This window comes from Diceros bicornis, chromosome 37 (assembly GCF_020826845.1).
Source record: "Diceros bicornis minor isolate mBicDic1 chromosome 37, mDicBic1.mat.cur, whole genome shotgun sequence".
NCBI lineage: Eukaryota > Metazoa > Chordata > Mammalia > Perissodactyla > Rhinocerotidae > Diceros > Diceros bicornis.
The window spans coordinates 27,017,853-27,161,599 of record NC_080776.1 but is presented as its reverse complement, the minus strand read 5'-3'; the positions used below and the strand labels follow the sequence as shown (position 1 = coordinate 27,161,599).

General features: G+C 45.5%; 3 protein-coding genes across 5 annotated transcripts; all 3 read left to right on the top strand.

Moving 5' to 3' along the window:
• Positions 1–33,268: 33,268 nt before the first annotated feature.
• LOC131399322 (olfactory receptor 6B3-like) lies at positions 33,269–34,553 on the top strand. The gene has a single exon (XM_058533494.1). It carries the CDS (start codon positions 33,269–33,271, stop codon positions 34,205–34,207), a length of 939 nt encoding a protein of 312 aa, XP_058389477.1. The 3' UTR covers positions 34,208–34,553.
• A 10,611-nt stretch (positions 34,554–45,164) lies between these two features.
• Positions 45,165–46,100, top strand: LOC131399321 (olfactory receptor 6B2). The gene has a single exon (XM_058533493.1). The coding sequence runs from the start codon at positions 45,165–45,167 to the stop codon at positions 46,098–46,100; it is 936 nt and encodes a 311-aa protein (XP_058389476.1).
• Positions 46,101–52,438: 6,338 nt separating this feature from the next.
• Positions 52,439–119,735, top strand: NDUFA10 (NADH:ubiquinone oxidoreductase subunit A10). Of its 3 annotated transcripts, none has more exons than XM_058533326.1 (10): positions 52,439–52,574; positions 58,799–58,967; positions 59,691–59,906; positions 62,382–62,468; positions 66,172–66,293; positions 68,553–68,632; positions 76,009–76,063; positions 78,344–78,429; positions 89,763–89,871; positions 118,164–118,626. In XM_058533326.1, exons 1-10 carry the CDS (start codon positions 52,500–52,502, stop codon positions 118,599–118,601), a joined length of 1,437 nt encoding a protein of 478 aa, XP_058389309.1. In that variant the 5' UTR covers positions 52,439–52,499; the 3' UTR covers positions 118,602–118,626. The 3 variants fall into 3 exon arrangements, with proteins under 3 accessions (XP_058389309.1, XP_058389312.1, XP_058389310.1); XM_058533327.1 differs by lacking the exon at positions 118,164–118,626 and adding an exon at positions 118,633–119,735 and having other exon boundaries at positions 52,460–52,574; XM_058533329.1 differs by lacking the exons at positions 89,763–89,871; positions 118,164–118,626 and adding an exon at positions 118,633–119,735 and having other exon boundaries at positions 52,453–52,574.
• The last annotated feature ends 24,012 nt before the right edge of the window (positions 119,736–143,747 follow it).

Here is a 143,747-nt window from a genome sequence, read left to right as displayed (position 1 = left end):
AATCCATTTTTAGTGTGCACAAGTTTATGACTGTTATATGCATAATTTTACCTATTTTTATTGCCTAGTTAACTCTTTATCTTGTTGAGAACTTTTATCTTTAAATTTGACGTTGTTAGCTATTAACGGTCCCTCTTCTGCATTCTGTGTGCATTTAGCTACTGTCTCTTTGCTCATAACATTATTATCAACAATTCTTTATAATTTTAATTATGTTTCTTGTGCCTTAGTATATAGTTGGCTTTTAATTTTTCCCAGTCTTACAATATCTTCCTTTTAATAGAGAATTCAGTGTATTTACATTTTGTGTGATGGCTTTACATCTTTCTTTCTCAATATTGTTAATAACGTATTGGAATACTCTATGGAATGAAAAGTGAACGATCTATTGCTACAAGCAACAACACAGATGAATATCAAAGTATAATAATGAACAAAGGAAGGCAGACATAAAAGAATACCTAGTACACAATTCCACTTATATAAATTCAAGAACAGACAAAAGTAACATTTAGCGTTAAAAGTTAGGCTAGTGATTACCTTTGGAGATAAAAAAGGAGGATAGAGGGTTTCTGACCTATGATAATATTCTTTTTCTTTGCTAGGTAGTGGTTTACATAGGTCTGTTCACCTTTTCAAAATTCATTGAGTTATATATTTAGATTTTATTCAGCTTTCTGTAAAAATGATATACTTAAAAAATGTTTACTAATTTTTATCTAATCTATGAGCACAATCATATTGTCAGCAAATTATAGTTTTACTTCTTTCCTGAGTGCTGTTTCTTCCATCAACTGGGCCTTTAATTTACATTTTTATTAAGTTATGTCAGTATGCTTATAGCTTCAACACAATGTTAAGGAAGGTGATAGAGAGTATTGCATCCTGGACTCATTTCTAATTTTAGAGGAAATACATTCAACATTTTATCATTTAAGTATGATATTTGGTGTAAGTTTCTAAAAGATAGCCTTTATAAGGTTAAGGAAGTTTCCTTCTATTCTTAGTTTGCTAAGAGTTTTTGTAAGAAGTTGGATGTTGAATTTCATCAAATTCTTGTATTGTGTGAATATTCTCCTGCATTCTGTTCATGAGTTAAGTTACATCAATTGATTATTAAGTGTTTAACAAACCTTGCATTTCAGAAATGTACACAAGTTGGTTGTAATGTATTCTATCTATCTATCTATCTATCTATCTATCTATCTATCTACCCATCTAGCATCTATCTATCTTTGTGTACAGTAAACCTTTGTTTTAAAAGGTTTTTTGTTTGTTCATTTGTAAAATCTTTCCAACTATATGTATTAGTGAGGAGGGCCTGTAATTCTTTAGTGTCCTTGTCAGATTCAGGAATCAAGATTATGCTGGCCTTATAAAATTAGTTCATCAATGTTCCCTCCATTTCGATTTTCAGGAATGGCATGGTCATGCTACTTTCTTGTATGTTTGGAGAAATCACTGACAGAGTTTCTGTGTATAAAATTTTTTCATGTAGAAAGTTTCTAATTTCAGATTCAATGTCTTTATATATAATCATTCAGTTTTTGAATTTCATTTTATGTTGGCTTTGGTAAGGTTGCATTGCTATAGCAATATTTGTCTTTTGCATCTAAATTTTCAGTTGGCTTAAAGTTGTTCATCATGTCCCTTTGTCATCTTTTTAATGTTTGTGGGCTCTGTGTGATGTCCCCTTTTCATTCCTGATACTGGTTATGGATGCTTTTCTTTTTTTTCTTGATCCATCTTGCCATATGTTTGTCACTTTCATTAGCCTTTATAAGAAAAAATTTTTAACTTGATTGACCCTTATATTGAGTGTTTATTTCCTCTTTCATTCACTTTGCTCTTATAATTATTTCTTCTCTTCTACTTTTTTGGGTTAAATTTGATCTTCTACCAATTTCTTTAAATGGCTTCCGTTGAAAATATAGTTGTCTGTCTTTTGAAGATAGGAACTTTTTCTCTGGTTGCCTTTAGATTTTCCATTTGAATCTGGTTTTTATAATCTTAACTGTTACAAGCCTAGCTATAGTTTTTTTAAAAAATAAATATCCTACTTGAGGTTTCATCAATTTTGGAAAACATCTATTTTCTATTCAAATATTGGTCTCAGCTCATTGCCTCACTTTTTCATTTGAGGAATCCAATTATATATATGGTAGGGCTTATTGCCATATTCTCTATGTCTCTCACTACTTTTTCAGTATTTTTTATTCTTTTGTCTCTTCATGCTTAAGGATTGGTGTTTTATTGTGATCTATATTCCAGTTTACTAATTCTATTTCCAGCTATATCTAATCTATTGTTAAACCCATCCATTGAGTTCTTAATTGCAGTTAATTTATTTTTAATTAATTCTTGTAATTTCTTAAACATACTTTTAATTCTGTGAACATACTGATAATACTTATTTTAAAGTCTAGGCCTGAGATCTCCTGTGGATCTGTTTCTAGTATCTATTTTTCTATGTGTTTTCTGTCTCATTTTCCTGAATGGCTGGTTACTTTTAATTACAGTCCATTCTTTTTTCTTGCTGAGGAAGATTAGTCCTGAGCTGACATCTGTGCCAGTCTTCCTCTATTTTGTATTTGGGTCCCCACCACAGCATGGCTGATGAGTGATGTAGGTCTGCGCCTGCGGTCCAAATCTGTGAACCCAGGCCACTGAAGTGGAGCGTGCCAAACTTAACCGCTAGGTGATGGGGCTGGCCCCCCCAAATAATACATATTTTTTAATGCAGGGACGATTCGAGGGTCTGGAGATGCTAACTCTCCCCTGAGAGGATTTACTTTTGCTTCTATTCAGCAGCAGCCAGACAAGCATTCCCTGACCACATTAATTCAATCAGAAACTAAAAAGATTTGGATCTGGGAAGTAGTGTGAGACCTTGTGAAAGCTGGTCTACTTCCAGCTTACTGCTTCTTCTAGAATATTGCCCTTCAAAATTCCTCCTAATAGGTGTCAGTTTTTGTCCTCTCAGCCCCATCAATCTGCCAGTCACTTCTCAGCATCTCAGCATCAACCTTACTTTTTGGCATCTTCCTCAGGGGAAAAACCTCAACAAATTTTAATCTCACCTGACTTGGCTTCACTTATGTCCCAATCTTGGCCCCCAAATCCTTCCTGCCATAGTTGCTGTCTAGTGCTCTCAGAAAATTTAAAAGTATTTTAAAATATTTCATATTTCAGGAAGATGGTTTGTCTGAAATACTTTTTCCTATTGCCAGAAGAGAATTCCTGTTGTATCATTTTCTGTTATTTTCTTTTTGAACCTCTTGTGTCATTATGTTTTAGATGTTTCTTATGTATAAAGCATCAAAAAATATGTGGCTTTTTTTTCTTACCATTCTGGGAGTCATTTTCTCAGAAAAGGTTAACTCATTACATTTATCTTTGTAGTGATTTTTGATATCTTTAATCTTATAACTCATATATTTTCTTATACTTTGTGTTGGCCATTTTTCTTACCTTTTTTCTAACTAATTTTTGTACAAATGATTGATATTTTCCTTCCACTTTTTACTCTCAGTATTTGGAAATTACACATTTATTTCTATTCTTCTAGCAGCTACTCACATTTTTAATATGCATAGTAAGCTTACATTTGATATTGATGTCTAAAGTGAATCAGAATCTCCTTTCCTCAAGAAACCAAGAACATTAGCATGCTTTTCCTCATAACCCACTAATCTAATATGAACATCACTTAGCATTTAAAAACTAAATTTTATTTAAAAAATAAGCATTGTATTACATTCTGTATCAAAAGTCATGAGGCTTAAAAATACATTTTACATTTTTATTCTTCACCATGATTTCTTATATCCCTTGTCTTTCTCATTTTTTGAACCATTTATTTTGCTGGAGTACATCACATACAACTGTCTCACCGTTTACTTGATAAACAAGATGTACCAGAATCCTGTTGTGTGGGGTCCATAGCTGCCTATACAGGGCCATACCTTTCTAGCTCCAATTCTCACAAACAAAACTTTTAACCTGCGGACAAACGCCTTGTTACACACCCTGTGAAAACTGAGGAGAGATTGGTTGGTCTAGATTGGTTCAAAAGTAGCTCCCAAGTTAATTACCTGCCAAATACCCTGGAGTCTCTTTCTGCTTCTTGCCACTGTTGATAAAACACCAACCAGGCCTACCTCCACAGCAGTCTTCTCCTGCATATCTTGGAGTTTTGATTTACACTGTATTGGTTACTCTGCAGATCTTTTCCTTTCTGAAGTATTCTATAAAATGTCTGCTTGCTGGGGGCCAGCCTGGTGGCGTAGTGGTTAAGTTCATACACTCCACTTCAGTGGCCCGGGGTTCACAGGTTCGGCTCCCAGGTGCAGACCTAGGCACTGCTCATCAAGCCATGCTGTGGCAGGCGTCCCACATATAAAGTAGAGGAAGATGGGCACGGATGTTAGCCCACAGCCAATCTTCCTCATCAAAAACGGGAGGATTGGCAACAGATGTTAGCTCAGGACTGATCTTCCTCACATACACACAAAAAAGTCTACTCACTGATGACATTATTTCTGATTTTCTAAATTATTATGGAGTTATTACAGTTTAGAAACTATCTTTTCTATCATTTAATGGGATCTAGGGTGGATGAGAGAAAAGACAAGTGTGCTTATTCAGCCATCTTGATCCAATAAAGCTTTTTTTTTTTTAAAGAAACAGCAATCGCCCTCCTTTTTAAGTGTTACGCATATGACCAACTTTTTTTTTTTTAAGATTAACCCTGAGCTAACATCTGTTGCCAATCTTCCTCTTTTTCTTTTTTCTCCCCAAAGCCCCAGTACATAGTTGTATATCCTAGTTGTAGGTCCTTCTAGTTCTTCTATGTGGGACACCGCCTCAACATGGCTTGATGAGTGGTGAGTAGGTCCACACCCAGGATCTGAACCGGCGAACCGCAGGCTGCCAAAGCGGAACGTGCAAAGTTAACTGCTATGCCACCAGGCTGGCCCCCAACATAGCTTTAATTTGTATAACAATGGAATAAATGATGTTTATGTCAGCCAAGTATTTGGATTTTTATTATGAATTTTCATTAACTTTCAAATTAATTAATCTTATTAAATAAAGAAGGGGTTCAAAAAGATTCAAAGGATAAAAAAGGGATTTTAAAATTTCTGAACACACAAGTACTAGAGTATCATTTGAACATACTTTATATATATATTTAAATATATTCAAATGACATTGTACTATTCATATGTTTAGACACTATATTCAAATACATATTTCAAAATAATTAATTAATAGTAATAAATTAATAAATGATAAATTAATAATCAACCTAGTCTTATACTATGCTGTGCAGCTAAAATGCATTCACTTGCTTATTTAAATACATTCTAACAACACTGAACCAAATATTAACAGTGCTTAGCAATGTTCAATGTCTTTCTAGAGAGCCCACTGCTAGTGATTGAACTGGGACTCAAGCCCAGGTCTTCTGAATACAAACCCAGCATTGATTCTATATGAAAGCTTCCCTTTTCCATTTGTCCTCTATCCTTGCCCTAACAGAAGTGAGTTAGTCATCACCTTGGACTGTTTGCTAGTAATACCAGAACTTATTTTTTCCCAACCCTGAAGTATCATACTCCCCTGGGCTCTGCCTTCAAACTAACTCTGCTGCTGATAGTCTCAAAACTCTTGCCTCATTAAAGAGTTTCTAATGAGCTAATCAAACATGGATGGAGTTTGGCCAAGGAAAAGCCCTCAGAGAATGAGGATTCTGAGACAGGGAAGATAGGGAGGTAAACACCTGGAGAACTCAGCCTAGATGACTCAGGGATCCTAACGAGCCAGGCTTGGCTCAAAACCAGCTCCCAGTGAGCACATTTGATCAAACTGCATATTTTAATGAGCGTGGGCTTTTGACCTCAGCCTCCAGTGAGCCAGATTGGCAAGCTGCATCTTCTAAGGTATTCAACATAGCCACCTACGCATGACGGAGACTGAAAATACCAGATACTAACTTTCTTAGCTTTCCTTGCAACTGGGAGTACCTATATTTGATGCAGTTGTGACCAATGAGACATAAAAGGGAATGATCTGAGAAACAGTTTACTCATGACCAAAAGGGAGAGGAGGCCAAGATATACTCCATAGAGAAGACAAATAGTTGTCTCCCAGAATCCATTTGCTTTATTATATTGTAATAGGATCCCTATTATTAGCTGTTCACATGATGACCCACAATGAAGACAATAATTTTTATGCTCTCTTGCAATGGGTGTGGCCATGTAACTAAGTTCTGATTAATGTAATAGAGCAGAAAATTTATTAAAGAAAAATGACTGAAACTGGATAAGAGCAGCAAAGGCTATGGCATTTTGACTTGGGCTTCTCCCCTCTCTCCCTTGCTGCCTCCATGGATTGGTAGTCTTGAAAAGCAGCCTTGCAGATGCCAGAAGAAGAAGAAGACTGGTTTTATAGTTCCTCAAAAATTCTCATCCATACAGCACTGTCACTATTTGACCTGACCTGGAAAATTCACATTCATGTTGTAGCTATGTGATCTGACCCAGAGCTCACTTGGACCTCCAGGGAATTGTTGAAGAGTCAGTGGCAATTGTTTAACATTGCAGCTGCTGCAATACCAGAATTATTGGGACAAACAAGAGCTTAGTCATAATTTAAAAGGAAGATGTGGGGAATAAGATGTCCAGAGGGGGCTTTGAAAATCTCATATATATTCTTGGGGATTTAGAAGGCTGAATGCATCATATGGCTCTGTGCATGCCCAGGAAAGACTGGAGGGGTCCAGTTCCTCACCTGTCATTGACCTTGAGGCCTTGTGCAAGCAGGAAGTGAAGGCTAAGACAGCTTTGTAAATTGCCTGAGTTTTGAAGGAGTGCCTCAAACACACACAGATCTTTTCAGCAAAGGGTGGAGATTTTACTGGCTGAAAGCATCTAAGAAAATCTGAACAATCATCAACTGACTATTAAGTTAGGCTGAACCAGGGGTAACTCTTAGGAAGCCAGGCTTAAAAATAAAAACAGAATTAAAAATTACCCAAAGACTTCAGTGTCCACACACTGTAGGGAATACAGACTCCACAGAATTAAACCAGGAAAGTCACTAAACAAACAAACAGCAACAAAAGCAACTACAACAAACCCTGGGGGCTATCTTATTCCAGAGTTGTCATATTATATTACCAAAATGTCAACTTATTAATGAAAAATTATGAGACAGACAAAGAAAGAGGAAAGTATGGCCACAGTCAGAAATAAGGCAATCAATTGAAACTGTCCTTAAGGGGGCCTAGATGGTGGACTTACTAGATAAACATAAAATCAGTTATTATAAATATGGTCAAAGAACTAAAGGAAATCATGCTTAAAGAATTCAAGGAAATTATGACAACTATATATCTCTAAATAGAAATTCTGAGATGAAAAGTACAATAACTGAAATGAAAAATTCACTAGAAGTGCTCAACTGTAGAAGAAAGAATCAACTGGCAGAAGAAAGAATCAGTATACTTGAAGATAGGTCATAGAGATTATTCAGTCTGAGGAACAGAAAGAAAAGAGAATGATTAAAAATGAACAGAGCTTCAGAAAGTTCTGGGACATCATCAAGTATACCATGATACACATAACAGGATTTCCAAAAGGAGAGAAGAGAAAGAATGAAGCAGAAAAAAGATTTGCAGAGATAATGGTGGAAATTTTTCCAAATTTAATGAAAAACCTTAATCTACACATACTAGAAGCTCAATGAATTTCAATACAGTAAATCCAAAGATATCCACATCATAGTCAAACTGTCAAAAGTCAAAGACAAGGGAACATTAAAATAACAAGATTAAAAATGGCTCCTCACATGAAATGAATCCTCAGTCAGATTAACAACTGACTTTTATCAGAAATCATGGAGGTCAGAAATTAGTGGGATGATATAATCAAACTGCTGAAAGAAAAAGGTTGTTGACCAAGAAACCAATATACAGAAATCAATAAGGATTATTTCAAATATCCTTCAAAATTGAAGAATAAATTAAGACCTTCCCAGATTTCTTTTTTTAATTTTTCACTAGCCCCTACAAGATATAGTAAAAAGTATCTTTCTGGCTGAAAAAAAAGGACATTAGATGGTAATTCAAATCCACATGAAGAAATAAAGAGCACTGATAAAGGTAATTACATAGGTAAATTTAAAGACAATATAAATGTATTTTGGTAACTCTTATCTTCTCCTAATTTAAGAGATAACTGCATAAGGCAGTAATTATAAAACTATGTTGATTGGCTTATAACATATAAAAATGTACTTTGTATGACAAAAATAGCACAAAGGAGGAGGAGTAAAGGGAGCTGTATTAGAATAAAGTTTCTGTATACTATTGAAATTAAATTAGTATTTACCCAAAATAGATTATTTTAATTTAAGATGTTAATTTTAATCACCAGGGCACCCACTAAGAAAATTACTCCAAAAGTATAGTAAAAGGAACTAAAAGGATACACTAGAAAATATCTATATATATAAAAGAAGGCAATAACAGAGAAATAGAGGAGCAAAAACGACATAAGACATATAGAAAATCAATGGCCCAATGGCAGACATGAATCATACCATATTGATAACTACATCAAATGTAAATAGATTAAACACTCCAATCAAAAATCAAAGATTAGCAGAATGGATTTTTTAAAACAGGATCTAATAAATGTGTTGTCTACATAAGACACATTTTACATTCAAAGACACAAATAGGTTGAAAAATAAAAGAATGGAAAAAGATGAAACATACAGACAGAAACCAAAAAGAGAGCTGGATTAGCTATACTAATATCAGAAAAAATAGACTTTAAAATGAGAATTCTTACTATAGACAAAAAGGAAGATTTTATAGTAATAAATGGGTCAATTCAGCAGGAAGATACAGCAATTATTCATATATATGTACCCAACAACTGATTCCCAAAATATATGAAACTAAAATGGCAGAATTGTGGGGAGACGTAGACAACTCAACAATAATAGTTGGAGACATCAATACTCTCAATAACTGATAAAACAACTACACAGAAAATTAGCAAAGATAGAGAAAACTTGAACAACACTATCAACCAACTTGACTTAACAGACATCTATTAAACACTCCACCCAACAACACTGAGTACGTATTTTTTTCAAACCCACATAGAACGTTCTCTAAGATAGACCATATGTTAAGCCATAAAACAAGTCTTAATAAATTTAAAAGACTTGAAATCATACAAAGTATGTTCTTTGACCACAATGGAAATAAATTAGAAATAAATAACAGAATAAAAATTGGGAAATCCACAAATATTTGAAAATTAACAGCATAGTTATAAATAACCTGTGTGTCAAAAGAGAAATTACAAGATAAAGTAGAAAGCATTTTGAAATCAATAAAACTGAAAACACAGCATATCAAATTTATTGGATGCAGCTAAAGCAGTGCTTATAGGGGAATTTATAGCTTTGAATACCTATGTTAGAAAAGAAGAAAGATCTCAAATAAAAAATCTTAAACTTCTTCCTTAAAAAGTTGGGAGTGGGGGGTGGGGAAGGAAGGCAAATTTAACCAAAGGCAAACAGAAGGAATGAAATAATAAAGATTAGAGTGGAAATTAATAGACTACAAAACAGAACAATGACAGAGAAAATCAATTAACCCAAAAGTTGGCTCTTTGAAAAGATCAATAAAAATGTCAGACCTTTAGCTAGACTAACAACAACAACAACAAAAAAACAGGGGAGATATAGCTCATAGAAAAATAGGAGTGAAATAGGGTGTATTACCACAGGTCCTTCAGAAGTCAAAAAGATTATAAAGAAATACTATGAACAACTTGATGCTAACAAATCCAACAACTTTGATAAAATGGACAAATTCCCAGAAAGTCACAAATTACCAAGTGGACTCAGGAAAAAAAATGAAAATTTTCAATAGACCCTGAAATTTATTACAAGTAAGTAAATTGAATTAGTAATTTTAAATCTTCCCACAAAGAAAAGTTCAAGTCTAAATAGCTTCAATTGTCAATTCCATCAAACATTTTAAGAAAAAATAGTACCAATACTCCAAAAACCCAGAACTATATCCATGCTAATACGACCAACTGATTTTTGGCAAAAGTGCAAAAGAAATTCAGTGGAAGAAGGATGGCCTTTCCAACAAATGGTGCTGGAGCCAGTGGACATCCATGGGCAAAAACAAACAAGCAAATAATAACAACAAACCAAAACTCCAACCTAAATTTCACACCTTATATAAAAATTAACACAAATGGATCAAGGACTTAAATGAAAAATGTAAAATTATAAAACTCTATGTGTTATTGCTTACACCTACATGTAAACCTACAATTATCTCAAAATAGAAAATGTAATTTAAGAAACTCATCATCAAGTTGAAGACAAAAGGAAATCTAAATGAACTAAGCTCTAGAAAGTCCTAGACATTTCATAGGATACAAAATTCCACAGCTGTTCCTATCCTTGACATAACTATATAAGGAAAAGGAATCTGTCATAGAGAGAGAAGGAAAAACCAGACAAACTTTCCATGAACTTTTAGTTGTCTCATTTTGCTGGCATGAGAGAAGAGAACCTAGAGGACCCCCAGCCACTATGGAACTGTACTCATCTGAAAATTGTTAGTCATGAGTCTTCACCTAGTACAGGGGGTAGGATGCCAGTGCAGGAGGGGTGGACAGAGAATGAGTGAAGAGAGATACTCACTGAGGCAACAGGGTCTCTCTTACATTCTCCAAAGAGATTTATGCATGTGGGGCAGTGCAGGAGAGCTGAGAAAAATCCCTCAGAGGCACTTGAGGCTCTCAGCTACAGAAGGCTCAAAGTGTGGCAGCTGAATTGAGAAAAACACTGCAGATAATCCTATATTTCACCTATGAAAGATCAAGGGTAGGGCAGAAAAACTAAGAGAAACCTCTCCAAGTCATCACTGACATTCACAGAATGGATTTGATGGGGTTCAAGACATGCTAACCCAAAATATGGCACTTTAACATATTAGACATCTTAAGCTGAAGGAATTCTTTAAAAAACAGCAGAATCAGGAATGTCATTCTGACCTCCTCTCCTTGCCCTTCTTCCATATAACAGGTCATAAAACACCCCCATGAAAGGTACCCTCCCTGTACCGGGAGGATAGAAGACATTCTTATCACCAGAGATGGGGAACTGGGGGCCAATAAATCTGTGCAAACAAACCTTGTTAAACTAACCCTTATCTTCCTAGTACTTCTTCACCATTTCCTTCCTCTAGCCTAAACCCCTTTGTCTTGCCAAATCTTCACAAATTTACTGTTTGTGTATCTAAGAGATATAAAAGTTTCCTGCTCTGGACTTCTTCAGGTCTTCATTCTCTGTGAAGGTTCCCATGTGCATGTAAAAATTCAATAAAATTTTGTATGTTTTTCTCCTATTAATCTGTCTTTGTCAGCTTAATTTTCAGATCTAGCCAGAGACTCTAAGAGATTTGAGGAAAACTTTTTCCTCCTCTACAGAGAGGTAGAGGCAACAGGGTTGAAGAGATCTCTTGTGGCACAGAAAACAAGTATGTGAACTGGAGAGCAAAGAGAAATCCTCAGTAACCTGGAATCCTAGATGCTGTGGTAGGTATAAAGTGTGAAGAGATCACCCACAGTTTCTAAAGGAGATGGCTTTGATTTCTGATCCCCGGAATCTCACTAATGCTGATCCCTGGCACTGCTGAAGGAAAAATCATGATATCACCCTCAAACATTTGAAGCTAGTTGTTAAATGGATCAAACTAAAGCTGCCAGAAAGACCATACCTAGCCCAATTACAGCCAGTCTGGCTCAGTTCTCACTCTAATACAAAGAAAATCACACTTCTGTACACCACAGTCAAACTGCCAGAAAACAAAAACAAAGAGTATCTTAGCAGCAGCCTGAGAAAAAATATACATTATATGCACTGAGATAACAGTAAAAATACATCCAACTTTTCCTTGTAAACAATGCAATCTAGAAGACAACGAAACAGCATCTTTAAGTTATTGAAAGAAAAACACTGTCAATGTAGAATTTTATATCCAGCAAAAATATCCTTTAAAATGAATGTAAAAATAAAGACACTCTCAGGCAGAGAGAAGCTGAGATAATTTGGAGCCTGCAGACCTGCACTATGAGAAATTTTAAAAGAAGATCTCCCAGCAGAAAGAAAATGATATGAGATAGAACCTTGAATCTTCAGTGAAGGAATAAACAGGACCCGAAAGGGTAAGAGTGAACCTATGGGAAAGTACAAAAGAACATTTTTAGAAAATATAAGACAACAAGAGCAAGAAGTTATGAGGGCAATGAGTAGAATGAGACAAATGTAACACTCCTATACTGTTTATGTTATAGTGTAATATTAGTTGAAGATAGACTGTGCATATTAAAGATGCATAATTCAACTTCTAGAACAATCCCTGAAACTAACCATATTAGTTTCCCATTGCTGCTGTAACAAATTAACACAAGCTCAGTGGCTAGAAACAACAGAAAACCATTATCTCACAATTCTGGAAGTCAGAAGTCCAAAATGAGTCTGAAGGAGCTAAAATCAAGGTGTCAGAATGCTGTGCTTCTTCTGGAGGCTCTAGGGGAGAATCAATTCCTTGCTTTTTCCTGCTTCTAGAGGCCACTAGCATTCCTTGGCTATGACTGTATCACTCTGATCTATGCCTGCATCATCACATCTCCTTCTCTGACTCTTTTGCCTCCCTCTTTTATCTTTTAAGGACTCTTATGATTACATTGGACCCACCCTAATAATCCAGGACAATCTCCCTATCTAAAGATCCTTATCTTAATCAGATCTGCAAAGTCTTTTGCAGTGTAAGGTAACATTCACAGATTTCAGGAATTAGGATATGGACATCATCGAGAGGATCTTATTCTGTCTACCACACTAATCAAAGAAGTATAGCTAAAATATCAATATGAAATATAAAATTAAATATTAAAAATGTATAATTTATCCAAAAAAGAGAAACAGAGAAACAAAGAACAAAGGAAATAGATAGTAAACAAATACTAATATGGGAGACTTAAAACAAAACGTGTCATTAATTATATTAAGTGTAAATGGAATAAATGCTCTAAATAAAAGACAGAGGGTTGCCTTTATTTTTAAAAAGCATGTTCTAATTTTAAAACAAATAAGCTTGCTTTAAAAAGGCAGTTTGTTTTGAAGGTGCTGTTCGCTCAGCTTCACTATGCTTGTCCAAGAATTCCAAGAGGTCTAACTCCTGTCCTCAGCGGTTTCCTGAGCTCTGGCAGATAGGAGCAAGCATCTTTCTCCTCAAATAAACATTGACTGCAAAGGCTGGAGAGTATTAAATAAGAATTTCCCCTTTCCCAGGAAGAAGGAGGAATGTAGGCCAACTAAAGGAAAAGCTTTCTCCAAAAGTCATTAACTTTAAAGTTCTCAGCCGAACACAGGTTGAACAGTCAAAACAATTTTCATCCTACAATTAGATCCAAAACTGACTCCAGAGCCAAACCTTATGTAACCTACGTGGTTAGCATTAGGATCACATCCCTTAGAAAGGAAGCTGTTTCAACAGGATTCTCTCTTCTTCTAAGTCCCAGGAACCTAACAACATTTAAATCTGGGCAGCAAGTATTCCCAAGCGAACTCCCCCCAGACACTTAACCCATGTTTTTGTCAGCACAGCACACTTCGCCTTTCTGAAAACGTGTACTCCCCTGACTCCACATGGTTGGAATGGATGCTGCTACCTTCTTACACATTCAGAATCTTGGTCCCTCTTGTTTTGTAGGGAAAAAGCACCCAACAGAAGGTGGGACAATTAGAGGTCTTCCCCAAGATATTATAAAGCTGACCAGAAGAGCAACTCACAGCGCCCCCTGAAGAGGTGAAATAGGAGATTCGAAGCCTGGAAACTGTCGGCAACTGCCTGCTCCTGTGTAGAGAAAGACTATCTGGGCCAAAAAGGCTGATGGGCAGAGGAAAACAAACAGAGTAGGGAAAGAGAGGGAACAGCCCCGAGCCCTGGGCCCCAGAAGCCCTGAGACCAGCTGATCATCTGCTCTCCTGTCCTTCCATAGATCATCCAACAAATTCCCATTTTTCAATGTCTTCATCACGGTTGAGCTTCTAGCCTTCCAAGATAGAATATATCTTTTTTTCTCTCATGAGAGAGTCTTCCCAAGCCACGGCAAGATTCTCTCCACCAGAGTGATTCTTCTCCAAGGAGCTTGAGTTTATTTCAATTAGAGCTGAAGACCTCAAGCTGTAATTTGCCTTTTGGATGTAATGTTGACTGTCTAGCTTCTGAGCTCATAATCAACAATGACATTGCTCTCATTTGCACCAGGATTTCTAGATGTGGCAAAAATTGTTATATGGTTTCTTTGATTGAGACGATTTTAAAAAGTGAAAGAAATAATTTTTTTCCCTGTCTCAGTGACAACTGTTCTTGAAGATATCTGGATTTGTAACAATATTATTATGCCAACAAATTTGACAACTTAGATGAAAAGTCCACATGCTTTAAAAATTCACATTATCAAAAGGACACAAGGCACAATAGAAAACTTTAATAATCAGATTTCCATTAAATAAATGAAATTTGTAAAAACAATCTTCCTACAAAGAAAATTCTAGACCCATATGGTTTCACAGAAATTGCTATCAAAAATTTAATGAAAAATAATACCAACCTTACAGAAAACTTGTTGTTGAAACTAATAACACCCTGCTACCAAAACATAAAGAAGACGTTACAAGAAAAGAAGACTGCAGACCAATCCCTGATTAACATAGTCACAAAAATCTCTAAAAATATTAGCAAAAAAATCCGGAAACATAAAAAAGGTGTCACATCATAACTAAGTAGAGATAATTCCATGAATTCAAGATTGTAGAACATTAAAAAAATTCATCATTGTAATTCACTATACTGATAGAATAAAAAAGAAAAAGCATATGATCATCTCAATAAATGCAGAAAAAAAACTTTTGACAATAATTCAACACCCATTCAAAGTTAATATCTCAGAAAGTAGGAGTAGAAGAATTGAAGAAAACTTCCTCAAGCCGAAAAGAGCATCTCCAAACTTATAGCTAATATCATACATCATGGTGAAAAACGAAATGTTTTCCCCTAAGATTAGGAACGAGGCAAGGATGTCTGCTCTTGCTACAGTCATGAGCTGCACGACATTTCGGTCAATGACAGACCGTATACACGATGGTTGTCTGATAAGATTAGTACCACACAGACTAGGTGTGCAGTAGGCTATACGTGTAGGTTTGTGTGAGTACACTCTAGAATGTTCGTACAACGACGAAATCGCCTAACGATATATTTCTCAGAACATGTCCCCGTTGTTAAGTGACGCATGACTGTACTTTCATTTAACATTGTGCTGGAGTTTTCAGCAAGGGCAAGAAGACAAAAAAAAAAGAAAAAAAAGACACAGAGATCAGAAAAAAATGAATTAAAATATTGTTTATTCACAAATAACATGATTTTCTACATATAAAATACTCAGGAATCTACAGTCCAACTACTCAATCTGATAAGTAAACTTGGTTAGGCCATAGGACACAATTTATACAAAATGAACTGTTTTTCTATATACAAGCAATGAATAACAGAAAATAAAAAATTTAAAAGCCATTTATAATAGTATCAATAAAAGAAAAAAAAGGAATAAATTTAATAAAAGGCATGCAAGATGTCTGCACTAAAAACTTCGAAGCCTTGACAAGGAAATCCAAGTAGTCCTAAGCAAACGGAGAAATGTCTCATGTCCAATTGTCCGTTCGCCTAAATGATCCCAGATGGAGACATGAAAACATAAAAATCAATGAAGAGGAATTGAAGCATAAATAAGTGGATAAATAATAATTATTATTGTTTGAATAAACAATAAGAGAAATGACACGTGGACTTTAGGATTTCTGTAGTATTTTGCAAAAGTTGGGCAAGAGTAAGTGAATTGAAACTGTTTTAAATATCTAGCATTGTCATAGCAGTTACAAATGTGATGGTTCTCATTAGAATGTAAAAAGAGAATAATTCCTGTTGGCTTTCATAGCATAACAAGAAAATAATAGTTAAAGAATGTGTAATAATTTAATAAAGGGAAAAATCAAAAACTAAAAAAAGTTAATTCAATTGAAAGTAGAAAAAAGTAAATACAAACAAAGAGACCAAATAAAAGACAAGTAATAGATGTCAACAAAATTATATCATCATTTATGTTAAATTTTAATGGATCAAATATTCTATTTAAAAGACGAAAATTCTCAGATTGGCTAAATAAAATCCCCGTCTGCTTCTGCAAGAGACACAGCATAAAGAAGATGAAAGCAGGAGTGAGGAGAAAATCTATGTTACATAAAGTTAACCCAAAGGAATCTGGTGTGGCTACACTAATATCAAGTGAGTCCACTTTAAAGCAAAAAGCAATTCAAGAAATAAAGATGGAAATTTTATAATGATAAAGGCAGGTTTGTAAGTAAGCCTGAGCAGGTTTACTTGCAGCCTCTTGTGAAAGATTGGAGTGTCCTTTACTCGGCATTTCTTAGCAGTGGGTAAACTCACTCTGTATGCAGTATCCACCCCGGCTACTCAACATCATCCCCATGGTACTTAGGAGCAGGCAAGAATAACGACACAAGTACGAAGCTCACTCTGCCTGCTATTCATGAGTAACGCAGTCCTTTGTCTCTAATCCGGGAGCCTCGGGTCTTCTGTCAGCATCTAGGAAACTACGGCAGAGCTAATTGTTAGCTCACAAGTAGGTAAAAGCTCAGATCCTCCACAGTTCTTGACATATATGGATGGCCAATAAGCATGTGAAAAGATGCTCGACATTATTGGTAATTAGAGAAATGCAAATTAAAACCACAATAGGGGGCCGGCCCTGTGGCTTAGCGGTTGAGTGCGCAGGCTCCGCTACCAGCGGCCCGGGTTCGGATCCAGGCGTGCGCTGACGCACTGCTTGTCTGGTCATGCTGAGGAGGAGTCCCACATACAGCAACTAGAAGGATGTGCAACTATGACATACAACTATCTACTGGGGCTTTGGGGAGAAAAAAGGGAAAAAAAAACCCACAATAAAATACCCTGCACATTCACTAGAATGGCTAATATTTAAAAGAATGGCATTACTAAATCTAGATGAGGATGCAGAGCAACTCAATCCCCTGTGCATTGCTGGTGAGAATGTAAAATGGTACAGCCACTGTGAAAAATTGTTTGTCAGTTTCTTACTGAGCTCAAAATACATTTTCCATATAACCCAGCAATTGCACTCCTTATGTATTTATGCAACAGATATAAAAACCTCTGTATGCACAAAGATACATATAAAATTAGTAAAGCTTTATTCATAATAGCCAAAATATAGAAACAACACAAATGCAAATCAACAGTTAAATAGGTAAAAATATATGGTATATCCATAAGATGGGATACTATGCAGCAATAAAAAGGAACAAATTAGTTATGCACACAACAATATGGATGAATCTCAAAAACATTATGTTAAGCAAAAGAAGCCATATTGTATGATTCCTTTTTCATGAAATTCTAGAAAACGCAAATCTAATCCACAGTGGCTAAAAACAGACCAATAGTTTCCTGAGACAGTGGGTGGGGATCATTTGCTGCAAATGGACATAAAGGAACTTTTTGGGATGATGGAATGTTCTATCTTGATTGTGATAATGTTGCACAACTATATATATTGATAAATTTCATAAAAATTTACATTTAAAATGAATGTATTTTAATAAATAAATTATAGCTTAATAAATTTATATCAAAAGGAACATTCCTATAAGAAAAATCTACAGCAAATACGATACTTGGTAAAATATTAAAAGCCTCCTCCCCAAACACACACACAAAACGTCACCCTAGGTTAATTTCTTTTTATTTCCATTGTTGCAGGATCACTTGTTGAAAAGACTATCCTTTCCCCATCAAATTACTTTGGCACTTTTATCAAAAATCAATTTACCATTTATATGTGAGCAACTTCGGGGTTATAGTATATTCTGTTCCATTGGACTGTGTGTCTCTCTTTATGCCAATCTCACACTGACTTGATTCCTATAACTTTATAATAGGTCTTGAAATCAGGGAGTACACATCCTCTAATTTTGTTTTCCAAAAATGGTTTGACTCTTCTATGACCTTTCCTATTCTATAAAAATCTTAAAGTAAGATTTTCAATTTTGAAAGCCTGCTTGGATTTTGATGGTGAGTGTACTGAATCTATTTTAAAAATTGAGGGAAAATTAACATCTTCACAATATTGAAAATTTTAATCTATGAACATGGTATATCTCTCCATTTAGTTCTAGGTCTTTGTTATTTTCCTTCAGCAATGTGTTGTAGTATTTAGTGTGTCTCTTATCAATATTTTTCAGTCATCAGGATGAGGATTGACAAAGAACCAGGGTCTTCTGGCCCAACCACTGATTGGGGACCCAAAGCCATATGCACATGTGTGGGTAAAATGGTCAGAGATTGGAGACAAAACTTTTCTGAGACTCCTTAACCTGGGATCCCAATGCACTGTGGTCCCAGAATCTGTTGGTAAAGCCCTAATGGGAGGATATGGAGCTGAATTGGAAGGCTGATGGGATTAAAGTGAAAGTTTGAATGAAAATTGGAATGTTTGAATGGACTTTATTGAATTGGCTGAGTTTCCTTTACCTGAATGTAGTATTGAGGTAGATATGTATGATGAGGAACACTTCCTCTACCTAGTTTTATAAAACAGAAGGCATGTAAATTCACCCCTCAGTCAGTATTAATTGGACATACTATGTGGGAACCCATAGAATTGCCTGAGCCCATACAGGTTGTTAACTTGAAACAGTATAGAATACCTGGTGAACATAAACTGATTACCACTTAAATTATCAACAAGTTAGAAGCTGGAATGCTTGTAAATGGATTCTCGGTATGAGGGCCCTGTGCAGCCTGTGTGAAAGGCAGATGACTCATGGAGACTAATAGGAGACTATAAGGCTTGAATAAAGTAAAACCACCAACAACATCAGCAGTTCTTACCATGGTTTCAACAGTGCAAAAGGTCCAGCAAGCTAAAGGAGGCTGTACTCAGGGATGGGTCTTGCAAATGCTTTTTTCTCAATCTCAGTCTCAGAAAGGATCCAGCCGCAGTTCACTTTCATGTGCAAAGGATCCCAATTTACCTTAACTGTATAGCCACAGGGTTCTCCAGCTTACTGTCACAATAGGGTAGGAGGAATTTGGACTTGATACCGGGCCTGAGTGTAATGAAATGCTAAGTTGATATCATGATAATATCAGAAACTGAAAAGCCAGCTGGGACTGACTTACGTACAATGCTGATAGACGTGACCAACAGAGGCTGGTTGATAAATTCACCAAAGATCAAAGAGTGAGATTCTTAGGAATAACATGGACAGAAGACACCCTTGACATCCCACAGGCAACTGAGACTGAACTGCAGGCATTGCCTATCCCTGGAACTAAGGAAGAAACACAGTGGGTGGGTGGGTTGTTTGGATTTGGAAGATGCATATTCCACATCTGGGAATATCACTAGCTCCTATCCATATGACTACCCGGAAGAAGGCCATATTTGAATGGGGGTCTGAAAAATGACAGGCTCTGTCTGAATTTCAAAAAGCAGTAGCTCTATCCATGCTCTTGGCCCTGATGATCCACACTCAGATATGATTCTGAAAGTATCTGCAACTCACACTTGCAGACTCAAGCTCATGGCTGAAGCCCGTGAGTGCCGCCCAGTGGCAAACACTGGGATTTTGGGCCAGAACGTTTCCCAGCGCAGTGATATGTAGATGCCATTTGAGAGACAACTACTAGTTTGCTATTGGGCATTGATTGAGAGTGTCCCTAAGACTGAGGACATAAAATAATCTTGAAACCCAAAATACCCATAATCTCTTGAGTGACATCAGAGAAATGCTCTGATAAGGAGAGCAGTGCCCAGAAGAGTTCCACAATAAAACAGAACTGGTTCACACAAGAGCGCGCCACAGGGGAGTGTGAGGAGAGCCTCACTGTACTCATGAGCAGGGAGCCTCTTCCTCTGTGGCTGACTTTAGAACCATCTGAGGAGCCACCAGATCCTACTGCCACGTGGGCAGTGTCCTATGAGCGGCTCTTGACTGACCAATTAGGGATGGCAGTTCAAGGTGGAGGGACAGCATCCTGTTTGGAAAATCAGCCACCCTATGACCAACTGAAGGAAAAATGCTGATCGAGGAAGGTAAGAACAAATCAGCTCAGTGGGCCAATTTGTGTGCTGCTTTCCCTGCAGTGATGGAAGAAATAAACAACAATAACGGCCCGTATGTTTGGGTGTTTACTCACTCACGGGCAGTGGTCAATCATCTGGCTGTGTGGCCAGGCAGATGGGCAGTGGGAAACTGCACTATTAAATGGATGGCAGTATGGGGTAAGGCTGTATGGAAATAGTTATGGGAATTTAGGGGGCGCATTAAAGTAGGACATGTGAGTGCCAATCAGAAAAACACCTTCCAGGATCAGAAGGTGATTGGAATCAGCAAATGGATACCCTGGTGCTGTCATGGGAGGTGACCACCTGGGTCCATGCAATGAGAGCCATGGGGCTGCAGCAATGCAGAGACGGGATTATCATAGACTTATTCCTCTTGCACCCTCCAAGGCACAAAATGCCAACCAGAACTGCCCTGGCTGCCAGCAAGAGAGAGACTGCAGATGGCAGTGGGGCAGATTCTCTGGGGGAAGGTCCCACAAGTAGCTGGCAAGTAGACTTCATCAGACCACTGCCAGTCACTCCAGGAGGCTAGAAATGGGTCCTGATAGGAATAGACACTTGCTCCAGAATGGGCTTTGCATACCCAACGGTAGAAGCAAGATGTGCAAGACGTGGTACCGATTTGGAGCACACAGTTACACTTCTTCAAACCAAGGAACGTGCTTTACAGCCCATCGTGTCCAACAGTGGGCAAAAAGATACCACATCAAACGGACATATCAGCTGCATTTCATCCTCAGGGCAGTGGTTTGACAGAGAATTGGAACGGGCAATTGAAACACCTGTTTAAAATGGCGGGAGATAAAGGCATTCGGTGCTGGTTTAGAAGCCTTCACGAGTGTGTGCTCACACTCAGCATGAGGGAGGCCAAGAGAGGGTTCCCACTGGATAGACCCTTCCTTTGTTGGGGGACCTGGCGGAGGGTGGGGAAGTTGCAGTTCTCAACTTACTTTTTCCTGATGCAGTTGTCCTGGGACCAGGGCTGCAAACGTGGTGTTAGAAGCAGGGACAGTCCCTCAGAAAGAAACCATAACTATGCTTTAAACCTTTATGCCAGAATTTCTAAGGGTTGGTGGGGTAGACAGTGCCTTCCCCCTGTCTTGAAACATCAGAGCCAGCAGGGATACAGCTGAATTGCTGAGTGGACGAGATGGCCCCCTGGCCCTGCACCTGTGACCCCACCCCATGCGAAGGGGGCCAACTGAGGGGAGGTGCTTGCTGGACCGATATTACTGCCAGCATTCTGGACCAGTACAGTGGCTAAAACTAACATCCCTCTCAAAAGCGGAAACATTTGGGCTAAAATCAACGACAAACGGAGAGAAAGAGAAATAATATCTGAGGGTAAAATAATGTATAAATGGGTCATGCAACAAGGGAGATGCAGATAGCCTCCAAAACAAAACATAGGAGATGACTTTTACGGGATATTAGAAAGCGCCAGCCTAAAGGGAAAATGAATCAATGAGACTATTAGTGGAGAGAGTATCTCTCCTTAACAATGAATGACATCTTCCTATCAGTATGATGGGCCTACTTGGGTCACACGTCTACCTGAAACTATGAACTCTTTACAAGGCAAAACCATGAGCTGGTTTTCTTAATTCTGGGTTCCTGTGAATCTGTTAAGGGTAAATGGAAGTGATAACCAAGCTTAGCTTAGAGGCTCAGACTAATGAATACTCTCCCCAGGTGCTGGGAATGGGTCGTCTTGCCCGGAGTCCCGTGGACTGGGTGGGGAAGGGATGGACACCTGGACAGGTTGGTGTCCAGTGCACTGGTGCTTCTGTTGGTCAGAAGAAATTAGCAAGAGGATGAAGTAGCAAGACACAGAGTGGGAGAATATATTTGTGATACATATAAACTATGAAAAAAATCTAAAGTTGTGAATAAAGTAAAAAATTCAAATCAAAAAGAGAAATATAGTGAACCCAATTCACTATATTACTTGAAAGCAAGTAAAAGACTTAAGAGGTGTTTCTCAAGGTGGACAGCCAACTTGCCAAGAAGCATTTGAACTAGGGCCCAATTCTATCAGCAATTAGGGAAAGGTACATTGAAAACATTAAGAAGATATCCAAATGGACAATAAACATATGAAAGTGTGAGCTCCATCCACACTGTTCAATAACTCGTTTGTTTTTATTGCTGAATGGGATTCTGTTGTCTAGATGCACTACAATTTGCTTGTGGTGTGCTTGATGCTTGTCGTTGAAGGACATCTGGGTCGTTTCCAGCTTTGGGTGACTAAGAATAGAGCTGCTATAAACACCTGTGTACAGATTTCCTGTGAAGGTACATTTAACTTTATGAGAAACAGCTGAGCCGTCTTCCAGAGCAGCAGTACCATTTTGCATCAACAGCAGCAATGTAAGAGCTCCCATTTCCCTGTATGCTCACCAGCACCGAGGGTTGTCACTGTTTTTTATTTTAGCCATCCTGACAGGTGAGCAGCGGTTATCTCCTCAGGGTTTGCTTTGCACGTCCTTGATGGCTAGTGGTGGCGCACATCTTTTCACATGCTTGTTGGCCATTCTTTTATCTTCTTTGATGGAATGTCTGTTCGTCTGCCCATTTTGTAATGGGGCCATCTTTTGTTCTTCCCATTGGCTTTCCTGAGAGGAAGAAAGACATTGGCAAATTAGGCTATTTATTTACAAGAATGACAATCCTCCCTGCTGTGTCCTTCTCCCTTGTGTCCGAGCTCAGTGACTTTCCAACAAATGTAGCCCCCAGATCCCTTCAGCAAGCACAGGCCTCTAGATCACTCCCATTTCTTTTGCCACCAGAAAACCATCCTTTGGAAATATTTGCCAGACAAGTCTGTTTTGCTGTGACTGATACAATGGTGTTTGTGTTGATTATATATGGGAAAAAAGTTCTTATTTTATGCCAGAAACTCAAATTTCCTGTCCTCTTATGACTAACGATGTTCATAATTTCTGGGATAGAGCAGGGTCCCCGTTGAGTCCATCTCCTGGACCAGGCTGTGGTCATTGCACCTGGAAAAGTCCCCTGTCCCCAAGCAGGAGCCATACCCCTCTCTAGCCCTGAAGGGACAGAGTAGCAGAGGTTCCGGTGGGGACAGTGCTGTGTGGCTGCAGACTGAGTGGACAGGAGAGGAAGCTTGGTCAAGGGGCCTGGATGCCTGGACAGGGCACGGGGGATGGTCAGCAGTGGAGCTAAACAGGGCTCTGCCCCTCAGTCAGATGCCATCAGCAGGGCCCAGACGCCCACGGACGTGAGATTCCACGATAATTGGCAGTGTGGGCAGTTACATCTCCGTGGTGGGGTAATTGGACCCTGGAGTCCCCACATCTGTGCATGATGGGGAAGGAAGCCAACAGCCCTTCTCCGAGGAGCCTCGTTTAAACCTCAGTCGCTCAGAGCAGGGCCAGCCACCTCTCAGCACTGGCCAGGCTATGCCAGGGGCCACCCACTCGGGGTATCAGCAGGCAGAAAGAAGCAACTCCCTGGCCTGCACAAGGCTGAGGGAGGCCAGAGACGCCTGCAGTTCTCCCAGGTAGTTCCCCATGGCATCCTTCCTCTCAGTGAAGTGACCGGTCTGGGTGGCCTCCAGACCTGGTCCCTCAAGGGAAGTGGTTGGAACAAGGACAGGATTGAGAGCCCCTCAACCACTGCTCCTCCACCTCTCCTTGATTTCGCAAGGTAGGGACTTCCTCCCCCAAGCCCCCTCCGTCCCACGCTTCACCCCACCTTCTCTCCATGTTTCCACGCTCTCCAGCATGCTCTCGCTCTGAGCTCTGAAATTCTCCACTGAGGGGCACAGGCACTATTCCCACTGCCCACCTCGTCCACCCCCTGGACAGTGCCCAGCTAAATGGCTCAGACATCACCTTTTCACACTGCACTGGACAGTCCCCAGCTAAATGACCTGGATATTACCTATTCACACTGAACTGGACAGTGCCCTGCCTTGCCTGCCCCTCACGAGATGTTCCCCGCTCCCACCATGGGAACTTGGGAGAAACCATGGCAGGCAGAAGGTCTGCTTGTCCCGCACTCTCCCCAAGTGCAGCATGCTCTTCCCATGCTCTCCGCCCCTCTTCCCCCTCATGCCCACCCCGTCTATCCCCCTTTTTCTCCCTCCTGCCCTCACGAGGAGCCCGCAGTCTGCTGAAAGTGGGCACGGAGGAACATTTTTGGAAAGTCCACTTTTTGTGTGTCTGATGTCAGCAAAATGAGCTCCCAGTTTGCTGCAAAGCCAGAGCAGCCAGGACTGGTGTTGGTGGGGAGAAGCAGGGCCGCAGGCTGGTGCTGCCTCTGAACACCCCCCTCTTTGTCTTTACCGCCCATCGGGATGCTGAGGAATCACAAGGGAAGGGACCCCAGCTTCGGGTGGAGGGCTGCCCCCACCAACCTCCTCTCCTGCCCCTGCCTCCTCCCTTCATCCTCCCTCTGCCCTCCCGCCCTGCTCACTCTCCCTTGCATGTCTCCCTCTCTCCCACTTCTCTCTCTCACTCATTTAAACTTCCACTTATCCCATTTTTGATGAGGCCAGAAATTGCAAAGACTGCGCATTTTCCTTAAAATTGGGAAGTTTGAGAGCTACAAGAAATACAAAAAGATTCAAAGAAACACTGAGAATCGCTTTTCCAAAACACTCTGCTCTGGCCAAGTGGACTGAGGGACCAGGGAGGTGTCCATTCTGAAATGGGACCGTTTCTCTGACCCTGATCTATCATGGTGTGACTAGTCCCCTTGAGCTGACTCCACGGGCAGCTATGGCCCTAAACTATAATGAAATCAAACTCCAGCCTGTCTCTGATGCCAAGCTCGAACGTGAGACAAAACCCAAACTCCACCCTGCACTAGCAGGTAGAGAGAAGCCCTACTCCACACTCTTGGTCCCGGCTCCACTCTGCTGTTCTGGCCACTCAGGGGGGCCATGGAACAGGGTGGGGGGACACGATCTCAGTTTCGAGGTCACCTCGCCCCCCAGACTGTGCTGTTTGCTTCCTCTGTCCTGCGTGCTGTCTCCACCACAGCTCATTTCTTGCGGCTTGAGCACTTTTCCCTGCTGCTGTTGCTGGGGCCTGACCTTACCCCCCCACATTCCGGAGGACTCTTGTCTTACAAGGATGGAACTTGAAATTCTTGCTTGGTGCACCTCCCATTGTGATTACTACCCCCGCAGAGCTGGGGTCCGAAAGGCTTTCAAACAAAGCATCTAGTTATCCTCCAAGGGAACAGGATAAAGAGGCTGAAATGTTTTGGAAAAGGGTAAATTGCATAAGTATAATACATTTTGTCATTGTTTTCATTTCTCCTAAGAGTATTCTGCTCTTTCCAGCTCCATGTTCTTATTTTCTATTTACTGTTTACTCCATTAAAATACAGTTTCTGCCCCCAAACTCTCCCGGTGTGTTTTCTCACTGAGGTTACCAATGGCCTCCTGATTGCCAATCAGACAGTCCCTTGTAGTCCTCTTGTTCCTTGCCCTGGTCAGAAGTATGACCCCTTTCCTCTTCATGGAGCCCCTCTGTCCTGGCTTGTACCAAACATCTCTGCAAGTCCCCCTGCTCCCCGACAGTCTCCACATACCCTCTTTCCCCTTCTGCCATGGACAGTGACGCTTCTCAGCCTGTGTCCTTGCGCTCTTCTCTTAATCTTCACACTCTCCTTGGCCAATCTTATTCACATCCCAGCTGTCAAGAATGATTTATTTGCCAGTGTCATCCTTGACTCTCAGGAAATCCGTCGGGAAGACTTGCCGGCACTGCCTTTGGAACATATCAAGACACTGCTTGCTTCCATTTCTGCCCCAGCCTGGGCCCATCACCTCATGCCCAGACAACCCCAGCGGCTTCGTACCGCCTCCCGCCTCCACACTTGCTCCCTCCAGCTTGACTTCAATGCAGAGTCCAGGGTCAGTCATTTAAAATGTGGGTCAGATCACACCACTGCCCATCTCAGAGTGAAAGCCAACGTCCTCCCCATGGCCCATGAGGTTCTGCATGACCTCCTCCCCCTCCCTTGTTGATAGTACCTCCTGCTCTATCTCACACTGCTCCAGCCGGACTTGTCTCCTCACTGCCCTTCACGCACTCCAGACACGCGCCGATATTGTCCCCCAGAATAGCTGCATGGTTGATACTCATCTCCTTCAAGACTTGGTCCAATGTCACCTTCTCATTGGCACTTGCTCCCTGTGCCTGCACTCCCAACCATACCTGCCCTAACCTACTCTTCCCACCTCTTTGTGTACTAAATAATTTACTCATATTTTATGAATATTATTAATTTTTCTGTATTCTTTCCTGCCTTCATTAGAGTTTATATTTCATGAAAGCACAAGGTTTGGACTGTTTGCTCTTCTAGTTTATTTGAATTGTCTTGAAACGAGTGGACACTCAGTAAATATGGGATGGATGAATAAATGATGACCCCACATCTTGGCATCTGACCCAGCCTCTCCCGTGAGTTCTGGACGTCATGGGCTTACTCACAGAGGTCTCCACGTGATGACCCACAGACACCTCCAATCCAACACCCCCAAAACCATGCTATTCATCTTCCTCTCTTTCCACAAATGTGCTTTTCCCCTCTACACCCAATCCCTAATGAAGGCAGACGCCTGGAAGACACCCTGAAAGTCTCCATTTCTAGGGGCATCTAATAGTGTTGGGAGCTGAAGCGAGCCCTTCAGGAGGAATCATGTCTGCGTCAGGACCTGAAGGACAACTGAGTTTGGCCTGGTGACAGGGCAGCAGGGGCATTTAGTCAGTGAAGCACTCTTGATGGACTCAACATGGTTTCTCAGGCAGGATTCTGTGTTCACGAGGGGACAGGAGCAAGAGAGGCAGCCACGGCAGCAGAGGGGCTCGCTTAGGAGGGTAGAGTCTGTGCTGAGAACATCTGCTGGATGTTCTCAAACCAAATGGAGGCAGGAAAGACTGGATGAGGACCAGTTAGAGTGCGGTGACGATAATTCAGGGTGGGGTGATGGAACCTGGACAAGGGGTGGGGTGGGTGGAAGCCCATGGGTGTGGAGACAAGAGAACTGATTCTGAGGCATTTGGATGTGGACTGAGTAGGACTGTGTGCTGGCTTAGCCGTGGAGGCGATGAAGAGGGACAAGCGTGATTGGAAGCTTGGTTTCTGGCCCAGGAAGTGGGGTAGATGGTGGTGTCATTTCCTGAGATGAAAAACACAAGGAGGGTGTGAACTCCATGGCCAGGGGAGGTGTCTTGTAACTGGCTGGACACATGAGTGGGATCCGTAGAGAGACAAGGGGAGGACTGGAGTCATCAGATGGAGATGACAATTGAAGACACGGTGGGGGGGTGCATTTGCTCTGAGTGTGGACAGCGAGAACAGAAGGCTGGGGCCACGGTGCCAAACAGAAGAAAAGGCGAGTGGAGCAAGAACTGAAACATGTGAATTAAGAAATTAGCGACAGGTTGGTCACTGGCACCTGTGGGACAGCTAGTCTGATGTGCATGGGGAGGACAGAAGCCAGGTGGCAGTGGGCAAGGGGGGAGGCAGGAACTGAGACCATGGCTGTAGGTGAGCATGTATGAATAAGAGGGTGCAGGGCTTGACAGAGGCTTCTTTTTTCCTGTGAGATGCAAAGTCCCGGAGATACATAATGGTTCAGCAGAGCCAACAGAAAAGCAGAGAAGACACAGGAGGAAGAAAAGGCGGGAAGTTTGGGGAGGAGGAGACGGGGCACGGGGACGAAGAGGAGCAGGGGTGGATTAGATCTGAGTGGAGGAGAGACTCACCACTGCAGGAGCCCCACACTCCACAGCTGGAATCAGGTAACAAAGGAGCGGGCAGGTGCTACCAATTGAGAGGGGCCGACTGCGGAGACCAGAGCCGTTCTTGCTCAGTCCAAAGGGTCCAGCCCCAGGTGGGCACTCAGGAATGTGGACCCGTGTTGCCCAGATCTTCCAACTTTTCAAGAGAAGCCAGAAATGTGTTTCTGCGTGAATGTTCTGATTTTCCAAAATAATGGTCAAAGTGAAAGTTGTAAAAAATTTTCCTTAATGAAACATGTAGGATAAATTGGAGACACAATAACAGAGCGGTGTCTGGGATGGGCCTTGAGAGTTGCTCAGATTTCATTTAAATTCTCACTCTGCCCTGTGATAAAATCTATCCCCCTATGTATGTTTAAAATGCCACTCTTAGGGCCGGCCCCGTGGCTTAACGGTTAAGTGCGCGCCCTCCGCTACTGGCGGCCTGGGTTCGGATCCCGGGCGCTCACCGATGCACTGCTTCTCCCGCCATGCTGAGGCGGTGTCCCACATACAGCAACTAGAAGGATGTGCAACTATGACATACAACTATCTACTGGGGCTTTGGGGGGACAAAGGAGGAGGATTGGCAATAGATGTTAGCTCAGAGCCGGTCTTCCTCAGCAAAAAGAGGAGGATTAGCACGGATGTTAGCTCAGGGCTGATTTTCCTCACAAACAAAACAAAACAAAACAACAACAACAAAAAAATGCCACTCTTAATCTTTGATTGAATTACTCTTTAACAATCGATGCCAAAAGAAAATCAGGAGCAGGCCACCTGTGAGTGGATTATGCCTCCAGGCTTCCGGTCTGGGCCTTCTGTCCTATGGTGCCACAGAAACGGAGGATGGGGGCTGGAGGACCTGCAGGCAGTGATGCATCATCCATCAGAAATTTATTTTCTGATGGAACAGATGAAGGAGAGTTGTTTTTTTTTTTAACAAATATTTAAGCAACTGCCATGGCATCACTTACTAAACCATCCACCCTTCCCTTGCTGATCCTACCACAGGATATCCTTAGTTTTGAGTTAGCACTTTCTATATTGTCTCTATACTGTTCCATTGATTCAATGGTGGTACTCATTATTTTTAATATTTATTTCGTTAATTTATTATTTTCCTTTTATTGTATTTTCTCATATCCAAAATTGCAAAGCCTCTTCATTAATCTTCTTCTCTTTTCTTTTTCCTGAATTTTCATAGCTATTCTCATCTGTTCATACTTTCAGATGATTTTAAGAATTATTCATCTTGTTTCAAGAAAAATAAAATTTGGTGAGATTTCAATTATAACGAAGTTAAATTTTAAAATCCATTTGGAGGTATTGACATCCTTACAATATTATTTTTTTCAACTCAAAACATTCTAATTAGTAATTGCTGGTATACAGGAAGACTACATTTTAAATATCCATTTTGGAATCCTTTAATCAATTATAATAATGTTCCATATCTTCTAGGTTGAAAACCATGTTTTCATATGGAAATAATGATCATTTCATCTATTTCTTCATCCTTTTTATAATAGGTAATAGAGGGGAGTGGTAGATTTCATGAGGACCCCGTCTTCATCCTGATCTCAGGGAGGTGGGAGGGGTTCTGGGATATAGCTACAGGGATGCTGTAGGCTGTTGTTGAGACACAAAGAGGTTATTTATCATATTAAAAAAATCACTTCTTTGCAGGTGACAAATGTGTAAAAAATTGGAGGAGTTTTCAGTCAAAGCCTTTTCATCATCAGCTAGACTCTCAATGTGATCATTTTAATAGGTTTGCTAACCTTGAAGCAAAGGGTGAAGTCTCCTTGCACCCCCGAAATAAACCACGCTTTTGTGTGTGGCACGTGCTCTTTTAATATGCTGCTGGGCTCTATTTGCTGGCGTTTTACTCGAGTTTTGTAACTAGAGTTAAAAAAAAGAGATCAGTGGCGTATAGTTTTCCTTTTGTGCAATCTTTGTCAGGTTTTTGTATGAGGAATTTGCTACTTTGTCAAAGGAACTGGGAAGAATTTCCCATGCTCTGTAATAGTTTACAAGACATGAGGAAGATCCACTTTTTGCATAAACGGAAGATTCCTACAGGTGAAGCATCTGGTCCTATTGGTTTTCTTTGAAGCAACTTTAACAGTTCTTATATTTATATCATTATGATGTTGGGGTTTCTGTTTTCACTTGTCAGTTTTCTCAGAAAGTATTTCCTTTGCTTGAGAATTTAACATTTGCTACTATATGATTGCTTTTAATAATCTCCTAAGCTCTCAGTGTGACATTTTCCTCATCTGGAAAATGTTAGCTATAAGAGGACCACTGCAGAGAGCACATATTAGATGTTTTATAAATGTTGCTGATCATTCTCCTATAATTTGATGAATCTCTGCTATCTGTAGTTTATACTTTTTTCATCACTAAAACTGTGTATTTGTATTTCCCTGTAGATTAAAATAGCTAAAGGTTTGTCTGTTTTACTGTCCTCCAGTCTAAGCCTACCTCAGAACCAGTTCTTGTTGCTATTGATCAATTCAGTTCTTTTTCCTAACAAATTAAAATTGTTTTTTTCATTTTCTTTTTTCTGCTTTCCTTGGATTTCCTTAACAACTTTTTTCTGACTTTTTGAGTTGAATGCTTAAATGTTTTTTCTTTCTGTCTGACTAAAAAATAAAAGCAATTAGTACCACAGAATTGCCAGTGAATACCAGCTTGGCCGTGAAACATGTGTATAGTGCTATCGTTATCATCATCCCCTCTGTAGTCTAGAACTCCTCACTGACTTAAGAGTGAGTTAGTAGAATGCTTTCTTCCTTTTCCATCTGGTTAGGAGTTGTGTTTACTCTGATGTTAACTAGTTTTAATTTTTTATTCCATTGCTCTTAAGAAATTGGGGAATCTATGATGTCTACTTTGGAGATATGTTGAGATTTTTTATGCTATTACAGATCATTTTTTCCAAATTTTCTATGGGCAATGTAAACAACAGTGTCTTCCTTTTTCTCTAGATACTGAATATACTTTACTCAAATCAACCTTGTAAATTCTATTTTTCTGATATTCCATGCCCTTATTTACTGTCACCTGTGGGATCTGTGAAGGACAGAGAGATACGTGCTAAAGTCTGTTGCCACCTTATTTCTGGATATTTCTCCCTATACTAAAATCAGGTTTTTGCTGACTCTGCTGCTGAGGTGTTATTATTCCCTTAAAAGGTTCATAAATAAAACTGACCATTTGAGGTCTTGAGTTTTACTTGATCAGATATTAATTCTGAAATCATGCTTTCTTTTGTTTGTCTGATATACCTGAACTAAGTTGTAATTTAAACCTTCCTGAGTTGAAGGTTTTAGTTCTGCATCTTATAGATATTATGTAATAGATTCTTTTTTCAGAAGTCAAGAGTCTTTTCCTTTTGCCAGACAAGTTTATCCTGTTTACATTTATTGTCACAGTTGATAACTTTTCTTACTCTCGTCATGCTGAGATTTATTTTCTGTGCCTTCTTGTTGCTTCCTTTACTTCTATATTCTTTGGTTGTCTTTTCAAGACTTACAAGATCTACATCTTTTTGAATACTATTATCTACGTGAAAAATTTTAAGTGATATTACTCTAATTATAAACTGCAAGAATAAAATATACCATTTTGATTTCCACCTCTGAAAGTGAGGCAACTAACATTTTTTTCTTATTACAATCTCTGCTTCTCTCAGGTTTTCCCTCATGTATTTAAACCCAGTTTCTCTCTTTTTTTCCCCAAATAATTATCATTATGATTTGGCATTATATATCTTCTCAATCAACAAGGACCGATGTTTGGGTTTTGTTTTATGTCTATATTGGCAACACTTGCTAGGATTAAGTGCTGTGCTTGTTTTCCTCACTCAGTCCTTTTATGCTGGGATAGCCTTGGTTGGGGATGTTATTTTATCTCAATTTAACAGCTGTGACCTTTTGAGTTTCATATTGAGGAAGGGTTTGTAAGTCCTACATTCAGAACAGGTGTGTATGAAGACTCACACACACACACACACACACACACACACACACACACACACACACACTCTCTCTCTCTCTCTCTCTCTCTCTTTCTCTCTCTCTCTCTCTCTCTCTCTCTCTCTCTCTCTCTCTGTCACACATGAGCAGGTCTGGACATGACATTCTAGCCTCACATCCTTCCTACAACCCTCTGTAGAGTCTGGCTCTTGGGGACCCACATGCAGGGTGGAGAGAGCCCTGCAGGGGCAGCCACTGGACTGTTCTGGAAACAGACTGCATGTAGCAGCCCTATTTTCACCCCCACTCACTCTCCCCATTGCATCTGTCAGGTGCTGGGCAGATGGGTTCTCCCTCAGCTACAGGCCCCTTGAGAACATTCTAGACTCCTCCACTCTGCTGCCCCTGCCATCTTTCTGCTATTCCTTTTCTCTCTTCCAGAATTGTGTTGAGATCTCTCTCTTGCTGATTTTCCCTCTTGATCTTTTTGATGTTATGGGGTTTGATCTTTTTATTCCTTCACCATATTTTAAGGGGATCTTGAGATGGCACAAAGATAGACACGTGACCACTCTCCCCTCTCGGCCCGGGAGGCCCCTGCTGCTCCTGAAGACCCCTGGCCCTGTGGCGTGCCTGGGTCTGGGGTCTGGCTGACTTGGTTCTGGTACTCCCCACCCTCTGTGAGCCCCACTGGTGGCACTTCCCCTTATAGAATCAGTGCTGAAACCAGGAGAAAGTTCAAGTATCTACTAATTTAGAGTGTGCCAGATGCTGAGCAATAAACCCAGATGACCCTGGTTGCAAAGAGCTGTGGACTTCCTTTACTGTTTTTAGATTCCTTGGAGAATTCCAGATTGTTAAAAAAAAAAAAGAAAAGAAAAGAATGGTTTCAAGATTACTGTGGGGTACTGGGGAGAGGAGGTGGGCAGGATATTCCAGAGCCCCATTCTTAGAGTGACTGGTCCCAAGGAGATTAAGAACCTCCACATTCTGGTGATAAACGCTTAACTGGGAGATGGTTTCTTCTCCCTCTGCTTCTCATAGAGCCAAGCCTCTGATCTTTGGGCCAAACTCACCTACAGGCTGAGCTCTGCTTTCTCCTCCCAGCAGCCCTCAGCCCCTGACTCTGGCACGATGGTATTTTGCAGGCCCAGGATCCCAGCGCAGAAGAATGAGGGGAGAGAATGTAACCAAACTCAGCACGTTCATCCTGGTGGGCTTTCCCACAGCCCCCCAGCTGCAGTACGTTCTCTCCCTCCTCTTCCTGCTCACCTACCTCTTTGTCCTGGTGGAGAACTTGGCCGTCATCTTCACTGTCAGGAGCAGCGCTTCCCTCCACAGGCCCATGTACTACTTTCTGGGCATTATGGCATCCCTGGAGATCTGGTATGTGTGTGACATCATCCCCAAGATGCTGGACGGTTTCCTCCTGCAGCGGAAACGCATCTCCTTCGTCAGGTGCATGGCTCAGCTGTACTTCTTCAGCTCCCTGGTGTGCACCGAGTGTGTGCTCCTGGCCTCCATGGCCTACGACCGCTACGTGGCTGTCTGCCACCCTCTGCGCTACCATGTCATCATGACCACGGGGCTCTGCGTCCAGCTGGTGGTCTTCTCCTTTGTGAGTGGCTTCTCCATCTCTGTGATCAAAGTCTACTTTATCTCCAGCGCCACGTTCTGTGGCTCCAATGTCCTGAACCACTTCTTCTGTGACATTTCCCCCATCCTCAAACTGGCCTGCACAGACTTCTCGACCGCAGAGCTGGTCGACTTCATCCTGGCCTTCATCATCCTGGTGTTCCCACTCATGGCCACCATGCTGTCCTATGGACACATCGCCTTGGCTGTCCTGCACATCCCCTCGGCCACTGGCCGTTGGAAAGCCTTCTTCACCTGTGCCTCCCTCCTCACTGTGGTCACCATCGTCTATACGGCCTTGCTTTTCATGTATGTCCGGCCCCAGGCCATTGACACACGAAGCTCCAACAAGCTCATCTCTGCTATTTACACTGTCCTCACCCCAATCTTGAATCCATTGATCTACTGTCTGAGGAACAAAGAATTTAAGGATGCTTTAAGAAAGACTCTGGGCTTTAGTCAAGCTCCACTATAAGAACCACGCCTTGGCATTCCACTCTTCTAGAACATTATCTGAGAATACTTATCCTCTCTGATGAGGCCATTTAATTTATAAGAATGGAAATTCCTTCCATGATTATAGTGCTTCATGTATTTTAAAAACTACTTCCACATCTATTTTTCCCCTTCAGCTCACAGAGGTTAATATCATGGGTGTTGGTGATGTAATGCCACTATTTTCTTCATTTTATATCTGAGCAAAGTGGAACTTGGTGACCTTTCCTCATGTTTAGAATTACCCTGCACATATCAGGCAATAGAAAAACATACCAGGTCATCTGAGGTTTTAAAGTCCTGAATAAATTGCAATGTTTTAAAGAACTGAACTCCTGACCTATGTGGTGAAATGATCTCCGAGTGTCCCCACAGCAAAACGTGTCCAGGAATTTAAGGACCTGGAGACTTGTGTTTAAACACTCAATGCTTGTTCTCCCAAAAGTCCTGGGCTGGACAGCAGCCTCTCCTTTTTCTGTGCATAACCCCCTAACCCTCACCCTTGAGCTGTTGAGAGAATACGAAGTGTTTTATTGATGTGTGAGGAGATCCTGGTTGACTCGTCATAGATGCAGATGACCGGGCAGGCTGGGGCCACGTCTGGGACTCTCACAGCCCAGCATAGTGCCTGGTGGGCAATCGACAAACATTCGCTGAATTCATTCCCCAAAGTACAAAAAAGAGGTTCTATCTGTCTGCAGGGAACAACCAGGAGCCTTCTCAAGACCCCAGCCTCATCCCGCAGGGAGTCCCGCCTGAGGGTCATGAGGAGGAACTGGCATCCTTAGAATGAGTGTTCTTTGGGGACGGGCACACCGTCACCACCTGGGGCCCTCCCTCGGGTCAGAATCTCAGGATGTGGGCCCAAGCATGTGCACAGACCCTTAAAACATTAGACAGCTTTTCAGATGACTCTGATCACCTCCAGAGTTCAAAAACTGGTCTATCAGGCAATTGGAAACAATCTAGAGGAAACTTGAGCAGGCACTCACATAACCAGCACTGAACGTGGAAGCACAGAGGAAGGGTGGAGGGGCCGTGGAGACCACCAGACAACCTCAGGGCGCTGACTGCTCGGCCCCGGGGAGGCTGCTCGGGCACAGACCGCCTGTGTCTGACACGGCCCAGGGCCTCCTGGCTTCCTCCCTCACCCTTCTCTCTGTGGGTCTCTACCCACCACTCGCCCTGGAGCCCCTTATGTAAAGATGCGCATAGACCATTTGTCATCCTCTGGTCACTATTAGGAATCATGTAAAAAGTCATCAGATTCCAACCAGCAAGGGGCCGATGCCAAGCCCTGGAACCTCTCACAGTGCCGTCCCTGGCGTGGGATCCTGCACTCTGAGCAGGTCCAAAGAGTGGCATGTGATGCCCGCCTTCCATCGTTGCTCATTTCTTCCTTCGTTCCGCCGCATGTATTGGTTACAGTTTGGTGTCCTGGCTGGCCATCCCTCTGCGTCAGGCCTGAGATCCACGCTAGAGAAACAAAGTGAGCAAGACTCAGCCCACCGTGGCAGCCCTCGGAGTCCAGCGAGGGAGACAGGGCCTGGGTGGACAATGACAAAGCTGGGGCAGGGTGCGGGGTGGGGTGCAATGTCGAAGCCAGAGGAGATAGAGCAAACCCAGCCGGGCGTGGGAGGGGGCTGAGGAGGCCACCTGCACGGCAGGTTATTTAGGCCTGAAAACAGGACAGGAGTTTCTCAAGTTAAAGATTAAAGAGGAGGAAGGATGCTCCTGGCAATCCCAGCCTCAGCAAGGCCCCAGCAAGGCCTTAGAGGCAGGAAGCAGTGCCGTCGTGGAGAGAGGCTGGAGCGCCCGCCGCCCGGCATTCAGGAAGGGAGACTTGAGGGGCAGGTGGAGGTCAGCATGCAAGTGCTCGCAGGCTGTGGCAGGCAGCACGCAGACCACATGGCAGGTGTGAAGACGGATGGGCCCTGCGAGGCAGTCAGGCCACAGAGGAGGCAGCTGCAGCTGCCCAGGGGAAGGGTGAGCACCATCCGGACTAATGGGGCGGCATGGAGCAGGCAGGGCGCATCAGAGAAGCTTCTGGGTGTTCAAATCAGTGTCAAGGGACCAAACGGATAACAGAGCTACTTAAGGAGACCGAGGAGAGGGAGACCCTTTGAAGGGAAGCTGATGAGGCTAGTTTGGGCAGTAGTGAAATGGAGACTCTACGGGAGCCTGATTTCACAGTTGGCAGAGGAGAAATCCTATCAAATGTGCAAAAATAGGGTCCAGGTTTAGGGGAATTGTACCGAGGCCAGGTGAGCAATAGGACGTCCCTGGAGGTCTGGATGGTGATGGCGTTTGGGATTTGGGAAGTTTGACTTAGGGGATGAGGCTGACATTTGGGATCAGGAATTCAGCGCCAGCCTGAGGACTGGCCTACGGAGGAAAGGCCCTGAGACTCCGGTTTTGCGGGAACCATGTCGCCGCTTGAGTGAAGGCTGACGATGATTTGGGTATCTGGCTTCTTCACCCACGGCCCTCGCCTGCATCCGAGCTGCTCATGCCCGGCGACGTCTCCCTGACTGTCTCTCCCGTCTTAGGCTCTGCCACGGGCGCTGTAGACTCCGAGTCTTCCCGTTTCGAACATGAAATTCATCTCTGTCGGCTCTGGGATCCATCCAGGTCTCTGCACCATTGCAATCCAGAGACGATGGACAAACCTTCTTCAATTCACATTATACGTGTCAGCCCGCTCCCTGAATTGGCCTGGTTTTGATTCAGTATAGACACTGCTTTGTAGTCAAGAATCACAGAATCCTGGTATTTCACAGAATTCTGAAGGCCCTCAAGCCCTTGCCTTCTCTGGACCACCCAGTGCCCTGCCCCGGGGCCAGGCCTCAGGTTCCTCTGGCTCTCCTAGGGAGGGCCACTCTTTACCCTGGGGACCCAGTCAACCTGGAACAGCTCTTTGGATGGGGAGAATGCCCTTCCTCCCGGTGTGCGCAGGGGCGTCTCGCTGCCTCCCACACTCGGAAGCTGAAATCCTCTGAAATACTCCCTTATCTGAGGTATAAAAAAGCTGTTTCCCTGCATCACTCTGAGTGCATGTGATTGATCTGTGTACATCATTCCTGTATCGTTCCGATGGAGGTTTTGGTCCCAAACACAGCCTATGTGCACCCCTGTTAAATGCCACTGTTAGCCTCACTACTGCCCAGACTCTAAGACACTGTCGCATCCCTGTGTTGTCACTAAGCAGCACACTGACCATCCATGCCCAGCTCAGGGTCCTGTCCAGCATGCATGTTCCCTCCTGGGTCTCCTGGGTGTCAGGCCCTTGGCTTCGCCTCCTCCATGTGCAGTGGCTCGTCTGCCTCCCAGTCACCACTTGGCTGCTCAGTCAGACCCTGTGGCCCCGCGTTGTTTAGAGGAGGGGCAGGAGGCCATCCTGTGCTGCTCCACCAGCCAGGGACCCAGGCCCAGGCTCTGCCGGCACGATGCTTCCCTGGGGCCACACACAGGTCACAACCAACTGACCCATTCCTTCCTTCATTCACTCATTCATTCATCCAAGTGCCCATGATGTGCCAGACACGAATCTAGGCTGTTGAGATACAACGATGAACAAAACGGACAGAAATCCAGCCCTTGTGCAGCTGACATTCTATGGGGGGAGGGAGAATACACAAAATAAATAAGCAAAATACTCAGAGTGGCATTCAGGGACATGTGCTGAGGAGAAAAGAGACAACAGGCGTGATCGGCTGAGACAGCCCCCCAAAGATGCCACGTCAGATCCCTGGAGACTGAATGTGACCTGGGTCCTTGCAGATGTAATTGAGCTAGGAATCTGGGGATAAGGAGGGGATTGTGGCTTGTCCAGGAAGGCCCTCGGTGCAATGATGTGTCCTTATAAGAGACACAGAGGAGGCTGGACACAGTAGAGGACACATATGACCACAGAGGCAGAGATAGGAGGGAAACTGCCACAGGCCCAGGAAACCTGGAGCCACCAGAGTCTGGAGGAGGCAGGAATGACCATGCCGGGGTGGGGATCAGGAGGGAGCTTGGCCTGCCCACTCCTGAGTCCAGACTTTGAGCTTCCAGAACTGTGACAGAATAAACTTCTGTTGTTTTAAGCCAGTTTGTGGTGCTCTGTTACAGCAGCCCCAGGACACTAACCCCGAGGGGAGGAGAATGAGAACCTCCCGGGTGGGTGTGGGGAGAATGTGTGGGCAGGAGACACACGTCTGGGACAACATTCCAAACAGAGGCAACAGTGAGGAATCTGAAGGCCCTGAGGCTGGAGGAGGGAGGCAGGCCCATCCTCAGTGGCTATGGGTGAGATGAGAATAGAGAGAACAGGGAGGGTCAGAATGAGACAAGAGAGGAGACCCAGGCCCGGCAAGTCCTTCCCTCTGGGTGTGCAGGATGGTGGAGCTTCCCAGCTAGGGAGGGCCAAGACCTGACTCATGTCCTGTGGGTCCTCTGACAGCTGAGTGGCCCATACGCTGGCCACCCATGGCAGTGGCTGTGGCCTCCACCCTTTCAGCCTCAGAGACAGCCCACTCCCTCTTGCCCCGCCACGCTCCTCCAGATGGCGGTGCAGTTCCTGCTAAGGGTGGCCTTGCTCTCGGCAAGGACACGTGCCTGACCTTTGCTGCGTGCAGGACCAAGGGCTGCCTCGGGGACGGTGGCTCCCCAAGTTGAGATTGCAGGACACAGCCACCGAGGTGTGTGGTGATGGAGCCAAACAAGGGCCATGGGCGGGGGCACCACAGACTTGCCCGGGCACCCTCAGCCAGGCAGGGGCCAGCCCAGCCCCAGAGGCACGAGGACCTGGCTAATTAGCAGTGTGGGCAGTGTCATCAGCATAGCGGGGTAATTGGACCCTGGAGTCCCCACCCTCCAGCAAAAAAAGCCACAGTCGTTCCTCCCCAGCTGCTCGAGCATCTCGCTTCTCTGGACTATCTCTGAGACACGGTTGGTCACTGTGGCCAGCCTGCCAGTTGCTGGACACAGGGAGAAGCTGCTCCTCGCTCCTGCAGACAGCTGCAGCCATTCACAGTGAGGCTTCCAGAACCCCCAGGTAGGAGCCAGCACTTGCCATGCTGATGCATGATGCGTTTTGCTGTGATTTTAGAGCATCATGCACACCTTGCATCGTGGTGGAGTGAGTGTGTGTGCATGTGTGACACCCCTCACCATGCATGCCCCCTCACACCAGTTTGGGGCAGGGGCTATGCAGAACTCTGCTCTGCAGTTTCATCGCCAGCACCCAGCACGATGGCTCAAGGGTGCTCCGTAAATGATCCTTGCATGTATGTACACATCTATGGGTACCGTGTTGCCCCTCAATTTCTAACATCACACCCGGCCTTACCCAGCAGCCTCACGTGGACCAAGCAGAGCAGAGGACATCTGCCTCCATCCTACTCAGGGGCAGACCACTTGCCCATCCAGGTGGTCTGCCAGTTACAAGGGGAATGGCTGCAGGCTGATGCTGCAGGTGGAGTCAGGGGAGACTCTGCTGCGGTACCCTCTCACAGACCCCAAAAACACGTCCCTTCTCAGTGGAAGAGTCTTCGCTTTCCTCTCTCAGGTTTTCTTAAAGGAACTCAGTTAGCATTTGCTGGCTGGGTAAAAACCTTCTCTCTAGCACCTTAAAGAACCTACTGACGAGGAGAGAACGCTGGGCTCCCTCATCAAAACCCACTTAGCCTTTCAGACTCCGTGCAGGGACCAGCGGGGAACAACAACGTTGAAAACACAGCCATTCTTGGGGCTGGCCCCATGGCTTAGTGGTTAAGTGAGCGCGCTCCACTACTGGTGGCCCGGGTTCGGATCCCGGGCACGCACCGACGCACCTCTTCTCTGGCCGTGCTGAGGCCGCGTCCCACATACAGCAACTAGAAGGATGTGCAACTATGACATACAACTGTCTACTGGGGCTTTGGGGAACAAAAAAGGAGGAGGATTGGCAATAGATGTTAGCTCAGAGCCAGCCTTCCTCAGCATAAAGAGGAGGATTAGCATGGATGTTAGCTCAGGGCTGATCTTTCTCACAAAAAAAAAAAAAAAAGGAAAGAAAACACAGCCATTCTCAAAGCAACGTGGGAGCAGAAAAGACACGAGAGGAAAACAAGATGAGCTCGGATTGAAGACTGGTGTTGAGTTGGTAGCAACATACAGATGTTAATCCATAGTTTTGACAAGTCTTTCCTCGTCCTGTGAGATGTAACCTTAGAGCAGCTGAATGAAGGGTCTGGGGGATCTCTCTGCACGTCTCTGCAACTTGTCTATAAGTCTAAAAGTATTTCAAAGTAAAAAGCTTATTTAAAAACAAAATACAGCCGTTGTCCAAAGTTCAGGACAAGTAGAATATGCTCTAAAGGGTCCTGAATTTGGAAATAAACACAAGTTTATTTAACCAATCAACCTAGTATTAATTAGCCAGCTCATTAATGATTGGTTACCACTCTCCAAACAACCACCACAAACCAAGGGGCCTCCACTGTCCTGGGATGAAGATCAGAGGCCTGGAGCTCCCTAGGCAACCCAGCCAATGGGCAGGGACCACTGGTCTTCCGAGCGGCCCCCAGGGGTCCCTCCCTGTGGGCTGCAGGGCCTCCTGTGGCCACTCAGCCAGGACAAGGGACACAGGTGTGGCCCTGGCCCACGTCCAGAGTGGCAGCACTCAGGATCAGATACTGAGACCCCTGACACGGCAGGAGGTTATCACTGCTTTTGCTGTAAAGAAGATGGTAGGTTTTGTCTGAAATCCTGGAGTAAACAGTAGGTCTTCTGAAGCCGGTCCTCAACTTGGACCTGCATGCTTACATTGTAAGGCAGGAATGGGTGTGTTGGCCCCATGGGGAGCCTGGCTTCTCATGCCAAGCTCGACCTTGACAGAGGACAGGCGTGTCTCTCCAGGGCAAAGCTGTACCCTGAGGCAATTCCTTTCCAGAAATTTCTTTTTCAGCCCAGACCTCCCCCCTCAACTCCAGACTTACATAGCCAACCACCTACCATCACAACCCGGATATCCAACCAGCACCCCACACTTCCCTAAAGCAGAACCCCAGATAACAGGGCAATTCCATGGTCTTCTCCTGCTCTTCCTCTCTCATCATCAGGTGTCCTGAGACCTGGGTCGCAGAATCACACCTGCCACCCGCCCACTAGCCTGCTTCCTATCCACAAACTCGCCATGCTCACTGCCTCTGGCCTTGGCAGCTGCTGTTCTCTCTGACAGAAACACTATTCCCTGATTTCCTGGGGCTCTCCTCATCACCACGTTCAGACCTCCAGGTGAACGGTATCCCCTCCAAGAGGCCTGGCTCTGCTACGCGTCACTCCCAGGCACATGATGGAGCAGGGGAGGAAACAGTTTTCCTCAACCCTCTTAGGATCCCTGGCTGAGTCTGAAAATTATACTGACCAAGACAGATGGACAGGAGAAAAGCATACAAATGTATATAACATAAGTTTGACGTAACACAGGAGCCTTTGTAAGGAAATGAAGATGTGCAGAAATGGTTGAACCTGAGTGTTTTCATGCTAGGTTTGATGAAGAGTGGACAGGCATGGGGGATTACGATGGGGTGACGTGTAGTGAACTAGGGGCAGCTTAGCAAGGTCTGTTGTCAGGATCCTTCTCAGCACCCTTTTGTCTTCAGAGATAAGGACGCACCTTTCCTCCGGGTGCAGAAGGGCACTTCTCACATGACCCGCTTCAGGGAATAAGGTGGGAGAGGCCAGAGGGACCTTCCTGCTTCTGCCGTTTTCTCAAACTCTTTCCTCTTAACATACTCAATATGCCAAGGTTGGGGTGCATGTCCTGAACCCCACCCACAGTACTATCTCCCAAGTTTTATTGCCTCCTTCGCCCCATCTCCATGTCCACTCTGCCTCTCTAGCTGGAATGCGAGCCCCACCCAGGAGAGCTACATCTCCCGCCCCGCCCCCGGCACGTGTGCAAGAAATATGTCTCAAATAAAAGAAAAATAGATCAGCAAGAAGGATGCAAGAGACTTGTGAAATCCGAGTCACTGTCCTGAGAGTCAGCCTGGTGAGATGGAGACACCTTTCCAGACTGAGACGGGGCAGCCAGGAGGCAGAGGCTAGGAGAAGCCCGGGAGTCGCGGGGGTTCCACGTCAGCATCCCCAGGAGACCCTGTGGCTTCTCAGCAGGCTCATGACTGTTAGCGTCTGCTGGGCACGCGGGTTCTCACGGAATATCGTCGTCATGCACAAATCAAAATGCTACGCCTGGAATTAGTTTACATGCCCACAGAACTCTCCTTTACTGCTGCACCTTCGGTCTGGGGTCCACCCTCAAGACCAGTCCAGGGGTGGGTGTTGCAGGGATGTCTGGTTGTGGTAACGGCTGACATTTGTTGAGTGCCCCCCTCGTGCCAGCTGTGCCAGAGCAGGGTGGTAAGGTGGGCGCTGCTGTTCACATTTCAGGGACAAAGACACGGAGGCCCCTGAGGTTAAGTGACATGCCCCAGCTGTCATCCCAGGGACAGCATGAAGGTAGCAGGGTCTGGGTGCCCAGGAACAGGGCCTGAGGCCACTTTGCGGGAAGGGAGAGGAGAGGAGAGGTATGTGGCAAAGGTGGTCACCACGCCAGGTGCAGGTTGCTCGGCAGAGGAGCATGGTGGGCCCGGTGGGAAGAGAGGAGGGCTGTGGAGAACAGGTACAGAGCCGCCTGGCCCGAGGGCTGCAGTAAGGGGGGTAGGGTGAGGGAAGGTGTTCTGCTTGCAGCTCAGGGCCAGTGCAGTGTGGTGCCGCCCGCCGTGGGTGTGGCTCCATGAGAAGCCCCTCCATCCTCGTGCCAGCATTGGTCCTGGGTGTTTTGTAGGAAGTGGTCTCATCTGCCTCCCTGCTGCCCACGAGAAGCTCCTGTGCCTGCCTGTGGCCTGCCCACCCTGATGCCCCCTCCCATACAGCTGCCTTAGCTTAGGGCCCTCCCCAGCTGTGAGCAGCCACACACAGTCTGCCCTTCTCCCGCCCGCCCAGATGACCCAGTGAAAACAGTCCCAGCTGGGGCACAGCACACCCATCCTGTGTGTCTGGTCTCCCAGGAGCCCAGTAGCCTTCCCCACGTGCCTCCAGTGGTTTAGTCCAGTTTGAGGTTATGCCCTGGTTGGCTGGGGCCCCCGACCTCTTGCCCAGTCCCTTCCCTTCCTGCTCAGTGGCCACTGCACTGACTTGAAGGAAGCTTCCTGGTCTGTGACGGAGGCTCATGTGGCTCTGGGAGCTGCCCAGGGCTCCACTCTGCGTGTGCCCTCTCAGACTTGGAGGTCCGCCCAGATGGTCCTGCACTAGTGCATGCCCTCAGCTTGGAGCTCTAGGTCTCGCCCCAGCCCCTGCATCCTGCCCCTCTGTCTCCATCACTGTTGCTGGACCCCATTCCCGCTCCCCCAAGTTGCCTCCTCTTGCTCACCAGCAGCTCCCAGCAGGTGAAACCGCATCAGCGTATGGCAATACTGGACACTTGTTTTCCTTCTATCTCTCCTCTTTGGGTTATTTGTAGCCATCTTTGCCAGCATATGACTGTAGACAGTTCTTAAAATCAAGTCACTCCAGTCATTCCCCACCACGTTCTTGGATTCATTCTTGTTCCCACACCTGGCTGGGTCATGCACCTTCAGTTTGGACCCCTGCCCTCGCCCACACACCGAGGGGCAGAGACAGAGGCCAAGGGAGGTGTGGCTGGAAAGGTCGCAGTGCTGGCTGTATGGACCCCCAACTGCATCCCAGCCCTAACTTCCCCGCAGCTCCATGGTCACCTTTCTCCACCTCATCAAAGCCCCTGGGTCCTCTGCCACTGCGCCTTCTCCTCATTGAATCCGCTCTTGGTCAGCGCCCACGTCCTCCTTTCTCTGTCATTCCTCTCTGCGTCTCTCAAGAACCACGGCCGCAGCCTCGAGGGGCTCCGTCTCCATCTACTGCAGAGCAGCTCTGCAGGCTGTGCTCCAGGGGCTGCCCCGGGATTCTGCTGGCCTCAGACCCTGGGGTCCATGCTTCCCAGCCCCACTGCAGTTGGTTCTGGCCAGGAAAGGAGCAACGTCTCCATATGAGTGTGTGTATAAGACATACATAAGTGTATACGTATATGAGGGTGTGTGAGCATGTGAGTGTGAGTGTATATATGGATGTGTGTGAGAGTGTAAAAGTGTCATATGAAGTGTATGTATCTGTGTGACTGTGTATATGCAAGTGCACTCACATGAGTGCATGTGAGTGTGTGTATATGGGTGTGTGTGAGCAAGTGTGTATAGTGGTGCGTGTGTGTGTAACTGTGTGCAACTCTGTGTGTGTGTGGCTTGGGGTGGGGATGGGAGCAGCGGGTCACACTACCAGAGACCCTCACTCACTTGTAGCAGCTTCTCACGGCCCTGACAGCTCTTCCTCCAGCGAGGGTGGTAGGCATGACCCCATTTAGAGCCGGCTGCCTTCTCCTTGGAGACCTCTCCATGCCGTGGCACGACACAGCAGAGAGCCAGCACCAGCCTGGCCATCTCGAAAATTCAGGGGGAAAACTTAATAAAATAAGCCTTTGTCCTGATTCATTGTGATTGAGGTGGTGGCAGGGAACCCAAAGCCTATGTCCACTTGTTAAATGAAGCCCCACACCCAACACCAGAGCAAAGAAACCAGTCCTGTTCCCAGCTACCCTTCTGGTGGGCCCTGCAAATGGCCTCTTTTATCAAGTCCTAAACAGCCGTTCCTCCGCATACCATCTCTCCCTGTGTCCTACTTTGTTATTATATCTAAATGCAATCACACGGGGCCTTTCTACTTGAAAACGTGACAAATAAACGTATCATAGCACCCCCCTGCTGCTCATAGAGCCAGGTGTCTGGTCTTTGGGCCAAAACTCACCTACAGGCTGAGCTCTGCTTTCTCCCCGCAGCGGCCCTCAGCCTCTGACCCCGGCACGACGGTGTTTTGCAGGCCTAGGCTCCCAGCGCAGAAGAATGAGGGGAGAGAATGTAACCAAGGTCAGCAAATTTGTCTTGGTGGGCTTTCCCGCGGGCTCCCAGCTGCAGTATGCCCTCTTCCTCCTCTTCCTGCTCACCTACCTCTTTGTCCTGGTGGAGAACCTGGCCATCATCCTTACCGTCTGGAGCAGCGCCTCCCTCCACAGGCCCATGTACTACTTCCTGGGCTCCATGTCCTTCCTGGAGATCTGGTATGTGTGTGACATCATCCCCAAGATGCTGGACGGTTTCCTCCTGCAGCGGAAACGCATCTCCTTCGTCGGGTGCATGGCTCAGCTGTACTTCTTCAGCTCCCTGGTGTGCACCGAGTGTGTGCTCCTGGCCTCCATGGCCTACGACCGCTACGTGGCTGTCTGCCACCCCCTGCGCTACCACGTCATCATGACCACGGGGCTCTGCGTCCAGCTGGTGGTCTTCTCCTTTGTGAGTGGCTTCTCCATCTCTGTGATCAAAGTCTACTTTATCTCCAGCGCCACGTTCTGTGGCTCCAATGTCCTGAACCACTTCTTCTGTGACATTTCCCCCATCCTCAAACTGGCCTGCACAGACTTCTCGACCGCAGAGTTGGTCGACTTCATCCTGGCCTTCATCATCCTGGTGTTCCCACTCATGGCCACCATGCTGTCCTATGGACACATCGCCTTGGCTGTCCTGCACATCCCCTCGGCCACTGGCCGTTGGAAAGCCTTCTCCACCTGTGCCTCCCACCTCACAGTGGTCACCATCTTCTACCTCGCCATGATCTTCATGTATGTCCGGCCCCAGGCCATTGACACACGAAGCTCCAACAAGCTCATCTCTGCTATTTACACTGTCCTCACTCCAGTAATCAACCCATTGATCTACTGTCTGAGGAACAAAGAATTTAAGGATGCCTTGAGAAGGGCTCTGGCCTTAGGTCAACCTTCATAGTAGGACAATTAAATGTCCTAGAATCTAATGTGTAATAATTATAAAATAATATCTTATATGGAACTTCATGCTCTTTAAAGTAAATAAATGAAACTCAGTAAATCTACAGAACTGTACACAAATAATAGGCCTTCATCTGGATGTGTTTCCAGGACCACATTCACGTAACCAGCACCCAGATCAAGAATTACAAGTTTCCCTCATGCCCCCTGTCCCAAGATTACCACTGTCCTGACTTCTAACAAAATACTAGTTTTGGTGTGTTTGAGGTTTTTATGAATGAAATCATGAAGGATGCTTTATGTTCAGCTTTTTAAATTCAATATCATGCTAGAGTGAATCCTTGATGCTTTGCATATAGCAAGAATTCATGCATATAACATATAATATTCCATTGCATAAATATATCACAGTACATGTGTGCATTTTACTGTTGTGGACAGTATTATGGATACTGTCTATTATGGATGGTGCTGCTGTAAACATTCTGGTCCATGTCTTTTCATTAATGTACATACAGTTTTGTGAGCAATGTGCTAGGCTAGCCCTAGGTACATATAGGCTACACCTATACACCTATAATTGCTGAAACTTAAGGTATGTGTACGGTCAGGTTTAGTAGAAATTGCAAAACTGTTTTGCAAAGTGGGTGCACTGATTTTCACTCCCACCAGCAGTGTATGAGAATTCCAGCAGCTCCATGTCCTTACCAACACTTGGTACTATGAGTATTTTTCAATTTAGCCATTCTTCTGGGGTTGTAATGGTATCTCATTGTAACTTTAATTTACATTGCCCCAATGACAAATGCTGTTGAGCACCTTTTTAATGTGTAGAGGCTTTTCTCTTTTTGGATATGCTCTTTCTGAAGTGCCCACTCAATCAAGTCTTGTCCCTGTTTTTATATTGAGTCTCTTTTTCTTTTTAACATGCAGGAGTTCTAACATGTTCTGGATACTCACCCTTTGTTGGTTATATTTATTGCAAAAATGTCCTCATTTCTGGGCTTGCCTTTTCATTCTGTTAATGGTGTCTTTCGATGAAAAGAAGTTCTTTATTTTTATGTACAATTTGTACATCCCCTTTATAGTTTTGTTTTTTTTCCATTTACGAAATGTTTGCCTATTCCAAGGTCATGAAAATATTCCCCTGTTTAATTCTAGAAGCTTTATTGCTTTGTCTTTCATGTTTAGATTTACAACCCATCTGAACTTGATTTTTATTTATGGTAGGAGATACGGGCCAAAATTCATTCTTTTCTATATGGATATCAAATTGACCCAGCACCCACCATTTATTGAAGACCATGTTTTCCCCTCTGCAATGTCACCCTCTTCATAAACCAAATGACTATCTATCTATGTATCTATCCATCTATCTATCTATCTATCTATCTATCTATCTATCTATCCATCCATCCATCTATCTATGTACCAACCTACCTATCATCTATCTATCCTCATCTCCTTTTGGACTTCTTATTCTGTCCCATTTCTCTATTTGTCTGTTCCTGCACCAATACCATGCTGTTGTAACTACTATAGCTTTTCATATATCTTGATATCTGATCATAAGTCTTTCGTCCTTGTTTTGGTTCTTCATGATTGCCTTGGTTATTTTTAGCCCCTCCCAAATGGGGGGTTGGAGGATATACATTTCAGAATCAGCTTGTCAATTTCAACAAAAGAAAGATTTGTTGAATTTTATTGAGATTGTGTTGAATCTATAGATCAATTTGGAGATAACTGTCATCTTTACAATTTTGAGACTTTTAATCCAAGAACAAGGTATATCCCTCTACTCATTTACAACTTCTTCAATTTCTCAATACTGTTTTGTAATTTTCAGTGTAGGGATCTTTCACATCTTTCTGGGTATTTGAGTTTTTTGGCTTTTTTAAAAGTTCTAACACACATGGTATCTTAAAATTTTTCTTTTTAAAATTAAAAATTTTATTTTTATCTCTGTTCCTTCGCTGCTGGTACATAGAACAAAATTTTTAAAACTTTCTTTTTGAAATAATTATAGATTTACAGGAAGTTGCAAAGAAAGATAGAGGAAGGCCCTGTGCACCCTTCACCTGTTCTTCCCTGATGACACCATCCTGCACGACTATAGTACAGCATCAATACCAGGACATTGACTTTGATGCAATCCACAAAACTTACTCAGAATCCACCAGTACACATGCACTCAACTGTGTGCGTGTGTATCTGTGTGCACGTGCACGTGCAGCTCTGTGCAATATTATCTCTTGTGTAGCTTCATGGACTACCACCATAATCAAGATACGGAACATGTCCATCACAAGACACAAACTCCCTTTCCTGGCTTCTGGTGACCACTAATTTGTTCTCTATCTCTATAATTTTGTCATTTCAAGGATGTTATATAAAAGGAAACAGACTGTACGTACTCTTTTGAGATTAGCTTTTTTCCCTCAACATAATTCTCTCCAGGTCCATCCAGGTGGTCATGTGTAACAACAGTCCACTAGTTTTTATTGCCGAGTAGTGTTCCACGGTAGAGATGTACAACAGTTTGTTTAACTGTTCACCTGTTGAAGGACAAGTGGGTGGTTCCCAGTTTTTGGCTGCTATGAACATTCACGTGCAAGTTTCTCTGTGAACCTAAGTTTTCATTTCTCTGGGGTTAATGCCCAGTAGTACAATTGCTGGGTTGTATTACAGCACATTTTCAGTTTTAAAGGAAGTGGCCAAGCTCTTTACCAGAGTGGCTGTACCATTTCACATGTTCACTAGCAGTGTACAAATTGTCTCTCCACATCTTCTCCAGAATTTGGTGTTGTCACTATTTTTTATTTTAGCTTTTCTGATAAGTGTGTAGTGATATCTCATTGTAGATTTAATTTACATTTCTCTAATGGCTAATGATGTTGAACATCTTTTCATGTGCTTATTGGCCATCCGTGTATCCTCTTTAGTGAAGTGTCTGTTCACGTCTTTTGCCCATTTTCTAATTGGATTATTTGTTTCTTAATGTTGAGTTCTGAGAGTTCTTTATGTGTTCGAGATACAACTCCTTCATCAGATATGTGGCTTGCAAGTATTTTCTCCCCCTCTGTAGCTTGTCTTTTCATCCTTTTAGGGTCTCTCACAGAGCAAAACTTTTTTATTTTGATGAGGTCCAATTTATCAATTTTCCCTTTTATGTATTATGCTCCTGACATCAAGTCCAAGAATTCTTCCCCTAGTCCTACATCCTGAAAGTTTTATTCTATGATTTTTTTTTCTAAAAGCTTTATAATTTTACATTTACACTTAAGTCCATGACCCCTTTTGAGTTAATTATTGTATAAGGTGTGAAGGTCATGTGGAGGTTCATTTTTTTACCCATGGATGTCCAATTCCTGCAACACCATTTGTTGAAAGACTATCCTTCCTTCATTGAATTACATTTGTACCTTTGTAAAATATCAGTTGAGAATATTTGTGTTGGTTTTTTTCTGGATCCACAGTTCTGTTCCATTGACCTATGTGTTTGTCCCTCTGCCAATGCCACATGGTCTTGATGAGTGTAGTTATATAGCAAATCCTTAACATTGATTGGATGAATGATTGATTCCTCCCACTTTATTCTTCATTTTCAAAATGACTGTGGCTATTCTAGAGTGCGTACTTTTCCATATAAATTTTATGATAAGCTTGTCATACAGAAAATGACAGAAAATCATTGCTGAGATTTTGATAAGAATTGTGTTAAACCTGTAGATCATTTTGAGAATTCCCATCATTGCCCTGTTGAGTCCTTCAGTCCATGAACATAGTAATTCTCACCAATTATCAAAGTTTTCTTTGACTTCTCTCATCAGTGTTTTGCAGTTTTCAGCACATAGATCCTGTATGTTTCGCTAGATTTATACCTATTACATTTCTTTGAGCAATTGTAAATGGCATTGCATTTTTAACATGTCAGTTCCCACTTGTTTGTTGCTAGTATGTAGAAAGGCAATTGATTTTTGAGTGTTGACCTTGTAACCTACAACCTTGCTGAACTCACTTCTTAGTTCTAGCTCTTTTTGGTAGATTGCTTTGGGTTTTCAACATAAGCAATCACATTATCTACAAATAAAGGCAGTCTAATTTCTTCCTCTCCAATCTGTATGCCTTTTATATCCTTCGTTCCTGCCTTATTGCACTGTTTAGAACTTCCAGTGCTCTGCTGAACGAGAGTGGGGAAAGCAGACATCCCTGCCTTGTTTCCTTTCTTAGATGGATTAGAAGGAAAGTACCAGTCCTTCCCCATTATGATGTTAGCTGTAGGTTTGTGTAGATGTTCTTTATGAAGTTGGAGCAGTTCCTCCTTTATTCCTTTCTTGCTGAGAGCTTTTTTTTTCTTTTGTCATGAATGAATGTTGGATTTTGTCAAACGCTTTTTCTACAGCAAGTAATCTGATCACTGATTTTTCTTCTTTACCTGTTAAGGTGGATTGCATTGATTGATTTTTGAATATTGAATCAGCCTTGCATCCTTTAAATAAATTCCATTTTATACATTGCTGGATTCAATCTGCTAACATTTTGTTGAGGATTTTTGTGTCCGAGCTCATTAGAAATATTGGTCTGTAGTTTTTTTTTCTTCTTTTTTTGGTACTATCTTTGTCTGGTTTGGGTACAATAAAATGGGCTGAGGAATGTTGCCTCCTCTTCTATTTTCTGGAGATTGTATAAAGTTACCATGATTCCATACGGCAGGGATGTTTGAGAAAACTTAGTGCAGTGATGTCTGATATTTAATTTAATGTTATTTTGTTTTTCACTGTGATTTCTCTCATTTTTTCACTATGCCATCAGTAAAAGCTGTCAAACACAAGAACTTTGTCTTAGGAAATAAGATAAAGGAAGTGTCTTCACCTGGGGCAAAGCTGGGAAAGACAACTGGAGAGCCGGAGGCTAGATGTGAATAGGATGGATAATGAAGCAAGATGAGAAAATATGACCTGGCGCTGACTCCACCCTCACCGTCACCACGCAGAATTCTCAGACACCCTGGAAGGGTCACTGGGCTTCCCAGAGACATGGGAATGTGCAGGGAGGCCATGGATAATAAGTGGTGACTCCACCGGGCTGGAGAACTAGGGACCTGGTCACATCTGCTTATCGGAGGTGTGCTCATCCAACCGTCCTTGTGGCGCACCTGGCGCGTCAACTTTGCTCGGGGTTGTGGATACAGCGTGTATAATGTGGAGGTGTCCCCGGCTCTCAGGAAATGTAGGGTCTAGAACAGTATTTCCCTCGATATGAACCATTTACATCACAATTAGATGGAAGCTTGTTAAACAGATTTCGGGGCCCATCCCAGATCTTCTAAATCAGACCCTCCGGCATTGGGGACTAGGAATCTGTACTTTAAACAAGGAGGAATTCTCACATTAGAGAAACATCCCTCAAAAACACCTTCGTTTTTACAAGCGCATTCCCAATCCGGTTTGCAATTCCATGTTCATTCTGAAAAGTTGAAAACCAAATGAAAGAAAATGTAAGGTGTTAACAATAAGCCTGAGGAATGTGAAGATAATGAAACCTTTTCAAAGGGCAGGCAGATTAGGAAAGAAATCTCACATTAAAGTCAATTCGTACTAACCCGAGAGGAACTGAGGCCCTAGATCCTTAAAGGGATAGCAGTTTTAAGAATGGAATGCCTACAGCATTTATTTTTTTAATGTTACTCAATGGGTTAACACCACCAGGCCTGCCAGGAGGGATAGGACCTGTTAGACTTGGAGCCCGCCGTGACCCGGGCAGGGAGATGGACCGTGGCGAGGTTGAAGACACGCGGGCCTTGGCCAGGCCGGCCCTGCCCAGCGCTGGACAAGCACCCTCGGGCGGAGAGGTCCGTCCACAGTCCCTCTGCCTGTGCGGCTTGGACACCTGCGCTCGTTCGTGTCCATTCTCACATCATCCCTCCTTGCACGTCCCTCCCCACTGTCCTGCCCCGGTCCCAGGCCACCTTCCCAGTCCGGGGGAGTTTCCGAGCTACAGAGAGATTTTCAAGGCTGTGATGTTCAAGTCTGCACCTGCCGCCTGGGGATGTGGGGAAGGCGGGGCTTCCTGGACTTGGGAGGAGGCGCAGGAGCTACAAGGTCTAGGGCAGCCTCAGCTCCCTGCACTGCACGAACTCAGAACCCTGTCGGCGGGCCTCCGGTGGCCGCGCACGGCAAGGGCCGGACGCGGCGGAAGCGAGAGGAGACCCAGCGGGGGTCAGCCGGCTGCGGAGAACCCCCGACAGCTCAGGGAGCCCCGACCACCGCCCGGAAGTTCCCGACAGGCGGCGCGCGGGCAGCCCCGCCGTGACGTCACGGCAGCGCGCCGGCCGCGGGCGAGGACCCCGTCGCGACCGCGTCCCCTCGGGTCCTTGAGCCGGTGCAGACTGCGAGCCATGGCCTTGAGACTGTTGAGACTGGTCCCGGCGTCCGCGTCCGCGCGGGGCCTTGCGGCGGTCGCCCAGCGCATGGTGAGACGGCGGCGGCGGCGGGCGGGAGCCCGGGGGGTGGGCGGTGAGGGGGACGCCTGGCCTGTCCTTCTGGCGCCGGCCTTGCTCATCTCCCCGGGCATCAGGGCGGCGGCTCCCAGGGTCACTCTCGGGGAGACCCCACTGCCCCCGGGTGCGATTTGGTCCTGAGTCGTGGGCAGAGCGCCGAGGGGCCACGAGCTTCTCAGGCCGTTTTATCTCAGCTCCAAGCAGAACGCTGGGGCAGGAGGGGAATCGGCCGCCTGGCTGCCGTAGTGTGGGGGGCCGGTTTGCAGATGCCGTACCCCAGTACAGCTGCTGCAGTAGTCGTACGAGCTGGTGTGGGGGAGCCCAGAGGAGCCCGGGGCGCGCGCGCTCATTCATTCGTTCATTCATTCATTCATGTAGCAACTCTGTCAAGCGGCAGTTAGGGGTCATGCTTTGCTAGGCGCCGCGGTGATGTGACTGAGTAAACAAGAGTAGGCGTTTAGTTACGATCTGGAAGAATTAGGAGAACTTCCTGTGGTAGAAAACAGTGGGATGACATTGTACGCGGAGGGAACAAGAGAGGCAAAAGAACTGTGTCTGGAAACCTTAGGAAAACTTTGTTTTATGACCCTGGCTGATCAGAGCTTTTTTGTCTCCTGATGGCTGGAGCTACACTGGTGTCAGGTAAAGGGACTTGACCTCCGTGTTAAGGATTTTGGTCAGCAAAGGGTTTTGAACAGAACAGTGCAATAGTCTTTTCAGAAAGTCACATAAATGTTTTTAGGAGATAACTCAGGCTCAAAAGAGAAGAAAGAAAAGTGGTTGTTTTTTAAATACCCAGTATATTGAGACCTGTTGTAGTGGAAATGAGGGCCCCGGAATAGAGGAGGTGATATTTTCCTGCAATGTGTGCACTAGACAGTGTGTTCACCTGTGACAGTGTGTTCAGTTCTGGGCGCTACCCTTTAAAGGGGATATAGAAGATGAACTTCAGTAGGTCCAGAGAAAAATGAGTAAGATGAAAAGGATATACATCTTGTTACTTAGGGAATAATTAAAGGAATTGGAAATGTGTCATGAAAGATCCCTGTGATTCCAGAGAGCAGAATAATGGGACTGAGGATGGGAAATTATAGAGAAGACTACCATAATTCTGTAAAAAGCCTCTTTCTATAGATTTTGAAGTAAGGAGATAGTTGATTGCTTGACTCGAATATTATCATGCACCTGTTTTTGCAACATCGTGGTATATTCAAGTTGTGGACACAGATGGGGAAACAGTTTGCACATGGCTCAGAGGTAGCCTAGAGAAGAGAGTAATTAATTTCTGGGGTGAAAAATACCAATATGAATAGCATCTCCCTCTCTCACCTCATCTGCTACTCTGCCCAGTCCACTCTGCATCAGCTGCACTGGCCTGGCTGATCCTGCAGTACTCTTGCTCAGGGCATTTGCACTTACTGTTCCTCTGCCTGAAAGACCAGATGTCCATTTGGCCAGTCCCTCACTGCCTTCCAATCTTTGTTCAAATGTCACTCTCTCTGTGAGGGCTCCATGACCACCCATTTTAATGTTACAGCCCATCCTATACACCATGTTCCCCTCCACAGCACTTATTTAATATGCTGTGTAATTAATTACTTTTTTGTTTTGTTATCCCATGGGGTCTTTTGACTCACTGCTGTATCCCCATTGTCTAGAAAAAGTGCTTTGCATGTAGTAGCCTCCTAATAAATACTTATTGGATGAATGAATTAATGAATGAATAACACAGTAGCTACTGAGTAAATTAAGTATTCATAGATTGTTGGGAGTTTGAACTTTTTGGGATATATAGAGAATATGCTGCCGTTTACTAACCCGTTCTGACAGTGGACCTGTGGGTGGTTCCACTTGTTTGCTATTGCAGGCATTACTCCTTGAACATTTTGATAAGTATCTTTTCTTCCGTTTTTTCCACCCTGCTATGATTGCACCTGTGTGTATGTATTATTTACAACAATGAGATTGTCACTGCCAAAATAGGGGTCCTGTACTCACCACAAAGACAAGCCAACAGTCCAGAGGCAAGGTGGTAGGAGAGAAAGGGTCTTTTATCATTACCGCTTGCTACAAGGGGAAAGATGGCGGACTAGTGTCCATAAAGAACCATCTTAAAACTACAAACTTTTGAAGCAGTTATATTTGGCAAATGGGCTGAAAGAAGGGGGGTCTCAGAATGCGACCATCTGGTGTTGTAGTCCTTGAGATGCCAGATCATCCCTTTTCCTTGTCACCAGTGACGGATACCAGCAGAGGGCTCCTTCCTGGAGGTCTCTATGTTCCTGAGAAAACTTAAAGAACAAAGTTACTGCCTTATCACAATAGGGAGTCTATATATGGTCTATATACATATATATATATGCCAAGGTTGAGAGAGTAGTAGAGCATGCATTTTGCTCACAGCAGGTGTGTACTACGTGCAAGCTACGGCATTGCTGACTCAGAAAGGGGAGGGCCTTGTGGATTAGGGTCATTTATAGCTCCAACCTGGTTCCCTTCTACAAGATGGCTTCCCTTATGCTAATTTTTGCTAACCTGTGACTACATATCTATCATAGCCGTTTAAGCAATGCTAACAAGATCACATAGCGCGTTCTCTCTTTTTCTTTTAATAAACTACAGCCATGCTTTATTCAGAGTTCCCATTTTTCCCTAATATCCTTTTCCTGTTCTAGGATCCCATCCAGTATACGTCATGGCGTTTAGTCGTCTCCTCTCTTTAGGCTTCTCTCGGTTGTGACAGTTTCTCAGGTTTTCCTTGTTTTTGATGACCCTGACAGTTTTGAGCAGTACTGGGCAGGTAGTTTGTCCCTCAGTGGGACTTGTCTGGTGTTTTCCTCATGATTAGACTGGGGTTGTGTGTTCTTGGGAGGAAGACCACAGAGGTAAAGTGCCATTCTCATCAGATGATATCAAGGCTGCACACCATGAACATGATTTATCACTGTTGATGTTGACCTTGGTCACCTGGCTGAGGTAGCGAGGTGGTTTCTCCACTGTAAAGTTACTCTTTTTTCCCCCCTCTCCATCATGTCCTCTTTGGAGGAAAGTCACTGTGTGCAGCCCACACCTAAGGAGTGGGGGTTATGCTCCCTTCCTCAAACGCAGATCGATGTGCACAGTAATTATGTGGAATTCTTCTGCCTGGGAGATTTGTCTGTTCTCCCTCATTTACTTATTTATTTATTTATACTTTCAGTCATTTATTTATATCAGTATGGACTCATGGATATTTATTTTATACTTTGGGTTATAACCCAATACTGCTCTATTTTGTTACTCACATTTTTCCAGCCGTGGCCACTGGGAGCTCTTTCAGTTGGCTCCTGTGTCCCACCCCTCATTGTGTGTGTCTTTGTGAGCACTTCCTTACTTTCTGGCACTACGAAATGGTCCAGGCTCATTTTTATATTTCCTGCCTCAGTCCTAGAATCAGCTGTTTCTCCAAGGAGCCCCTGTTCCTTTTATTGGAGAATGGTATTAGAAACCAAGATCTGGGTACTAGCTGTAATTGCTGCTGGGGTGTCATCGCTTCTAGGCCCTCTCAGCAGACAGAGCAAGGAAATGTACTAACCTGTGTATATACACATGTCTGTAGATATTCCTATATGTAACCATCCTCATCTATGTTAAATTAAACATAAGTTTATACTAATGTCTCTAATCTACTACCCCATGGATCATTCTAGCCTCTCCCTTGCTGATCTGTAACCTCCCACTCCAATAGTAAGAAACCTAGTTCCCGCCATCTGCCGTCCATTTACTTAATTGCTTAATTCTAGGATACGTGTGCAGTAGTATCAGAATTGTTAATGGGAAATATCAACTAGAATGCAGTTCCTTTTGCCTTTAATCTACAAGACTCTACTGATTTCCGAAGGTCAGCACCTTTCCCCCACCTGATTCAGTGAGGTTTTATACATTTGTCACATAGTTGGTTTTGTCACATTCCGCATTCCATCCTGGGATCCCTCAACATAAATGAGTTTTTAAAAATTTGCATACATTGAGGTTCACTCTCTGTGCTGTAAAGTTCTATGGGTTTGACAAATGCATAGTGTCATGTATCCACTGTTACAGTATCATACAGAGTAGTTTCACGGCCCTAAAAATCCCCTGTGCTTCACCTATTCAACACTTCCTGTTTTCCCTGAATTTCTGGCAACCCCTGATGTCTACCATCTCTATAGTTTTGCGTTTTCCAGGATGTCATATAATTGGAATCAGACAATATGTTGCCTTTCCAGACTGACTCTTTCACTTAGAGGTGTGCATTTAAGATTCACTCATGTCTTTTTGTGGCTTGATAACTCATTTGTTTTTATTGCTGAATAATATTCCATTGTATAGATATATCACAGTTTAAACATTCAACTATTGAAAGACATCTTGGTTGCTTCCTGTTTTTGACGATTGTGAATAAAGCTGCTCTAATCATGTGTATGCAGATTTCTTTGTGGAATATGTTTTCATATCAGTTGAGTAATACATAGGAGTGTGATTGCTGGATCATATAGTAAGACTATGTTTAGTTTTATAAGAGACTGCCAAACCATCTTCCACAGTGACTGTACCATTTTGCATTCCCATAGTCATGAACGAGCGTTCCTGTTGCTCTGTGTTCTCACCAACATCTGGTGTTGGCAGTCATTGGCATTTTTAGCTAGTCTAATAAATCTGGCTTGGTATCTTTTTAACTTGCAATTGCCTGATGACAAATGATGTTGGGCATATTTTCATATGCTTATTTGCCATTCTGTGTATGTTCTTTTGTGACATCTGTTCAAATGTTTTGCCTTCTTAAAAATTGTTTTCTTTGGATTATCATAACCTGTTTTTTCTCCACACTTCCGTAATCAAGACTGTACATCGAGCAAATCAGGACTGAAAAAAACTTGACATTATTTTATATTCTCTTGTATTCTATTTATTCCATTATAAAGTGTTTTATTATTTTAGTGAGTACTTAGTATTCCATAATATAGATATACTTTTTTTTTTAACTTCTCTGTTGTTGTACATTAAGGGTTTCTATTTACATTTTTGACATTATTATGTGGGTAAATCTTTGTACAGATCCATGTCTCTTCCCTTAGGATGGATTCCTGGTTGGCTCCAGGCCCAGTATCTAGGTTTACATTACCGTTAGCAGTTTATGAGGCCTTTGTCCTGTCCTGCCACTGCACATCATCATTTAAAAAGAGTAAAATATTTCTGTTTGATACATGAAAAAGTGTTTTCTCCTTGTTAGTAATCTTTGTTTGCTTTTTGTAGCAAGGTTGAACCTTTTTCCATATGGTTATTGGCTATTTTTAATACATTTAAAATAAGCTATGCAGTCCTATCCTGTTTTTCATATTGATCTGTATAACTTCTCTATACACTAAGGCTGTTCTATCACGTGTGTTGAACTTTTCTCAGTTGTTTGCCTTTTGATTGTGTTTTTTTTCTTTGTGTTTTGGGAAAGATCGTTTGGGCTTTGGTGCGGAAGTGCTGGAGACAGGAGGTGAGGCAGGTGTTTTGCCTTGTAGGTGAGAGATGTGAGGATGCCTGCAGAATCAGTACAGTGGTGGTAGGGAGGTGATGCTGCACTCCAGAGAGATTTAAGAGTTAGGATCGATAGGGTTTTGTGAATGATTAGGGAGTTGAAGGAAGAGGGAGGGTGTCAAAGGTGGCTTTGTGTCTGCTCTGTTTTGCTTGGTGGGTAGTGGATAAGGAGCTATGAGGGAGCAGATTTGGGGGTTAGGGTATGGATGTTCAACCTCAGTTTTATGTCTGTTAGTTTTCAGGACATCTAGGTGGAGCTGTTTAAAGGCAATGAGATAACCGGATCTGGAGGTCAGGGCAGGAGCCTGGACTGGAGAAATGTTCTGTATTCCCTTCGTCCCTGTCTCCCCTAGCCCCCCTCCTCCCTGCCTTTCTTCCATCCTTCCAATTTTTATTGAACATAGTAAGGATATTCTGTTCCAGACCCTGAGGATTTGGCAGTGAACAAAACAGATAATCTGCCTGCCATTATGAGCTTATTTTGGGATAGGGCATGGAGACTGGTAACTAAACAAATAAATTGGTAATGAAGATGTAAAATGTTGGCATTTTTATCACCGAGGGCCTTCTTGGCATTTTTACCTAATAGTTGCTAATGCCTGCAGTAACTAGAATACTCACATTGTACTATTGTGTGATGTGTTTTTCAGGGAGGAATTCATACAAGCGTACAGTGCAAGCAGCGGTATGGCCCTTTGGCATACATACTTGGTGATCGAACAACCAAGAAACTGACAGAATACAGCAAAGTGATAACTGTAGATGGCAACATATGTTCTGGAAAAGGCAAGCTTGCAAAACAAATAGCAGAGAAACTAGGTATGAACTTATGTCATGCAGAATGACCACTTTTTTTCAGACTTGTGGTTACTTATCTCGGTTTGATTCTACTTTAATATTGACTCAGTAGAACTGGACCCAAGGTAGGTATTTTACGTATTTGAAATATTTATTGAAAAAGCTGTTTTCAGTCTTTCAGGCTTTATGTTGACGATGTAGGCAGAGCACTTTCATGTGAACTATCTAACTTGAACTTTGTAGGAGCCCCTGGAATAGGGCTGTTGTTACTGCTGGCATTTACGGATGGGTAGACTCGGTAAGAAGCCGATGTCCACAGCTAGTTAGTGCAGAGCTGGGATGGGAACCCCATGTCCTGACTCTCGGTCCAGGTGTTTGTTCGCTGTACCTTTCTGCAGATTTTGACAAGCAGTTGCCCACTTGCACGCAGGGGTTCCCATAGTTATGGGTGGCTCTCTTTTTCAGGAGGAATTCATATGAGGGCACAGTGAGACGTGCTGCAGCACAGCCCTTCAGCTTACATGCTTGTCTTACACACATTTTAGACATGTTGTCTCCAGTGTCATATGTGCTCCCCTTTACACACGATGAGACATAAGTGTGAGGGTAACCTTCCCCAGGCCTTAACCAACCAGCCTCAGCAGTGGTGTTCAGATGGGGCTTTTGTTTCTCTTAGTCCACACTGCTCGCTGATGGGAAGGGAGGCATCCACATCGTGTTTTATCCGGTTATGTCTCTTCTCAGGTTTAAAGCACTTTCCTGAAGCAGGGATACATTACGCAGACAGCACTACAGGAGATGGAAAACCCCTGGACGTGGAGTTCAGTGGCAACTGCAGTTTGGAGAAGTTTTATGATGATCCGAAAAGCAATGATGGCAACAGTTACCGCCTGCAGTCCTGGTTGTACGCCAGTCGCCTCCTGCAGTACGCGGACGCCTTGGAGCACTTGCTGAGCACAGGTCAGTCACCATGGTCAGGTAGCTGTTGGTCGTGTTCTGCACTTGAACCCTGTGCTGGAATTCAGTCATGTTAGTTTGCCACTAAGTAGACCTTTTCTTTAAGGGTATTTGATGAGGCAAGTGCTGGCTTTCTAATAAGATCATAAAATCTGCAAGATCCATATTATTGTTGCTTCAGAATAATATCCACTAAATATTATTTCATTTTGTGTATTGGATTGAGATTTATGGATTGTATGGAATTTTCGTGCCACTGCTCTAAACGTGTAGATGACATGTGTCAAAAAATGGAGGAAAGAGAGAACCTGTAAGTGACTAGGAGGAAGTGGAATCACACTCATGAAGTGAGAGCCCTGAGTCATACAGAGAGTTGGATGCACAAAACAGGGTTATCTCTGAGGGCCCAGAGATGGGCTAGAATTTGCCATCAACCCACAGGGTAGAAGTTAAACCTTGAGAAATGGGAGAGGTGGGGAAGGCAGAACACCCAGGGTCCCGTGGGCCTGTACAGTAAAGGGGGATGTGTCCATGGAAGGTATCCGAAGCAGGCAAGAAATGGACAAGGGCTGCATATGGGAGCATTCAAGGTCCAGAGTCTGGGAGATAGGCAACGGGGGTCAGGACATGAAGTCAGGAAATGGAGGGAGGGAGGACAGATGGGGCAGGAGCCTGGGTTTACACAGAGTACAGATGAGGTTGGAATCCCAGAGGGGCTGCTTCATCATCCTGGGAACCAGCAGTGTGGGTTCAATCTGGGCCTGACCCCAGAACATTCTGAGAATCAGTCAGCAGATAACTGCCAGTGCTTGGCCAAAGCCACCAACCTGTGGGGATTTTGACTTCAAGGGTAGAAGCATATGGCACGTGTGAGCGTGAGGGAGAGTGGGGGATTTGTACGAGCTGCATTGTAGAGTAGTGGTTGCCACACCTGCCTGCCTGTCAGGTACCTGGTGAGCTCAGCTGCCACCTGGAGGGTCTGCTGCATGGGGTCTGAGTGTGAGAATGAGAACGTAGTTTTCATGAGGACCCCAGGTAACTGATGGAGCTGGGGCACAAAGCTACCTCGTGTTCCGGGAGGGTCCTATCTGTATAAGATGTGCCACAAGATGCAAGGTACTGCTCTTTGTCTAAACGGCCACAGATGTCTGGTTATTGTCTTGCTTTTCCAACATTCTATTGGTGATGCTCTTCCTTATGTGAAGGTAAGTCCTGATATGGTGAGCGTTGCTCCTAAGAAGACGTGGTCTACATTCTGAAGTTCTGTACCAGGACCCAGCTCACAGGAACCAGTTAGTAGGTTGGAGTTAATAGTGACACTGGGCTTACTCCACATTCTTTTTGAAGTATACTTCAGCCCTATCTTAGGACTCCTTGTTTCTTAAAATTTTAAATGAAAACTTGTTTCCTTTTGTATTACATTAGTTTATTCATTAAATATTTAGCGAGTGGCTGCTGTGTGCCAGGGGCATTCCAAGAACTAGAGATTCTGCAGGAAGTGAAGCCCAGTGTCTTCCTGGAGCTTACATTTTAGTAGCGGAGAGAAAGAGCAACCTGCCACGTCAGGTAGTGTGTGGTAAGAGCTGAGAAGAAGGGGTTTGGGTGGGGCTGGGGGCTGTTCTTCTTGATGGGAATGTTAGGGGAGGCCGCTGCCCAGGCACAGCAAGGCTGAGTGCAGGCAGACGGGCAGGGAATCCCTGGGGACCAGTGCTCTGAGCTGAGGGAGCATTCTCCATGTGCTGTAGTGACAGTCAGCAGGCCTCTGTGACTGGAGTGCAGTGAGTGAGGCTGGGAGGATTGGGACGAAGCCAGAGAAATAGCCTGGGCGAGATGGTCGAGTCTCAGTCAGACCTCAAGGGCCACGCTGGGACTTTGGTTTTTACCTTGAAGGAGAGAGGTTGGAGCAGAGGAGTAACAGGAGCTGGCTTAAGCTTTGAAAATGCCCCTCTGCTGAGGGTGAGAGCAGCCTCGGGGGCAAGGGCAGAGGCAGGGGGTGAGTTGGCGGCCATGGCCTTGTCAGAAGTGAGGAGACCTTACGCTGCGAAGGAAGTGGCACATTCTGGAATGGTGGGATTCGAGACGTGGTTGGGAGAAAGCTGTGCTTTGCTGATGCTTGGGCTGTGGGGTAAGATGGGAGTTGAGGGTGACCCTGGGGTCTTACTGAATGATTGAGTGGGCATGGTAGGGTGGGAAGCCTCTGGTTTAAAAACAGAAATGCTTTTTCTGTTAACTGGATGCTCTTGTTACAGCTGACAGAAAGAAACAGGATGTTATGTTGCCTAAACCAAAATAGTATTACAGTTTCTGAAAACCATTTCCCACTCACAAGTCGTATATGTTCTTTTGAATATGTTTCAAATGGCTATGGAAATGGAATTGTAAATAACTGCTTTTTCCCTTTCTAAAATGAGGTTACTAGTTTCCAGTGCTTTAATTATCTGTCTGATTTTTAATTTTCATTTCCATGTTTTTAAACAGGACAAGGTGTCGTATTGGAACGCTCCATCTACAGTGACTTTGTCTTCGTGGAGGCGATGTATAACCAGGGATTTATCCGAAAGCAGTGTGAGTCATTGTTGCAGGCAAGCCCTCCTGGGTGTGTGGGTAGCTTTGTAAAGGCTCCAGTAGACTCGCCTTGCAGTTAGTATGCGTTTTATGAATGTCTGTTAAATAGATGAGTCAGTGCCATTTACTTATGAAGTTTCCACAGGAAAAAACTGGTTCCTTCCACCTCTTTCCCTCCTACATTCACATCTCACTGTGAAAGCTGCGTGGTGTCCTGGGTCCTTGAACACACAGCTTCCACACAGCCTTCCCCAGCTCTCTGTTCAACCTCATGAGATACCTAAGCTGCTTTTCTTTGATCTTAAATTTAGTCTTACTGAGCTCTCCAATTTCTAGGGTGTCATTTTTATGTAATTAGGCTGTCTTTTTCCCTTGTCCCTGTAGCTGCATGATGCCAGCACTCTCGTCGTCTCTTCCTTCTCTCTAACACAGTGCTGTTCTAGTGCCTTTAGGGGCTTAGCATTGTGTTGGGATATTGTTGAAAGTGACAAGTGGCAAAGGGATGAGAATAAAGACCTCCTGGTTAAAGGTAGCCTGACCATGAGGAGTGATGGGTGGCCAGGGTGTCTGTGACTGGGAGGTGCTGGGGCGGGCCATGGAAAGGCCTATGGTCAGTCTGCCTGTGAGCATTCTCACCTGTGTGCTTGGCTGACTAGAGCCAGTGGATGGCTCAGATCTGGAGGGCAGAGTAAAAGTTGTTGGTTAATGAGCGGGGAGACGAGAGCAAACCAAGTCGTGATTCGGGGGTGAGGCTGTCTGCTCTTAGTCTGCTTACATGTCCTGCTGTTTGGAGTAGGCCACCTGTGTGCTTGTAGCAAGAGCAGCCAGAGCCCTTGCTTCTGACCAAGGCATTGAGCCTTGCTTGACATTTGGAATAGCAGTTGAGGTCAGTCAACCAGCGCTTCTATAGTGCCAGCTCTGTGCCAGGCTCTGTCTTAGGTGCCAAGGATATGAAGATACATAAGACAAGGAAGGCTCCCGCAGTCCTGGGGTGAAGGGTAGGGCGTTAAAGCAGCATAGATGGTTAATTGCAATAAAATGCACTTGATGGCTCCTCCTGGGTGACTTTCCTCCTGGGTGCTGCGTAAGCACACAGGAGAATATCTAACCAGCTGGGAGAAGATGGGGTGTTGTCAGGGACAGCGTCCTTGAGGAGTGAGCCCTGGGCAAGCCATCAGCATTGCAGCGGGATGAGCGAGGTGAAGTGAGGCTGGAGGAGCCTGCGTTGGCACAGGCTGCTGGTGTTGGTGTGGAGTGAGGGCTGGGTGCTGGCTGGGGATGGTGCAGGGGAAGCAAGTGGGGCCACACAAGGAAGGGGCTTGCACCTTGGCTAGGACACTTGGATTTTTCCTGTAAGTGCTGAGGAGCCATGGAAGGGTTTTAGGCATGGGAGGGATATGGTTAGATTTGAGTTCATTTGTCTGAAGGATGTGTTCAGTGAGGGGAAGTCAAAGCAAAGGAGACCGTTGGGAGGAAGTCGGAGTAGGATGGCTGTACCCTAGGATGAAGGCCTGCACTGGGCAGAGGGAGTGGCTTGCTGGGGAGGGTGGATCTCAGATACGGAGGAAGTTCACTTGGCAAGCCTGGGTGGTCAGCTTTGTGGGAGCAAAGTGGGGAGAGTAAAGTGGACCTGACTGGGCTTCTCACCAAGTGAGGAGGATACGAAGGGGCAGTAGTCTGAGAAGGAGCTTTCACGTCTGGGCGTGTGGAGTTTGAGATTTCCCGGAGATAGCCAGTGGAGAGGTCTAGCAGGTGGTTGCATATCTGAGCCTAACATACTGAGGACTGGTCTGGACTGGAGAAAAGTTTTGGGGGAATCAGCCTGACAGTGGACACACTTGTCCCAGAAAAACCCACAGGGGGAGGTGAGGACTGAGACCAGAGTCCTTGGAGGATTCCAGGTTTCTGGAGAGGGGGCCCTACTGCAGATTTGAAGCTGAATGGTCAGAGGTGCACAAGGGGCCAGCGAGGGTGGTGGGGGACATTCATCACATGGAGTGTGTAGGATCTAGTGGGACAAGAACTGAGAAGTGACCTTTAGGGGTCTGGTGGCTTTAGCAAGAGTCGTTTCATTCCACAGTTTGGGTTGGGGGGAGAACAGATTACTTAAGGGTAGATGGCATACAACAAAGTGAAAAATCGCCTCAGAAGTGGGGCTGCTAACAAGAATGTGGAGAGAAATGATGACTTAGAGGAGGAGGCAGAAGGGAGGTTTCCCTGATGGTGGGAGACACTGGCCTGGTCCTAGGCTGAACAGAAAGGAAGCAAATACAAGGCCGAGCGTATTCTGCTTGGACCGATGAACAGTATCCACAGTCAAGCCTCAGTCTTTGCTTTGGTTCCACCTCCTTTGTAGTCTTTTAGCCTCCAGCTCAGACCCCTGCTGACCTGGGATCAAAAGCCCGTCCTGAATTGCCTCTAAAGCAGGAGTTACCACAAGTGGTCACCTGAACATTTTCTTTAGAGCACAATAGTGGTCTTTCTGTGGATCTTAGTGTGATCGCCCAAGTTTGTCCCTTCTGGAAGTTTCCACCATGGAGGAAATCTTTAGAGACGATGGTTTCTTCACATCGCTCTTTTGATGGTTTCATCCCAGTGACCTGGAGCGTGTTCTGCCTGTTGGTTTCTGGTAACATGGGCGTGTGCTCCAGGACATCAGTTGCAGAGCATTCTTCAAAACAGCAGGAATGTTCTTTAGCATCATAATTTTTGTGTGATTGCTATCTGTATAGTATATTCTATATAATGTCAACTTCAGTAGAATTATTTCTCAGCTTTAGTTGCTTTCAGTTTTATTTTTTATTAGTAAATCTGCTTCAATAGGTAGTTCTGTGTAGCTGATTAAATTTACTGAAATACATTGAACCCAGGTAAATGTAGCTTGACATTTTTCAGTTGAGTTATTTGAAAAATAAAGTATATAAAAAGTGATTTTACTCCCTAGAGAAGATCAGACTCTTACCTATTATTACTATGAAGAAATATACATACACATAATGATGTGTTTCAGTTCAAAGGACGCTAAAACAAATGCTTGGGTGCCCTCCCTCTTGTAGGAAGTAAAGGTAGACCCTACCATGTGGCCAAGATGCGCTTAAAATCTGTCCTTTAGAATGCTCTGTTTTTTTTTCGGTGAGGAATATTAGCCCTGAGCTAACATGTCGCCAGTCCTCCTCTTTTTGCTGAGGAAGATTGGCCCTGGACTAACATCCATGCCCATCTTCCTCTACTTTATATGGGACGCTGCCACAGCATGGCTTGCCAAGCGGTGTGTTGGTGCGTGCCCAGGATCTGAACCTGTGAACTCTAGGCTGCTGATGCGGAGTGTGCACACTTAACTGCTGCGCCACTGGGCCGGCCCCTAGAATGCTCTTGAAGCTAGGGTTTAAGTCCAGTATTTCACTTTACATCGCAGAATTTCTCTGGGCCTGATGCTTTTGGTCTATAGAAATGGGGATGAGAAGCACTGTCTTGCTGTGTTGCTGTCAGTGCTGCAGGCTCTGTGTGTGAATGCCCCAGCGCCTGCCATGCGATCACACGTGTGTGTGCAGCCGTGGTCACGGCCATGATTGTTACGTGATCCACAGGTGGATATGTGGCTCTGAGAACTGTGTGTGCCCTTGCCCTTCTGTCTGAGAGAGGAGCATGTTTTAGAACCTGTATGTGGACTGTCAGATGACATGCGCCTCTCCGTGTGTGCCAGGTGTGAACCACTACAACGAGGTGAAGAAGGTCACCATCTGCGAGTACCTGCCTCCTCACGTGGTGATCTACGTCGACATGCCCGTCCCCGAGATCCAGAGTCGGATCCAGAAGAGAGGAAATGTAATTCAGCTTTTCTGTCGAAGACCTGTCTTCTTTTTATGTGTCCTCATTGTTTTAATGTAGATCAGCACTCAAAAGTGATGTGTACAGTAGGGTACCATAAATCACTGACAGTGCTCACGGGGATGGGGGCACACCCTGGGGTCTTCTGAAAGAGTGGGCACCTGGTCAGTCACTGCTCTCCACCAGTGCTCTCCAGTCCCTGTGCCATTCTGCTCCCGTCCCCTGTCCTACATCACTTAAACCATTCTTGTGAAGATGGATAAGTCTCCCAACAGAACCTCCCTCTGCCAAGCGCCTTTCTCTTTAATGGGGTTTTCATGCCCTGTTATTTTTCTACAAATTGGAAGCAATTTCTAATATTCTTTGAGTTCCCTACTCTATTTTTTTAGCTCAACTTGTGCCTCTTTTCCTTTTTTTCCTACTTAACTGATTCTAGAACAGTCGCCCACTGGCTCCACACGTGTCCATTTACTTTTTGTGGCGTTGGTTGAGACCGACATAGGTGGCCTGGAAGCTCTCGTTTTGAAGTTTCCCACTGGCTCTTCAACGTGGTGCAGGATACAGAGATTAGCAAAGACCGTCTGTGCCCTTATGACTAGCACTTGTTTGGAAATATCACTCCCCACAGAGTATTTTTTTCCTGGGGGAGAATGAGAGTTCTTTTTGACATTGTAATGAAATGTCAAGTTGCCTGTGTGTTTGTTGTTCCAGTGCCCATCCTCAGGGCTGGAGTCCTGGTGGATGCTCAGAAAATACCTGCTGAGGGGCCGGCCCGGTGGCGCAAGCGGTTAAGTGCGCGCGCTCCGCTGCGGTGGCCCGGGGTTCGCCGGTTCGGATCCCAGGCGCGCACCGGCGCACCGCTTGGCAAGCCATGCTGTGGCGGCGTCCCATATAAAGTGGAGGAAGATGTGCACGGATGTTAGCCCAGGGCCAGTCTTCCTCAGCAAAAAAAAGAGGAGGATTGGCAGATGTTAGCACAGGGCTGATCTTCCTCACAAAAAAAAAAAAAGGAAAATATCTGCTGAGTGGTGGGTTCCTGTAAGGGCAACAGAACAGCTCCGTATCCTTTGCTGCTGCTGAAAGATCCCGGAAGACTCAGTGTCTTCCTCCATCTTTCAGTAGTAAACCCATATGTGACATCTGTCTTTCCCTATTTACTGCCAGTCTGTACCTTTTATTACTTAAGAGTTTACTCTTAAGTATGATGTAATTTAGACTTTCAAGAACATTCCATCAAGTGGCAAAAGGAGGGACCTGCAAGTCAAAAATACTTAATTCTCACTCAATGGAATAGTCTTGAATACCTTTGCTTATTGCAGTGACGTTTATTGAGAAAAATGAAGACATAGATTCAGAATTCTCTAGATAACTCTTTTGTTATCTGGGATAATAATATTTCAGAAACAATTTTGAGGTCCAAATTAGAGCTATCAACTTTTTAGTTTTCCTAAGTAAAGTCTTGATGAATACTGTCACCAGCTAAAATTACCACTGTGTGTGAGAAAAGGACATTTTCTCAAAGAAACATCGTATCATAATAAGTGTGTGTTCTTATATTCCAGTGGGCGAGACCTATGGTAAACAAGGGAGTAAGTAAGAAAGACATTCGAGGGAGGTAACTGCCATGCAGATAGTCAAACAAGATGAAAGATAATGTAACTTAGCCCTTAGCATTGCTAAACTATAAAAGATTTTAAATATTGAAACTTGCCACTCATAATTAGAGTTTTAAATTTCTGAAATTGGCTTAGCAAACTTCAGATGTTGAGGGACGTGAGAGATGGAGAGAGTGGGAGAGGTGTTGGGGGATGAGTGAGTGGTAGAGAAGAGGTAAGGATGGAGAGAGTCGGTGACGGAGAGGAGGGTGCTGAGGATGGATGGGGGAGAGGTGGGCCAGTTCCCCCTCACGTTGTCTATAATCTTTCATTGCCCACCCTCAAGCACGCAGTGAAACGGGAAAGCCAGGCCCTGTAACTGTAAAAGGGGATTCTTTCTGACCCTATTCTAAGTAAGCATCCTAGAGCCTGTGAAAGACTTCATGCTATGGTTTCACCTGGCCAAACTTAGGTGCTCACTATAGGAGAATGAGAATAATTCTAACTGGTACTGAGGCCCCTTTCTATCACCCCAAAGTCCCTACAATGCCTAGCTGGAGTTCTTCGAAGAAAACAGTGTTGGTTGATTGTTTTCACATTTTACTTAGCACAGGTAAAAAGAAAAGAAATCTAAAGGTTTCATTTTTCTTGTTTTGTCTAGCCACACGAAATGAAGATCACCTCTGCCTATCTTCAGGACATCGAGAATGCGTATAAGAAAACCTTCCTTCCTGAAATGAGGTGAGCCGAGTGCGTGATTTATTTATATGACTAGAGTGCCTTCATGCATAGTTGTTTATGACGTTGGTGTTGTCTGGGCTGTTTCAATCTGTTGTTTTTAAGCATGAATGACAGCAGACATTTCAGTTTGATTTGGTGGAGTTTTTGGTTCGTTGGCTGGTTTTTGGTTTGCTTATTTTATCAGTACTTTTTTTGTTTGTTACATTTTTAACATTTTTTGATGATAGAAATAAACTGAAGCTCTATTTCATCACAGGTTTTAGCATTAGAGAACTCATATATTTTTACTTTAGGTGACAGCTAAGTGCTCAGTGAATCCATACAGAAAATTCATGAAAAATAAACAGTCTGTATACTTTTAAATGATATCTTAAGCGATGTTTAGATAAATGAAAACACCACCAGACCTTTTCTCTTTCTCCTCCCTCTTTTTTTCTTTATGGAAAGCACAAGGGAAATCTATTTTCATCTACCGTCTCGCTTGCCATTCTATGATCCTGAGGGTATTTGTGTGTAAGGGAAGTCATTTACTACTGTCACTCAAGTGCAATTAAAACTGGATTTTGTGAATAATGCTTTTATGGAAGGTTTCTAGTAGTATTTCTTAAACTTTTTTTAAACTTAAACCTCTTTTGATACCTAAAAATCTTATGCCCTTGTTTAAAATTTCAAAGTAACTATAAAATTTTGACTAAAAACAAAGCAAGGCATAGTGATTTTGGAAGAAAACTTTGATTTTTAAATTGGAACAGGCATTTGTGCTTATATCACGTCTGCTTGCTTGTGATAAGCTTTTCTCTTGTAGGCAGCAGAAAAGACGGTGAACTGTATGTTCCTTTCCTCCTGTTGTACTGCTGTGTTTTCAGGACCAGAAGTGCAAACAAAGCAGCCTTGTAAATCTTGCCGGGGGAATATATAGAGCTGTGTGAATAAACAGAATAATCAGAGATAGTTGACCCTAGAATTTCAGTCCCAAAAATCCCTCTTGGATATCTTCTGGTTACAAAAATATCACTGAGAAAGGGTTTCCTGACAGGTTCTCAAATAGGATTTTTCCTGATAACAGCAGGGAAATAATGCCTGAATTCAGCTTGCAGAAAAGGTGAGGTTTCCTTTCACCTTGCAGTTATTTTCAAGAGCTTATCTTTGAGGACTTCCTGATCATGAAATATGTTCAGCAACGATTATAAGTATCCATTGCTTAATTTGGCTGTCTGTACTTGAACTATATTGGAAGTTAGCTTGTGAAGTCTCGAGTAATCCACAGGTCAAATATGTTTCCCCAGGATTCAGGAAGGTGTCGCTTCCCATAGCGCTGACAATCAGACAGCTTCCTCCTCAGCTGATAAACTAGCCAGGCACGTTCTCTCTGGTGACTGGTGCATCCCACTGGGGAGCAGAAGACTCTTCAGATCCTCACAAGTCAGGGCAGGCAATCTGATGTCTAACTCTGTTTTTTTTGTGAGGAAGATCAGCCCTGAGCTAACATCTATGCCAATCCTCCTCTTATTGCTGAGGAAGACCAGCCCTGAGCTAACATCTATTGCCAATCTTCTTCCTTTCCCTTTTTCTCCCCACAGCCCCCGTAGATAGTAGTTTGTTGTAGTTGCACATCCTGCTAGTTGCCGTATGTGGGACGGCGCCTCAGCATGGCCGGACAAGCGGTACGTCGGTGCTCGCCCGGAATCCGAACCCGGGCCACCAGTAGCGGAGCGCTTTGCACGTAACCGCTAAGCCACGGGGCCAGCCGCTCTAACTCTGTTTTTTACCTAACTAACTTTATAGCCAGGTGCAGGCTGCACAGAGTTTTGGAAGTTGTTGCTTGGTGGTGACCAACACAGTGGTTCCTAAGGATAGGTTTTCACTAGGACTTGGTCATGGACCCAGCATTGCTGGGTGCTGCCATGCACACTCAGTTGCCGGCCCCAGTTCAGTCTGCTGAGCGTGATGAGTGTCACCATAGCCTCAGAAATGCTGTCAGCCTTTGAGGTGATTTCCCAGACTTGAAAACAGCAGTTCTGTTTCCAGAGTGTCATTACCCACTCATCATTCCTCAGAAATCACACAGGTCAGGGTAAGTTTCCTACATCACTGCAGAAACCCCAACTTGGCATTCGGAGTCTTTGTTAGGAGGCACTGAGAATGTGAGATGTTAGGTTCTTGTGGTTACCGTGGGCCCTTCATGGCCTGGGCTAATTCCTAGTATTATGGTGCCGCTTCCTCTCACAAGAAGCAGAGAACACACTTTGGAGGAAAAAGCTCCCTTGATGTCTTCCTAGGTTGATTTGAATTTGGATGTTTTTCAAGTGTAAAGGGCTTGTGTCATCATTGCTCAAGAGTTTTAGTCTTACTACACATGGATGAGATGGACCTCTTTTTTGGCAGTGTAAACCTTACTGAATTTCCAGGTTTGTGTCTTTCTTTCTTTGTCTCCAGCTTCAGACACCCAGAAGGGAAAGTGCACATCAGAGCCCTGACCAGAATGTTTGTTATGTCTGTAGAGCTGCCGCCGTTAACAGGGCATCAAGTCATGCTTCATGTCTGTTGTGGCTGTAGAGCTGCCACCGTTAGCAGGGCGTCAAGTCACGCTTCATGTCTGTTGTGGCTGTAGAACTGACATGGTTAGCGGGGCATCGAGTCATACTTTGTGTCTGTTGTGTCTGTAGAGCTGACATGGTTAGCGGGGCATCGAGTCACGCTTCATGTCTGTTGTGTCTGTAGAGCTGACATGGTTAGCAGGGCATCGAGTCACATTTCATGTCTGTTGTGTCTGTAGAGCTGCCACCATTAGCAGGGCATTGAGTCATGCTTCATGTCTGTTGTGTCTGTAGAGCCGACACGGTTAGCAGGGCATTGAGTCACGCCTCGTGTCTGCTGTGTCTGTAGAGCTGACACCGTTAGCGGGGTGTCAAGTCACGCTTCATGTCTGTTGTATATGAAGAGCTGGCACGGTTAGCGGGGCATCGAGTCACACTTCATGTCTGTTGTGTCTGTAGAGCTGACACGGTTAGTGGGACATCAAGTCACGCTTCGTGTGTCTTGTGTCTATAGAGCTGACACGGTTAGCAGGGCGTCGAGTCACGCTTCATGTCTGTTGTGTCTGTAGAGCTGACACGGTTAGCGGGGTGTCGAGTCACGCTTTGTGTCTGTTGTGTTTGTAGAGCTGACACCATTAGTGGGGTGTCAAGTCACGCTTCATGTCTGTCGTGTATGTAGAGCTGGCACGGTTAGCGAGGCGTTGAGTCACGCTTCATGTCTGTCGTATATGTAGAGCTGGCACGGTTAGCGAGGCGTCGAGTCACGCTTCATGTCTGTCTTGTATGTAGAGCTGGCACGGTTAGCGAGACGTCGAGTCACGCGTCACGTCTGTCGTATATGTAGAGCTGGCACGGTTAGCGAGGCGTCGAGTCACGCTTCATGTCTGTCGTATATGTAGAGCTGGCATGGTTAGCGGGCCGTCCAGTCACACTTCAGCCTTGTAAGTGGCATCGTTGTCCTCTTGTTTGCGTGTTTATTCTGGCATTGGCGTTTGCCGCCAGTTCTCGCCACCTCTGGCGCGAGCTCTATGCTTTCATTTTGGTAATCGTCGCTTGTCCACTCCACTGGGCAAGCCAAGATGACGTAAAAGAGAGGGCTTTTTTGTTGTTGATGTTTTGTGTTTGTAGCACATGATAGTAACCACAAAATAGGTTTATCTTAACTTGTCTACCTGAAAAGAGGGAGCCTTCACCCAGTTTACGATTGTGTTACAAACTGTACCATGCACTGCTGCAGACACTGCACACGTGCTGGGAACTGTTGTACTGTATCCTCTGTCAGGGACATGTGGTGGAGCTCTGCCTGCAGTGGTTTGTGTTATAAGAACTATATGTAGGCATACATATGAGTATGTGTGTGTGTGCTTAATTTTATTTTTCCAAATGAATATCATATTATAGTATAGATTTTATTTCATTGCAGCTCCTACCCCTTCTGCCCCGTAGATTTGTTAAGCCTTGTGAGTTTGTTTCTCACCCCTTCATCTTGCTGTGATTTCAACTCTTGTCTTTTGAACAGATAGAGTCTGTTCATCGTTAAAGTGAATTCTGTCCAGCAGCTCAAGCTGTATGGATAATGGGAGCCACTTAAAATACAGGTCGTTTGTCACGTTTAGAAGAACAAATATGTGAAGTATTCTGTGCAATGTGCATTATTTTAAGCATTGAATTATAGACCACGATTGTACTGCAGCTTGGTGATGTATTTCATCTTGAGGTTTTATCTTGGGAATTCACTATGAAATTTCACTAAAACTACCAGACTTTACATAAATTTCCAGAAACCTATCACAAATAGATTATAATCTAAAGTTTATAAGTCTTTGTGTTTAGAATTCAGAACTTATTTTCCCACAGCAACAATTTTGGGTTTCCTGGACTTATTTAAACTGTCATTTAGTTAAATACTGTTTATTTACAAAGAACAACCTTAGAAGATAAAATTGTTAGACTGTTAGTAATTAAACGATAAAATCAAAATTGAATAAGAGAAATATTTTTCAGTTTGAGTGTCAGTGTTTGAAGTGACCAAGTGAAGGTCAGAGCACCTTTACTTGACGGGGTTGATGGCTGCTGTGGGAGAATTTCTCAAGGTCTCGTCTTCGTCTGCGTTGGTCCCTCCCTTGTTAGCTCTTCTCACTAGCCTATTGAGACATGTGGATGCTTCACTGTCTCTGTATATGTTGTTCAAGAATGCATAAAGAACGTTTCAGCCTTTTCCTAAATAGTCGTGTTGTGACATTTTAAGAGGCACAACGAACTAATGTAGCACAGGAATGTGTATTTTCTGACTTTTTCATCTCTGACCAAAATCCTAGGAGTGTATGTTATGTATCCTCGTTACCTTGCTTACAAATGTATCATAAATAAGTATGAGCTGGAGCTTGGTTTAACAAAGATTAGTCCATTCACTTGTTAACAAATATTTGTTCAGCTCCGTGAGTGTTACTGTCGGTGTCAGTGTTCGCTGGAGACACAGTGGTTGCTCAGACAGGATAGGGTAGGCCTGTCTGAGAAGACACTTTTATGCTGAGATTTCACAGATGGGAAGGGAGCACTATGTGACCAACCTGCGACTGAGCGTACTTTGTAAATATCCATTCTTTAATCTTGTTCTCAGGCGGCTGAGGGGCTGGGGGAGCCCATGGAGGGGAATCTGTGGCTTCAGGAAACAGCGGGCGTGGGGCTCCCTGTGGCCTCCCTGTGTCTGTGGGAACAGGATGCTGTTGCAGTGGGAATTGAGTTGGCTCCTTGGGCCTTTGAAGATATCTCCACATTGCTGAGACCCACACGGTCGCTGTCTTTGTTTTAGCCTCCCTTCACAAATCGTGGGAAGGAGAGGCAGGGGTGACCCAGCACAGGAGGGTGAGTTTGCCCTCTTTTATTTGTCGGTGTGTTGTTACTGAGGCATTTGGCATGATGCTGTGCCCGTCATAGGCACCCAGAAAGTAAATGTCTGTTGAATCGAATCACATGGAACATGGAAATGTTAGGCCATAAAATTGGTTCTGTAGGTTGTTTTCAGTAGATGGTCTGGGGTCTCAAATTTCTGGAGGCTGAGAAGCCCTGTCTTTGTCATCTTGTTCGCCACACATGGGGCCTGCCGCCTGACAGGGGCTTAGTGAATGTCTGCTCAGTTATGTGTGTTGCAAGTCTCTGTCCTGTATTTTCCTGGTCTCCCATGCTCACTCTGTGACAGATACGTCAAGGGTGACCCTTCATATTGTTGCATGAGAAGAAATAATGTTGTCTCAGTGCTGCCCTGTTCCCTTGATCATCCAGGAGTGTTTGCAGCCTTTGTCTCCTACACACTTTAGTTTAGTTTTGGCTTGCATGACTTGCAGGGGGATATTATTCCCCTTTGTCACTGTGTACCTGACTTTTCATAGTAACAGTGTGTTGTTCCAGGCAGTTGAGGAGGAAACACAGTAAGTCCTATACTTAGGGTGACCTTGTACTTCTCAGCCTCAGTGGCAAATGCAGTGAGTTTATTCTCCTAACTTTATGGACTCATCATTCGTCGTGTTTATAGTTTCTGACCATTTCTGTTCATCTTTATAGGGATCCAAGAAAGGCAGTGGGCTAGTCGCGGTTAGAAACTGTTATCTAGTTGGATAACTTTCTTTGGATTATATAATATAGGCTTATCTATAATTATAGTGCCTAGAAACTTTTTTCTTACTCTTTGGAATTAATATGAGCCAGTAATAATGATACTTAATACAGGTACCTTATCTATACTAACTCAGTTAATTAAACTAGTGGCCCATTGAAGGTTGTTAGCAGAGTTGGTGACGTTTGATACCATTATAGTAGGTTGTATCTGAATTTCTGAGTATAGGTGTAAATTCTTGGGGTATTTACTCTAGATTTACATCCCATCCAGAGGAGGGTGCTCTGGTATAAAGATGCCTAAATGAGGAAATGTCCCTCATTTATGCCAAGCAGATGATCATGGGAAGCAGTAATCCATCCTTGACATTTCACTGTCCCCTTGCTGGAAGGGGCCTCAAACGATTCTGCAGTGATGGGCTCTCCCGTGTTCTCCTGGTCTGAGTGGCCTCTCGGGCCTCTCTGGCTGGGGTTGTGACCTCCAGTTTCCCTCTGGTTGGTCTGGAGGTGGTGACAGAGGCAGCCTCCTTCGTTTGCCAGGTACAGACTTAGCAGCCTGCTGGTCTTCAGGCATCTCCTGGCTGGGCAACCTGGTCTTTGAATGACAATAAACATGGTGAGGAAATGGGCAAAAGTGCTGGAAATGGCAATCTGCTGTTCTCTTCTTGCTGGGACCCAGTTGTGTCCAGACTCAGGACCGAGGACTAAGGGAACTGAGTTACTGCTATCCTGCTGCATAGTTTGGTTGAAACAGGTTATTTTGAGGGTTTCATTAGCAGCTCAGGTAATGTGTGTGTGTCCCCCACGTCCCCCACCATTTGGCTGCTCTCTGTGCCTACGTAATGGCCCTGGGCTCCTCTGTGCTCTTCTGTAATGAGTGCTGCAGCTGGAGGTGGTCTGTGTGGCAGTGGAGGTGAGCCGTGTGCCCTGTCTTTGGTAGACACTGGTCTCTCCTGCCCGTGGGGTGGGGGCAGTGAAGTAGAGAGAAGGGAAGCCAGGAAACAGACCTGCTGTGTCCATCCAGCCACGAGCACATTTCTGTTCCTAACTCATCCTCCTTAACAGTCAAGCCATGTGAGCCAGAACATGCCCAGCACAATTCCCAGTTGAGAGAAGGTGACTCACGTTTTAATATCTGTAGGGAGACTTTAATATTGTATATTCATTTTGTACATTAAGGCAAGCTTGGGAAATTTACATTGAATTTCATCTTGCTTTTTCTTACAGTGAGAAATGTGAGGTTTTACAATATAGTGCAAAGGAAGCTCAAGATGCAGAAAAGGTAAGAAAATGGCTGAAAAGTTTATAATTATTAAATTTGATTCATGTGTAGGGTTCTTGCAAATCAGATAATTGGTTCAGCTCCCACTGGTCTTAGAAATGTCTGTGTTTTATAATCTAACCGTTCCAGGCCAGCCCCTCTAACTCTCCTGGTCAGGAGGTTTTGATTTTTTTCTAAATAATTCAGTTTCTAGGATCTTAAAATTACAGAATGGTGAAGATACGAAGAACCTTGGGTTCTCTGCTCCAACATTTTTATTAACCAGAGGGTAAAATTGAAAGTTGGATTAGTTAAGGGGAAAGGTTTAGTAATATAAAGATATCAGCTTTCCCCAAATTAGTAGGTGCGTTTTGTGAAATTCCAGTCAATCTTAGTGCGATTAATGAGTAATAGCCAAAAAATTTTGAGAAAGAATAATGCAGGAACATTCACGCCCTCCCAAATACAAAAACATATTACGAAAGTATGGTAGTGAAAGCACTGTGGTATTAACACAACAATTAATAAATAGCTTAATGCAACAGAACAGAGTTAAGACTTAATAGGTGCGTGTGCTCACGCACGTGTGTGTGGGTGTGTGTGACTTTAGTTTGGTAAGGTCAGTACTTTAAAGGACAATAGAAAATGAAGTAGAGGAAAATGGATTATTTCTTAAATGGTATTGAGACAATTTTTTTACCATCCAGTTGGTAAAAAAAAGTCCCATATTTTATATTATATATTAAGCATAAATTACTAAAAAATAAAACCTAGAGTATAAAAATTCTTGAAGAGCATACAGGTGTTATGATCTAGGCTTGAGCTGTAGGTGGTGATATTATAACAGAGAAAGCATTGCAGAGTCCACAGCTTTAGTAAAAGCACATCTCAGTTGCCCCGTGGCACTGAGAGAACAGGGAGGAAGTTACAGGACCAGCTGTTTACAAAGAGAATAGCATTCTCCTCTAAGACAAAGGACTGTCGAGTCCCAGCTCTAGGAGCAGCGTAAGAATTCTTTTTAGACTTGGTTTGTTCTCTTTCGACTGGTTAAATTACAATCATTTCCTTCCCAGCCTTCTGTTTCTGTGATGTCGATTTGTTTTTAGATTATTTTTATACCTTTGACAGCCTGTTTAGATGGCACCTTTCTGGGAAGAATAATACATTTTATCTCTGAGACTGTGTCTTTTGAATTCATAATTCAATGTACTCCCCTGTGACCTGAGTGCTGGGCGAGGCGCCCACATTGAGGACCAGCGGCACCCCACGACCCCCGAGTGCTGGGCGAGGCGCCCACATTGAGGACCAGCGGCACCCCGTGACCCCCGAGTGCTGGGCGAGGCGCCCACATGGAGGACCAGCGGCACCCCGTGACCCCCGAGTGCTGGGCGAGGCGCCCACATTGAGGACCAGCGGCACCCCATGAACCCCGAGTGCTGGGCGAGGCGTGCACATTGAGGACCAGCGGCACCCCGTGACCCCCGAGTACTGAGCGAGGCGCCCACATTGAGGACCAGCGGCACCCCGTGACCCCCGAGTGCTGGGCGAGGTGCCCACATTGAGTACCAGCAGCACCCCATTACCCCCGAGTGCTGGGCAAGGCAGCACCCCACGACCCCTGAGAGCTGGGCGAGGCGCCCACATGGAGGACCAGCGGCACCCCATGACCCCCGAGTGCTGGGCGAGGCACCCACATGGAGGACCAGCGGCACCCCATGACCCCCGAGTGCTGGGTGAGGCGCCCACATGGAGGACCAGCGGCGCCGCGTGACCCCCGAGTGCTGGGCGAGGCGCCCACATGGAGGACCAGCGGCGCCGCGTGACCCCCGAGTGCTGGGCGAGGCGCCCACATGGAGGACCAGCGGCACTCCGTGACCCCCGAGTGCTGGGCGAGGTGCCCACATTGAGGACCAGCAGCACCCCATGACCCCCGAGTGCTGGGCGAGGCAGCACCCCACGACCCCCGAGTGCTGGGCGAGGCGCCCACATGGAGGACCAGCGGCACCCCATGACCTCCGAGTGCTGGGCGAGGCGCCCACCTGGAGGACCAGCGGCACCCCATGACCCCCAAGTGCTGGGTGAGGCACCCACATTTAGGGATCATCACTCAGTCCCACTGTTTCAGTGAAGGCCATCTGTCCGACTTCTTTTTTTTTTGACTTTCTTAGTATGATTCTTCCTGCCAGATATTTGTAGCTTTAATGTATTAAAAAGTTTTATCTCATTTAAATTTCTCAGCTGGTTACAGCATTAGAAAATTTGCTGGGACTCTGTGTTACAGTCGGCATTCTCTCTGTCTAGGTGGTAGAGGATATTGAATACCTCAAGTATGAGAAGGGGCCATGGCTTGACCAGGATGACCGGACTTTTTACCACCTGCGAAGGCTGTGAGTCCGTGACCTTGGGAGCTGCGGGCAGGGGCCGGGGCTGATGTTCTGAGTGCAGTACGATTGGTCCACTTACCTGCTGTAGGAACTTAAAGGATTTTGAAGTAATTATGTTTCAAGTTAGGTGTTAACAGTGCTGATACGTAGGAGTATTTCCTTTTTCCTTCCAAGCAGGCTCTTGCATTCTGTGGTCTGACAATGAATTAATTGATTGCCATTATTAATTCAACAAATATTTTGTTTTCACCATGTGCCAGGCACTGTTCTAGATTTAGGGGATATAGTATCCAATAAAACTCCTGCTCTCATCAAAGATACATTTTATGGGGGAGATAGATAGTGCCCAAATCAATTGGACTGTGTTGGGGGCTAAAGGCCATGAAGAATGGTAACCCTGAGTAACAGAACAGTGAGTCGCTGGGGTGTGAGTGACAGAGGGCACTGTTGGGGAAAGAAGGAGGTAGGGCTGTCTTCTGAAGAGGCCCAAATTGACTCGAGTTCTGGGCCCTGTGGTGTCTGGGGGTGAGCAGGGGCAGAGAGGCCTGCAGGTGGAAAGGCTCTGAGGCAGGAGTACAGTGGGAGGGTGTGCCCAGCAGCCAAGCCAGTGTGGCCGGAGCAAGGGAGAGTGGAGGAGGGGAGACCATGGTGGAAGGGGGGTGGGTCATGGAGGGGAGGCCCCGGTGGAAGGGGGATAGGTCATGGAGGGGGAGGCCACGGTGGAAGGGGTGTAGGTCATGGAGGGAAGACCATGGCGGAAGTTGGGGGGTAGGTCGTGGGCCTTTGGTGCTATGGTAAGGACTTAGGACTTGTTTCTGAACAAGACAAGAAGCTGTTTTGGGTTTGAGCAGAGGAGGGATATGATGTGACACATTTTAGATCATTCTGGGTAATGTGAGTATTCCTTGGTATTTTCTAAATAGAAAATAATAGCCATACAAATCTTCTGAGTAGAAAAAAAAATGCTATCTCCATCCTTACCGCTCTCTGGAAATGGCTCTTGTCAAGGAAGTGACCTTTTACTCAGTCTCTTGGTGACTACCCAGCCCTATGGCTGCAAATACCATAGATGCCCACCTTAGGTCACAGCCCAGACCTTTCCCCTGAGTGCCAGACAGGCATCCCCACTGGCTGGCTGGCCTCTTACAGCGTCTCAGCACATGGCCTTCTACAGGTGACACTCAGATGTGCTCGGGGCTCCTCTTCCATCCTTGCCCTGCTGTGCCCTTCCCTCTGCCTGGAAGCTGCCCCTGCCAGCTCTTCAGGTGATCTCATGTGCGTCTGTCCCTCCTCCTCAGACAGGCCCTCCTCCTGCTCTGTGAGCTTCTCCCCTCACTGTGCTTGTGTTCCTGGTGGAGTGTCCTACACCTTCCTGTGTGGGTTGGAGCCTTGGTGACCCTCCTTTGTGGGGTTGCTGTGGATCTCCACTGTCTAGAGTTCTCAGGGACCTCAGTGAATCTGCTAGGTTCCAGACACAGCCCTTTCTGTCCCCACTGTGCACAGTCTACCCAGCTTCCCTTGGTACTCAGGATCAATCACGCTAGCTCAGGACGGCCACCTCTGCCTCCTCTTTCAGCTGATGGAATGACTTGAGGAGCCCCAAAGACCAGGTGTGATATTGGCTTCTCATTTAAGAAGGCTGCTACTGCATGATCTGGTGGAGGCGTTTCTCCCCTGGACACCTTGTCCTCAGCCCAGCCCAAGATGGTAGGGAGATGGTGCTAAATCCTGCTGCCAGTTTACCTTGTAAGACAGCACCCCAGCTCTCTTACAGACACACAGCAAAGTGCTTTCTCCAGTCGGTGCCTTGATAGCCTCCAAGAGGCCATTCCACTGTTCTGTCAGGCCAGCTGCGTCCTGGCATTGGGGGATCAGTCAGGATGGTGAATGTCATGCACATGGAGCCGTTGTCACACTTCCTTTGCCATGAAATGAGTTCCTCAGTCAGGACCACATCATGTGGATGACCATGTGTCTGAGTGTCTTGGGACTGCTATAACAAATGACCGTCCCCCGAGGGGCTTAAAACAATAGAAGTTGATTGTCTCTTGGTTCTGGAGGCCAAAAGTCCAAAATCAGAGCGTCGATAGTGCTGCGCTCCCTCTGAAGGCTCTAGGAAGAATCCTTCCTTGCCTCTTCCAGCTTCTGGTGGTTGCTGACAATCCCTGGCATTTCTTGGCATGTGACTACACCACTCCCATCTCTGCCTCTGTCTTCACTTGGCGTTCTTCCCTGTGTGTCTGGGTCTCTGTCTGAATTTCTTTCTTGTAAGGATACCAGTCATGGGATTAATCTACTATGATCACATTTTAACTTACGTCTGCAAAGACCCTGTTTCCAAATAAGGTCACATTCACAGGTTCCAGGTAGACATGAATTTTGGGGAGACACTATTCAACCAGTATACCATGTGTTTTGGGGGTCCCTAAGCCCACTCCCACACTTGGGAATTCTCTAGAAGGACTCAGGAAACTCAGCATATAGTTGTACTCATGGCTAAAGTATGTTATAGTGAATTAGTGAGGATACACAGCTGGATCAATAAGGAAAAAGACACAGCAAAGTCTGGAGTAATCTATGCACAGGCTTCCAAGGCTCCCTCTCTCCTGTGAGAGAAACACTGAGTGAGCTACTTTGTCCAGCATGAAGAATGCAGTAACAAATGGTCAGTATTTCCGCCCAGCCAGCCCATTAGACACTCAGTGCCCAGAGTTTTTGCTGGGGCCTGGTCATGTTGGCACCCTCTGCTTTAGCAACTGCTCAAATCCAGACTCCCAGAAAGAAGACAGGTGTTCACCAGAAATCGCAGTGTACCCTGGTACGCAGGGTTCAGTGTCCCAGCCTTAACGGCATAGGGGACGTGTTAGAAACTGTTCCCAGATGCCAGCCAAGGCAGACAGCAGTCTCAGGCCTGCTCTGTTGATGGCAGTGGAAAAGGCATTCTGTGGGTACAAGAGCTGTGATTCTGGGAGAAATGTTTCAGGCAGGGAAGGTAAATCTGAACACAGGAAATGCAATTTTCCTGTGAGGATAGATGGCTGCCCCTCCATGATGGAAGGGACCCCGCATAATGATCCCTCATTGTGCCCCCAGGGGCAGGCCATGCTGGAGGCTCTGCTGTTGGCACACTGGGCACACACAGTGGCGGACCCAGATCAGTTTTGGGCAGCACAGGTCTGGGCGTTGAGCCCATATATAGACTCCATTCTGCCTTGGTGACCACTCTGTCCATCAGCCAGTTTGGTAAGCACTGGCAGAGCTGGGCCGGAAGTGCTGGACCTTCCACTGCGCAGCGGACACTGTGCTAGGTTGCAGTTTTCCTCTGAATAACTAATGCACTTGTTTTTCTAGACTTGGCTGCACCTAATATGAGCATATATAGAAAAATTGACTCCATCAGTTTTCCATACCCTTCGCTTGAAAGTGAATATTTTTTCATTTTGAACCTGTTGATTTAGTTATTAAAACTAAGACTTAAATTTTATTCATTTTTAACAGTTTTTGTTTTGTGTTTTAAGATGGAAGAAATGGCAGCATGTTTTATACTGATGGGAAAGATCTTGGGGGGGTGCGGATTGATGCAGAGACAAAGGCAAGTTCCTGGAGGAGGGTTGTGAGTTGCTGTGAGAGGGTATGGGCTAGTGCGGTGGTGGACAGTCCCTGCTTCTTAGAGGGAGGTGAGGAATGGGTGGGGTTAGGTAACCAGGTATGTGCCGTGGGCATGTGGAAGTTCTCTTCTGGTTGCTTCTGTCTTCATAGTGAAATGGGAACCAGGTCATCAGTGGGAGTGGCAGTGGGGCTGGGAGGGGTGTGTTGGAGGTTTGAGGAGGAGGACGGCAAAACGCTGTCCAGGCGAGCAGGAGAAGACTGGACAGGGCAAGGGGCTGTGGATGGCTGCACGGGAAGACCCGGTTGTGAGTGTAAGGTGCAGGTAAGGTTTCCCTCCAGCTGCCTTCGGCTGCGAGAGTGCTGTCAGGAAGAGGCAGAGCTTTGATTTTAACAACCTCGAGGTTTTGCCAAGTGAGTATTGAGAGTGCAGGAGAGCTGAGAATGAGTCTAACGATGAAAAATCTAATCTGGGTAGGGAGTGGGGAGGAACACTGAAAAGGCGATAGGGTCAAGTGGATTAGCAGGCAGAGTCATACCCACTCATAAGAGAAAGTTGGGAAACAAAATCCAAAATCAAATCAGATCGCCTGTGATTCTGCCGCAGTAGCCAGTATTAAGTTTAATGCAGGTTCTTCCAATCTTTTTTAAATGTGTGTGTTCATATATTTCTTAATAACAATTGTCTTGCATATATCTTTGTATTCTGTTTTTTAATATCATGATCATGTCCATCTTTTATTAAATATTTAAGAATTTGGTGTTTTAATGGCTACTCATGTACGCTGTTTGAATCCGTTGATTGAAGTGTGATTCAGGGTCAGCAGACCGTGGCCCGTGGGCCAAATTCAGCCCTCAGGTGCTAAGAGTAGTTCTTACATTTTTAAAGAATTGTGAGAAATAAAAGGTATATGTGACAGAAACCACATGTAGCCTTTGAAAGCTAAAATATTTACTGTCTTGTTCTTTACAGAAAAAATTTGTCGACCCCTGAGGTGCAGCATAATCCATTTACCATTTCTTTAGTATCGCTCATTTGGGTTATTTCAATTTCTTCATATTCTGCATATTCTTAATAATGAGCATATTGTACACAGTTTTGTTCCCTTTTAGGTTACTCTCTTAAAGTATAAAAGTGGAGTTACTGTTGTATGAATGCGTTTTACAACTATTGATGTATTGGGAAGTTGTTCTCCAGTGTGTACCAGTTTGCACGCTTGTACCTCTCTTCTGAAAGTTTCTATTAATACAGTATAGTTAAAACAAAAAGCAAACAATTGTGATTTTGATAGCAACGTATTTGCTTTATTTTGCATTTTATAAACATTGAATTTCAAACAATTTATATTTTTATTGGCTATTTATTTGTCTTTTGTGAATTTTCTCTTCATGTTTATTGATCTTTTTAAAGAACCAGTTTTTTGTTTTGTTGATTTTCTCTGTTGTTTTTCTGTTTTCAATTTTGTTGACATCTGCTCTAGTTTTTATTTCTTTTTTTAATCTGCTTCCTTTAGTAAAGCTTCAGTTGCTCTTCTTTCTCTAGTTTCCTAAGGTAGAAGCTTATATGATTGATTTTAGCTGTTTCTTCTTTTCTAATGTATGCATTCAGTGCTATAAATTTCCCTCTAGTTTAATTCGGTATGGTCTGAGAACGTACTTTGTATGATTTCTGCTCTTTTACATTTGTTAAGGTGTTTTATATGGTCAGGAATGTTTTCTCTCTTGATTGATGTTCCAGTTGAGTGTGAGAAGGATGTGGACTCTGCTGCTGTTAAATGGTGTGTTCTATAAATGTCAGCTAGAGCAAGCTGATTGGTGGGGTGGTGATGTCCAGCTCATCTATAGTCTGGTTGCTTTTCTGTCTGCTGGATTGGTCAGTTACTGAAGAGGGACATTGAAGTCTTCCACTGCAGTAACAGGTTTGCCTTTCTTCTTTGAGTTTTGTTTGTTTTTGCCTCATGTAGTTTGACATTGTTGTTAGGTGCATACAGGTTTAAGATTGTTATGTCTTCTTGGAGAATTGACCCTTTAGCATTATGTAATGCCCATCTCTATCCCTGATAATTTTTCTTGTTCTGAAGCTTGCTTTGTCTGAAGTTAATATATCTATTCCAGTGTTTGATTAGTGTAGGCACAATAGTATGTCTTTCTCCATCCTTTTACTTTCAACCAGAGTCTTTGTATTTCAAGTGGGCTCCCTGTAGACAACATAGAGTTGGGTCTTGTTTTGTTTTTATCTACTCTGACAGTCTCTATCTTTTAATTGGTGTATTTGGACAGTTCACATTTAAAGTGAGTATTGACATATTTGGACTGATTTTTACCATGTTTGTCACTATTTTCTATTTGTTGCATTTGTTTTCTTTTCCTGCCTTCTCTGGTTTTAATGGAGCATTCTATGTGATTGCATTTTATCTTTCTTAGCATATCAGTTGTACTTTTAAACATTTTGTTGTTGTTGTAGAGTTTCCATATGCATTTGCAGTTCATGTAAGTCTGCTTTCAAATGGCACTACCACTTCCTGGACAGTGCAGGTACCTGATAGCAGAGTGTTCCAGGTCCTCCTTCCGGTCCTGTGGCATTGCTGACGTTTGCTCCACTTTATGCTGTAACCTCCTAATACGTTGTTACTGTTATTCCAGGACAAATCATTGATTTTCAGTTTTTTCTGTCTTTTTTGTTGTAAGGACAAGAGTGGCAGCTTCCAAGCTCTTTACTTGTTGGAGCTGAAACTGGAAGTCCTCTTTGTTTTGTTTTTTGCTGAGAAAGATCTGCCCTGAGCTAACATCTGTTGCCAATCTTCCTGTTTTTTTTGCTTGAGGAAGATTAGCCCTGAGCTGACATCTATGCCAGTCTTCCTCTATTTTGTATATGGGTCACCACCACAGCATGGCTCATGAGTGGTGTAGGTCCACACCCGGGATCCGAACTGTCAACGAAAATAATCCATAACCAATCTATAAATCAAAATTGGGGTGAGTTTACTATGAGCCAGATCTGAGGACCATATAGCCCGGGAGACTCCTTTCACAAAGGAATGGAGCACTCCAGAGAAGTTGGGGGGGTGTACAGAGTGGTTATATACTATCAAAGAGCATGTATCACATATGATTGGAATGTCCCCTTTACAGTAGTCATGAGATTGCCTCGCAGGTGCAGCACTTCACATAACAATTGATGAACACAGCAGATAGCAGGTCTGTGGTCTAGAGCTGGGTGGTCACAGCAGGTCAGCAGTCAATCCCTAGCCTAGGGAGAGATGCATATGCTTAAGGAAATGCCGATGTGGGGGAAGTAACTTTATCTTTAAGGGCGTGGTTCTTGTCGTTGGGACATGGTAAATACTTAAAGCAGATATACAGTGTGTGCTCAACGACCACGTCAGACCCTTTTGGAAAAATAAGGTCAGGCCAAATTAGTTTTACACCAAATGGCTTCCTCATATACTCCAGTATATCGTATTGCTTGTCATTTATTTATCAAAACCCACGAACCCAGGCCACCAAAGCAGAGCACACAGAACTTTAACCACTACGCCACGGGGCTGTCCCCCGCCTTTGTTTTTTAAAACTCTGTGGTTAACTTTATTTTTTGTCTAGAAGCTTGTATGTATATATGTTTTTGTAAACTTACCTAAATGGTATTATGTACTGTGTCATTCTGGACATTGCTTTAAAAATCTGTATCCTTTCTTTTAACTGCTGTATAGTATTCTACCTCTTGGTCTGAAATCTCGAAGTGTTAGCCTTGATCATAGTTACACATAAATGTCAACACTGTATCTGGAAGGTGTTTCAGAAATGTTTCCCGTTCCACAGCACCCCTGCTGGTTGAGGGATCCTCTCATTTTACAGGTGGGGAAACCATAGCTCAGAGAGCTGACTCGCCGTGGTCACGTGACAGTGGTATGGAGGGTGTAACATCTGACTCTGGGAGGCATGGCCTCCCAGGCCTGGCTTGAGGGCCTCCTCCTTGCTGGGTGCACAACCATCTTGCCCTCCCTCCTCTCGTTGTCTCGGGCTTGAATTCTGGTGGGACCATCACCTCCTCGTTCAATTATCATCCTGCTGGAACCCTTCTTTTCTCTGTTGACCCCTGTACTTTTCCCTGAGTCCCACGTGAAGGTTAGTGTGTTCATCTCCAATGATTTCCCTCCCTTATCCTTTTCTTTTATTACTTCTGCTGCCTTTGGGGTTTGATTCCCTCATTCTTGATCTCTATTCTTCTAGTTATTTCTTCATTCTGCACATGCCTTGTACACACGCACCAGGTTAATTTTCACAAAAATGTTGCAGTGACCCTATTTTCTCTTGACTCAGAATCCTTCAGTGGTATATCTTTGTTTAGTCATGAATCCAAATTTCATTTCCTAGAGTTAATTCGGAGTCCTAACCATCTGATTCTACCTCCTCCTTCTGGATACCCACAACCTCCTGAATCCTTTACCTCTCCCACATGCCCAGTAATTATCTATAATCTGAGCATTCTTCTAAGCCTGGCTGTATTTACCTCTTTTTTTACCTTGGAACATTCTCTTAACTTTTCTAGGCTTTCATTTTATATAGATTTATCTGTGATTCTTGTTAGTATTGGCTACTGCTGGACAGAGTATGTGAAATATCATATAAGAAAAGGTGACTCTCCTAACATCCTCCTGAGACTAGGCAGTATGGTATGACTTACCAATCCTTCCATGGGTAATACAGTGTCATTTTCCCAGCATAATCTGGAATGTGTGTGAATTTGATTCTAGACCATGTCCAAAATTCATGTCTTAAAATCATAATTTTAGTACTTTAGTTATGTGGTTATCAGAGCGTAGAGAAAGATCCTATAATTCCTACAAAGTTGACAAATTACAGCATTCAATTAATTGTTTCAATTTAATTTACTATAAATGGTCTTGTCCTTTCCTTCTCCCAGAAATTTTCTTTTCCTCTGTCTCCCAAGGATATTTCATGACAACTTACAATGGTAATTGTGTTAATTTTCATTTGAGTACCATTTCTTAATTTGGGGGACTCAAGTGAAAATTATGACCAATTTTCTAAGATGATTATTGTAAACATGCCATTTACCAGTCATACTCATTTTGTCCAGAACCTTACCAAATTATTGGTTTAGAGCATTTGTGTACCATCTCAGCTATGTGTATTGCTGTATAATTATGTATGTGTGTCTGCTTATGCTGAGAGACAGTAACTGTATTTTTCAACCTTGATAGCGTTTTGTGTTCGTATCCATGATCCATAACTTCCTGGCACCCGCCCTGGTTTGGTTCCTGGGTTGGTGACTGGTTGCCAGTCAGGCCTCCTCTGGTGCAGGGCTCTGAGCCCACCTTCCTCCTGCTCCCCCAGAGCCTGGGCCTTCCCACACACCCTCATTTGCTTCATCACTGAGACTTCTGTTTTCTATGACTCTTGGAGAATGTCTTTCTAATGTGAAATTCCATTGCTATGAAAACTGTGGGCTATGAGCTTGGTATTAGAAGTAGTGTTTCAGACAGAACTTTGCAATTCAGGAGAAACTAAAAAATATGCTTTGGACGTGTTTCAGGAGAAAGTATAGACATTCTGTTAATTGGGAAACAGTTTGAGTCATAAAACATAATTTACAATTTTATTTTTTCTGTCTTTTCCTGCCTCACTCTTGTTTTAAAATATGTGGCACAGCACCTCACGTTCTAAACTGGGCTCTAGTACATTTTATCTTCTTATTTGGGCACTTTGGCTTATGATGTTAAGAGGATGTATTATCCTCAGTCACTTTTTGAATTCTCCTTAATTAGACTAAGTGCTCTGTGAACAGAATGTTTTCTTTCACTGCTTTCTGCTTTCTGAGTCATAAAAGGCTTCCTGTTGTCTTCATTCCTTACTTATCTTCGATCTAGAATATATCTGTAGTTTATTGGAGGGTAAGACTTGGGGTTTACTGAAGATACTGTAGGCTCCTCTTAACAGTCATCATTTAAGCTCATAGTAATAAACTGACAGAGCAGTTCAGCTAAGTTTAAAACAAGTTATAGAACAGTTGCAGCAGATTATTTTTTTCATCTTCAAAGACAAGTTTGAAGCCCTTTTGGAGGGTTATTTGTAAACTGTAATTCTGCCAAATTAAACATAGATGGCGCTGTTGCTCTGTGTATTCCACACAAGTTCCCAGGCCAGTGAGTTCTTTGAATTTTCCAGAATTTTTTTAGGTTCTTCAAACTATAGAGAAAACCAAATCATACCCCCCGTTGGTATTTGCTAACATTTAAAAATATAAACTTCATTTTTAATTGAAATTTTGTATTGTGAGATGACTTTAAAAATTATCCTTATATAAGTATAGACTAATTCTATTTGTGGTAAAAATAAGATGTACTTTATGTTATTGACACGTCCTCATAAAAGATATATTATATAACCAACTTACTGTTAGACTAAGAGACAGTTCTCATCTGAGTGTGTACGTTACAGCCATTTGCATGATTGGTGGACGTCCATATGCACACACTCAGGGAGCAAACCCGGTTATCCTGGCAGCGTTTCCTTGGAGTGATACTGGATTATTAGTCGTCGTACGAGTGACGTGGGTTTTACTGGAGACACTCAGGGTGTGCTTTTACCCACTGTCCGCTCATGTTCAACTGCCGCGGGTTCTCGGTGCTCTGTTGTCCTCTGGGAGAGGGACTGGGGACCGCCCAGGCCTCGGATTTGGATCGGGCTGTTCTGACTGTCAGAGTCTTCCCAGAGTGCCGAGGGGAACAGGCCTCGGGTGTGCATGGGCGAGGACTCTCACGGAGTGGCTGAGAGCCAGACACATTGAAAGAACTTCCATTTGGGCCATTACAAATAGAAACGTCTTCTGCCATTATAACTCATTAATGGGAAAGTGGCCATTTAAAATAATTATTTTCTTTGTTTTGAGCCCTTAAGAAAGGAGGCTTTATTTTAATGTTTCTTTCTAAAAGCCTCAAAAATTCTTTTCATCTTCAAGTATAGTGGTTATATTCAGACTAAATTTAATTTAAAATAAGAAAATTATAACAAAGTATAAATATTTTAGCATTCAGCAAAATAAAATGATGAAACAAGGAGAGTATCCTAAGGTTTGTGTTTATCGGCGCCAAGAAAAGCAGAGCGTTAGATCTTTTATAGGTGGTGGTACAGACTGTCCTGTGTGGGAGTTTGCCCCCATGCCCTCCCCTGTGTCCTTGGGTCCCATGGAGCCCTTGTTGGCTTTCGCTCCTGGAATCCCTCAGACAGCTTCCGCCGCAAGACGCTGTGTTGTAACCCTAGGGGGACGAGAGTTACTCACCATTCTTTCCTTCAAGATTCATTAATATTGCAAATTTTTAATGAGGACATACTATGTGCATGGCACTGTAATATATGGCACTGTTTTTAGCTTTTTATTCCTGCTATTCCTATGTTTAAAGCACACTATGGCTCCTTTTTCATGTTTTCAAACTCTCCATTCCCAAAAGGTAGTCATCAGTGGCCACTGAGGCTTTTGAAAGACTCTATCTCAGACTCTGAAAGTCACTTCAGAAGAGCAGCTCCATACAGTCCAAATGGGCTTTGGGATGAAAGTTTTGCTTCGAGATGAGTGCTTGAGAATGAATGGCCTTTATTGGAATGTATGAGTTTTTTAATATGGATATGTTACAGTATCGCCCTTATAGCTTATTTTATTATATTTATTTTGATGGTGTAGCATGATTCATATATGCCTCATTTTTTAGGGTTCAGAATAAGTTGGAGGTGCTGAATTACACAACCGTTCCTATCTATCTCCCAGAAGTCACGATTGGAGCTCACCAGAGTGACCGCGTCTTCCATAAATTCAAGGAGGTAAGGCCTCGGAAGCAGAGAGCTGACCCTCTGCTGCATCTCAGACAACTGGCAACAAAGTCATTTCTCTGAAAAATGGTTCCTGTGGTTTCTTATTTGTTTATTTTAGTGAAAGAGCTCCCTTTTCATTGAAATAATTAGCCTTGTTTTCCTTTATCACTGTATATTAAGCTGACGCATTCTGCATATGGCAGGCCACGTGCAGTGAGCTGTTCTGGGCAGCGTGTGTGGCAGGCATTGTTCTTTGTCAGCTTGTTATCTTGATACAGAAACTTTCTCTGTTCTTGAGTTTTTATTTACATTTCTTTAATGTCAAATTTTACTTCTGGTGTTGCCTTACTCTTCATGGGACATCCATCCGTAAATGATGAAGATGTGTTTCTGCAGAAGGTCCTTGGAGTGGGTGGGAGAGTGTAGGGCAGGTGAGCAGAGCGGGGGCAGGAACGAGGGCAGAGGTTGGGAGGGTCAGACTGTTCTGTTGATCTTCTTATCTGAATCCCATACCTTTTTAGTGAATTATTTGTTTTCAGAATGGTTTGGAGAATCATTTCAGGCGAGAGTCCATGAATGTAGAGAACATTATAAGTTCTGTTTTGGAACCTAGCAGGTGAGTGAGAGCCTTCTCTGAGAATCATGGTGTCAGTGGAAGAGTAAGAATGTGGTCCATTTCCACATCAGCTGTGGTTGGGTTTGTTATTGGCAAATTTGTGAAATGATTGTATTTAAATCAGAACTTCAAGCTAAGCAGACAGCATGTAGATAAGTTGAAATCTTAGTTAAATATTTTTGCATTACTGTAATCCTCTAGTTTGATGCTTACAAGTTGCTTGACGTGCCGATTGGATGTCTGAGTATATCCCACGGCTTACTTTCGTACTTGAGATACTTGGCATCTTCTTTTAAGTGAGGTTTTTTGGTTGATTTGAAAGTGATTTTATTCGATGTAGAAATTTCGGGGAATACATAAAACCGTAAAGATATCACTCAGAGGTATCTACAGTTAACGTTTTTGCATGTTTCTTTCTTCCTGTCCTTGTACCTGTGTGAGTGCCTATGTATTTTCACTTTCTCTTTTTGAGTGGAGTTGTGAGGGTCTGTGGCTTCGTCGGTGTCTGGGGGCTGAGCTGGCTCCTTAGTGCACCAGCTGCCTTGTTTGCTGCTTTGCATAGACCAGAAAACCCGCACCTGGTGATTGTTCCTGCTCTGCATTTAACAACCCACTGGGTCCTGTTGACCATCTTAGCAGTGACTTTATTTTCTTCTGTGTCATCACAGCTGCTGCCCTTGTGTAGGCCACCATCATCTTACTTAAATGTGTACTGCAGCTACCTCCCTGGTCTCTCTGTGTCCAGTTTCTCCCTCAAGCCCCTCTTCCATAATGCAGAAGCATCATGCTTAAATGCAAAACTGATAGTGTCGGTCCCGTGCCTAACACCCTTCCATGGCTCCTCTTACCTCAGATCGAGTCCAGAGCCTGTAATATGGGAGCTCTGGCTCCTGCGTAGCCTCTGCCCTTGTCACATCCCACAGAGCATCCGTGGTCTCACTGGTGTTGTCTGTTAGTGCATATCACTGATGCTGGGGGCTCTAAGGTGGTGCAGAGACAGAGAATTTAAAAACAAATAGTTAAATAAATTGCCCAGTAAGAAAGTTTTACCCTTTTAAATTTTTAAAAAATTCTTTATGTCTTGATTTACTGATTGATTGAATTGATTGATTGAATTGATTGATTGAATTTACTGATTGATTGAATATTGATTTACTGATGTCTTGAACATTTCTGTTACTCTTGATGATCTCACTTTTAAACAAGGAAACAGCGGGCAGCAAGTTCAGAGGTTTTGCAGTCACTGGCCTCTGGGTAGAATTTAGTAATGTAGCCTTGTTTTTGTAGTTTTTTCTTATGCTCCCTTGTTTACAGTGAATGGTACTGGCTCTCCAGTTGTACCACTGATATAAACTTTTCTTTTAAAATAAACTTATGTAAAAAAAGGTATTCCATCTTTTTAATGTAAGCAGTAGTACGTTTGGTACACAGCTGTGACCCAAGTGGGGAAGTGACTTACTAGGTGCCAGACCTGTCCTGGGCACTGGGGAGGGAGCAGTGCATAGGGTGGGCAAGAATCCTTGCCTGATGGAGCTTACATCCCAGTGTAAGGAAACGGAAAAGAAACAGGGAATGTATTAAATGATGGTGACAAGTGCTGTGGAGACAATTAAATTCCCAGACGAGGGCAGGCAGAGCCCTTGTGAGGCAAGGGAGTTGAATTTAAAAAGGTGAGGTGAGGCTAGTGGGGATGTGGGGGGAAGAGACCCAGATGCAATGGTGAGGCTCAGCATTTCTAGCATATTCAAGACTCAGGAAGGAGGCCACTGTGGGTGAAGCAGAGGGAGGGAGGGGGAGGAGACAGGCAGTAAGAGAAAGATCGTGAAGGCTTCCTGGCTTGTCCTCTGCGGGACGTGGGGAAGAAGGATCTGTGTGACATACTTTCTAATGGGAATGTTCTGGTTTCTACTTTGAGAATAGATTGAATAGGGGCATGGGTGGGAGCAGGGAGATTAGTTAGTGGGCTATTAAAGGAATACAGGTTGAGAGGTAATATTAGCTTGGACCAGGGTGGTCATCCTAGAAGTTTCAAAAAGTGGTCGAATTGCGGATAGAACCCACAGAATCTGTTGAAACTTTGTATTGGGAAGTGAGAGAAAGAAGTAAGCTTATTGCTAGGTTTTTGGCCTCAGAAACTAGAACTCTGGAGTTGGAATTGGCAGATAGTGGGAAGACACAAGAGGTACGGGTTCCAGGGAAAGATCAAGAATTTGTTGTTGGACATGACAAGTTTGAGATACTTATTATAGCCAAGAGGAGATGTTAAGTAGGTAATTATGTATGATGAGTTTGGAGTCTGGCAGTAAGTGAGGGTTGTGAATAGTAAATTTAGGGGTTGTCAGCATGTGGTTGACATTTGAAGTCATGGTACTGGTTGAGATCACTGTGGCAGTATAGACAGAGAAAGGAAGAATGTAAGGTTAAGAAGTGGTGGAGACAGCAGAGAACCAAAGTCACTGTCTTCAAGGAGCTTATATTTTAGTATATCTTTATTTCATTTAATATCTTTATAAGTGGGAGACTGTTAATGTCAATTGGAGTTTAATGTCTTCTGTTAATATATGTCTGTTTATAAAGTGTAGACTTGTATTTATTTCTATCTGTATAAACAGGAAAGAGTGAGCCAGATTACCCCCAGAAAAGTAGGAATGGTACCCAGAACAGGTGGGACTCTCGTACCCAGAACAGATGGGACTGTCCTGGTCTTGCTGGAGGTCGGGAGCGGGGAGAGCCCTTGTTGAGCGTGGGTGGGCGTGTGAGCAACACAGAGAAGGCCCAGCAGCGTGCTCCTAAACGATGCAGTAGCCTGACTCCCCAAGAGGAGAGCCCACTGCACAGGTGTTGTCATCTTGTAGTGGGTGAGATCTCAGGTGACATTGTCACTGCTATAATGACACACTGCCAGAGTAAATAAACTTCCTGTTAACCAACTGCCCAGGCCGTCATAATGACAATTAGGGGAAACACAGTAAGTTTCAAAAATTAAGTCTACATGGAAAATGGACATTTAAAAGTCCCATCATATAAAAAGAAAAAGAAAAATACATGCTGGCAAATAATGACAGTTTTCTTTCTTTCTAGTCTGTGTACCCCCTTTTTTTTCTTGCCTTAAGACACTGGATGGATCTCTAGTTCATGAGTGAATAGACGTTGTAACAGTGTCATCCTGGTCTTGTTTCTGATCTCATGGAGAATGTCTTCAGTAATTCACCAGTGAGTGTTATGTTTGCTATTGGTTAATTTTAGATACTCTTTTTCAGATTAGGGATGATCCATTTTATTAGTGGTTTCTAGGGAATTTCTGTCATGTGTGATTATTGAGTTTTATCACAGGTTGTCTGCCATGGGTGATTTTTTCGCTTTTTCTGTTAATGTGGTCAGTTATACTGATTGATTTTCTAATGTGAGACCAACCTTGATTTCCTGGAATAAATCCTACTTGAGTGTATATTATCCTCTTCCTATGTAGCTGAACCTAATTCACATATTTATTCAGGATTTTTGTATCTATATTCCTGAGAGACTGGATGGCAATTTTCCTTTCTTGTAGTATGTTGATCAGATTTTATTATCAGGATCATGCTGACATCAAACACTAAATTGAGATTGGACCTTCATTTTTTATTCTCTGGAAGAGTTTGCATAAGATGGGCATTACTTCTTCCTTCATCGTTGAGAAGGATTGACTGGTGGAGTTCTGTTAGAATATTTAAATTAGAGATTCAGTTTCTCTAATAGATACCGAATATTCAATATTCTATTCCTTCTCAGATTAGATGTTGAAAGTTGTATTTGTCAAGGAATTTGCCCCCATTTCATTTAAATTTTCTACTTTCTTGGCATGAAGTTGTTTCAAATGTCCTTTTTTATGTTTTTAGCTCGGTCGGATCTGAGGATGACCACTCTTCCCTTCTTCATCCTGTTGCTGGTCCTTGGAGTCTCTCTTCTTTCCTCTTGGAAGGAGGTTATCATTCAAGAAACCAACTCCTTGTTTGGTATTTTCTGTTATACATTCTGATTCACTGACTGTTACTCTTTATTTTTTCTCTTTCATTTGCTCTTTTTCTAACTTCTCAAGATGAATAAGTGGATCATTGATTTTCAGCCTGTCGTGCTTTCAAATATATGCATTTAAAGCTAGATACATTGCCCTCCAAATTTGGCTTCACTTGATCTCATAATTCTTGATGTTATGTTTTCATTATCATTCAATTCAAAATATTTTCTAATTTTAATCTGATTTCTTTTTTGACCAATATGCTAATTTGAATTATATTGTATAATTTAAAAGCAGTTGGAATCTTTTAGTTATCTTTTTGTTATAGATTCCTGGCTTAATTCTACTCTAGTCAGAAACATACTTCTTATGATTTCAGTCCACAGAAATTGATTGAGACTTACTTTTTGGCTCAGCATTTGGTCAATTTTGGTAATATTTCGTGGTCCTCGAGGAGAATGCTTGTTTTGCCATGTTGTGTACAGGGTCCTATTAGTGCATCAAGGTGAAGTCTGTTAATCACATTATTCAAGTTGTCTTTATCCTCACTGATATTTTTTGTCTCCTTCTTCTGTCAGTTTACTGTGAGAGGTGTGTGGAAATCTGCTGCTGTTTGTGGATTTGCTCCTCCCTTCAGTTCTGTCACATTTTGCTTCAGTTGGCCCTCCGTATCTGCGGGTTCCACATCTGTGGATGGGGAGGGCTGAGTAAGGGACTCCAGCATCGTGGATTTTGGTGTCTGCGGGGTCCTAGAACCAATTCCCTCCGGATGCCAAAGGGCAACTGTATTATTAGATGTATGCAAATTTAGAATTGCTACATATTTTTAATAGAGTTACCCTTTCATATGTTATGAATTTTCCTTCTTATCTTCATTAATGGTTCTTAAAGTTTATTTTATTCAAACCTTATGTAGTATCTACACCTTTCTTTTGTCTAGCATTTGCATGGGATAGCCTTTTCTACATCTTTTAATTTCAACTTTTCTCTTTTATTTCTGGTGGACACCTTGCAACCTGAAAAGTTATGTTTTTAGTTTTTGTCCAGTCTTAATATTGGGAATATTTATCTGTTCACATTTAAGGCAATTACTGATACATTTGTGTTTAAATAGCTTATCTTATTTTATATTTTTCCCGTCTGTTCTATGTATTTTTTTTCTCTTTCTTTTTTGCTGCCTTTTGGATTAAGTTTGTTTTTTTATTATTTTTATTCCATTCCCCCCTCCATTTGCTTGCTAGTTATCATTCTTTTCATAGTTTTTAGTGGCTAAACTGTTAATTAAAATAGTCACCATTGGTTTATTAAAGTCTAGCGTTAATTAGTAGTTCTCTAGTTCCAGAACAGTGCAACGATCTCCCCAGCTCCCATCTTTGTGCTGTTTTTGTCATAGATCCTAATTTCTCATGTACTTTAGGCCCTTGGGACATCATGATTGTTGTGTTGCCTGGTCAGAGCTGGTGCAGATTCACCCGTGCTCCACTGTGCTGCTGCTCCTCGCCCACCGTGGTCCCCAGGCCTCCACTGAGCATCATTGTCCTTCTGCCTGAAGAATCTTTGCTGACAACAAATTCTCACACTTGTTGTATAAAGTGGTCTTCATTTGATCTTCATTTTATCTATTTTTTATTTTGGAATGTTTCAAACTTACAAAAAGTAACAAGAATAACAAAATAACTTCTTCGAACCTTTGTGAGTAAGTAATCAACATGATGCCCGTTATCTTCAAACACTTTAGTGTAGAGATTCTCAAAGTGTGGTCCCTGCTTCAGCATCACCTGGGCACTTGTTAGGAGTGCAAGTTCTCAGGCCCCAGTCCAGGCCTACTGGCTCGGATCCTCTGGGGAAGACCCAGGAATCGGTTTTAAGGAGTCTTCTGGTCAATTCTGATGTGCACTAAGGTTTGAGAACCACAGCTCAAATGTGTAATTCTTACAAAAAAGGACGTTCTCCTACACAACCACAATACAACTATCAAAAACAGGAAATGGACATTCATATATTACTACCTCTAACCCATAGACCCTGTCCAAGGGTCATCAGTTGTCTCAACAATGTCCCTGGATAATGGATTGCATTTCATTATCCTATCTCTTTAGTCTCTTTGGATCTGAGCAGTTCCTCAGGCTTTCCTTGATATTTAAGACTGATGATTTTGAAGATTGCAGGACAGTTGTGTTTTGAACATCCTTCAGTTTGGTTTTGTTTGATGTTGCCCCATGATTAGATTTAGGCTATAGGTTTTTTTGTAGGAATGTCACAGAACTCATTGCATCTTATCAGGGAGCACATGATTCCCATTTGTCCCATTAGTGGTTATATTAACTTTGATCACTTGACTGGGATGGTGTCTTCACTGTAAAGTTACTCTTTTACTCCTTGTAATTAATAAGTATTTTCAGGGGAAGTACTTTGAAACTATATAAATGTCCATTTCCTCATCAAACTTTCACGCAATCGTTTTAGTGTCCATTGATTTTCTTGGCTAAATTATTAATGTGATGGTTGCCAAATTGTAATTTTCCTAATTGAGTCCTTCTTTCTACATTATTAGTTAGTATTCTATTCAGAAATGCTTTCTCGTCTCCCTGTTTGTTTGTTTATTTATATCACTATGGACTCTCAGGTTCCTATTTTATCCGTATACGTCTGTATCTGTTTCTATCTCTATATGTATTGACAGCTGTGAATTCGTATCAATACCCCCAATTCCAGTGTATCTCAGCAAGGTTCATCCTAGTTTTCTCCCATTCCATTTCCTCCTTAGATAGTAAGGAACCTGGCTCCCATTACCTCAGTGTATCTACTTACTGTGTTGGTGCCCCCAGTGTGTAATCAGTTTCCCACCACTGCTGCCACTGCTCACCTGCCACGGTTAGCACCCAGGTTTCCCCAACACCTCCCAGTGTCCCCCTCCTACCATATAAATGTAAACCTTGTCCAGCTCTACATACTGGCTTTTGGCCTGAACTAGGAAGGAAGGAAAATTGTCTTCATTCTTGAAGGATAATTTCACTGGGTATGGAACTCTAAATTGGCAATTATTTCCTTTCAGCAATTCCAAACTTGCAGTATTTTATGTTTCTGACTTTCTTGTTTCTTATGAGAAATTTGCTGTTGCTCATTGAAGATAATGTTTCTTGTTACTCTGGCAGGGTTTTTATTTTTTTTAGGTGGGTTTTCAGACTTGGTTTTGAGCATTTGTACTACCTAAGGGTGTCATACAATCTAGGGGTATGTGTGCGTGTGTGTGTGTGTGTGTGTGCATCTCTACTTTTGTCTGCACTTTGCTTGTTGTCCACAACACTGCTTGCCTGAGGCTCCTTGTGGGCTCTGGGAGTCTTGCTGGTGCCTCTTCAGTATTGCTGCACCCGTTTTCTCTCTGCTTCCTTGGGCTCAGTTTACCCACTTGTCAGGGCTTTTCGCCATGTTCTGTGTCCCTTGTGCTCTCTTCTCTGTTTTTCATCCTGTTTTCTCTGTGAGTTTCAGCCCAGATATATTCTTCTCATCTGTCTTCCATGTTACTAATGTTTTTGGCTCTTTCTAATCTGCTTCTAGACCAGCATTTCCTATATTTTTTAAATTTTAATCATAGTCCTTTTTTATTCTGGAATTTCCATTCTTTTATGATTTCAAGTTATCTGCTGAAATTATTTTTTCATCTAATTTCTTGAACATTTTAATCACAAAGTTATCTGATAACTGCAATATCTGGACCTCTTTTAGATCTGTTTAAATTGCTTGGTTCTCCCCCATCCTTTCCTTTTTGGTCATTTAATTTTGTTTTTTGGTATGGCTGGTATTTTGTTTTAAGTGCCAGTCATTATTTTTGAAGAATTGTAAAGATAGTTTGAGGCTCTGGGTGGTGTTATCCTGCTCCTGAGAGGATGTACTTAGGTCTTCTGGCAGGCGTGTAAGTCAGGGCAGATTGCCTGAATCCATTCAGAAGTGAAGCTGATTGACGCTGAGCTTAGGTTTCATGAGGTCTGGTGAATTTCCTGGTTGCCGTTCCTGAGAGAACACTTTCAGTGGGGTCCCTTCCTTCTGGTGGTTCCTGACCTGCAGCTCATCTCCATGGTCCTCTCACACTGTTGAGAGCTGCTCAGCTTCTCAGGCTCCCAGCTACCACCAGTGCGTGTGGGCAGGACCCCAAGGAGGGAGAACTGGCTCACTATGCAACTCACCTCTTTTGCTTTCTTCTCCTGGGGCCTTGGAACCTCAGCCCCTCCCTACTTCGATGCCTTCCCGCAGACTTTTTTGGTGTGTTGTCTGTCTTTCCTGGTGGCTCAGGACAGAAGAGTCGGTTTGCACTAGTCCACCAGAAACTGGACGTATTAGCCATTTTAACCGGCGATGTGGTGAAGATATTTGGCAGTTTTTCATCATTATTTTGTTTTGCGTGTTTTGTCTTATTTTTAATTTGTGAGCATTAAAGAGATCTACTATATTGGACTTATGATTTTAATTAGATGTTTAGAAATGTTGAAATTTTTGATCAATATTTAAATGATTGGGGAAATCTAATTTTTAAAATTCCTAAGTGTTTTTAAAAATAACTTCATTTTTTAGAACAGTTTTAGATTTACAGAAAAATTGTGAAGATACTCAAGAGTTCCCATATACCCCACACCCAGTTTCCCATATTATTAACATCTTATATCAGTATGGCACATTTGTTACAATGAAAGAACAATATTGATACATTATTATTAACTAAAGTCCACACCTTATTCAGATTTCCTTAGATTTCCCCTAATGTCCTTTTCTGTCCCAGGATCGTACCCAGGATACCATGTGACATTTAGTTGGCATGTCTCCATAAACTCCTCTTGGCTGTTCTCGAACAGTTTCTCACTTTCTCAGACCTTCCTTGTTTTTAAAAACTCTGACAGTTTTAAGGAGACCTGGGCAGGTATTTTGTAGAATGTCCCTCAGTTGGAGTTTGATGTTTTTCTCTCGATTAGCCCAGGTTTATGTGTTTGGGGGAGAAAGACCGCAGAGGTGGAGGCCATTTTCATCACGTTATGTCCAAGGTACACATCACTGCTGATGGTGGTGTCTGTCGGGGCTCCCGTACAGGTGCTCTTCATCCCCTTTCCAGAAGTCACCATGCCTACCATGGGCTTTGTATTTGTCCACTGAGTAAGAATTGGGTGAATATTAGAGGAATGTTGATTTTTTTAAAGGAAATTCAGTTGCTTGATATTAAAAAAAATGATAAATTGGGATTAGATATTTTATAAGTAATAGTGACTGTTGCTCTTCATTCTCAGAATTTCCCGTGGACATTAAAGACATGAGCAACAGTTATTAACAGATTTCCCCCTAGAAAGCGCATTGTGGAGATATAAAGATGAATGAATAGAGCCCGTCTGTCGATTTCACATGCAGCTATTTTATGTCTGGAAAGATTTGTTGCTCCTCAGAAAAGACCCCACAGCCAGGTTGCAGAGCTCGTTTCTAGGATGCTCGAGTGAGCGGCTGGCGAGGCCGACCTGCCTGCGGACATCTGAAACAGTGGTGGGTTTGCTGCGTGGGGGGGCAAGTGAGCAGTTTGGGGATATTGCAAGGAGTTGTTTCTTTCAAGAGAAGGAGTTGTTCTGTGTTGGAGTGGAGGGCGTTTTGTGCCCGTCATTTCCTGGAACAGGGGAGTTGATGGGTGCTTTCTATGGCAAAGGTCCTCAGAGGTCGGTCGCCCAGGTAGGCAGTTCTATCTTTCTAGGAAAAAATTTTTTTAATGTTGAAAATGTGTGTTTTAGACAGACTCCACTGAAAACATGACAAGTTTATATAATCCTGATTAATGTCATAAAGGTAATATAGTTACTGAGAACAGAACTCATAATTTCATGAGAAACTTAAAGTGTATTTGCACTGTGCTTATAGAGACAGGGAGGATGAGAGTGGTGTTCTCGTATTAGAATATGTCCATTACATATTATGCATATTTTATAGTACATATTGAACTTGTTGATACTTTGTGATTAGGCATTATTGGCTAGCACTTCTAATTCTTGGAAAAAGTAATAGTGCGTTGGCCTTTTGTTTTTTAAATTAAGTATTATAGTCTGCTTTTCTCTCTAGGATCTTTCTGATCTTTCTGTCTTTGGTGTTTTGTAGTTTAACCAAGGTGGGTCTAGATTTAAATTCTTCTTAGTTATGCCAGTGCTTTCTGAAACTTGTTGGTAGGATCTTATTCCTTGCTTATATTTTCAGTTGCTTCTCTTTGTTTAAACATCTTAAACATAGTGACTTTATATCCTGTATCTAGTAGTGTCAGGTTTGGAGGGCTGTCTGACTTCATCATTTATTGTTTCCTCCGATTCTTACCCATGGTGGCTTACTTCCTTCTGCGTTTTGAAGACTTTGGCTGCTAAGTTCACACACGTGGGCATTTGTCCCTGGCATTCAGTGAGAGCAAGCCCCTCCTGAGATGGGTTGCCGGATCAAATACAGGAGGCCCAGTTAAGTTCTAATTCAGATAAACTGCAGATACTCTTCTGGTCTAAATATGCCATAAAAACTGCATTCAACCAAGCATCCTGTGTTGTTTGCTAACTCTGGCAGCCCTGCTCCTGAAAGGATTGTTTGCTGCTGCCAGGCCTGAGATTCACGAGGCACAGAATTTGTTTCCTTTGTTGCCTGTGGTATTCCTGGCCCTGGAGGCCATGTGAATTGGAACCTGCATACCTGTGTGAGGACAGTTCCCAGCTGAGACCTCCTTGCTGGCAGGGGCTTTCTTGCCATCTCCCTTCCTGAGGGTGCAGCCCTCAGGAGCTGGGCTTCTGTAAGAAGTCAGTCGCAGCTCCCCACCTTGCACGGACGCGTGCTCTGCCTTCTGCCTCAGGCAGCTCTTCACATGTCCCCAGGGCAGCTGAGGCTTCAGCTCCCCACTCTGGTTTTCAACTCGCTCTTCATCTCCAGCCCCTGGTGATTTCTTGTAGAGCTCAGCAATGCATTTAAAAGCGTTTCTAAACGTTTTATACCATGAGGTTTTTCAGGATATCAGGGCTGCTGTTTTGCTGGAAATGGAAGGCTCCTGTTTTTCTTTATGATCTGAAGGCCTGTTTTGGTTGAAGGCTGGTTCTTCCTGTGTTCCTTCTACAGAGGATCTGAGTTGGAAGCTTTATTGCCCTCTATGCTCAATAGGTATTTGCTCGGTGAACCCCCAGGATGGAGAATTTTTTAAGTCCCCTACCCTCAAGGCATAGAAGAGAAACCTGGCTGATAGAATTCTTATCTTCTGTTATAATCAGAGAATTCTATCCAGGAGATGCATCCAGGCCCCTTGGGAACACTAAGATATAAAGAATAACAGTTGATCCCTAACACTTGCTGCTCAGCCTGACGTTACAGACACAAACACCCTGAACATTGTCATCTCAACGTTTCACATTTATTCACTTGTCACTCAGCAGATATTTATTGTGCCAGTTACTGTTCTTAGCATTGGGGAATTAAACAAAGTCCTGCCCTCAAGGAGCTTCCATCCTAGTAGGAGGAGGGAGGGCAGGTGATAGATAGACAGATAGCAGGGCATCTGAGCGCTATGGAGAAAATCAAGCTGTCTCAGGTGGGAGCTGTTCTATAGAGAGAGGTCATGGGTACCTGCTGACAGGCAGGGATTCGGAGACGGGGGCAGGCTTGGCGTATTCTAGGAATGGAAGAGCCCTCGTGGTGAAATGAAGGGGGTGGGGAGTGGCAGGAAGAGCTGGAGGTGAGGTTAGAAGGTAGCAAAGGCAAGATCAGATAGGGGCTGTAGGCTGTAGTGTGAAGACTTTGGATGAAGTCTTAGTGAGCCTGTAAGCCATTGGGGTGTTCTGAGAGTGATAGAAGCTGAGTTACATGTTAGAAGGATCGCTCTGCTTGCCATGTTGGATTTGACTGGGGGCAAAAGTGGAGGCAGAGAAACAGGGAGTGTTTCAGGAGTCTGGATGAGAGATGATGGTGACGTGGCTGTGACCCTCGGACTAGCTCACCTTCCCTTCCGCAAGACCCGCTGTTACCAATGGCAACATTGCTCTTTCTTTGTACTGCCATATTTGTTCTTACTTCTTAGGTTTCCAAAATGGAACCAGTTGTTGTTGAAGGATTAAAAGTAATAGGGTAATCAGGGAGGGGTGTGACTGCAGGGGGTGGGGAAGGACGCTGCTCAAGGTCCCAGCCATGGATGTGAGCATTGGGTTAATTGCTTTTTGTTTAGACTCGTGTGTCTGGTACTGGGAAGAGAAGAGTGGAGCAAGTATAGGCAACACCAGGAGTCTTATTCTCAAGTGAGTTAGTCGTGAGGTGGTAGTTGGGGTGACATGGGGTCATGGGGGGTTCTAACATGGGAAACTGCTCGTTGTAACAATGGACTTCTGTGTAATGGCTCTTCTTTTAAGGCCTCAGGTACTTATTTATGGATATCTTTTACTGACCCTTATCTCAACCAAATTCACTGATTTGTTGAATGAGCCAGAAAGGGTGGCTCACTAGAGAACTTCCCAGGGAGCAACTAGACGCAGGGGAAGCCTGGCTAACCTGTTTACACATTGGATGAAGCTGTGGTCCTAACCTTCACATTAGAAGAGAGCTCCACATCGTTTAGGTTATCCTTATCAGTAGAGCTCCCATTCTTTCATAAACGGAAACTTATTTCATAGGTTTTTAAAGCATGAAAACCAGTAGGAAGACAGAATTCTTCCCCAGCTGAGCTTCTATAGGTGGCTCGCCCACACCTCTTTCAGCACTTCATTTGAGCCACTCACCTTTATCAGATTGTTCCACGGCATTTCAACCTGGGTCTGTCTGCTCAGACTCATACTCCATCAGTTTTCATAAAATTAAGTTCTGCAATTACAAGGACAATGAGCTGACCTGCGAGTGAGCAGGCCGGAGTGGTCAGGGATGCTGCTGCAGAGACGAGGAAGGGGAGCTGGTGAGGAGGACCAAGCTCCTAGAGGGCCAGGAGACCCAGCCACGCACTCAGCCCAGGCAGCCAGCAGAGACACCACGACACCCGGTTCAGATGCTGCCAGAAGGTCAAGGGTGGTGAAGGCTGAGGAAGCTGTGGTTGGTGAACCTCGAGAGAACAGTTTCAGTAGAGTAGTGGGGACTTTTATTAGCTTGTTATTTCATTTTGTTTTTTAAAGGCTGAGCCATTCTCAGTGTGTTTATAGGCAAAAGGGCAGGTACCAGTAGAAAGAGAGAGAGAGAGGGTACAGAGGAGGGACAGGGCAGTTGATGGGGCAGGAATTCCAGAGGCAGAGGAGGGGTCCCGGGTCCACCCAACAGGCCATGGCCCACCCCTTGACGAGTCAGGAAAGTCCCCATAGGTCCCATGCCAGGGGCAGGTCCCAACTCCTGTGGGAGGAGGAGCTTTGAGGGAGAGTGGAGGTGCACTTTATAGAAGCTGGGCCTTGGTTGTCAGAGGGAAGAGTTGTAGGCATGGATTAGGGCTCTTTTCTACACCAGACAGAGGAACACCTCCGAGGGGTCAGCCCCCGTGCGAAGGGGAGACCTAGAACCTGCCTATAGGGTGCCATGGTGCCATGAGAGCTGACATGGCTGATCGCTCAGACTGGCCTGGCATGGTGACCACGCAGCACACATTGGCTGCTGTCGTCGAAGCCACCTTGTCGTTAGTTACCATCACGGGTGCTCGTTACAGATCCAGGTTCAGACAGTAGGTTGTGGCTGTTTGACCTCTTGCCTTTACATTTTTATCACATAAGAGAAGCACTGTGTGTGTTCAGCATCAAGTGCACACATGATGTGCTAGCCAGTGAGTTTCCAGCGTAGATTTTATGTGAAGATGTCTTGACCAGCTGTTAAAGGTACACAGTCCCACAACTAATGAACACTCATGGTGTCAGATTTACACATAGTGGTTTGTGTCCCTGTGCATCCTGTCACCTGTGTGAGGACCTGCCTTTTCTAGGTCTCTCCGAAGCCTGTTCTTTCCAGTCAACTGCACACTGGAATGGAGACTCCAGGAATAGCAGTGGGGGAAGGTTAGAGGGCTGACGCTCTAAACCCTGGACAGTGCTGACTCGCAGCAGTAGTGCTGCCGTAGGTGACCCCGAATGGGCTTTCTGGATCCCTGTCCCTTTGCCTCCCTGCCTGGATGTGTCGATGGGTGGTCGACTTGGAAGTAAAGCAGGAATGCAGCAGCTGGGAACCAATAGCCTCCGTTCCCGTTGTGGAGACTTCCTAACTCTTGTCTCTTCTTACCTGGAGCGTTGCTGCCCATCTGAGCTGAGAGGGCCTCCTGGGAGAAGATTCCCAGCTCCTCCCTTGGCTGGACAGGCTCAGGGGCTCCGGGCCTGAGTCTGAGAAGCGTCTGGTCACAGGGTCCAGCCAACTCCTTTTGCATCCTGGGGTTTCATAATTTTTGCTTTTGCTTGACCTTGTATAATTAGAGGTACACCACACACATTTGGGCACAGCAGTCTAAGTCACTGGTGCCCCTAGAAGTGGCCCATGTCCTGGGAGCTGATTTACTCAGGGGATAGAGTCTGTTTTTCCTGGAACTGCTTCACGGGGCCTCTCAGCCCTGATGGCCTTGGAGTCAGGCGCCTAGTCTCTGCTTCTGCGTTGTGGAGTTGTGATACGTTTCTATGGTGGCCACCACTTGTCACTCTACAGAGCAGTTAGAAGGCCTTTCAGCCTGTCACTGGGAGCTCTCCTATCCTGTGTATTCATCTGGTGCTCATTCATTGCACTCTCCATGCCAGACACTATGCTCAGACGCAGGGACAAAACAGAGTTCCTGGAGACTTGTCAACTGATGGGAACCACAGAAACGTGAACACAGAATGTGATGTGGTTCCCAAGTATTGGGGGACCATCAGGAGATGAGGAGTTCAGTGGTGGTATGAGTGTTATGATTTCAAGAATCTAGGAACTTGACAGGATGAGTGGAAGTTTGCCAAATAGGAATGGGGTCTGGGGTCCTTGGGTCTTCCCCGGGAGAAAGAGCGGTATTTGTGAAGGCTAGAGCCATGAAAGGACGTAGTACTGGCGAGAGCAAGGTGGCTGGTTTGGTGGCATCGGGGCATGTGTTACATGAAGGGAAAGGAGAAGAAGCGAGGGAGAAGGTGAGCCGAATCAGATCACACAGGGTGAGTTTAGGCCTTATGCTAAGCCGCGTAGGGAGGAATTCAGATGTCACACAGTCACAGAATCCTGAATTGCGTTGTAGGGAGAGGACTTGTATTGATCCTTTATGATGATTTGTGGGCTTTATTTAGAATTACTCATTGCCTATAAGAACCCTGTGAGGTAAATTTTAAAGATGGGGAGACGGAGTGAGGCTCAGCGAGGTTAGCTCAAGGTAGCACACTAATGAGCGAAGACATGGAAGATGGAAGTTAGGGGTGACAGTTCGGAAGACATCTTCCTGGCTGGTGAATGGCTTCTGTTGGGGAATAGCAGGTACACACTGTGGGCTAGAGTCTCAGAGGGACTTGATGCCCTCTTCGTGGTTGGCAATAGGAAGGAGGCATGGACGCTTGAGCTAGGAGGTACTTAGGACTGATCTGCTAGCCAGCCTGCAAGGAGTAGGGAGAGGCTGGCGGCAAGGGGGTCTCCTTGGAGGGAGCACTGTAGGATGAAGGGTGGAGTGTCATTGGGTGAGCAGGACCTGAGGGGAAGGGATGAGAGTAGAGAGAGTGGAGAGAGAGGAAGCTGCCTTAGAGTCCAGCTAACTGAGCGCCTGCTGTGTACCAGGCCCATGCTGTTGCCACAAGAAGGCACGATTATTATTACTCGCATTTGTAAATGAGCAGTGAGGCACAGAGAGGTTATCCTAGGTCCTCCAGTTCCTGGGAGGGCAGGTATGGCCTCTGGCCCGTGGCCACGCTGCCTTTCATTTCAGCCCTGCATGCGTGACTGGGCTGCTGGGGTGAATGTCATGCACAGACTTAGGCTTGGGGGTCCTTGTGTGATAGTTTGTGTGTGAACATTCCCTGTTTAACCGTGTTGGTGACATAAGGACAGAGACTAGTGAGAAAAGATCTTTCAGAAGAGAAAGGATCTAAGATTTTCATATGAATAGAGGTATTTTTTAATTTTTGGTTTAGTTTTGTTTTGTTGATCCTGTGACCTCGGCATTTCGATCAGTCCTGTCAGTGGTCTGGCTGGAGTCCTGGTGGCTTTCAGCCATCCGTCAGTACTCCAGGTGACTGCCGGAGCAATCTGAGGTTTCACTTTAAGTGACGTCTGCAGGGGACATGAGTACCTGGAGTCTGAGAAATGTTTATCAACATATGTTTCATTCACATAACCAACAATTCTGTAATTGGAATTGGCCCTATAAACGTTCATGTAAATACTGACCACGTGCATGACAGGCCGCTAATTTTTTAAAGTCATTTTTCAAACACTGTATCAGGTTGCTTTTATTTCTGTACAGTCCTTCTTTGGGGTAGACAAACTGTGAATTGGTTTCCACTTTACCGATTCAGTCTCTTTTCAATTTAAGGAGGCCAGATGCTATTAAGATACTGTGCTCCCTCCGTGAATCTGATCGTGGCCAAGACAGTTGCTAGGACAACAGAATCTTCTGTTTTCTCTCCTGCTATTTTTATTTCTTTACTATCTCAAGTTGTTTTCATTTTCTCTATCAAGTTCTCCTTCGCCATTTTTAAAAATAGAGATGTTTAGTAACTTTAATATGTTAACACTGTATGTTCTTGCCTTTATGAAATTCACTTTAATAAAGTCAAACTTGCAATAAATAGAAAAGCATTAGGATCAGTGTATCTAAAATGCTGAAGAAGAAAAGTACAGACTTGACTTTTAAATTTCCTCTTGACATTCAAACCTTAGTTAGAGCTTAATTTGGTATCTATTTGTTATACTAAAATACGAATTCTCAGTTTAGAAGTTGTTTATTTGAATGTGGAAGTAAATGCGTAATACCTTCTGTCTACCCTCCAGTAGTTGGGGCTGGAAGAGAAGTTAAGATTTGCCCCACATTTGTGCTTCTGTCCATGCTCCCTGGGAAGTTCATCATTGAAATTCAGCATTAGCTTGTGTGTTCCATTATTTATATTTCTACATATGGGAAATTACTAACATACATCCCTTGGAGGAGACAATTAACGTGAAAGGTAAACTTTTACCAGGTGCACTGATTTGTGTGTAATTGTGGATTCCCGTGTGGCATCTTTGGTACAGAATGATGACATGGTGTCTTACACGCAGTCTGACAAACCAGGAGTGCCCTGGCTGTGCTCTGTGTTCAGTCATTACTTTTGTTTAGAATTTTTTGAAAGCATACTGTTTTCAGGCATTTAAACAGGTGCTGGAGTTAGGAGCGTTTCTGTTATTCACAGCTAATCCTAGTTAAGCAGGATTAAGATGTTTAAAGTATATGATACTGTGATACTGAAGGCAATGAAGATAAGAGCTAAATATGGAGGTATTTGTAATAGGCTGTGGTTAGTGTGTTAAAATAGAAGACACTTCTTTTTAAAATAAAAAGATTGTTTTGTGAAAATTGACTGATAGAATAAGATTTCTTTGGAAAGTTGACTTCAGTTTTGTTACACTTGATTTTCTATTACTGCTTCACAGTAATGGAAAACTGGGGACATTGTATCTCAAAGAAGTAGTGTTAATAAATAATTTCTACAGTGCTCTTCTTTAAAATTAATGAAAATTTCTTAGCAGAGCTTATTAGCATTTATATGTAATGATGGAAAATAGGAGTTGGAAATTGGAATCCCCAAGTCACCCCAGAATTATTTAGCAATTTTAAGCTCCTCAGAGCATCTAGAGAGAGTCAAGTCAGTCATCCTTAATGTAACCCACTCCCTCCCCCAGTGGAGTGTAGCAGATCCAGAGCAGGCAAGGCTTTGTTCAGTCCTTTTTACAAAATTTTCCTTTTACAGTGATACAGGACAAGATTTGATGCTGGAATTAATACGTATATTTTAGTCCCCCAGGAAAACTCTCAACTAAGAAACTCTGAGCATCATTGAATGTCCCTGAGGTGGCTACAAGGAAATAGAAGTTCCCCCACGACAGTACTTTGAGGTACATGCACGTAAAAGGTGTTGAGAAAAGACTAGAGTCAGCCTTCCCAGGTCAGAGTGGACTGTGGACCATACCCTAACAGGTGCCCAGGAATCTCACAGCTGAAAACTCGAGCAGCATAGCTAGTTCAGTGTATACTGATTGAGGGAGGAATGGAAAATTGGAGGGAATGAGTAAAACCTAATCGAGGCAGTATATGATTGAGGGAAGACAGAGCTATTACATTCTTTTCAAAAGTTAACAGCACACTAAGTTGCCATTTAATTCAACTAATATTTACATGGTCTAGTGGAAAAAAGGTTTCTGGACTTGAGAATCAAAACATCTGGGCTCTAGTTTCAGCCTGCTGCTTGCCAGCCAAGTGACCTTGGGCAAGTCATTTAACATCTCCTTTTTAAAATAGGGACAGTGCCTACCTGCCTACCTCGTGGTATCGGGATCACACGAGATAATACTGGTAATAGGACTTTGTAGGCTGCACACTGGTGTCATAAGAACATAAATGATTGCATTGGGCGTCACTTTAGGATGAGTACCAAAAGGAAAAGAACGGATTCAGGGAGTTCTGAGAAGGATGCCCTCACTCGGTTCGCATCAGGAAAGGCCTCATGGAGAGAGGGGCACTGTTGAGTGGCAGAAGTTTGGGAGGAAGAGATGGCTCGGCAAAGCATTCTGGGAAGAACCAGTAGCTTAGGCAGGAAGTAGAGAAAAGACATGGCAGATGCCGGGAATAGCGAGTGACTGCTATTCCTGCACATTCTCCCTGCACATTCAAGGAGGGTCTGCTTGGAGACCTTCGAGAACCCTCGATTTACCTGATGGGAAGATGCTATGCAGGGGCTTGGGGGGCTTTCTCCAAGTGATGTTTCCTGAGGACATTCTACCATCAAGTCACCGCACTCACTAAATGTCTTTTCCTACTTAATTGTTATTTTTCATAAAACAGTGATTATTTTATGGTAGTTCTTTCATAAGAGTAATTCTCTGATAAATATCTGCATGGAGTGGTGGCTAGGGCTGGAAGAATTAGAGGCTGTCCTGGCAAAAAAACATATTACTGGAATTGAGAAGGTGGTCCATAAAAATGAACGCATCCGTGATGTCTGTTGCTCTCAGCCAGCCTGCAGAGAGGGGCTCTCCTGGGCAGAGGTTGGTCTCCTCCAGCTGACAGACTCGCTCTTTCTTCACACTTCAACCCTGTAGCAAGTGAGGCTCAGATCTACGTCTTATCTTCCTCTTTTCCTGGCTTCTTTTAGGTTGGTTGATTATTTTCTGTAATTCCCTTGTTGACTTATTAGCTACACCTCTTTATTTCCTTGTTAATGATTGCTCTGGGGTTTTGCAATATGCCTCTTTAACTTATCACAGTCTAGCCACTAATAATCAATAATGTACGACGTCACACATAATGCAAGCTCCTTTCAGGAGCAGACTTCCTGCACCTCCTCTGCCCTTTGTGATGTGATTCTCATGCATTTTACTTCTGCACTGGTTATAAACCTCACAATGTATTGCTATTCTTTTGGCTTTAGACAGTTGTCTTTTAAAGAAATTAAAATTTTTTCTTTCCTATTTCATTCTTCCCCCCATAACTATCATTTCTGGTGTGTTTCATTCCTTTGTGGAGATCCAGGTGGAAACCTGGCATGAGTAACTTCTTCCTATAGCTGTTCTTGTAGTATAGGTATGGTTGATGATGAATTCTATGAGCTGTTGTTTGAAAAATGTTTATTTACTTCAATTTCATTTTAATAGATATTTTCATCCAGTATAGAATTCTAGGTCAACTATTGCTTTTCTTCCAACAGTCCGGATACTCCATAGACTCCTGGATTCCGTGGTTTCTGATGAGAAGTCTGAAGTTATTCTTATCTCTGGCTGCTTTTAAGACTTGCTCTTGATCTCTTCATCACTAGTTTTCAATAATTTAATTATTTTGTGCTTCTGTGTGGTTTTCTTTGTGTTTAGCCTGTTTGGGATTTATTGAGTTTCTTGGATGTGAGGCTTTATAGTTTTCATATCATTTGGAATATGAAAAAGTCATTATTTCTTCAGATTTTTGGTCTCTCCCCCTCTTTCAGGGCCTGTAAGTACAGCTATGTTGGATGACTTGATACGGTCCCACAGGTCACGAGACTCTGTCTGTTTCTTTTTGGTCTTTGTCTCTCTGTTCCTTATTTTGAATAGTTTTTGATGCTCCATCTTCAAATTCACTGTTTTCTTCTGTGGTTATGTAACATGCTACTAATTCCATTGAGTTCTCCAACAAAGAGAAGCCAAAATGGGATTAGATGTTGAGATTTTGGGGGGAAACACTTGTGAAGGATAAAGGGGAGAGACCTGAGGTGGCAGAGAGAGCCTTTAGACTAGATGCCAGTCTGACATCTGTGACAGGAAAAGAGAAACAAGGAGGATGGGGTAGGAACAGTCCAGGAAAGATTTGGCCCTGCTGCTGGGGTGTCCTAGAGCCAAAGGCTCCTGTTGGAGGACTCCCACGTCCCACAGGAACAGGCTGGCATGGAACCTCTGCTGCTCCCAGGCACAGGCTGAGCGCCTTATGTGGCACGAACAGAGGCCCAGCAGCTGGGGCCGTCCGGCGTTTATGCTCCCCAGCAGGACATCTGAGCACATATTCATGGCCGCCACACCTATCTAGTGGAATTTTTATTTTAGGAATCCTATTTTTAGGGGCTGGCCCTGTGGTGTGAGGGTTAAGTGCACGCGCTCTGCTGCTGGCGGCCTGGGTTCAGATCCTGGGCGCGCACCAATACACCGCTTGTCAGCCCATGCTGTGGCGGCGTCCCATGTAAAGTGGAGGAAGATGGGCACAGATGTCAGCCCAGGGCCAGTCTTCCTCAGCAAAAAGAGGAGGATTGGCATGGATGTTAGCTCAGGGCTGATCTTGATCAAACAAAACAAAAAGAATCCTATTTTTTTTTAGCTCCAGAAATTCTATTTGGTTCTTTTTACATTTTCCAGTTCTCTCATTTTCATTATTCATTTAATTCCTTGACCACACTGAACATTTTTATAATAGCTGTTTTAATGTCCTTGTTTCCTAATTCATCATCTTTGTCATTTCTGAGTCGGCTTGATTTTTCCCCCTGGTTTTGGTTTACATTTTCCTCTTCCACACGTCTGGAAATTTTTCATTGGCTGTCATACATTGCGAACTTAATGTTTTGAGTGCTACGTTTTCTTTCATTCCTTTGAAGAGTGTTAGAATTTTTTCTGGCAGGCAGTTAAGCTACTTGAAAATCAGTTTAAGCTTTTGGGGTTTGATGTTGAAGTGTTTTGGTGAGTTCAGAGTAGTCTGTCTTCTAGGAAAGGGTTAGCCGAGTACCTGGATATGTCCCGGGAGTCTGCCTGCCCGTGTGTGCAGGGAGCAGGCACCCTGCTGTGGCTACTGGGAACTCAGCTGGCTCAGCCCCGGGTGAGCTCTTGGAATCGCTCACCTTGCAGCCGCCCGGAGTGTCCTTCCCCTGAGGTGGCTCTCTGCCCACCTCGGGGAGCTTTGCCCCATGCAGGCACAAACTGTGCTCAGCCGAAGACCAGCTGCGCCCCATCAGGCTGATGGGGCGCTTGTATGCCTAGGTCCCTTCCTGTAAGGCTCTGCCCTACAAATTCAAACCACCTTGACCTGCATCTCCTCTGCTCAGTGCCACCACCAGACTCAGTTTGTCCAGTTCGTAGATGCATATGGCCAGAGGGCGAGTCCCGACCCTGTTACTCCCTCATGGCAGGAAGCCACAGACCATTATCTGGCGTGGATTGGTCTGGTGGCTCTCATACAGTCCATCCCAGCGATAGAACTGAAGGTCAAGGGCTGCTGGAATCAGGGTGACTGAAGTCCACTCCAGCTGCTCCTGCAGGGCACGCTCTGCACGGTCCTGTCGCCCTTGCTCCCCCACCTTCCTCCCAAACTTGCCCCTTCTCCACTGACCCGCATCCTGGCTGTACCTGTTCGTCTTGGTCGGGTAGGATTTCTCCATCCTCTCCACTCTTCCAGCACCTTCCGTCTTCTACTTTGGGCTCCTCCCACTTTCCAGCTTGTTTTATATATTCTATATATTTTAGAAGGTTAGAGAAGGTGGGACTTTTATTCTTACCTTTCCAAGCCACAGGAATTCAGCGTTTCTTCCAGGAGAATGAGTGAATATATAGATTTTTTTCTCATCTGATTTCTGTCTAAGCAGCTGGCATTTGAAGCACTGTGTAGAGTGTCTCTAAGCTGTATGTATGAGAGAAGCACCTTGGGGAAGCCTCGTGTGTGACCTTGGACCTCATGTAGCCACGTCACAGCACAAATACCAACCTGGCTTGTGGCATTTAGGGATGGGTATCTTTTCTAAAATCAGAACTCACCCAGGGCTTAAAATAGAGTCTCACAATCAAATTCAGTGGCATCACTTTGGATACAAAAGATACCTATTTCAGCCACCCCTGAAGCCACCCTGGAGCTCGTAATTCACTCAGTCCCTGCCAGCTCCATTGCGTAACTCAGGATCTGGCACGTGTGGCACTTCATGACTGTTTGTTGAATAAGTAAACTTACACCAAGTAGTAAAATCAGCTTCAATGCCCTGTAGTCACCTTGCCCACTTTCTTTTAGGACAGTGGGCAGCGTATTTTTTCTGTAAGGAGCCAGGGAATAAATACTTCAGGCTTTGTGGGTCATGTGGGCCTCTGTCACAGACACTTGGCTCTGCCGTTGTAGCGTGAAAGCAGCCACAGCCAGCATGCAGACAACAGCCTGACGGGGCTCCTGTGAAGCCTGACTTACAAGAACAGTCAGCGACCAGGCTTGGTCTGCCGGCCGGAGTTTGCCGACCCTGCACTGGGCAGGGAAAGGCCCAGAGCCTGGTGTAAATTCACAGAGAGAAGTGGAAGCCCTGAATCACCCCGCAATAGAAGCATTTTTATGGGTAAAAAAGGGAGATAATGTGCTATAAAGTTTAAAAGGTACAAAGAGTGTACAGGTAAGAGTAGCTCTCCTTCCTTGTCCCCAGCCACCCAGTCCCCCTCCTGGAGGCAGCCCTGGTTGAAATTTCTTTTGTATGTATCCTTCCAGGGGTAGTATATCCACTGTGTGTGTGTGCGTGTGTGAGTACATGTGCTTGTGTATGTGAGAGAGGGAGGGAAGTACCAAAAACCTGTCATATGCTATTAACTAGGAGGGATATCACAGTTTCCATCATTTTAAATGCTAGTTTAAATTAAGCCTGACCCTCTGACACACATTCATTCCGGAAGATACTTTGATGTTTGTGTTTGCAACTTGCTGGGGTCTTTTCCTTACGTAGTAAACTTTTTGATTTCTAATGGAAAATGGAAAAGGTAGAGAAACAGCCTCCTGAAAGTGTTAAACTTACCAAGGTACCAAGAATTCAGAAATGCAGTGATTGCAGAATTATCCTCAGGCTGTGTGTTCAGAGGGGATTTCCGAGAGTGAACAGTGAAAGGTTTTATTCTGAGTTGCTCTCTCGCTCCTCAGCCTGTGTACCTTCAGCAGATGCTCCGACTCTGACAAGATTAGGATGTGGCTGGCCTGCTGCTGGGATATTTAACTGCACACCCTGTCCAGTTAAACACGCATACTTCTTTCTTCTTTACTTTTTACTTTAAACACTTCATAAGTAACAGTTCATGTAATATTTTCATAGAATTTTTGAATGAAATTGTATAGTTAGTAAAGAGGGGACCTTCAATTAGTCAGAATTTCTCCTAAATATTTTCCTATGCAAGAAGAAAATTAAGATTAGAATTAAGTTCAGCTGGGAGAACCAGAAAACAGAAACAAAATATTGAATGTTAGTGGCTTAGATAAGATAGATGTTTGTTTCTCTCTCGTGTACAAGTCCGAAGGGATGTATTCTAGAGATGTCTGGCAGTTCTGCTCCACGAAGTCCTCTGGGAAGCAAGCTTCTTTCTGCTCACCCAGGGGGTGGCCCTTGTCTCTGTGGACAAGGTGGCGCCCGAGTTCCAGGTAGCAGAGTGGAGGAAAGGAGAAGAGGAAGGGGTAAAGGTGAGCTCATGGCCCTTCCCCGTGCATGCACTTCTCAGCCCCACATTCGGGAAGGTTTGCTGGTGCTGAAGGTCTGGCGCGGCCACTGTGGGTTCCTGAGTGATGTCCCTGCATGAGGAGGTGCTGGGAGACTCCTCAGGGTATCAGGGGGAGTGTTTGCTCCTGCCATGAACCAGGTGTTTGTGGTTGGAGGTTTATTTGAATGAGCAAGTGCAGAGAGGAAGTCAGGTAGAAGAAGCAGCCTATTTTGCCTTCCCTCCGTGGGAAATGCTCCAAATGGAAACCCTCCCCGGGAGGCTCTGATGGCTTAAATGCACTGAGAAGGGACCCTGAGGATCTGAGACCCTTCTCTGGGTGTCAAAGGCCGGTGAGTGCCGCCCCGAGAAGTCCAGAGAGCAGACTTTGTGAGGCAATGAATAGATACAGCTGGACTCGACAGGTTTGATATACTGCTCGTTTTTATTCCCTACTGTATGGTTTAAAATTCAGTTTGCAAAGGTGAAAGCAGAGCCAGACTGTCACGTACCCAGCCCTTCCTCAGCAGGTGCTGCCGTGATGGCCCACCTGGCCGCCAGCGTTGAATGGCAGCTTGAATTCAGAAACCCTGGGAACACTGACCAAGGGTGTCCCGGGAGACCTGCAGGCTGGCCGTTGTGCAGGTTTGCCGCGCATGTTGGTGAAATTTGAAAACCTTTCAGAAGATCTTTCGCTGAGAAGTAAACTTTCTGTTCCTTGGACATAATGCTGTGGCTGGTCCTTCAGATAAAAAGAAATTATTTTCTGGTAGGACCAGATTTTAGATATGATAAAAATTAACACTGTTCTTTTCTTGCTATAGCATTTGTGTCTTAATGGCAGTTTGCTAGGTATTTTGTGGATTCAGAGAAACCTGGCTAGGGCATGAGCCCAAGGCTCGAGCTATGATCAGCAGCTCTCTGGCCTGCCCTTCCTGTTCTCATGCTCAGTGGGAGCCTGCTCCTGCCTGCAGCCTCAGCCTGCTCCTCTCCACTGGTTCCTTTTTCTTGTGGTGCAGGCGTGCCCAAGTGCCATCCATCGTGAAAAGCAGAACATACCTGGAGGAATTTCCTGTGGCTGCTGTAAAACTACCACAAACTGAGAGGCCTAAAACAACTCAAATGTGTTATCTTACAGTCTGGAGGTCAGAAGTACAACATCCAGGTGTCACAGGGCTGGTTCCTTCTGGAGGCTCTAGAGGAGGATCTGTATCCTTTGCTTTTCTAGCTTCTAGAGGCTGCCTGCATTCCTTGGCTGGTGTCCCCACGTCAGTCTAACTTCTGCTTCTGTTGTCACATCTCCTTCTCTGATCTGACCCTCTTGTAGGACCCTTGTGATGACTCTGGGCCCTCCTGGATCATCAGAATGATCTCCCCATCTCAAGATCCTCAACTTAATCATGGCTGCAAAGTCCCTTGTGCTGTGTGAGGTCACATCTGGTCACAGGTTCTGGGGGTCCGGGTGTTGACATTTTTGGGGGGCATTGTTTTGCCTACCACAACACCCTCCCTTGTTACAGAGACTCTACCCACCACCCACACACACACATGCACACACACCTGCTCTTACCTTGTTTCCATAGTCCAACTTTTTAAAAGCAGACTCCCTCCTTCTCCTTCTTTCCTTTGTTACTGATGGTGTCTCACACCAGTGGAGCCTATTGTCAGAGCGGACAGACACTTCTTAGTCTGATTTGACTTGAAGCCCATTGTGTCACGTGCCCCCCGCTTCGCCTCCTCCCTCGGCCTGCTCACCACTCCTCAGTCCGTTTGGCCAGAGCTTCTTCCCCCAGGAATCAGAGTTGTTCTCCACGGCCTCTTCTCTTCTCAGATTTACCCTGCTCACCCTCATCACTTCGGACAGCGTCCCCTCCCTCCCAGCTGCTGGGTGGTGGCTGTGCATCTCTAAATCTTCAGCACAGCCCTGTCTTCGAAGCTGCAAACTCAATTTTCCACTTCCTGGTGGTCATCTCCACACACTGGCCTACAGTCTGTTCATGTCCTGTTTCCGCAACCAGGCTGGATGGTCACCTTCCCTGGGGAAATGACCTGCATCCCCCAATTCTGCTCCTCTGTATAACCCAGGACTTCTGGAGCCACTAAGACCGTCAGAGCCAGATGCAGGTGTTAGTCACTGCAGCCCTCGCACAGGGGTGGCACCTGCAGCTGTTCTGGCCCAGTGACCACCGTATGCCAAAGTGCGTGTCGCAATTGGAGAGCAGAAATGCCAGTCTCCCTCCTGACGTCTTCCTGCCCCTTCTGGTCTCCTGTAGCCCGTGCAGCAGTGCCGGGCGTCCGCCTCTCCCAGAGTGTCCCCCACTCTCTCTGCTGTCCCTGGGTTCCGCCTGCGATGAGCATGCTGAGCTGTCCTGGTGCTCTCAGGTGTGTGGCGCCTGCTCCTTTCCAGGCTCTTCCCAAGATTATAAACTCCTGGAAGAGCTGGATTTTTCTTTCTTTTTACCCTTCTGTATTCCCAGAATGTTTTTGGCACCTGAATGAAACTTCATTAACAGGGTATCCTGGATAGAAAGCGGGAGACAATCTGCACCTCTCTCCTCTCCCCATTTACCAGCTCCCTGCCTCTAGATGAGTGCTGATTCACCCGCTGTTTTCAGTCTCCTGACAGCCGGCTAGTGTGCTGCAAGTTACAAATACCACTTCACACCCACGTAACCAGCAAAGGAGATGCGGCTCGAGTGACTGGAAAGATGGAGGGTGGATCCAGGGCTTCTCCTCAGAGCTCTGTCTAATCTTGAGAATGAAGTGCAGAGGTTCCCTCGGTGCACCGCACACGTGCGTGACTGTGGAATGAGGCTGCCCCTGTCCCCGTGTTTCTGTCCATGCCTGGCTCCTGTGTGAGGCCGCGGGAGGGTGCGTTTCAGTGACTCGCCTTGGTATGGTGTGGCTGGCCGTGAATGCCTTTGCTGATTAGAAGAAAGGAAGGCTGATTTCTTTTTAAAATGCTTTTAGTTCTTGCTCTTCAGGGCAGGATTTGGAAGATTTTTGTGTGTATGTGTAGAGTGTGTACAAATCTACTGTTAGTCCACATTGATTTGAAAACATGAAAAAGAAAACAATATTTTGTTCCCGTGTAACTTGACAAAACATGTTGTGTTTGAATTTTTACCTCGTCCTATGCAAATCTTCCGTCAGGTTTTAGGGTGCACCTTGCACAGCCCCCTGGTGGGAGCCGCCCCTGGCTGCAGCCGGCGCTGCCTTTTACGACCTTTGTGACCACCCGCGGCCACCTCGCCATCGCTACAGACTCCTTTACCCAGGGAAATGCTCTGTGACTGTGTGAAATAGTCTCTGTTTGCCATTCCAGAGCCACCCTTTCTGTGCTCTGGGAGGCCAACCTCTGGACTGTGTCACCTGGGCCCCTCCCCCGGACCTCCAATGGGATACACCAGTGGGAGGTGCTCACAGGAGATTGGCGGGTGAAGAGGGGCAGGGCTGCTTCCACCCGTGGCTCCCGTAGGCCTGGGCGGTTAACAGCGCCCACCGTGGTTCCCCCTGGAACACGTTGCCTCCTTGGTTGGTTTCCTTAGCCCTGCCCACACAGACCTTCAAAGGCCCTGTGTTGAACTCACTTTGGTCCTCCTGAAAGTGTGCTGTTCCAACCAGGACCTAGAGAGTGCAGCGACCTCTTCCGGTGTGATTTCACCCATGGGTTTTTCGCCATTAACTGTGTTTTCAAATCATGACGACCAAAGCATAAGAACAAGTGCTGTTTCCCAGACCACACGCCACCCCAGGTGTCTGCATGGCCTGCTCCTGTCTCCAGTTTTCATCCAAGTGTCACCCCACTGTTCGCTTCACATCCCTCCCAGAGCACTTGTCACCCTCTTAACACTAACGGGAACACTTGAGTCGTTGGTTTGCTTTTATGCCCTCTGCCAGGGTGGAAGCTCTTGTAGGCAGAGTCGTGTTGAGTTTTCTTCCCGCGGAATCCCTCACACTCAGAACAGGACCCCTACAAAGCAGGCCTCCCTGGTGCTGAGGATGAACGGGTGCATTGGAGAAAGCCCTTGGGTGAGCTGGGGAACCGGCCTTCCATTGTAACCGATTGTAACAATGGCTTTCCTTCCCACAGCTGCCGGGCCGCAAGTACTGCCCTGGGTACAATGCAGACGTGGGCGACAAGTGGATCTGGCTGAAGTGACCGACCACCTTCTGCTAAAGCTGCATCACAGTGGTGCAGCTGCTGCCAGTCTGCCTGGTTCTCATGGACTCCATGTAGCTTTAAAATGAGGGGGGAAAGTAATGATCCAAAAATTGCACAGTGGAAGGAATGGCCTCGCGAAAGCAGTCCACCCTGTAGTGTAGCTGAGGGAGTGGAGGGAAGCTCTGCCATGGAAGAGGGTTTGGAACCTTCTAGCTTGATTCTGAATGATCTGTAACTATCACTGAAGAAAAAAGTCTGCTGTGAAAGACAGATATGCTAGAAGGATTTCATTTCATGGCAGTTCTGCCTTGTGTCAGGCAGATTCTGTACACTCTTTCTTCAGACCTCAAGAAATAAAAGTTCCTGTGGCCCTTATCTCAGCGTACCTCTGGACACACATACGTGTCGCGTGCACACACACCTTTATCTACCATTTTCTAACTGTTGGCTTTGGTGGGCTTGGTTTGATTCAAACGTATGTTAGGGTTGAAGAGTTTTTCTGAAGCGTTTATTTTGTTTGCTTTAGCAGTGTAACTGCTACGTTAGAGAAAGGGAAAAAGTGAAGAGGAAACACACAAAAAAAAACAAACTGCTGCAGGTTTATAGAACAATACATTTGTTTTAAAACAGATTTTGAAAGTCTTGTTGATGACCATCACCAACTGGTCTCATAATTCCTTCCTCTGAAGGGAGATTCCAGCTTAGAAGGTCAATGGGAGAAAACACAAAAGCAAAATAATATACTTTTTTTTTTACCTGAAAATCAAGTTGTCAAACAAAAATGGGTAATGGGAGAGAAAATCACATTTCTTTGTCCATCCCCTATGGAAACTTAGAAAACAAAAGTAAAATTTCTTGCTAGCTAATTGTAAGTTCAACATTTTAGTTCAGGAGTTAAGCGGTAAGTTGTGAATCCTATTAAATTCTCAGTTTTTTACTGTAGAGCTCCGCTGTGTTCAGTGTGGTAGCTCCTAGCCACTTGTGACTGTTTAAATTTAAATGGATTAAAATTAAATGCAATTTAAAATTCAGTTCCTCAGTTGTGTGGGCCAGTTCACGTGCTCAGTTAGCCACATGGCCAGTGGTTTCGGTATTGGACAGCGCAAGAGAGGCCATTGTCCTCATTGTGGAAAGTAGTGCCAAGCATTGCGGCGATGGAGCATGCTTTCCCTCCATCCCTCCCTCCGTCTTTTCTTTCTTCCTATCTTTCTTTTTTTAGGTTTTAAGAATTGAAAATAAAGTTTCCCAGCGGTTTTTGAGTTGGAGTCCAAGTTTAAGTGGCCAAAGTTTAGCATTTCACTAAGAAGCAAACTGCTTTAATCATTAAATGAGAGTGCAGCTAGGCATGGGGCCAGTGCTGGAGTGTCTTTTGGTCTAAGTGCCCCACAAACCCATTAAGGAGAGGAGGAAGGAAAAAGAAAAACATCTTTAATTATCTTGGCTGTTCCTCACGTCTGGGCTGTGATGAGCTGACTTGTTGCTTCACCTCGACGTTGCACAGCAGTATCCTTAACTGTCAGGGGGTCTACTATATGGTCAGATTACTTTCATGAGACGGATCCCTCTTCAAAACCTAAGCGTCAGTTCTAGCATTGTGACGACTCTGTGCACTGATAACTCCTTTGAGTTTGTGTCGCGCCCGTGTGGTGTACATTCCCTGGTGGTGTGGAAAGTTTGTACTTGTAGTGCTACACCAGCTAATCTGTTTCATTTTCTGGGCAGAGAAAAGCAAATAAGTAGTGTCCAGGTCTTCTCTCCAAATTGAAGCCCTGAAGAGTTTAGAAGATACCCCCTACTCTCTGTATTCCAGAGCAGTACATGATTCAGTTTCATAAGAATGCTTACAACCCTTAAAAACACCCAGGGTTGGAATAAAACTGCATTTTTGAACATTCCATATTGGACTCTTCAGTGCTTTGAGGATCAGGAACTAAAGATGTTATTGCAGCAACATGGTTTTAGTTCGCACAGGTGTGCATTTACAGGCATGAGACTTTTATATTTTTTTCTTTCTTTTTTTTTTTTTTGTGAGGAAGACTAGCCCTGAGCTAACATCCGATGCCAATCCTCCTCTTTTTGCTGAGGAAGATTGGCCCTGGGCTAACATCTGTGCCCATCTTCCTCTGTTTTATATGGGATGCCGCCCTGGCTTGATGAGCATGGCTCGATGAGCGGTACCTGTGGACCTCGGACCGCTGAAGCGGAGTGCACACATTCAATTGCTGTGCCGCTGAGCTGGCCCCTCATTTTTTTCTAAAGTACTTTTCTGTTCTATCCAATTTTGTAATTAGAAGGTTAAGAACACTTAGCTCCTTAGAGGGAATTACTTATGTCCACCTCAGCAAAGCAGGGCCCACCTTGGTGGGCAGCCAGGGGGTTGCCCAGCCTCACCCTGTCCACCTGCTGCTGACTGGTGTCCACTGAGCGGCCACCTACCAGCGGCAAACAGCCGCTCATGCTGACAAGGTGTGTGGCCAGAACAGCAGGTAAAGAGGCCCCGCTTCCAACAGCAGCTGTGCTGGAGGACTCATTACGTTGTGTTTTCATCTCGTTTCAAGGGTTGGGTTCTATAATACAACAGAAACAAAAGAAGCTCTTGTCTTGCTGGCCAAAGCTCAGTGTGTTTGTCAAAAGCCCATTTTTTGTCAAAAGCCCGTTGGCCACTAATGTGGCGTGGGATCTCTCTGTGTCCTGTTTCCCAGTTCTGGGTTGGTCGTTCTTTGCAGTGCACATGACAAAACAAAGAGGCAAGCAGCAGCTGCCTTCTTGTAAGAGAGCACAGTCCGTGCTCATGCTGGGTGCAGAGCTGCAGGGTTTGGGGTTTGGCAGAGTGGGGGCGGAGAGAAAGCAGTAATTACTGTCATACATTTGGGCTTTAGAAGAAAAGTGTGTGTAGGCAGCAGTCGCTGGCTGGTCAGAGCTGGATGAATGGAAGCATGTGCCCGAGTAATTCTGGTTTTACATCTGGACAGAAAGAAAAACTGGGAACCTGAAGCTTTGCTTAGGATAATCAGGAGCGAGAAAGTGCTGAGGCAGCCCGTCTCAATAGACACCCCATTGCAAGAGTCATGGAGGACTTTTTTTAATTTTACAAAGGAAAGTGCACTTTTAAGTGACACATGGGTGACTTGAAGTGGGAGGTTTCCTCAGGGAAGAGGCATGCTGGCCCTCAATCCTCCCTCGAAATGCCTAGTTCTCGTGGACCCTGCTGTGCGGGGTTCCCCACCTGGATTCCATTCCACCAGGCTGCAGAGCTCCTTATAAACGCCTGCCCAAAAAAATGTAAGACTTCTACCTGCAGAACACAGTCATCTGGTCCCAGCGTGGCTGACATCGCTGAAGGCGGCGTACTTAAGGATTCTTCTCGCAGGCCGCCAGATGAAACGCAGTCAAGTCTTATCCTTAAACATGTAAATAAATTTCATTTGTACTATTGACTTACTAGTTTTGAAATTCGTAACTAAAAGTTCTTTTAATAAGAATAGTAACACATTTTCACAAGTGCTGTGTCCTCAGTGAACATCTGAAGCTCCCTGCTTAGACCCAAATGCTCATTGCATTTGAGGCAACACTCTGGTACTATGTAGTTTCATGGAATAAACTTTTTTTTTTGAGGCTGTGCTTAGTGATTACATTAAAAATCCCGGCTTTGAATTTTTAAGAAGGGGTTTTCCTCTGGCATGTTTCATGTGGAGGTGAATTCTTTGATACAGTGGATGTTTGTGGATCCTCCTGTGTCTCAGGCACCATGCGCAGCCCTGGACGGAGGGCGGTGAAGAAACAGAAGTACTAACCACAGCTCAGAAGAGATGCTCGGGCTGCAGCTCCAGATTTGGGGTCCTCATGTGTAAAAGCGTTAAACGCCGTGGGGTGAGTGTCTGGGCTGACGAGGCCCCGGCCTGACCCCCAGGGCACCGAAACACAGACGTGCGCAAGCTGAAGCATGAGAGTGTGGCCTTGGGTGGCGACAGAAGGAGTCGGCATGTGGCTGGGCTGCTGTCTGAGGTGGATCCAGGACAGGAGGACTGATGGTGATGCAGCCTCGGCCTCAGCGAGAGCTGTGTCCAGAGGTGGCCAGAGAGCCTAGTGGGTAGATGCAAGGTGATGGGAATTAAGGAAAGAACAGAACAAATCGCAGTGAGCTGGGTCCTGTTAAATTGTGAGTTTTCTATAGTAGAGCTCCACTACAAAGTCACTCCCTCCAAAAACAAATGACCATAATACGCACTTCTTCGTCCCTTGTTGTTGAGCCTTGTTATGTTTGGGAGCCCAAGTGGAAAGGTGGCTGGGACTCCTGAAGCAAGGAGGTAGCGTTTTCATCTGTCTGCCCCTCCTGGACGGGGGGGTCATCATTCCCTGAGACTTGGAAAAACTCTCAGGCCTAAGGCCAGACCCTTTCTTTGTCTGAACATCACAGTGCAGAGTGTACAACTGAACCCTTTTGTAAAAATCTGGGAGACTAAAGGGTTATTTTAATCTTCATACTCTAGACCTACCAGGTGAAGACAGGGGCCGCAGCCCTCCCCCGTGTGGTCATGGCGCCAGCACTTCTTAGGGAAACATCTCTGCAAGTGCTGAGCCATCTCGGGTCACCTGTCCGCAACGAGACCAGTGACAGAGCCCCTGTCTTAGCCTCCCTCCTGTTTGTAGTGCCGGCTACTCAGACGTTCGCACCCTAGAGAAGTTACCGTGGGCGTGATGAAGACGCCGGTGGTGGTGTGTGAGTTTTGTGCACCTTGTAGATGATACTGGGGTGATCAGTGTCCGCCTGGGAGCATGGTCCCCCAGGTTACCTGGGGCTCAGTCAGCCATGCGTCAGCAGCTGGGTCCAGAGCTAGGCCTCCTGTTGGGAGCAGGGATCAGTGTCTGCAACGGCCCAGTGTTTCCATGGAATAACTTCAGACCCCTGCCCTGAAATCTGGTCCTTGCGCCAGGCCCACTCTCCTGCACCCGTCTTGGCCACTGGCCCACCATCTACCTGCCGTATTGTCCAAAGTGCTTTTCCCTACAATATGCAGCACCAAAGTGCTTTTCCCTACAAAGTGCTTTTCCCTACTGTGGTATCTGCTCCTAGAGTTTTGCCTTGTAGAGTTCTGCTGCCCTTCCCCCCTCCAGGCCCTTACATTGGAGTCAAGGCTGCCCCTGGACCCCGTGTCCACAGAGGTGGAGCAGCAGTGGTATCAAAGCCAGAGTTCATTGTCCGTTGGCCCTTGATTCAGAGCTGCTGACTACCCCCCTCCCTAAGAACCCAGCTTATAATGAGTTGGGTCCCCTGGCCCTGCTCCCATCTTCCCCTACGGCATGGTCCAGTCTCCTGAAGCCCCGGCAGGCCTCATAGCCAAGGCAGCACAAAACAGTAATCCAGACGTGATGGCCATGCCCTGGTGGACATCTGGTGCTATGTGGGTCTTCAGTAGACTCACTATCCTCCCCTCACCTTGTACGCCTCTTCCTTCCATGTCCTGGGTACTGGGTTCCAGGAGCCACCTTTGGAAGAGGACGGTGGATCTGGACCCGAGCAGCTGGCCAGGTAGTCTTGGTGAAGCCACTCAGAACCTTGATGAGGTGGCTGAGTGCCAAGTTCAGGACAGCACGAAGACTAGTGTTGGTCACAGGACAGCGATCTTCTGGTCTGTCTGCCATCCAGAGGCCTGACCGCCTGCACTGGTTCTCCGTCCTTTCACACCAGATACTCTGATGGCCCTCCACCCTTCCTTGGCCCCTTCACTTCTGCAGAAGGAAGATGGAATCTGCCCCGCCCCAGATCCCCACCATTTTCAGATTGCTTAGATAGTCTCTCTGGGCAGTTTCCCACGTATATGCTATCTGTGGTATTTGTATGCTTGACATGAAGCTTGCTTTCTTACAGATAAATGTAATAAACTCATTTCTGTTGAAATAAAGAGCAAGAAGACTTGCTACGCACTAGCCAAAGCCGAAATTAAAACGAATCCCTTCTGTGAACGGGGAACAATCTTGCTGAGAGAATGTAATTTAGATGCAGAAAGAATTCCAGCTGGCTAGAAATCCCCACTGCAAAACGCCAGCAACACGAAGCATTTGTCTGAGGGAGCGCTGTCCATGGCAGGGAAGAGGAGGAGCGCAAACAGCTGTGGTGTGGGGGGCTTGGACTTGTGTTTCCAGGATGTGTGGCCAATGGTGTTAGTCAATTAATCATGACTACCAACGGCATCGTGCGGTCAGAGGGCCTACCTGGTCCTGCGCTGGCTTTTCCCAGCTGTTAACAATTTTACATTTGTGAGTACAAAAAGAAAATCTCATAATTTTTACCTGGTCAGAAATGACTTGAAAGACGGCAGACCTTTTTTTATGTTTTAGCATAAACAGCCCTTTGCTCTCCTCTGATGAGGGGCTGTCACTGTTTGTTCATCTAATGGGGACATATGCAGTCCCTGCTCCTTACGTGAAGGTCAAGGGTCAGCAATGTGTGGAGTTACCTGGCCGTCTTTAAAGGTGGGCGTTTGCCCCTAAATGCCCCCTGCTCAGAAAGCTGGGTGTCAGTGAGCCTCCCCGGGGCTGAGACGTGCCCCTCAGAGGGAGCTGCTGCAGATGCAGGTGGGGAGACAGAGAGAGGGCTGGCTTTTCCCTGCAGAAATCCAGGAGCCAGGCCCTGGCACCCAGGGACAGCAGTGGCATTCTTTATGGAGCTCCTCCTCAGAGAGGTACCAGTGGGTTTGTTCTGGAAGCAGACGGTGTATGTTAAGTCTGCAGTTCCTCAAGAACTCTGGACACAGCGTTCAAGCCTCCGGCCTTTCTAAGGGCCAGCCTCCGCCTGGCCAGGGTTCCCGCAAGCCACCACCCCCTGTTCAAAAGGCTGCTTTGAAGAGCCGTCCTTGTTGCCGTGTACAGCTGCTTAGGCCGTCTCACTGCTTTGTGGTGTTCAGTGACGTCCCGCATCACCTACACCCCTCTACAGCGGTGGACTGCAAGGACAGTGTCACACACGTGGACAGACGTGTGCTTCGGCGTTGAACTGCGTTGTCTGGAGAACACGCTCCCGGTTGTCAGATTCCCGTCTGTCCTTTTTTGAACTCTTTACAACTCTGAAGGCGTGGGTAACTGACAGCAACACAAACACTGCTGACAGACGTGCAACCTCCACCCTGTCCAGCGGCGTCTGGTGGATCCCAGCCACCCGTGTGGAGAGCCAGTTTGCCTGCATTTGCCCTGTCCTTTACTGCTCCTGAGCTGTCAGTGCTCCATTCTTTGGACTCTCTTTTGAGCCAGTTACAACGTCAGTCCAATTCCTTCATTGAGAAGGATAAAATCTCTAATGTGTTCCTTTTTATATCTCTATGAGAGTAATGATTTTCCTTCTTTTCTGAAAATTTTCTTGTCCTCAGGGGACACACATCTCCTTATGGGGCTGTGTGAGAATGTCTTTGGGGAATAGTTCAAAGAATGAAATTGCTGATGTGCCAGATGTTATGGGTGTTCAGCAACATCTAGTTCTCGCCTCCTCCTGGGAGCTCAGAGACCGTACTCCACGCCCTTAGAGCCTGGCAGAACCGTGGGACTCCTTCAGGCCACTGGGCTGTGAGGAGAGGTGACACAGCATTTCCACGCCAAAGCAGAGAAGACCCCTGACCAGATCTTCGTGCTCCATACTCTCGGCTCCCCGGCCATGGTGACAGGCAGTGTTTTAGGTGAGGGTTGGCAAACTGTGGCCCACGGGCCAGCTCACCACCTCTTGTAAATAAAGCTTTATTGGAACATAGCTGCCTCTTATTCATTTGCACATCCTTTGTGGCCGCTTTTGCCCTCTAAGGGCAGAGTGGAATATTTGCAACAGAGATTGTATGGCCCACCGAGCTGAATATATTTACTGTCTGGCCTTTGACAGAAAGTTTGCTGACAGCTGTTCTAGATGGTGGAGCTTCCATCCTGTGAAGCAGAACCCAGTTGCAGCCCATGTTAGATACCTGGGCAAGAGGCAGCTTTCTGTTGGGTGAGTCGCTGAGATCTGGGGGTTTGCGCACTAGCAGGCTGCTCCTGGCCGGCTCTGGCTGCACAGGGCGGGTTGCTCCACAGAACTGTGGCTCCGGTCTGCACTCCGGCCAGTTCCGTGAGGGTCTCCACTGCCCGCAGCCCTCACACATCTGGCATTGTCCAGCTCCCTAACTGTTTCCAGGTGAAGGTGTCAGGGATGGCCCTGGTTTCAGTGTGCACTTTTCTGTGTGCTAATCCATTTGTGCCTCGCTTTGTGTGCTTGTGAGCCTCCTCACACTCGCTTCATGTGCTCAACTCTCCGGATTTCTTCTCTGAGTCGCCTGCTGTGTTGATGTGGAGAAATTCCATTTCTAGTCTAGAAATTGTAGATATTATAAATATTTCCTACCACTTCTTCAATTTTTCTGCATGGCTCAAATCCTTTATAATGAACTTGTATAATTTTTACCACACAAAAAAAGGGGATTTTTCTTAAAAATACAAGGAGAAACAAAAGTGTGACAAGAACAGAAATGCTTTAAGCAGCAGTGGAAACATTGCACTAGGTGAACGGCCACCTAGGGGAACTATTTTGAATGTAACAGCATCAGCATCACTTCCTTGGATATATAAGCTTTGCTAGTTTGTATTTATACTTATTTCATATCAGAGTTCTGCTCACGTTCTCCCCCCGAAACCCACAAACATGTTAGTGGTTGCCCTGTGGGGTGGGGTTGAGTAAATCCCCTCCTTGGTAAGTGGCCAGAAGACGCTGGCGTGTCTGGGGCGCACTGAGGCTGAAACCCTATGGACCCAAGACAGCCGCCTCTTCCCACTCACGTGGGAGCCAGTGAGACTTTTGATAACCCTCCCAGGGAGGATGCAGTGCTGTCAGCTGAGTTCCTGACTGCTCACAGGCCCCAAGAGTCCCCCTGTCTGCAGACTAGGTCACCAGCCTGCATTTACCTGTGCTCTGAAAAGTCAGTCATCTGTGCGAAGTCTTTCCACCAAGCAATACGTCTTCCAACTTTATGGTTGAACAGGAACCAGATCGTCAGTGGGAGACACTAATATCGTCATTACACCGTGTTTGTGTGTTTTATTGAGTTTGCATGCTTTCGAATTGACACTCGAAAATGCATTTGCCATTCTGTCTTCTCTGCTTTGTTTGGACCATCTTTCATCCCACCCAACAGGTGCCGTGAGCCCAGTCTCCTCTCCCGGTACCCCTGTTAGCGCCCAGGCCTGCCATGTTGGAAATGGGCCTGGCCAACACGGCCGCCTTCCACAGCAGCTCATCATCCCAAGCAGCCCCAGCAGGAAATGTAATTAAGCACAGCCGCTCCGAGCACAAGGCACCCCGAGAAGATATGCACCCCTGGAGCAGTCGCCAGTGGAAACGCGTCGTACCACACACAAACACAGGGTGACTTCTTCCGTTATTTACATAGCCTCTGACAAAATAGGAAGTGACTAATCTGTTAGACAAGTCGTAGGCGATACGCGCAATCCCCGTGCACTCTTTGGCGGCAACAGGCCAGCAGTGGTTCTGGTTGGTCTGTGCAGCACAGATGAATGCCTGAAGATCTCAGGCAGCCGGTCTGGCAATCCATGTTTGCAACAGTTATGTCACAGCAATGCAGACACCACGCAGGGAGTGCGTGCTCCCAGCCTGCCCTCTGGGCACTTCATACCTATTAACTTGTTTATGCCGCACAACCGCCGTTTGAGGAATGTGCTGTAATTACCCCTACTTTACAGATGAGGAAACTGAGGCCCAGGGAGGTGAAGGAACTGCCCAAGTGGAGCAGTGGGGGCCCACTGGTAAGTGGGAGTGGGGTCCCTGAGCACTCAGCTCCACTCTCTTCTCTGTGAGGCTGTTCTGGCCCCACAAATACAGTACACGTGATTGAGCAGAAAATCCAGGGCAGTGACTGGGGATCTGGTGTGAAAAGGCTGTGAGCTAGAGAGACACCAAAGAAACACAACCGTGAGCATTCATGGCTGCTGCCCAGGACCCTAACGTTGACTCACTGGGTCCCACTGGGAACAGCGTGGTGAATGGGGTGCTGTGAGCAGCTGCAAGGTGTGTCACAGATAATTGTTACAGTAAAAGTCAATGGGCTGGCAGCAGAATGGCTGTAATAAAACAGGCAGACAATAACAAGTGTTGACAAGGACGTGGAGACACTGGGGCCCTCCTGCACTGCTGGTGGGTATGTAAATGGTGCAGCTGTTTCAGAAGCAGTTTGGCGCTTCCTCGAAAAGTTACATGTAGAATTATCATGTGACTTAGCAATTCCGCTCGGTATCTACCCAAGAGAATTGAAAACACATGTCTATGCAAAAACATGTACACAAGTGTTCGTGGAAGCACTATTCACAATAGCAAAAAGTGGAAACAACCCAAGTGCCCATCAGCAGAGGAATGGATACACAAATTGAGGAATATCCATACAGTGAAATATTTTTCAGCCGTAAAAAGGAGTGCAGCCCTGACACAGACTGCAACGTGGGTGAACCTTGAAGACATTACGCTAAGTGAATGAAGGCAGTCACCAAAAGACCACGTATTACATGATTCCACTGATTTGAAATGTTCAAAATTTCAAAGCCAGAGAGACAGAAAGTAGATTAGTGGTTGCCTGCGCTTCAGAGGATAGGGGAATGGGGAGTGACTGCCAGTGGGCGCCAGAGGTCCTTTTGGAACGATGGAAATGTTCTAAAATTAGACCACAGTGATGGTTGCACAACTCTGTTAATTTACTAAAAATCATTAAACTGCTCACTTAAAATGGGTGAGTTTTATGATATATAAGTTATGCGTCTGTAAAGGTGTTAAAAAACTGAGTGGCCAGCAGAAACAGCTAATGGGTTGGAGTTCGGTTTTTACTGACGCTTTCGTAAATCACAGCTGAGCACCGTGGTCTCTCGAGGGGACGCTGCTGACTGCCTTCCCCGCACCCTCCCCGCCGGCTGCGCCTCAGCTTCCTTTTGGCTCCACTCCTTCGCCCTGGAGTTGGAGCCAGGCTCCGGGGACACTACCGATTCCCTCCACGGTGGTTCATCTAGAGGAGGCACATGAGCCGGTTCTGGCCCACGGGACACAAGGGCAGGGCTGCTGGGGCTTCCAGAAAAGATTTCGTCACTTTTAAGAAGGAGGCACCAGACAAGATGCCCATTCTCTGCCTCTGGACATCGCCACGTCCACACGTCCAGCCGTCTTGTAACCATGAGGGAGACCAGCAGAGACATGGGAGGATCCTGGGTTCTGGAAACTTCTTGTTTAAGTCAGTGTTTGTAGAGGAATTCTGCTACTCGCAGCTAAAATCGTCCTAACAGATCATCTATATTTGTTCTATCTCCCTCTCTCTCCGTTTCTCTCTCTCCATCTCCCTCTCTCTCTGCCTCTCTCTCTCTCTTCCGCATCCTCATGAGTGCTCTTGAACAGAAGGAAAGGCTGGATCCACATTCAGCATTTTAACAACTGGGCAAACCCACTGCCTCGTCAGCTCTGCCGAGCCCGGGCTGCCCAGTATTGACAGTGTCCTTGATCACGGGCAGTTTCCAGGTACAGCAATCCTGGACGTTTCTCAGACAGCAGGGGTTCCTCCCGGTCAGGAATGACGACAGGGGTGGGACTTGTGCGGGCGTTGTCTTGATTTTGTGGAGAAACTTTAAACTGTGAGCTAAACAATGGAGACAAAGGAGAGATTGAAAGCCTCTGTCAGCAACTACAGAGTGGAGTGCAGAGCAGTTACTTGAGTCCACACCAGCTGCTGAGTGTGTTCCCGTCGGCCAGCCAGGTCCAGGGACTAGGGGTAGAGAGACAGGAGCAGTTCTCCTCTTACTCTGCCATGAATTAGTGACCTTCCTACCCAATGACACAGACCAGTGTGCACATTAGGAAAGTGACTTTTCACTTGATGAGTTGAAATTCATTCACTAAATGTGCTGAGTGGCTTTGGGTTCACTCTGACCTCACACCTAACATGTCTGCTGGGGGGGCAGGCAGCTGGGGGAGGCGAGGAAGGTACCCGGTTCTTGGGCAAGCCCCTTCCAAGTTGCACCCAAGGGAGGGTTAGGAGGACTCTCTGAGGATGGGAGGTGTGCAAGATCCACGTGGGGATGCTCAAGTCCAAAGGCTCTGAGATGGGAACCCCTGCACCCCGGGGTGAGCAGAGGCCGTCCATGGCAGGACAGTAGTGAGAAGTAGCTGGTGTATCATCTCTGGGAGGCTAGGTCCAGGGGACGCCATGGGGACTGGGATCCAGAGGCGGGGATGTGGTGTCAAGGCTGATTCCTGGGCTTCCGGCCTGTTAATTCACTTAGTAAACAAAAATGGTATCGTTTTAATCTGGATCAGATTTTCCCAGGGGCAAGTGTCCTGATGCATCTCTCTTCCCCGTGGTTTGGGGAACACCCCTTTCACTGATGTTCAGGTTGTGCCCTGACATAGCATCCCATAGACCACGAGACACTTGATAACACTCGAAGCATTTCCACACGGGGGTTTGCAGGACCACAGCAGCACTGTAAGGACCGTGAGGGACAAGGAGGAGCCCTTTTAGCTGTGTATCAGAGACGAAGGCTCAGCAGATGAAGGTCCCATGGCCGACGCGGGGTGGGACCAGGCCACCCCACCTTCTCCTGGCCCAGCTCACCTCCCCCAGACCCAGCCGAGGCCTCTTTCCCCAGGTGCAGACACACATCTATATGGCCCTGGGGCTCCCTCAGGATACATTAAGAAGAGGGAAATCATGGGTAGGATGGAAGCTAGATCTTGAAAGATCTTTGGCCGCTATTAAGAAATGCCCCACCTAGGTGGAGAAGAAGGGGCGTGAAGTGGGTGGGAAGTATTACTTCTGGGTTTGTTGTCAGCCTTGAAGAAGTGGGGACATGACATGGCAGCCCCTGGCTCTGCCACCCTCCCCACCCCGGCCCTGGGCCTACACGGCTCTGCCCCTACATGGTAGGTGCCACGAAGGCTTCCACCACCTAGATGGACCCTTGTTAGGGCCTCAGATCCCACGGGGCAGCAGTTATTTGTCAACAGGCCTGTCTTGCCCACTGAGGGAAGCTTGAGTGGAGGGTGGTGTCATTCATGTGTAGACCTTAAAAATGACTTCAGATAAATGGATTAACAAAATCTATTATGTATTTTGACCAGAGAGTCTAACTTTTGGAAACATATTCCAAAGAAAGATCTAATTTACAGAAGGGTTCACAGCTTCCTTGTCTAAAACAGCCAGACACACGGAAGTAACCTGTGCACCTTGCTGTCGCCAGCTCACCAGGGTAACCGTGTCAGTAGCAAGACAAAGAAATATTCTGCTTCTGTTAAAGTGGAACCATGTGGACCTTGTGATTCTCAGAAAATAGTTTTTAAACTGTCAAAAGAAAAACAGAATGTGAAAGAACACATATACAGTTATTTCAGCCACATAAAAATGTACAAAAATAGGGATTGAAATCTAGCATATGAATTAAATCCTTGGTGTTAAGTGGCATAAGAGTATTGGGGTATTTGGTTACCATTTTTCCCAAATATAAGGATAGCTATTCAATAAAAATTCAAATGGAGCCAGGCTCTTCAGAGCTGAACCCCATGAATATGATTTGGCCAAAATCATATCCAGGAGATACCAGTGTCCGGCTCTCTCCACAAGGCCAGATGGAGGGGCTGGCCGTCTTTCCACAGGACGTGAGGGCTTGAAGGGCGTGTGCAATCCTTGGACCAACCTTCTCACTTTGTTTATTTTACATCCACTCAGTGAGTGAACACGCATGTATTGGGCACCTGTTGTGTGCCAGACACTGGTTTGGACCCTCAAGATCCCGGAGGAAATAGTCTGTGCAGACAGCCTGCCTGAGGGAGAGAGATGATTATGGGGGGTGAGTGGTGTCCCCCAAAGATATGTCCACCTGGAACTTGTGAATGTGCCCTTATTTGGAAAAGGGGCCTTTGTAGATGTAATTAAGGATATTGAGATGGGATCATCCTGTGCCTTGAATCCAATGACAGTTGTCATATAGGGAAAGGAGAGAACACAGAGAGAGACACAGGGATACCAAGAGATGACGAGGCAGAGACTGGAGCGATACATCTACAAGCCAAGGAGTGCCAAGGATTGCGCAGCGCCAGAAGATGGGAGAGGCAGGGCCAGGCTCTTCCTCAAAAGAAACCAACTCTCAGATACCTTGATCTTGGACTTCTGGCCTCCAGGACTGTGGGAGAATGAGCTTCTGTAGTTTGAAGCCCCCGGTTTGTGGCGCTTGGTCCCAGCAGCCCCAGGAAGCTCATGCAGCAGGAGAGAGATCAGCAGACAGTTGTATGCTGTCCACCGGCAGCAATGGGCACTGGAAGAAAAGTCATGGAGGGCACACTTGTAGAAAGTGTCGAGGTGGGCTCTCTTGGGGGGTCGTCTCCGGAGCAGAGCCAGTGAATATCTGGAGAAAACATTCCAGATGAGAACAGCAGGCACAGAGGCCCCAGGGGTGGAAGAGTGTGTCGTGCTCAGAAACCGCAGGAGGCCACAGTTGAGGGGGACGTGGTGGGGCCATCGCAGGGGCAGCAGGGCCCCCAGGACCACGTGTTTGGACTGTGAGCATCAGGACCCCTCTTTGGAGGGTTTTGACCAGAGCAATGACTTGGTTTGGTAAATTCGCTGTTTCTGGCCCAGGTTCTCCCTGGCAACACAGAGTTTCTCCCCCTCTCCTAGTCACTTGAGACTCACCTCTGACGTTGGCCAAGGCGGTGTGCTCTTTGAGGGGGGGAAGGCATCTTGCTCATCTCGGCACATGGTGGGATGTGTTTGCAGTTTACACCGTCAGATCTGCACAGCGAATTCACAGTAACACAATAGGATGTGGTACAAAAAAGAAGCCTAATACTTTGCCCCTCTTAGGAGTCATTTTCTGGAAGGAATATTCTAGAAAAATCCTTGGAAACACCAAAGAGAACTTAAAATCACACTGCTGGACGGAGCAGGCAAGACTGGAACCATAGGGCCTGGCAAGAGGGACCATGGGGGCTGACACTGGGAGGGGAGGAAAGAGAGGATGGGGGCGCACCGTGCCTCCCACAATGCTTATTGCACACGCGTGTGTCAGAGTGGAAGCCCCAGGAGCCATGAGAGGGCCAAATGAGCCAAGTCACCAGGCAGCCCCACACATCTGATGGGCCCCAGAGGAGACCCCTGGGCAGGCTGCCCCTCGCAGAGGGTGGGGTCCTGGGTCTCCCCTAACTCGGTGTGTGGGTACAGCTTCTCATCCTGTGCAACCAAGAAAAATGGAGTGATCCCGTGAAAGCAACATAAACTTACTGGCTGCCGCTCAAAGTTCTGTGATAGTTGGGCATTTTGAAGGTTTCTAAGCTCCATTTGCTCCCGTATTTTTTATCTTTTGACCACGCCCCCCCCATGACTACCCTGTTGGGCAGGACCACCATATTACGGATGAGAAAGGAGGGGTTCAGAGAGAGTGCCTCGATTGAGGTCATGTAATCATGGAGGGCTGTCACATATTCACGTGTGGACCACGGAGCGCGTGCATTCAGCTGGGGTGTGGGCTCCAGGGGTCACCTGGGAATCCCAGCCGCACAAGCCTCTCCCGTGGATGGTCGAGTGTCGCTTCCCTCTAGTGTGTGGGGAAGACCGAAGCCCACCTCACAACACCTCCAGGTCCTGCCCGCTGACAGCAGGAGCCTGCAGGCAGGTCTGAGGGGGGGGACCAAGCACGGCTTACGGCGTCTAAACTCTGCCCCAACATTGCCGTTCGGAGACGATGCTCTTCTCTTGATCAGACTTCGCTCTGGCAAGGAGACCAGAATGGTCCAACGCACAGCTGAGAAGCTTTGACAATGCTCGTAATAAGAGCTTTCTGGAACACAATATCAGGATCTGTGAGTAAGCTATCTGGTACTTATACAAAGAGCGCAGGATGTATATTGAGCCAACTGTAAAGAACACGGAATTATTGTTTGAGGAAGTAGCAAATAGCCAGGTTCACGGAGGGGGCCACCCACAAGTGGACACTTATTAAACCCACTCTGCAGCAATCCACCCCGCCTGACTAATCCTTTTGAAAATAGAAGTCGTAATTGCCTGTCTCTGGCAGGTAAGGGCACCTAACCTCTGTTTTTGCTGCAGATGTGGCGTTCTCCCTCATGGCCCTCAGCAGCCCCCGTGGGTTGATGTTCTCCCCTAGCCCTGGTCTCAGAAGGGCTGTCCTGTCGGGGGTGGGACACACGGGAGGATGTGCGTCAGACCAGCGGTTATGAGACAGGTGTGAATTACCCCCAAGCCCAGCCTGGGGTAGTCAGCTTTAAGAAGCGCTTGGCAGAGCCCAGCGGGAGCCTGAGAGATGAAACGCACTGATGCACCCCAGGACCCCTCTTCTGGTTCCCTGGTGCGCACACCTACCCCACAGGGCTGCCAAAGGATGTCTTACATCTCTTCCACATACCCCTGTCTGCCCCGCACCTGTATTGTGAGCCCCACAGCGGAGCATTGAGGGCAGCAGAGAGCGTGGGCATCTCGGGCTTGTTTCTCCCCCACCCGGGTCCCCGGGGCTTTTCGGAGTCGCCCACCCTCTGGCATCTAGCTTGTAACGAGGTTGGATTCAACAGTTTCCAGATTTCCGCCCGGATCACCACGTCCTGGAGTTTCCCTAATGGGTGAGGCCTGGGGACATAAGGAACAGAAGATCCGCCCCCTCCCCCCCCACACCCAGGCCTCTCGGTGCCAGAGTCTCCCTCCCTCCCTACCTCCCATCCTTGTCCATCTGTCACCTCCCTGTGCACAGGCACCTTCGAGGGGGCTGAGGTTACAGGGTCGCTGCCGCCCCCTCGGCTGCAGTCCCCTCCCCCATCTCTTCTTTCTCCTTCCTCCATGGCACTGTCGCCTTCTGACCTGCAGGGTCTGTTTACTGTTTATTTCTGCTTCCTCCCCGGGGCAGAGAGTTTGGCCTGTCTGCGCCCTGCTGTGTCCCCAGGACCCAGCTCACGTTCTCCCTGTTGAATGAATCTATCATGGGTTCCCCAGAGAAACTGAACCAACAGGAAACAGAGAATGAGAGAGATTTATTTTAAGTTTTAAGGAATTGGCTCACGCGACTGTGGGGCTGGCAAGTCTGAAATCCATGAGGCAGGCCGGCCATCTTGTAATTCAGGCAGGATGTGATGCCAGTCTTGAGGCACAATCCTTTTTTCTCCAGGAAACCTCAGGTTTTTTTGGTTTTTTGGTTTTTTGCTTGAGGAAGATTCACCCTGAGCCAACATCTGTGCCAGTCTTCCTCTGTTTTGTATGTGAGTTGCCACCACAGCATGGCTGATGAGTAGGGTAGGTCTGCGCCGGGGATCCAAACCCATGAACCTGGGCCACCAAAGCACAGCGTGCCGAACTTAACTACTATGCCGTGGGACTAGCCCCCTCAGTTTTTTTCCTCAAGTCCTTCAGCTGATCAGATGAGGCCCACCCACATTATCAAGGGTGACCTCCTTTACTCAAAGCTACTGATTGTAGATGCTAACCACACCTGCCAGATACCGTCACAGCAGCACCTGGATCACTGTTTGATTGAGTCGTGGGCACAGCGGCCTGGCCAGGATGGCACTTGAACTGCCCATCTGGGGGTTATGTGGGAGATCCAGGGCACCAGAGTTGGGGAACATGTCCATCATGGGAAGCCAGCAAGCTTCCTGGAGGAGCAAACAGTGAAGCAGAGACTCTAACAATGAACTACCACCCCTCTGCCAATAGCCCCCTCCCCACACCTGCCAGACCCCTTCACCTGGCTGAGGGCAGCTGTGCTGTCAACAACCAGATGGGGATGGGGAGGCAGCAAGGTGGGGAGGGGCCTCACAGTTGCTCCACTCCTCCCTGGGTGGGGTGGGGGCGAGGATGGAACTTGAGAACCCACTTATGTTTGGGAAGAAGGGCGCAGGAGCAAACATGAAGGGAAGGTGGAGAAATGCCCCTCATCCAGGAGGGGTATCCCTGAGTCTACGAAGGCAGCGACCTTGGGAGGGAGGTGGCCCTCCAAGAGGTCGCTTGGGGAGGTGGGGTCTGGTAGGAGAAGGATCGGGAACTCGGGGGTGTGGGAGGCAGCTGGGGGTTGCTGGGGCTGTGGTCAGAGTGGTGAGGGGGCCGCGCTGGGGACGGAGGAGCGAGGAGTTTCCCAACAGACAGCGTCGCCGGACGGCCGCACTGACCTCGTGCGAGTCCACGGGACTCAGGCAGGCATCCCTAAGGAGTGAGCCGCCGGGACAACTCCCTCAACGTGGTCAGAATGAGGTGGAAAGAGGAGGGCTGGGAGGCGGCTGGGGAGGTTTACGAGGAGAGTTTGGTTTTGAGATCCGCGCTGGGAAGGACCAGTGGCGAGGAGGAGATGGAGGCGTAGGGAGGCCGGGGAGTGACGCGCAGGGCTCCCGAGGAGACAGCGGCCGAGGATGGGCCCAGATGGAGACGAGCCGCGGGAGGAGAAGAAGAGACATCTAAGTAACAACAGTGTGCACTGAGCACCCACCGTGAGCCGGGCCTTGGGGCGCACAGGAGGGAGCCGCCGTGGTCCCTGCTCCGGGAGCTTACAGGCACAAGCAGGACGGCCGTCCTGTTGGGAACAACCTGGCTGTTTGTCTCAGAGCAAAGGGGCAGTCAGGACGGGCCTGGGGGGTGGGGGGCTGGGAGCGACATCTCTGAGAAGGTCTGGGAAGATGGCACCGAAGGAAGAAGATTTCAGGTGGAGAGAGAGGCAACGGCGAGGGTCTGCAGACTCAGGCAGGGGCCCACGGGTCAGATGCCGTGTGTCCCCGTATTTCATCAAATCCCGGACGGCTGAGCGTGAGATGCCAGAGGGCTGTGACAAGGAGAATCACTCCCAATTAAACCATTTTGAGACAAGAAAACATTGTGTCATCGCATATTTTGTGCTCATTGAAGAGCTCCTTTGACTCACATCTTCCTTTTCACGTGGGCACAGGAGGGAGGCACGAGGGCAGATCTGCGCGGGGATGAGCGAGTCAGCCTCCTCAAGGTCTCGCCCACCTTCTTCCCCTTCCAACTCTCACTGCTCTGAGTCACCTTTTACTCAGTCTTTGATGCCTGTGTTTTTCCCTCAGTTTCTTCCCCCGTGCTCCCACGAGCGGCTGACGCCGCCTGCGTACGGGAGCCACCTTCCGCTGTCCCAGGCAGCGACCCCGTTCTGCGGGCTTCCGAGCCAGGCTCACACACTGTCTGCTCTCTGCCCACAGGGCTGCGCAGCGCCTCCGGCCCCGAGATGCTGGACATGCATGTCAACGGTCACCTGTGACGTTCTGCGCATAAAGAGCAGTGGGGAGGCATGGGAGAGGTTGAAGCAGGGTGGCAGCGTGCTTTGATTTGTGTCTTTAAAGCTCAGCCGGGCAACTGTGGAGCCCGACTGGACGGAGACAAGTGTGAACTCGGAAGGTCAGTTCGGGCTCCTGACCCTGTCTGGGATGCCAGTGGGTGGCTTGGGTCAAGGTGGTGCTGGGGGATGGGTGGAACAGGAAGCGTTTGGAGGGGTGGCTGGCAGAATTCGCTCGTGCGGGGAGTAAGGATAGAAAGCAGTCTCGCTGCCCCTGAGGGTGGACCTGCGTCAACAGGAGTGGTGGTGCCGTTTCCTGAGACGAGAAGCTGCAGGTCGTGCAGAAAGGTTGTCTGTGCACTGGGTTGATCTAAGGAGGAGATGCCCAATGGTTGAGTGGGTGCCCCTGGAGCGGTGAGGGCCGGGCTGCGGATATAACAGGGAATCGCAGGTAACAGCATTTCACCCAGGCTCCTGGATGAGGTTCCCTACGGGGAAAGTGTAGTTGGAAACAAGACGCCCACTGTCACAGCCTCCCAGGGTAGGAGGCAGCAGAGGCATTTAAACCCAGCCGCCAATCACGGCTGCGCCTCTGCTCACTGCCCTTCCTTCTCGCTGCTTCTCCCATCCGCCGAAGTGGGAGCATCTGAACCAAACACACACAGCTCTTCCCTGTCCCCTGCAGTGGGCACGTGCCTGCCCCGCCCGGGAGGCCTCTGAGCCTCCAGGAGGGAACTGTCCTGGGGCTGCAGGGAGGGGCCGGGCAGACAGGAGGGGGTCCACACATGAGCTTACTGGGCAATTTTCAGAGCTGACATGGCTTTCGTTTTCTCTGTTTGGTTTCTTGTCTTTTCCAGCTCTGTTTTTCGTCTCATCTTTGTCTTCTCTTCTTTGCTCTCAGAATTCGTGGAGTTCATCCACTCTTGGATTTCTTTGAAAACATAAAAGTACCTTGGGTATAAATTTTCTTCTATTTCTGCAATAATTATGTCTTCAAAATGGCATTCTCACCTGCCCTTTTCCCCTGCAATACTTGTTTCCTTCTCTTGTTCTTTTAAAAATCCGAGCAGCCTCGTGTTGACGCCCCTCTCTCTGTGCTCACAGTTGCTGTGCGTGGAGTCAGGGCCTGCCGTCTTCTCGGGAAGCGTGGGTGGCCTTCTTGGCTTCAGTCCCTGTTTACCTGGGTGGTGCGGTTTTGTTAGTTTTTTCCCTTTTAATTTTGAAATGATTGTGGGTGCACAGGAAGTTGCAAAAATAGTACACAGGGGTCCCATGTACCCTCTGCCCAGTTGTCCCCAAAGTGGATAATCCAGTACAGAATCACAGCAGGAAATCGACATCGACACAATCCACTGACCTGATGGAGATTTCACGTTCTACCTGCAGCGTGTCTGTGTGTGTGTGTGTGTGTGTGTGTGTGTGTGTGTGTGTTTCTATGCAGTTTCACCATGTGTGAAAACCTATGTGGCCAGTGCCACAATCACACACAGATCTCCCTCTGGTTGCGCCTTAGAGCCACGCCCTCTCCCCTGCCCATCCCTGACCCCTGGCAACCGCTAATCTGTCCTCCATCTCTATACTTTGGTCATGTAGAGAATGTCGAATAAAGAGATTGTGCAACACGTGACCTCGAGAGACTGGCCTTTGTCACTCGCCTGGTTCCCCTGAGATGCGTCCCCACTGTGTGTCCAGTAGTCTACTCTGAACTGTCAGTGCTGTGGGTGTGGACCTGCCGCAGCTTGTCTGCACATTCACCCTGGAAGGACGCAGAGATTGTCTCCAAATTTGGGCAGTTACAGATAGAGCTCACTGAGCATCACGCACAGGTTTCTGTGTGGATGTAGTCTCCATTTCTCTGGCATCAATGCCCAGGAGTGTGATTACAGAGTCACACAATAACTGTATGCTTAGTTTTTATTAAGAAACTCCAAAGTCTTCCAGAGCACCGCCCCACTTCACATTCCCACTGGTGATGTCTGAGAGACATGGTTTCTCGGCCTCCTCACCAGCCTGGGGTGGGATCCCTGTTGTTCATTTCAGTTGTTCTCAAAGGCATGGAGTGCTCTGTTGCTGTGGTCTGATTTTGCATTTCCCCAGTGACTAATGAAGTTGAATGTTTGTCACATGCTAATCTGTATATCTTCTTAGTGAAATGTCTGTTAATGTCTTTTGCACGTTTTTAATTGGATTTTTTCTTTAACTGTTGAGACTGGAGACTTCTTTATATATTCCAGACATGAGTCCTTTGTCAAATGGTCTCCCGCTCTGCAGCACGTCTTTCATCCTCTCAGGAGAGTCTTTCACAGGGCAAAAGTTGTTAATTCTCATGAGGTCCAGTTTTACCATTTTTTGTTCTTTTATGGATCATGCTTTTGGTGTCAAGTTTAAGGATTCTTCACCTGGCCTAGATCCCCAAGGTTTCATTCCGTGTTGTTTTCTAGAAGTCGTATAGTTTTACATTTTACGTCTCAGCCCGTGGTTGACCTTGAGTTAATGTTTGTGTGTGGGGGAGACCGGGGTCAGTGTTCACTTCTCTGCCTGGGGATGTCCACCTGCTAGCACACCATCGTGGGGAAAGTTCTCTTTGTTTCCCTTCGTCATGGAATTCCTTTATTTCTGCTTTGTTCCTGCAGGATATTGTCATTACACTGGGTGTAGGATCTGGGATTGACAGTTCTTTTTTGGAAAATGCCAATTCTTTCTGGCCTCGGTGCTTTCAGATGAGAAATCTGCTGTAATTTAAATCGTCATTCCCCTCTAGGTAATGCCTCGTTCCACCAATGGGGGTTTGAGTAATATTTGAATATTAAAAAGAGATATTTTACCAACTTGGTAGAAACACACACTTACAAACGAGGCGTTAGGTGTCTCTGTAATTTACACTGGTCTTCTATGCTTTGCTGATGGTAAAGGATGAATGTAATTATGCAATATTGTTTATCATCAGCATATTATGGACGTAAATGGCCCATTTTCTCTCAAACTTGAGACCCTTAAAAAAACATGTCCCTGAGTCTGACATAAATGACTGCCCACTATGTGGGCAAGCCACATGGCACAGCATTGTTTGTCCTGACCATGTTCCTGCTCTACCCACAGCCAGGCCAGGACCCGGGGGGTCTGTCCTTTGTATGGCTGCTCCCCTGAGGTCGGCTGGGTGGCACTGTGTCTTCCTCTGTGGATGAGGAGTCAGGCAGCCTCTCGTCCACAGAGCAGCCCCAGAATGGTCCCGGAGGCTGGGCTCCCAGGCTGGACTCTGGGGTAGGTGGGATGTGGGAGCTGAGGGAAGGAGCTCAGGGTTTACAGACAACAGGAATCAGGTAAGGGGTGCAGATCGTGGGGCGAGAGCCTTCCCAGCCCTTCCTCCACAGGCCCCAAAGCAGCTCAGATGGCACCCACTCATCCCTAGATTGGGAATGGTTTGCTCTCCTCGCCACACCCACCGCCCATCCTGGGCAGCACTCCTGGGGGGCATTAAAGAAAAATTGCACTAGATGCTTGTTACAAACAGCAACCATCATTTGTTCCAGATGATTGCAATAGGGGACAGAGATTAAACTTAACTCCCAATACAGCAGGGACGATGGGCATGTAGAGCCAACGGCAGAGTGAGGGAGGGTGGAAAGTCACCAAGAGGGACTGGGCGAGGTCTCAAGGCTCGGGGACTCTTGACGAACTGCTAGTGGGATTCTTTGCTCAGCAGGCCAAGGGCAGGGCCCAGTGCAGGGAGGGCTCAGAGGAGCCAGGCTGGGATTTGGTCAGGAGGACGTCCTATCAGAGACTTGTCTCTGCCCAGGTCACAGGGAATCCGTGTCTGATCCCCCTGGGCAGGGAGCCCCCTCCGCATTCTCACATCCTTCAGCTTCAGGGGTGCAGACACAGTGTTGAGATCCCCTTCTCCCCTCACAGGGGAGGGCTCCCAGGTTGACCGGTGGCCCCCAGCAGGAAGACAGGCGCAGGCTGCAGACTTTCGGGTCAACTGTCTGCAGTGCCAGGCTGCCTTCAGCACGGCTTCCAGGTGGTTCAGGGTAATGGGCACCTTCCCAGCAGAAGTGGGACCGGAGAAGGGGACGCCCAGGACACTCAGCAACAAATCAGGACAAACTCATTTGGGAGTGATTGTTTATACTTGAGGGGCAATTAAGGAGGGAAGGAAGAAAGGGTGGGGGGAGGAGAGGGGAAGGAGGAAGGAGAAGAGGGAGGATGGGGGGGAGGAGGCAGAGGAGGGAGGGAGGGAGGAAGAGCCTGAGCAAAGAGCAGAACACCTGCCAATCCGTCCCGCCCCGAGGTCCGTCTGGTCCTGGCTTCCCGGGACCCACCTGTAAAGATGAGCCTGGACCCTATCCCTTTGGTGTCCATGGAACCTCACTAATGTCTGACCCAGCCTCATACTGACCCAGTCTGCCTGGCCCTGAACCCCTCACTGCAGGACCCAACCTCAACTCCTGCCGCTGGTCCCCTGTCCCAGGGGGGAATTCCATCCCTAAACACTCAAAGTGAGGCCCTCTCCAGTGGATTCTGGCGTGGCAGTCCCAGCCCCTGGCTCTCGCACCCCAGGCGGCCTTGGCAGGAATCCCCTGGTCCCGCTCTGTCCCCACAGCAGCCCACCCTGTCTGTCTCCCCTTCCCCAAGCAGGAGGGCGAGACATCAGGATGTCGGCGCCCACCTTCCCGAGTAGAGGCTTGATCAGAGAGTGCCCCAGGGGCCTGCTCAGATGAATCCTACAGCAGTGCCTGCGGGCAGGGACCTGTCTGAGTTTATTTTGAGTCCAACCATCATTTATTTTTTTATTGCAGTAACATTAGTTTATAACATTATATAAATTTCAGGTGCACATCGTTGTATTTCGATACTGTGCAGATTACATCATGTTCACCATCCAAATACTAATTAGAATCCATCACCACACACGTGTCTAATCACCCCTTTTGCCTTCCTCCCTCCCCCCTTTCCCTCTGGTAACCACCAATCCAGTCTCTGTCTCTATGTGTGTGTTTGTTTTTGTTTTTATCACTTGTACTGAGTGAGATCATTTGACTTTCTCCCTCTGACTTATTTCACTTAGCATAATACCCTCAAGGTCCATCCATGTTGTCACAACTGGCTGGATTTCATAATTTCTTATGGCTGAGTAGTATTCCATTGTGTATATATACCACAGCTTCTTTATCCATTTGTCCCTTGATGGGCACTTAGGTTGCTTCCAAGTCTTGGCTATTGTGAATAATGCTGCAATGGACATGGGGGTGCATGTATCTTTATGCATTGGTGTTTTCATGTTCTTTGGATAAATACCCAGCAGTGGAATAGCTGGATTGTATGGTAGTTCTATTCTTTATTTTTTGAGGAATCTCCATACTGTTTTCCATGGTGGCTGCACCAGTTTGCACCCGCACCAGCCGTGTATGCGAGTTCCCTTCTCTCTACGTCCTCTCCAACACTTGTTGTTTCCTGTCTTGTTAATTATAGCCATTCTGACAGGCGTGAGGTGATATCTCATTGTAGTTTTGATTTGCATTTCCCTGATAGTTAATATCCTTTCATGCGCCTGTTGGCCCTCTGTATATCTTCTTTGGAGAAATGTCTGTTCAGACCTTTTGCCCATTTTTTAATTGGGTTGTTGGTTTTTTTTTGTTGTTGAGTTGTATGAGTTCTTTAGATACTTTGGATATTAACCCGTTATCAGATATATGGTTTGCAAATATCTTCTCCCAATTGTTAGGTTGTCTTTTCATTTTGTTAATGGTTTCCAAGAGGTGAAAGATCTG

Coding starts and splice junctions, on each gene's coding strand:
- LOC131399322 (XM_058533494.1), top strand. CDS start 33,269: ATGAGGGGAGAGAATGTAACCAAACTCAGCACGTTCATCCTGGTGGGC.
- LOC131399321 (XM_058533493.1), top strand. CDS start 45,165: ATGAGGGGAGAGAATGTAACCAAGGTCAGCAAATTTGTCTTGGTGGGC.
- NDUFA10 (XM_058533326.1), top strand. CDS start 52,500: ATGGCCTTGAGACTGTTGAGACTGGTCCCGGCGTCCGCGTCCGCGCGG. Junction 66,294..68,552: donor GGATCCAGAAGAGAGGAAAT/GTAATTCAGCTT, acceptor TGTTTTGTCTAG/CCACACGAAATGAAGATCAC. Junction 68,633..76,008: donor ACCTTCCTTCCTGAAATGAG/GTGAGCCGAGTG, acceptor TTTTTCTTACAG/TGAGAAATGTGAGGTTTTAC.